General features: G+C 43.4%; 1 protein-coding gene and 1 non-coding gene across 2 annotated transcripts; both read right to left on the reverse strand.

Moving 5' to 3' along the window:
* Nucleotides 1-50,440: 50,440 nt before the first annotated feature.
* ETV5 (ETS variant transcription factor 5) lies at nucleotides 50,441-107,447 on the reverse strand. The gene is given in 14 exon segments (XM_032875582.1): nucleotides 50,441-52,039; nucleotides 55,658-55,759; nucleotides 60,144-60,313; nucleotides 60,473-60,541; nucleotides 64,861-64,920; nucleotides 66,957-67,216; nucleotides 78,856-79,097; nucleotides 79,099-79,144; nucleotides 80,062-80,191; nucleotides 103,291-103,341; nucleotides 103,435-103,482; nucleotides 103,613-103,700; nucleotides 103,832-103,950; nucleotides 107,281-107,447. Coding segments are annotated over 13 exon segments (1,533 nt in total). The 5' UTR covers nucleotides 103,877-103,950; nucleotides 107,281-107,447; the 3' UTR covers nucleotides 50,441-51,817.
* LOC116878305 lies at nucleotides 86,010-86,116 on the reverse strand. Its single transcript, XR_004384823.1, has one exon. It is a non-coding gene; the product is annotated as a U6 spliceosomal RNA (small nuclear RNA).
* Nucleotides 107,448-112,255: the final 4,808 nt, after the last annotated feature.

The following is a 112,255-nucleotide window of genomic DNA, read 5'->3' on the forward strand; positions in this document are numbered from 1 at the left end:
CTTTCTAAGATTTTATTTATTTATTTGACAAAGAGAGAGAGAGAAAGAGAGAGAGCAGCTACACAAACAGGGGGAGTGGCAGGCAGAGGAAGGGGGAGAAGCAGATTTCCCAGTGAGCAAGGAGCCCGATGTGGGACTCGATTCCAGGACCCTGAGATCATGACGTGAGCCGAAGGCAGACACTTAAGCAACTGAGCCACCCAGGCGCCCCAAAGACGGCCCTTTCACAGAAAATCGAGAGAAACTGATGGTATTGAGCACTTCTAGCCATTTCTCCAAGGAAGGGGAAAGAGAACGAGGGTTCTGAGAAGGAAGTGTGTGTCTGTGTGTGCCTCACACCGAGTCTGTCAGAGCCGAAGAGGGGCCCAGGCCTTCTCTCAGGCTGGCAAGCATTAACTAATCCTCTCTTTGCCTCTCTTGGCTGTGGTTCTCCCAGCTGTGAAACAAAACTGTTGTTTGGATGATTTCTAAAGTCCAATCCAGCACTAACATCTCTTCAGAGGAGGGGCCCCCTTCTTCCGTACTGAGTCCAAGCCTGCTTTATGTAAATAATGATTTATTGGAACACAGACTCACCATTGTTTGTGTATTGTCTGTGGCTCTGTTCATGATTCAGTGACAGGGCTGTATAGTTAGAGACCATACGGCCCACAAAGCCTAAAATATTTATATCTCGCCCTTTAAGAGAAAGCTTGATGATCCCTGCGGTAAAATGCTTCCTGGGGTTAGGGATAGACGTTACTTTTGTTTTTATCTGCAACTCTTGGTCCAAGCGAGTCTCGCAGGGCTATCTAGATTCCTCATGCTGCCTCAGGTACTGGAACCACAGGATTTTTGTTTTGGTTTGGTTTGGTTTTTGTTTTGTTTTGACGAGTGGGAGCCATTGTAGCTTTCAATCTAGCCACAAAACCCATCTGGGGAATCTCACTAAAAACTACACACAGTTTCATGGAGAGAATATGTTACTCCCAACCCCATGCAAAAAAATGGACCTCTGAGAAGTCCTGCCAAGTCACTTGCACCTGGGTACAAATTTACTTCTCCGTGACCAACCTCTCTCCCAGGGAATTTGCATTTGGCTCTTATATTCGGTTTGAGGTGTGGGGTTTGAGTTCTGTAAGGGAGAGGTGGAGAAAAGCGAATGAGTGTGAACATGCAGTGTGAGTGTGTGTGTGTGTTCATTCTCAGTGGACTGAGTAGACATTATTTTGGAGGGCTCAGAACCTTCCAAGCATCTTTCAATCATATACCTGGTGCTTGACTATTCTTGGTACAACGAGTTGTTCCACAATGCAGCGGAAACTTCTCTGGCACCAAAAGTTCAAGGGCTTTAGAGGTTGGGTGTTCTACAGAGTGGTTGATCCTGTTTCTTAGTAACCTGAACGTGCTCTCCACTAAGTGGGGAAGGGCTTCGGCACCACGCTACTCTGGGGAAGGATGCATGTGGCCACGAGGTGGCGCTCCAGCCCTGGAAGTCTGACTTTCCTCTGAGTCTGGTCAGACCGAGGCGGTGGGCTTAATCACTTCAGGGAATGCGCGGATCGGAGCAAACTCCCATCAAGAAATGTAATCTAGGTTAATCCTCTGCCTTTGGCTCAGGCCATGATCTCAGGGTCCTGGGATCCAGCCCCGGGTTGGCTCTCTGCGCAGTGGGGAGCCTGCTTTCCCCCAACCCCACCCTGCCTGCCTCTCTGCCTGCTTGTGACTTCTCTCTGTGTCAAATAAATAAATAAAATCCTAAAAACAACAACAACAACAACAACAACCACCCACAACTCTGGTCTGGTTGAAACTGTCTAATCCCAAAAGGAACACGATTCTCTCAGGAGTTGAGACACAACAGAACAAATCTTCTTCCTTCAAAAATCTACAGAAAAGAATCTCTTATGTGACCGAGAGATATTAGTAATCCAAATTACAGGATGAAAGAGTGACCCAAGGAGACAAGAAATCATGCTTCATGCTTCTCACATAGTGTTCTAGTTGCAAACTCACTAAAATTTTATTTTATTTTTCCTGTTTTCAAAAATAACAGTGCTTTCTGCAGACAACTCAGAAAATAAAGAAAATTATAAAAAAGAAAATAAAAATCACATAATTCAATTTATCAGAGATAGCAACTGTTAAGATTTGGCACATTTTCTTCTGGTCTTTTCCCAGTGTATTTATGCAATAAAATTCAAATAGCACTATATGTACCATTTTGTGTCTGGCTTTTTGTTTAACTTTATATTATGAGCATTTTTCTATTCTGTTAAACTTCTTCAGAAACATTATTTTTAATAGCAGCATAATATTCTTAGAGAAAATGTACCCACATTTATTTTGCCATTCTTTTTTGGGGACATGTAATTTGTTATTGATTTTTCATAACTATAAATGGCACATGATGATCACTGTTTTATGTACATTTTTTGTGTCTGCCACATTTTTTAAAGCCAAGTGGTATAACAAGGTGAGAGTTTATCTCTGGAGACTAAAGACAGATCACACTGGACCCAAAGGTTAGAAATGGTCTTTGCTGATTCAGGTGGGCAACTGTTGGTCTAGTAAGGGTCTGAAGGGACTCAGGTGGGTGGATTTTGTGGAAGGTGACAGAAGGTGGCTCGGTTGGTACGTGACCAGTAGCATTTCTGTGGGGGCCTGGCCCTCCCTGGCAGAGGCTGGGATGCTCAAAATGCTCATTTTTAACCAAGGAGGGGAGTGATGATAGAAAGGGTGTCAGGCAGAAGGGAAGGGGAGAGAGCCTGGTGCCAGAGTGAAAGAGTCTTGGTGCTGCAAGGGGTTAATGGGCTGCCTGATGAATTCCATGAAGACATGTCTATGGAAGCCAGTCAGGTGAAGGGGGGTACAGGACCGCAGCACCTTATTCGAAACACCTGGGGCAGGAATAATGTAGCTTTTAGGATCTTCCAGCCATTTTAGATAGGTTATGGTCCACGTGTATCATGTAAGATCACCAGTAGGAACCAGAGCAGGAAACTGTAATCAACACATCAATGTCTCTGCAGAAAAATATATGACTATTTCGACTGAATGGGATCACTGAACACCACGAATGGCTTCACGTAAGTTCAGATTAGGTTCTGCCACCAAATGAACTGAGAAAAGTCACTGTGCTGCCCAGTTGCTCGTGAAGAATGTTCAGAGTATCTTGGGTTTTAGAGTTGGGCTAAAGCATTGTGGACCTGTCTCATTACTAAGGGGAATAATTTCATTTCAAACTACTTTAAATGTGGGCTACAGCATTCCTTGTCTTTTAACTTGTTCTTAAAAGATCACCCCCTGAAGCTTACGGGAAGCTGGGATTTCCTGCAGCGGAGGAAATGGCCAACATCTGTCGCGTCTCTCAAACGAAGCCAGATCGTGATGTCAGGCTCCCCCACTGACTAAACCCCAAAGTCAAAAGCTTCAGCCAGCTTATCTCAGAGAACCAGGGAGCCTTGGAGGGCATTTAAACTGTTCAGACAGGCCCCTGACCACAAAACCCTCTTTCTCCCTGGTCCTGGTCCTCTTTATAGAACAGCATCTACATTTATGGAAGAGATAATGTCAAAACGTGGTTGCTGGAATGCCAGAGATGTCCCTGTGGTTCTCTTCTCAGTGGGAACAAGGCTGTGGTGATCTGACACGGTATTTTCACTCACACATAAATTTCCAGCCAGCGTTCAGAGTGGTACCCCCATTTGGTTAAGTGAGAAGCCCCAAACCTATCACCTTTTGTAGCTGCTCCCCCGCCCCCCAGCTGTCAAATTGCCTCAAAATGCTCTGTCCTGAGGAATTTGAAGCTTCTTCCCTCACATGAGTTGGGGGCCATTCGACGTTCTCCTGCATAAGTGACTCTGAACCTTGGTTCTGAAATTCTCTCTCCGCAGCTGTAGCATCTCCAAGAGGATTGTCACATTCTCAATAAACTTTTATGTAACTTAAATTTCTTAAATTAAAAATTCATCATAGTGGGGCGCCTGGGTGGCTCAGCTGGCTAAACATCTGCCTTCGGCTCAGGTCATGATCCCAGGGTCATGACTCTCTGCTAGGCAGGGAGTCTGCTTCTCCCTCTCCCTCTGCCTGCTGCTCCCCGCTGCTTGTGCCCCCTCTTTCTCTCTCTCTGTCAAATAAATAAATAAAATCTTAAAAACAAATCTTTGTAGGGAATTTTCTGGGGAGCACCTCCTTCAGTGAGCAAGCACGAGTGTTGGAAACTCTAAAGTTCAGTTTTGCTTCAAGGATGGAATTTCATTTCCTGGTTCGTTCGTTAAACCATCTATTGACTCATCATTCAGCTCTTCATCGATTTATTATCGATCTCTCATTTATCCATTCCATAAGCTTGATTTTTAGCCCCGGCACTGACGGGGTGGTCCAGGCTATTGCAGGTAATCTTGGTTCTTGGGGGGAAGTCACAGTCACAGTGCCTTTGAGGACCACTCTCCTTTTCAAAGAGCACCTTCCTTATCCCCTGGACAACAAACTTAAGGCCACTGAAGCTCTCAACCCTGGGAAATGGGTCTGGATAGATCTCTAAAAAAGGAAAAGGAAAACAAAACCCTAAACTAAAAATAGGCAGTTTATTATTCATCTGGGTGGGCCAGGCAGGAAAAAATGGCTGCTCTTTCCTAGGTAAATCTCAGTATCCTCTAATGGGGAGTGTCTGCAGGCTGGTGGGTTTCCTGGCCCCCTTGTGTATTTTCTGGGTGGTCCTTTTGGGCATTGGGACAAGGCTGGGGTAGCCCTGGGCCAGCCCCACCATTGTTCTTGGAAGGTCCATGAAGCCTCTTCTGGGCTTAGAAGCAAACTTTACAGTTCACTGTAAAGCGAACTTTACAGTGGCTCATTGGAAAGGAGATTGTGCTTGTAGGGGCCTCCTTTGCGTCTTCCTCTCCCATAATCAATAAGGGAAAAGAACTGTGACAGAAAGTCTACAATATTTTAGTATTTCTTGACAGTAGACAAAGGAGCCCACTATCAGCCTGTCCTCCCCCTTCAACAGTCTCTGGGCTTAGGAGAGGAAAACTTCCCTTTGGATTTGCTCCGAGTAGAGACATGGGGAGCCAAGAGAGGTCCCGAAGTGAACATAGGGCTGTGTACCACCGTGAACAAAACTGCCCTCTGTTGCCCAGGGGATGGGTTGGTTGAGGGTAAGGCGGGCTGGGGTGATGAAACAGAAGGGACACAGGAGATCTCTCTCTCTCTTTCTCAATTTTGGAAACGTTCCTAGAAACCCAAGCTATGAAGTCAGATAATGCTGGATTTCATCCCTCCCTATGACACTAACTAATTGTGGGTACTTGGGCAAGTCACTTGACTTCTCTGGGCACTGGTTCCCATCCTCCCAAGGGGCTGCTGGGAGGACCAAAAGATTGAAAGCACGAAGAACAATTTGGATAGTCCTTGGCAGACCGTAAGCACTCAGTGAAGAGTAGCTGTAAGTATTATTGGGAATAATTTCTGCCCTTATCTCCATCACATGGCACCCCAACTTCTGTGGTATCCCCAGAGCGCTCTGGGTCTCCCCTGACCTGCCCACCCACTTGTGGCCTTCTGTACTGCATGTTCCTCCTACCCTCACTGCCCTCTGCTGGGGTCTTGTCCCTGCCCAGCTCCCTTTGCCCACCACTAGATGGCAGGACGAGCCTTCCATTAGGAAGGTTGACATTGGCCTTGACCTACTTGGATTTCTCCAGGGGCTTTCCCTGAGAAGGAGGCTCCAGGAGACAGTTAAGATGGTGCATAGTACAGCCCTTTGGTCTCTCTCTTTTAGGCTCTCTCAGTCCCCCTCCAAGGTCATTTCAACAAACATGTGCTAGACACTGTCTTTGCACTTGGCACTGTGGGATTAAGTGCCTCCTCTGTGCCTACTTTGGGATTAAGGAAAGGAAAGGAAGAGCCAGGGTATTATCCAAAGGCTCCACAACTGGCCTGACCCAGCATGGAGAGAGGCTTTCGGGTGGAGGGTGAACCTTTCACAAAGCACTGCTCTCTAGCCCAGTGGTGAGGGGAGCAGAGCCTGGGTCTGGGTGCTCCAGCAGTTGGCTTCAGTGTCATTCTATCTCCTGCCCAGGGACCCTTCCAACTCTGTACACCAGAACTGTACAAGGGGCAGAGACAATTCCCCCAAAGGAATTCAGGGCATTGTTAGGAAAAGAAAGTGCATGCTGGGCAGCCCCTCCCCTCAGCCCCCCACCCCCCAAACTGTGCATTCTCCAAAGTCACTGTCCCCTGTAATAGAATCAGCTCATGGGCTCCCTGCAGAAGTGAATAGGAAAACAACAGCATGGATTTTAAAACACTCCAGAGAATAAGTTGTAATCGAATTTCTGAAGGAAATACTGAGCGGCCTGTTGCAGGAGGATTAGAAATATACATCCCTTTTGACTTGGCAATATCACTTCTAGGAAGCTATTTTAAGTAAGTAAACACAAGTCCTGATACAAATAAAAGTTGCAGCATTTTATATGGAAGTATTGTTCATGAGAGTAAGAAAATGGGAATAATCTAAATGTTCAGCACAAAGGAATGGATAAATAAATAATTGGATAGTTTTGAAATTTCCTTGAATTTCAAGTTGTTTAAAACTAGCATTTGTGGGGTGCCTGGCTGGCTCAGTGGGTTAAGCCTCTACTTCGACTCAGGTCTCCATCTCAGAGTCTTAGGACCCGGCAGGCTCTGCATTCCCTCTATCCCTCCCCTCACTCACACATGCTCTCTCTTTCAAATAAGTAAATAAAATCTTAAAAAAAAAAAACCCCAAACGAGCATTTGTAAAGAAGTTTTACTGAAAAAAAGCTCATTATGTTTTAAGTGGAAAATGTTAGATGTGAAACATTATAGTGAGCTTAATTCCAATGGTGTAAATTATACACGTACATAGTAAAATCCTGAGGGGAAAACCACCAAGATGGTAATAGCGGTTTTTACTGAATAGTGAGGTTTTTGGTTGACTCCTTTTTTCCTCTTTTAAGCTTCTCCTTTCCTCCTATTTTTCTTAGTAAAAATATGTTAATTATATGTTGAAACTTTATGAGGAAAAAAAGGTAACTTTAAAAATTTAACAAATAATCTAAAAAAACAAAACAAATGAACAAACAACAAAACTGAAACAGAATCGTAAATACAGAGAATGGGTGCTTTCCAGAGCAAGGGTGGGGGGAGGGGCAAATTGGTGAGGGGATTTAAGAGGTACAAACTTCCAGTTATAAAATAAATAAGTCACATATTTATAAAATAAATATGCAACATACTGCATAGAGAATATAGTCAATAATACCGTAATGACTATGTATGGTGACAGACGGTAACTACACTTATTGTGGGGATCATTTCATAATATATATAAAGGTCAAATCACTATGTTGTACACTTAAAACTAACGTAACATTGTATGTCAATTAAACATCAATAAGAAATAAGTAAAAAGTAAAATTTAATGAAGAGCAAAGATCAACCTAATGCTTCCTTACATCATGGCAAGCTATAATAATTATTTATGATTGTTCACTTGATATCATCACTGTGCTCTGAAACTGCATATATGTGCTTTCACAAAGTCTTTGTACCAACTCTCTCAATGCTCTCATCTCCTCAATTTACAGAGAAAGAGACACCAGGTCAGAGAGTTCAGATATTTTGCCCAAACTCATACACTTTGAAGGTGACAGAGCCAGGATTTAAATTGAAGTCTGTCCGTCTCTGAAGTCCATGAGCTTTCCACCATATCAGAACTTTGACCAACGCAATTCTCAAGTTATGGAAGGTTTGGATCATAATGTTCATCCTGAATTCATTTGTTTGGCATTTGGGACCCATTTGCTCTTAGAAACAAGGCAGAAGCGCTAGCCGGCCACACTGTATATAAATCAAGCGTCCAGAAGCCAGGGACACCTCGTCCAGTCCTACACTCTGAAACCACAAGGTTCAGTAAGATGTCGCTGACCCTTTTACCCAGATGAATAATGAAATTGACGCTAAGGTGAGGACAGGCAGTACTTGGAAGAGTCACGAGGAGGGTATCCCTGAAGCTGTGTATGTGTACAGAGAGAGAAAGCAGAGTCAAGGTGTGACTCAGGGTACAGGCAAAACCCATGAAGTCTGAATGGCCGACTGGGAATGCACCCAAGAAAGGGGGGCTGGGCTTGAGAGTGGCAGCCCTGTGTAGAGACCCAGGGAGCCCCCAAGAGGTCTTGGCGGGCACCAAATCCAAGGGTTTCCAGGAACCAGGCAGGTCAATGAATGAAGCAGAAGGGATATAATCAACAGGAAAGTGTGGGGACTATGGAAGTGAGAGACCGTATACCCCACCTGCAGGCACAAAGAATAACATTTAACAGAAATACAGGAACACCACTGGTAACTGACCTCACCTGTTCCTTAAGTGATGATTTTCTGACCCCGGGTTTAACAGCTCCAAGTTCCAATGTCACAGAAGGGTAGGGACCTGGTGAAGCTGTCAGGGCTGTGGGGAGACTGCTGGAAGATGCAGGGAAGGAGCACAAACATGGTTCCAGGGTCCCCCATGTCAGCAATGGGGAAATGTCTGGCGAGGGCTTGTGGAGGTCAGGAGCTTGTTGGCACCAGCTGCTCCTTGTGCATCATTACAAATGAAGATTCTCTCACTGCTTCTTGCAAAAGTTTGGCCCTGGAGAAAGAGAAAGAGGAGAGGAAACAACCTGTGTTGAAAGCTGCCCTATTTCGTAGACATTATTTCCTTTAGCCCCATCATTGCCCTGAAAAGTTGGTGTATGTGGCCAAGACTAGGTAGATGGTCATTAAACTTGTTTCCTCACCTTCCTGGGTGGACCTCGGTTCTAAGTGTTCTTTGCAATTAATTGCAGCCACGTACCTGTGCTATAGACACTATCCCATGAGTGGAAGTGCTATGCGATGTTGGTAAGCTTAGTATAAAAGTCTTCCACTGCCCACAGTCCTCCATCATCTTCCTCCCACCTTTGCTTTGACACCTAAACAGCCTGATGATCTGGAAAGCCATGTTTAGAAAACGAGGAAACCAGACAAAGGACCCAGGCATGTAACTCCTCTCCTGCAGGAGAACAGCCTGCAGATTAGGAATACCTGTTTTGTACTTTATGTGAATTGGAAACGAACTTCAACAATGTTAGAGCCAAGTAACTTTGTGTGTGTGTGTGTTTATTACAGCAGCTAGCATTGCCTGAACCAATATGGTATTTTTATGCCCATTTTATAGCAGAGAAAACTGAGGCTCAGAGAGGTCAAGTAATTTGCCCAAGGTCACACTACGGAAAATAAATGAATTTGAACCCAGGTTTATCCAGCTGCCAAACCCAAGCTCTGTCTGTAACAACATACTGCTTCTAAGGTAGCCAATAAATTCTGTAGTGTTTAATTTGTGATTTCTCATTCTATTATAACTAACCTACCCACCTCCAAATTTGATGGGTGCCTTCAAAAATGCAAGCAAGTGGACAGAAAAACGAGGGCCTGGGGGTGGGCTGGATCACCTCCCTTCAGTACCTCCTTGTAGAGGGTGACTTGCAGAGGTGGCTCCCAGGTCTTTCTCCTGAGAGCCAGGAGGGGCTGCTGACAGAGCAGAGTGTGGCCTGACAGTCCTGGGGAAGAGTTTTGATTCCCAGTGGCACTCTTGCTTGGTTCCCTTGTTCATTAACATCTGTGTCCCTCCAATTTGGGCTCTGGCTTGAACTCTGTGAACTGCTCAAAGAGGCTCTTGCTACCTCTTTGTTCAAACAGACAATGGTTGCAATAACAAAGAGGAAAATCAGATGCAGGTGAAAGTTTATTTTTAACATTTCCGAGGCCAAATGGGGATTTAACATGAAAATCAGAGCCCTCACTTCCGCCTGCCCTCTCCAAAAGTGGCTGGGGTCCTTTTGGCTGGCCAGGACTCCCACACACTTGGCCTCCTTCCAAGCAAGTGCTCCACTTGATGAAGTCGACCGTGCAGGCCTTCTAGGGCCTTCTTTTGGCCAGAAAGAGATGTTTTGTTTGGAGATGGTGTTAAACTTGGGCCCACACAGTGTGATAAGCTTAGGAAGGCATGCTGGTCTGGCCGCCCCAGATTTCTCTACATTTTAGTCAAATCAGACTGAAGCCTGAATAAATGTATCACAAAGTTAAAATTCTTGGAAGCCATTAGGTAGAAAGCTCATGGGAGTGGGTCCCTAGCTTGTGCCTCCTGTGGGGCTCCCCTAGAGGATTGGTGGTTCTGGTGAGAAGCAGCTAGGCCCACCGGGCCAGTCTTCTGGGAACACCTAGGTGGGCAAAGTCACTGACCATGTTATGTCACCCTCATGTCCCCTCCCAAGGCCTGAGTCATTCTCACTGTGTTTGATCAGTGAGGAACCAGCAGCTCTAAAACACAACGAGTCAGTCCCCTAGTTATAGAGCACACCTAAGTGTAGCTGATTCCAGAGTTCGTCTTCTCGCATTGTCTCATAGCGTGGATGAACATTAGCCTTCTCTCTCTGGGTTTTCCACCTGCCACAGGGAGGCAGAAACATGAAGCGGCTCTGTGCTTTCTCTCTCGGGAGAACCCCAGCGGCCGCAGTTTTCCTGCAGAAACGAGGCAATGAGAAGTTGTGGGTTCACAGCAGCCACGATTGAAATAAAATGTTTCAAGGAAGAAAAATAAATAGTAAATGGCGCGTTCTTCTTTTTGTGTGCTTACTTCAAGCAAAATTGGTTTTCCTGTATAAATGGCTTTCCTTTCGGATTCAGTTCTTTCATCGGCAGGTCTTGGGCAGGTACAGACTGTGGAGAAAAGAGGAGAGTCAGCAGTCCCAAGAACTAAGCACCGCCTTTCTCTAGGACACTTGGTGAATGTGCCTTCCCCTGCTTGTATTTTAGGATTTTCTTGGTAGAGCAGAGAAAAGATGGAATGACTGCTGGAGGGAAGGGAGGAGCAGAGAAGGGCAGGGGAGGAGGGAGAGTGAAAGAGGACGTCCGGGCAGGACCAGGGTTGACTTTAAAGCCACCTCCCCCAGATGGATTGGGCCGCCTGGGGCAAAAATGGGGCCATACAGCCTGGGAATGACTGTCCCATTGTTCCATCCAGCTCTCCTCGCCATCTACCTATTTCTTCTCTGCTCTATGCCTTCTTAGACTGGGCAGTCCCTACCCACGCCTGCTGCTGCCCCATTCACAGAAGAGTCACTCATCGAACCCCCACTTCCAGCTGGCACCTCTCACTCCACACTGCCTTCTGTGACTCCCTTTGCATCACCAGCAACTTCTACGAAGCTCAACAAGGCGAAGTGATGGCTGGATCTTCTCTCACAAACCAACGTCTCCTTCTTTCTTCCCATTTTTAGAGGGTCATTGCCAGTGTCCAGGACCCTGGGGCTGGAGTCCAGTTTGCCCTTCCTTTCCCCTGAATTCCCACAGTCTGTCATTTGCAAAGCCCTATCTGTCCTTTCTTGAGCATGCCTCCTATGTTTCTTATTTTTTCCTCACTCCCTCTCCTGTCCTAACCCAGAGTCTCACACCTGCCTCTCGCACCTGCTTCTTGGCTGGTCCCCACATAGACTCTTTCCTCTCCAAACTGTCGTTCCACTGGGTGTCATTTATTATTCATTCATCAGGAGGGCATTCACTGAGGACCCACTAGGTGCCCCACAGCGTACTAGACACCCGATGCACGGTGAGGAAGACAAACACGGTCCAGCCGGGGAAGAAGGCAGTCATCAGGCATGTATGGAGATTTGGGGTGAGTGTGGTGACGGAAGAAGTGCAGGCAGTTGGGGAAGCCCACGGGTGGGGTCCTCGTCCACGCAGGGAACCGTGTGAGGGGAGCCCCGCAGACGCCGGCCATGCTCATTGTCATCCCACAGACCCTTCTTCCTGTTTTAACGAAAATTGACCTTCTATTCCTTTTGCTCCTTCAGGTTTGCAATGAGCCAAATGTGTCCCATCAAAATTCATATGTTGAGGACACCTGGGTGGCTCAGTGGGTTAAACCTCCGTCTTTGGGGTCATGATCTCAGGGACCTCGGATTGTGCCCCAGGTCGGGCTCTCTGCTCGGCAGGGAGCCTGCTTCCCTGTCTCCTTCTGCCTGCCTCTCTGCCTGCTTGTGATCTCTCTCTCTCTCTCTGTCAAATAAATAAATAAAATCTTAAAAAAAATTCATATGTTGAAACCCTAATCCCTAATGTGATGTTGTTAGGTGGCGGTGCTTTTAGAGGTCATGAGGTCATGGGGGTGGAGCCATCAAGAATGGGATTAGTGCCCTTGTTGAAGGGACCCTAGACAGCCCTCTCACCCTTTCTGCCATTCGAGGATCCCACAAGAAGTCAGCAGTCTGCAACCCAGAAGAACATCCCCACCAGAACCAGACCAAGCTGGCCCCTTGACCCCAGACTTTCAGCCTCCAGAACTGTGCGGGGTGTTTATAAGCCATCCCGTCTGTGGCGGTTAGTTATAGCTCCCCGAAGAGGCTCAAACGTTACAACCTGAGACTCCAACCTTTCTCTCCTCAGGTCAGCCCTGTCCTCAGAACTCGCTGATGGTGGTAGTAGTGGTGGGAGCAGGAACAATGGCCACAGCAGCAAAGCGGCATGAAGGTTATCCAGGCCCCAGTGCCCCCTTCTCAGGGCTTCTCCCCCTTCTCACTCTTCACAGCATTCTCTGCAGAGAAGGGACTGTTACTGTCAGAGCTGACACAGGAAGAAACTGAGGCATGTGGACTAAATGGTAGACTCTGGTTTCAAAACCTGGTGGCATGGCTCCAGGCCCGACACATATGACCATACCACCACGGCCATGTGGATCTTGGGCTCTCTATCATACCCCATAAAATCTTTTTTCCTGTCCTCTGTCTCCTGGGAATGCTCTTATGCCTCTTTCTTTCTTTCTTTCTTTCTTTCTTTCTTTCTTTCTTTCTTTCTTTCTTTCGGAGTGAGGGGGGTGGGGGGAGCAGAGGGAGAGAATATCTCAAGCAGATTCCACACCCACTATAGAGCCTGACTCAGGGCTCAATCTCATGATCCTGAGATCATGACCTGAGCCAAGCCAAGATTTGGACTCATAACCAACTGAGCTACCCAGGCGCCCCCTCTTCTCCTTTCTTAGCACGCCCTATGACTTTTACAAAGCCTCCCTCTTTGAGGGAGGAGCTGGGTCTGCACTCAGTTTTGTGTTCAACTCCCTTCTCCCTGACTCTCAGTTCCCCCACCTCTGCAATGGGACTGTCACTGTCCCGAGCACGCCGTGAGGATAACGGATATGAGTGTGGTCTGCAGACTGGAGAGTTGTATACAGAGGTGAGGTAATCAGCATCATTTTTGCCTTTCGTGTCCCCAAGTTGGTCAGAATATTTCTTCCATACAGTCTGTACTTCACTGTGATGAAGTTTGCTTGCACATTCCCGCATGACTTCATCTTTCTAAACCTCAGCTCTGTCATCTGTGAGATGGGCACAATACCATTTGCCTTCTAGAGTGATTCGTGGGGATTAAATGCAATGGTTTTCTAAAGGATTACACAACTGATAGCCACATGAGAATGTGCATCGCGTGCCTCCCAAACCTTGACTTTTCTCAAGCTGCTGGGGATAAATTGTTTTTGTCTCTCACTGAAAAGCCATCTAGAATCATGCCTCTCTCTTTCTCCATTTTAAAAATAAACGAATGACACCTGTCTTCTCTCAGCCTCATGTAATTCGGCATAAACAGCGGAATATTTACTTAGCAAAGAAAACCCCTTTTCCCTCTCCTCTTGCCTGTGTCACACACATGCACCACCACACGCACCAGCAGCTGCCCCAAGCCCGTTCCCCAGCGGCAGGACATTTTGTGAGCACAGCAGTGCTCTGTGACCCTCCGAGTGCTTGTTCAGCTGGAATTACTTGCGTCTGGCACAGACCTTCTCTTTTGATTTTGGCAGAACTTCAGGGAGTGAAAAAGCTGGGTTAGTGTGATGGCTGGGATTAGAATTTGAGACTCAACAGATCATACTGTTAACACTTCTTCTCTTTGCTAACTTTATGAAGTTCAAGAAAAGCTTTCTGGGGAACAGCACCAGTTTATTTGCCAAAAGCTGAGATGGGCCAAGGGAGATGTAGTCAGCATTTGGAATCTCCTTGCCTTAGAATTTAACAGCCAAGGAGGGAAGAAGGATGCGCCGGGGAGCTGGGGGGCTGGGGGGCTGAGGGGGCAGGTGTGTAAAAGGGATTTGGAAGGATTTACAATACTGAACAGGTTTGGCTCCTTGTGCTTCCACCCCCATAACATCTCTTAAGCCGTCCCTTCCTGTCCTCCTCTAGCACTGCCCCCTGTCCTGGCCCTCGTCACCCTCACTAATGACAGTGATACTTTCCGATCTGCCTTCCCGTTCCTCTGGTTCTTCCTAAACACGGCTGTTCGATTTTTTTTCTACTTAAGATCATCCAAAGCTCCCCAGTGTTTATCTGGGTGACCACAGACTCCCATCTGCCCCCATCACATGCCTTACTGGGCACAAATCTCTCAAACCTCCAGGTAGGTCTGTGCTACCCCACCATGGGGCAGTACGGTCCTGTCTTGGAGCCTTTGCCCTGGCTGGCCCCTCTGCCTGGACTGCTCTCACCTGGTCCCCACCTTTGCCAGGTGGATCCCTCCTCACCCTCGAGATCATAGTTTTAACACAGTTCTTTCTGGGAAGCCTTTCTCTCTTCCTCTAGCCAATGCCGAGGCCGCCTCCTCTCTCCTCCGTGGGGCCGTGTACTGCATTTGTTTACGCGTGCCACCCGTGACTTTGGGGACAGGACTAAGCTTTATTTATGTCTTCCCCATCCCCGCCTAGTGCCTCGTTCAGTGGATGCTACTTTATTTGAACTTTCGAAAGCTGATGGGACAAACTCCCATGATGCGATAGGGAGGAGCAACAGCAGCTATCCTACTCTGGTTTTCTTTCTTTCTTTCTTTTTTTTAAATTTCATTTATTTATTTGACAGAGAGAGAGAGATCACAAGCAGGCAGAGAGGCAGGCAGAGAGAGAGGGGGAAGCAGGCTCCCCGCCGAGCAGAGAGCCCAATGCGGGGCTCAATCCCAGGACCCCGGGATCATGACCCGAGCCGAAGGCAGACAGATGCTTAACCTACTGAACCACCCAGGGGCCCCACTATTCTGGTTTCCAAAGTGTGATTCCCAGGCTAGCAGTAGATAGCCCAGGAAAATGGCCAGAAATGCACATTTTAAGACCCTACCCCAGATATCCTGAATCAGAAGCTCGGGCGTGAGCCCTGGCAATGGCCGCCAGATATTCTGATGTGCACTGATGTCCGAGAACCACTGGGCCCCATTCCCATAAGAATGAGAACAAAGCGCCATAGTGGCTGAAGGAAGGAGCAATGTTTGATCAGAGGATAAGGAAAGCCTTAAGAGGTCTTTTGAGAAATGACAGGTGCCAATGAGAATACGGAGAAAAGGAAACCCTGGTGCACTGTGGCTGGGAATGCAGACTGGGGCAGCCACTGTGGGAAACAGGGTGGAGGTCCTTCAAAAAATTAAAAATAGAACTACCCTTTGATCTAGGGATTCCTCTACTGGGTATTTACCCAAAGAAAATGAAAACGCTAATTCAAAAAGATAGATGCATCCCTATGTTCATGGCAGCATTACTTAAAATAAAATATGGAGCAACCTAAGTGGCCATCGATAGAGAAGTGGATAAAGAAGAGGTGGCATATATCTACAATGGAATAGTACTCAGCCATTGAAGAGAAGGAAATTTGGTCACTTGTGACAACACGGATGGACCAAGAGGGTATTATGCTAAGTGAAATAAAGCAGACAGAGAAAGGAAATATCATATGATTTCACTTATATGTGGAATCTAAAAAAAGTAAACAAAAAAAAGCAGAAACAGACTCATAAATACGGAGGACAGACTGAAGGTTGTCAGAGGAAAGGTGGATAGGGGGATGGGCAGTATAGATGAAGGGAATTAAGAGACACGAACTTCTAGTTGTAAAATAAGTAGGTCATGGAGATGAAATGGGGAATAGGAAATAGAGTCAATATATAGTCCACACAGGGACTATAGTCAACAATATTGGAATAACAGTGAGTGGCGATGAATGGAGACTACATTTACTCTGGTGAGCATGGGGTAATGTATAGAATCGTCAAATTACTATGTTGTACACCTGAACTAATACAGTATTGCCTGGCAATTATACTTCAATACTCAAAAAAAGGAGAGAAAAGAAAAGTTCTTTGAGGTGGGTCTTGAAGATTGGGCAGGTGGCTTGAAATGACTACAAGTTCACACATAATATTATAATTAATTGTAATACTGTAAATATAAAAGTCTCTTACCCCAAAACATGACCTTTTTAATTTAATTTAATTTAATTTTTTTAACCACTGATCTTTTCCATTCCTGGTTCATGAGAAAACCTACACTTTTTTTTTTAATAACTAACACAAATACAATTTTTCTAGTTTACTTTTTTAATTACCAGTTTTCTTCCTGATACACTGTAGTTTTTCTTATATAAGCGTTTTGACCACTCACAATGAATGACTTTGGGGAAATTCATTTAAAACAACTTTAGAAATTATCTACGGGCTCATCACTGTAACCTAATCATCATGATCATTTCCTTCTAGTCCTTTTCCCGTGGAAATTGTTTACACAAGAAGGATGGAAACAGAGAAGTATTATCCACACGTACTTTACATCCTAGCATGAGCATTCTTCTTCGTTACTGAGCTGCTTCGTTCTGCACGAGATGCTAGCAAATCAATGTATCATAACTTATTTCACCAGCCTCCTAGTATTGAACATTTTGGTTGTTTCCAGTTTCTGCTATGATAAACATTTTTTTGTGTGAAATACTTCCTCCCACATTTTGAGTTATTTCCTTAGAATAGATTTCCAGAAGTAGAATTACAGGGTCACAGGAACAAACTCTTTTATAGTTCTTCATGCATGTGGCCAAATTCCTTCCAAAAGGTTTGTACCAATTTACATTGCCACCAGCAATGTGTGACAGTGCCAGTTTTCCGACATCCTTGGCAGTTTGGGGCATTTTAATTAAAAAATTTTTTTTTGCCAATTTAACAGGGGAAGAACTTCACCTTGTTTTAATTTGCATTTTTATTACTTTACCTAATATTATTTTATAAATGTCTTGCTATGTTGCTTTAGTGTTCTTTTATGGTTGCAATGTCTTTTTTATGGTTTAGGTTTGATTTTAGTGGTGGGCACTCCAGTTTAGAGACCACCATGAGCCAGCATGCAGGGTCAGGCAGCTCAAAAACAGCCTGTCAGGGACTGGACTCATTCTCAGCACCTTCCTGCTTCTGGGTTCCCCATCTTAGTAACTGGTACCCCTAGCCATGTAGTCATTCAAGCCAAAGCCTGGGTGTCATTAGTGACTTCTCCCTGCTCTTCATCACCTACATTCGATCGATAGCCAAGTCCTCTGAATTGCTCTTGAAACCCTACTGCTACTACTTGAGTTCAGGCTATATCATCTCTTTCCAAAAATGATCGCAGAAGCCTTCTGATGGGTCTTGTTCCCTTCTCAGCCATGCTTCTACCTTGCAGGCTGACCTATTTTTCTCCTATCCAAATATGACTGAAGTCAAGTTTAACAACTTCCCATTACTTTCAGGATGAATTCCCAACATTTCTTAGTTCATTTGCATGGCCTCCTTGATCTGAACCCTGCCCTACTCTTTTTCAGGTGGTGCAGTTAGAAGGTTATGCACATCTCCTTCCTTCTGAGCAGAGACCATGACCCAGACCTTTGAGGACCACAACCACATTCTCAAAATGGCTGGCTGGGCTGCCAGATGCTAGATGGAAGCACTACTTTGTTCACATGGCTGGTCTCACTATCATGCCCTGTATCCTGACCAACCCTGGTGCTTTATCTGGAGCTACTCAAAGTAGCTCCAGGATTTGCTCAGGAGGTGTATATTACTGGTTCACAATGGGGTGAGGACAAGAATAGAAAGTACGTGGTTAAAAACTGTTCCAACAATTTGATAGAGTAATTTTCTGTTTGGAATCTAATAATTAAAAAGTTGTATTTTGTGAGGATTTTAAAAATTCAATTTGCCTATTACTTGGATTTTATTGTCTTTTTCAAATACTTGGTCTATCAGAAGATTAATTGGAAATTTTAAAATAAAAGCTCTTGATCACAGATAGTTAGAGTTGAATTCTGGAAAGTTTAGTCTGAAACAAACAATCTTCCTTTAAGAGTGTAAACACCCTTTTTGGAGTAAAGAGATGTTTGAATGCCCACCTGGGAGAGTGCGTTTAAGATTGAAGAAAATCATGAAAAGAAAGAAATCACAACTTTAATTTATATTTTAACCTCATGATTTTCAGAGAGAAACTGGTTAAAATAAAAAGCTCTGGCTTCTGACTGTCCAGTCAAAACGTAACAGTACTTGATATATTGAATGGGATGGTAACCAGGAACACCTAAGAGGGGAAATTGGTTTTAAGAAATTCCTCATCTTCCTGGCCTGTAAAGTGAGGGGGTGGGATGAAAAAAACTTCCGATATTCCTTTCTGCTCTAAGACCATGTGGTTTCATAATTCTATGCTTGACTACTTAGTTTAAAACTTTTCTTTCTTTTCTTTTTTTTTTTTTTAAGATTTTTATTTATTTATTTGACAGAGAGAGATCACAAGCAGGCAGAGAGGCAGGCAGAGAGAGAGGAAGGGAAGCAGGCTCCCTGCTGAGCAGAGAGCCCGACGCGGGGCTCTATCCCAGGACCCCAGGATCATGACCCGAGCCGAAGGCAGAGGCTTAACCCACTGAGCCACCCAGGTGCCCCTAAACTTTTCTAATAAAAGTATGTAACATGGAGTAACGAGGGCTTGAGAAAAGTAGCCAATAGAGAATCATTATTCTTACAATTTTTCTTTTCCATTCTACAAATTCAACAACTTTTTAATGGAGGAAGCTGCCAAACCCTGAATCATTTATCAGAGACCTGGGTTCTCTACCACTAACTAGTTGTGTGACTGAGGACAGGTGACTTGTTTGTGTCTTCTGCTTTGTAATCAGGAGATCGGACTGTTACCAATGCCCCTAGAGTGTCGAGGAGTCTCACAGAGGGTGAAAGGGAGAAGGACGGGGAGAAGATTGGGTCCTTCTTGGCATTTTCCCCACTCCAGCCGGATCAGCTTCCCTTTGTATTTAGAGATCAGGTCTTGTGTAAGATTTCATTAGAAGAAATACTTCACTGCTATAACAGGTTTGGAGAAGCTATCTATCAGTCTACATGATTGCCAATGTTCCTTTTAGATTTATGTCTACTTATTGGCATGGTACCATTTAGTGGCAGATGCCTGCCTTGCTGTCACGATGTCTAGGGGAGGGGTAGAAAATTCAAATGGATAGGAGACAAGCAACCTATTAAGAAGGCTGGAGTATAAGCGCAACAGGGAGCAGTGAGGACTGTGGAAAAGTAGGAAGTGCATCCCTTTTCTAAAGAGAATCTCAGCAATTCAGCTCCTGCCCATTGTTGCCATGCAGGGATGTGGACACTGACCTATGCATCCAATATGATTTCTGGAAGCAAAATATGACTCATCTGTCTCTGGACTGCGGCCACCTGAAGACCTTAGAATTTTTCATGCTAATTAAGTAGCGCATGTGAACTCGCAGGTAGTGGCCTGATCATCTTCCTAACTGTTTAGCACTGTAACTGGCACACAGTACACAGACTTTGGATGTTAGCTATCATTACTATTATCATCATCTTCATTACCTAATAATGAGGTAGCAGACTGGGATCTCTTAATAATTGCAGTGGAGAGATGCCTGGGTGGCTCAGTTGGTTAGGCGGCTGCCTTCGGCTCAGGTCATGATCCCAGCATCCTGGGATCGAGTCCCACATTGGGCTCCTTGCTCCGCAGGGAACCTGCTTCTCCCTCTGCCTCTGCCTGCCTCTCGGCCTACTTGTGATCTCTCTCTTTCTCTCTGACAAATAAATAAATAAAATCTTAAAAAAAAATAATTGCAGTGGAATTGTAACATAATTATACAATTCCGTGCTATTCAGGTTTAAGTCCTTTAAAAGCCTTATCACAAAATGAGCATTTTGGAGAATTACTGACGAGAGGAGAAAGGCAGTAAAGGATGCCTCACTATGAACTTGAGTCATGTCCAACATAGGTCCTATACTGTTCTGCCAAGTGTGGTCCTTCAGACTCATCATGGCTCACAGGGAAAAATGTGTGGGTGTCCAGCACTATTAAAGACTTGGATGTCTTTGCTCTGTGTGTGTTTTCAAGTCAGACCTATTCCAGTGATAATGAAACAACACAGTCACACTCTGTGAGGTGTTGGGGTTCTTGGCTTCTCTCTCACTCACATAATAGCGATAGCTTTAAAAGAAGTTATAATATCTATAGAATAAGGCCCTCTTCCTTACTTTTTTCCAAAAATGTCTTGGCTTGTCTTTTCAGCTTATAAATTTATTTTTCCAGATAAACTTGCTTACGCATATGGGACATAAATACCCAAAGCCTGATTTCAGATATCACAGTGAAATCCTGTCCAGGCAATTGAGATTCTGCCTTTAAAAAAAAAAATGGTAAAACAAAACAGAAATGAAAAATACTTTTAAAAAATATTCTCTCAGTTTCACCAGCCTAACAAAATTATTGTCATTTCTCTGCATTCCCCTCATCACATATTTGTACATTGTTAAGTAAATTGAAGAATCATAACTGTATCGAATCTCTTAGCTGCTGGGGAAGGGATAGGTGGTTTATAAAAGTGAGTAGGTCATAGTTTCTACCTCAAAGGGAGGGAGATGAAGAGGTAAAAAAAAAAATCTTAAAAATAGAATAAACAAAGCAGAGGGTGACAAGGGTGGGAGGTGGCCAGGGAGAAGGACGGCTAGAAGAGCTGCTTAATGCCGCCTGTGGGATTACCTAGACTCATGTTTGCCAAATCACTTTGAAACCTGTTCTAGCTGAAGGTTTCTGATGCTGGAATCCCTGGGATCTGGGAGCTAGAACTGTATTTATTATCATGTACAGTTTTGTGTTTTCCTCTTATTAAATTTTATATTTACAAGTAAATAATTTCTCATGTTGCTACAGAGACTTTTTAATTATTTTTTGTAATCCACTGAAACCTCCCCTTGTATTAGGTATGTATGTTATATTCTGTTTATCACTAATATAAATGACACTTGGTGACAAATACCTTTATACACATAGCTTTTTTTTGTCATTACAATTATTTCCTTAGGATGCATTCCATGGAATTGGTATCCTAGATTTAGAAAGATAACTATTGTTTTTAATTGTGTCATATGGCCCCACTGCCTTCCTGGAAGCTTGTATAAATTTACATTGCTACCAGATGAAGTGGCGTTTTTAATTTTTCTGTAGACTTCTGAGAAATGGATTTTATAAATTTTTGGTTTCATTGTTCTGATTTTTGTGTTTTGAAGACTAATGAAATAGAGGGTCTTTGAAAACATCTTGCTTGTTACTCCTTTTTTTCTTGTGTTAATTGCCTCATGTCCCTCACCATTGTCAAATGGGGTCAAGGTGATGTTCTTGTATATATTTGATGCTAGGATAGATAATAGCTCTTTGGTCATTATTTTTACAAATAGTTATACTTTTTAAATCTTAGTGTGACTGTATTTGTGCCAAATATCTGCTGGGCTTTCATGTAATTTGATCCTGTCTCATTACGGTTCTTACCAGGTTCTGTTGCCATTATTGGTTTACGTACTTTCTCCCCTACTGAACCATGAGCGTCTTTACATATGCCCACATTACACAGAATCTGGCACATAATTATTTGCTTAAAATTGCTTGTTGGGTTTGGAAGAAAAAGAACGCTTGATTGAAAGAAGTAAAGGAAGAATGCTTTGCAGAGATCCTACCATTTTGAATTTCTAGAACTAAAAGGAGAAACAAGTTTTCTTCCTTCAGTCAGGAAGAGTAAAGGAAAACCTCTGGCTGACCCTGTGGGGAGGGCTAGAGGTTGGAGAGCAGGTCTTCCTCTCTCCCCTGGGGCCTCACCCAGGACTCAGGTCTTACTTGCAGAGCCCCTGGGGGTCTGGGTGGGCAGCTGCTTTCCTTTGGCACCACTTTCTGGGCAAAAGTTTCCAGTGTTTGGATTTTATTAGCCAGTAAAATTAAGGGGGAAATGCTGGAAAAAAATCACAGCACACCGTTGTTACTCTTGTGAGTGAATAACATAACTCGCAACTAGACTATTAACGTCTAAATGGATTTTCTGTGCTCCAAGCCAAAACACATTTCATAAAGTTGCACAGAGATGGATGGTATCCCAGCTAATAAAAACACTTGTGGGCGAAGGATCCATGGTCTGATGGAAGGGAAGCTGATTGATGCTAGGCTGGGGGGGATTGTTGCATGTCACTGGAATTTTATTTATTTTTAAATTGAAAAAAGACCAGTTTATTAAATAGTTGAACTTCAACAGTATTATCAAAACTAAACTCAAAAAAGTGAATTTACTAAGCAAGTATTTAGAGCTATAAATACGTAGATGGAATTTTATGAGCTATCTTGAATGTGAAGGTAACTTCGCATTCCAGTCTTAGAAAACTTCCCCCTTCCAGGGGATCTCCGTGGTGACTGGCGGCTGGTGGCTGGAGATCACCTGCAGTTGCACCTGCCTCTCCCAACGAGGCCATTTGTAACGAGACTAAGAAATATGTGGTATGGGACACTGTTTAGACAAAGTCATTAGAATCATATATATATGTGTGTGTGTGTATATATGTAAAATCCTATATATACATATATTTTATTCTATATATATTATTATAATATATAATATATAATATATATTATACGTAGATTATGGGACACTGCTTAGACAAAGTAGTTAGAGTCATATATGTATATTATTCTATATATATATTATTCTATATATAGTATATATAATATATATACATACATATACATACATTGTTTTCCTTTTTTACATATGTAGTACAGGCATAATGTAAAAAAAGTGATAAAATAAGAAAAATAAATTATGTATCTGCGGAGTGTGAAGAGTGGGTTACTCTATGTCATGGAATTAGGAGTCATATTTATTTTTTGCTTGTTTGTTCCTATTTTTTTCTGCATTAAACCTGAAGTTCTTCCATCAGAGAGAAGGGAGCTATTTTTCCTTTTCTTTAGTTTTGGAAAATTTTAGACTAGACAAAAAAGCTAGACTGTCACCTAGAGTTGTGTTGTGCATTTTAGACTCGTTTGGGACCCGCAGCCCCTTTATGCTTTTGCCCTCTTTTTTCTCCCTTTTGGACTGAGAATACCTATCCCATGTCTCTCCCACCACTGTGTTTTGGAACTAGATGAGTTGTTTTCTGGTTTCACAGCTCCACAGATAGAGTGGAACTTTGCATCAGAATGTACCATATCCCAAGTTTCACGCCATAAATGACTTAGATGATGAAATTTGGGCTTTCTGGAGTTGATGATATTCAGATGAGATTTTGGATTTGGAGCTGATTCTGGAATGACTTGAAACTTTTGGGGACATTTGGGGATATTTAGTACATGGGACAGATGTGAAATTTGGGGGTCAAGAGGGCAGACTATACTAGGTTGACTGGTGTCTCCATCCTCCCCCAAATTCAATCCCTTCCTGGAACCACAGAATTTGACCTTATTTGAAAATAGGGTCGTTGAAGATGTAAGATCTAAGTTAAGACAAGGTCATGTTGGAGCGGGGTGGGCCTGTAATCCAATATGACTGGTGTCTTTATAAGACGGGAGTATACATAGAGACGCAGGGAGAAGGCCACGTGACAGGGGCAGAGGAAGGAAGAGCAAGGACTGCCATTAATACCAGAACCAAAGAGAAAGGCATGGAATGGATTCTCCCCTAGAGCCTTCTGAGAGAGATGATGACCCTTGCCCACACTTTGCCTTAAGACTTCCAACCTTCAGAACTGTGAGATAATACCTTTCTGAGGTTTTCAGTGGGGCAGTTAGTGATACTTTGTTACAACAGCCCTAAGAAACTAATATAATTTGTATAGGCTCCTGTATGGGTATATTACGCACATTACAAAATGTACACAGAAACAGATATTGAAGAATGTGTGAAGATGAAAAAACTGACATTAAAAAAAAAAGTTTTCTTTCTTTCTTTCTTTCTTTCTTTCTTTCTTTCTTTCTTTCTTTCAAGTAATCCCTACATCCAGGGTGGGCTTCCAACCCAGGACCAGGAGATCAATAGTTGCAGGCTCTACTGACAGCCAGCCCCCTGCCCTGAATAAACTAGCATTTTAAAAAGAATTGCAACTTACTTACTGTTTGCAAAGAGTTTGGCCTAAGAAAGCAATGGTACTGAGTATTTGCCGTTTTTAAATAAATTTCACTTGGAACAATTTTACAGGAACAGAAAAGTTGCAAAGATGGTGCAGAGAATTGGCCAGACACTTTCCTGTTGTGGCTGGGGGTGGGGGCACAGACCGGGCCTGCCAGAGGACAGGTGGCTGGGATGTCTAGGAGAGAACACTGACCTTGGAGCAGGAGACCCACGTGAAAGCCTCACTCTGCCGCCCACCATCTTCTTGCCTCCCTCACTTTGCTCATGGGAGGACAGGGGCAAGAAAGCTACTGACAGAGTTGTGAAGGTAAAACAGATTGTGGCTCTGCCCTGTGCTAGCTAAAGGAGCTCCGAGAAAATACCCGACCCCCAGATGCACCGTATCCTCCTCTGTAAAGTGGGAGAGCCCTGTCTTTTCTCTAAGGTTATAAGGGGGGTGAGAGGTTGTTCAATTCTAGGCCACCTGGTCATCTGTTCTTCCCTTTCTTTGTCCCTCAGCCAGGTTTCCTAGGCTTTTCCTTAAGCAGAGTTCTTGGTTACAGTTGCAAAAATGCCAAAATGCAGCTCAAATATCTGCATGGAATGTTCAGACGCACCCACTGTGAAAACTTGCTCCAAAACATACAGCTTGTGACACTAACATTATTGAGGGGTGTGTGTGTGTGTGTGTGTGTGTTGAGGGGGGGAAGGTAGGGGTGGGTTGGTGGCTGGGTTGGTGACCCCTTAAGGACCTTCCAGTCTTAGGATTCTTTGTATCAAAAGAAGCAGAATCTAGGCTTGTTGCTTTTATGCTGTGAGTAGTCCTCAGCTCTGTCTGGAAAATTCCAGGAGGAGGCTTCTTCAGTACATATGTCGGAGAAGAACTGATTTGTTCTAAAACTAGCAAGTGCGTGGGATGCTACGCACCATTGCTCCTCAGCACCCGCCCCTCACCCCCACTTCTGCGATGCCAGCCTTGCCTTCAGCGGAGGAACCTCTGCCACCCCCGCGCCTTTCTCTCCAGACTCCCTCGGGGGGGGGGAGGGGCACCCTCCAGGGTCTGGACTTCAGCCCTTTTCTCCTTTTTCCCCTTGATGACAAAGATCACCGAATCGGGATTTTAGAGCAGGTTGTTCTGACAGCAGTTAGGCTCTGTTTCTCAATCCTGGCTACACTTTAGAATCTCTTGGTGGAGATTTGGAAGCATACAGATTCCAGGGTCTCACCTTCAGAGATTCTGGGGAGAAGCCCAGACACTGGTATGTTTGAAAAAAGCTTCTCAGGTGATGGGCTGCCTGGCTGGCTCCACGGGTGGGGTGCGCGACTCTTGATCTCGGGTTCGTGGGTTCCAACGCTATGTTGGATGGAGAGATTACTTAAAAATAAAATCTTTAAAAAATAGTAAAAATCTTCTCAGGTGATTCTAAAGTCCGGCCAGGATTGAGAGCCAGTCCAGAGTTTTCTGACTACCCCTGACTGAAGGCAGAGACCTTGTGTCTCTCGTGTATCGCAGTATCCACTAGCAGCGCAAATATTTGTTGAATTAGTGAATGAACCACACTCCTCAGAGCCGTGGGCCGTTCCTTGGATGCCCCGGAGTGCTAGGGAGCAGAGGGCAAATTTACTGGGCTCCAGACCCCCAACCCTACTTCACCTGGAGCGCTCACATTTATCTGTTAAATTTTAAATACATGCTTCCATATAAAACATGGAAACCCCTCATTTACTGATGAAGTCCAGATGTTTTACATAAAAGAATAGCGACAATGTCCCCTGTTGCAGCAAAATGGCCCAAGAACAAGTTTTCTCATCAAACTCCAACACATACTCATTAACAAGTTTTATAATTTGAGAACACATTTGTGGAGGCGCCTGGGTGGCTCAGTGGTTAAGCGTCTGCCTTTGGCTCAGGTTATGATCCCAGGGCCCTGGGATCGGGCCCCACATGGGGCTCCCTGCTCAGCCAGAAGTCTGCTTCTCCCTCTCCTCCTCCCCCTGTTTGTGTTCCTTCTCTCACTGTCTCTCTCTGCCAAATAAATAAAATCTTTTTTGTTTTTTTAAGATTTTATTTATTTATTTGACAGAGATCACAAGTAGGCAGAGAGGCAGGCAAGGCAGAGAGAGAGGAGGAAGCAGGCTCCCTGCTGAGCAGAGATCTCGATGTGGGGCTCGATCCCAGGACCCTGGGATCATGACCTGAGCCGAAGGCAGAGGTTTTAACCCACTGAGCCACCCAGGCGCCCCCAAATAAATAAAAGCTTAAAAAAAAAAAACCCCGCATTTGTGGAGGTCATTGTAAACTTATAGCCATTTTTCTGAATGGACTTTAGTTTTCAAAATGGTTTTAGGTTTACAGAAGAGTTGTGGAGATAGTTCAGAATTCCCACATACCCTGCACCCACGTTTCCTTTACGATTAATATCTTACATTAGTAATATACATCGGTTATAACGAGTGAACCAATGTTGATACATTACTATTAACTAAAGTTCATAGTTTATTCCAGTTTCCTTAGTTTTTACCTAATGTCCCTTTCCTGCCTCAGGATCCCACCCAGGACACCACGCTACATTTGGTTGTCATGTGCCCCTTATACTTTCCCTGCTTGTGACAATTTCTCACATTTTCCTCTTTCTGAAGACTTTGGCCAGTTTTGAGGAGGGCTGGTTAGGGTTTTTAGAGCCGCTGTCTATTGGAATTTGTCTGTTTTTCTCATGGATAGACTAGGGTTGTGGGTTTTGGGGAGGAAGACCACAGAGGTAAAGGACCATTCTCATCGCATTATATCAAGAGCACAGACTATCGCCATGACTTGTCACTGTCGATGGTGACCTCCATCACCTGGCTGAGGTGGTGTTTGTCTGGTTTCTCCACTGTTCAGTTATTCCTCCCATCCCTGCCCTTGCCCTACTGTGTTCTTTGGAAGGCAATCACTTTGTGCAGCCCACACTTGAGGGATGGGGAGTTATGTAACTCTCCTTGAGGGGGTAGTATCTCCATAAATTATTTGTAATTCTTCTACTTGGGAGATTTCTCTTTTGCTTTCTTTTAGCCTTTCTTTCTTTTTATTTAGTCAATCATATATTTATAACAATATATAATAGGTGTACTTCAGACATTTGTTTTATACTTGGGGGTTCTAATCTAGTACTTCTCTATTTTGTTTCTCAGAATGTTCCGGCTTTGGCCATTGGGAGCGCTTTTAGTTGGCTCAGGTGTCACTCTGACATATGGCCATCAGTTTTTCTCTTTTCTTCAGACACTTCCTTACTTTGTAGAACTACAACATGCTATAGGCTCATCATGCCCTAGATTGTAGCCATCTAGAAATGTATTAATATTGTTGTGTTCTCCTTAATTTAAGATTAATGTATATTTTTCTCAGAATAATTGACAAATTAAAAAAGTATTAGACAAGTGTGTCAGGCTGCTAGGGATTTTATGATGTTGGTCAGCTTTTAAAATTCGTAATTTGCTATGCTTTCTTTCCTTGGCTAAAATAAATATTATCTTTATACCTAATTCGGTATTCATGATTTTGTTTGTTTTTCTTTTAGAAAGTCCCTCCAGTTAGAGAAGTTTTAGGCCCTGGGGAGCCCTTGGTGTGCCCTTGTTTCTTTAAGTGAGCCAAGACATTTAGGAATGAAATCGAAGTCTTCAACAGTCAAGGTCAAGTGAGAAAATGACAAAATATGAACATGGGAAAAAGCTGGTCTAGCCCATGGGCCAGGACAGCTGAGCCTTCTCTTAAACTGGTTGCTGACCATGGGTCTTTGCTAAAAGCACTACTTTGCCAATAATATAATTTCAGTTGTTATTTTACTAAGCACATGGTACTAGTGACTCATTTAATAACTGCCCAGTGAGAACATTTGTGTGTTAGGCATCTTTCTGCATAGTTGGAGATAAGACGACAAAGTCTCAAACTCAAAGGATGGGAGAGACATGAATAATTACAAATGGAATGTGATAGGTGTTCTGGGTCTATCAAATTCTCCAGGAGAGACTTATTGTCTCTTGAGAGGTTGGGGAAGGCTCCACAGAGCAAGGGATATTTGGACAGATGGGTAGAAGTTTATCAGGCAAAGAAAGGGTCCTTTCAGTTAGGGAGTAGGGTGGCTGCCTCAATAAGACATAGGTTCCAGCCACATTAGGAACCTTGGGGAGTATAGTGAGCCCAAAGTGTAATTACTGATTCCTTCAGTGTCCTTGCCTCGATTAACAGGACCTGTGCCAGATTCACCTTTGTAACTCTAGCCCCTAGATGGTTCATGGTGAAGAGTAGGTGCTCAGGGGTGTGGTTGAGTGAAGAAATGAGAACACATGGCACTTGCTGTAAATTGACTGCTTCAGCGAGTGTGAATATTTGGCTTTATGATGTCCAGTGTAGCATTATAGGTAATAATAAGAATCTCAAAAGAACTGAGATTCCCAACAGGGAAGCCTGGGTGGCTCAGTGGGTGAAGCCTCTGCCTTCGGCTCAGGTCGTGATCTCAGGGTCCTGGGATCGAGTCCCGCATCGGGCTCTCTGCTCGGCAGGGAGCCTGCTTCCCCCTCTCTCTCTGCCTGCTGCTCTGCTACTTGTGATATCTCTCTCTGCCAAATAAATAAATAAAATCTTAAAAAAAAAAAAAGAACTGAGATTCCCAACAAAAGTGGATTGGTTAAACCAAGTATGGTATCTTTACTAATGCAAGAGAATTCTGTATAGCCATGATTCATAATATTTATGAATATGGAACAGTACTTATAACATGTTGTTGAGTGGGGAGAGGAGTTTACAAAAACAAAATATACAATATGAACCCAGTTTTGTAAATTATGTGTGTGTGTGTGTGTGTGTGTGTATAGAGACACACATACATACATATAGGTGTATATATGAATTTTGGGCAAGGATTTTTACAAATTACAGATTATTTCAATTTTCTCCTTTTGGTTATCCACTCTTCCTAATTTCTTTATAATGCATCTACGTTAAATATGTAATATGAAAAATGTTTCCAGAAGACTCAGATTTTGAGGAAAAATGTTTCTTGAGGGGCACCTGGGTGGCTCAGTGGGTTAAACCTCTGCCTTCGGCTCAGGTCATGGTCTCAGGGTCCTGGATCCAGGGTCAGCGTCGGGCGGGGGTGGGGGTGGGTCTCTGCTCAGCAGGGAGCCTGCTTCTCCCTCTCTCTCTATGTCTCCTCTCTGCCTACTTGTGAACTCTGTCTGTCAAATAAATAAATAAACTCTTTAAAAACAAAAGTTTCTTGAAAAACCATAAAGCGGTAACCAAAAAGAATTCTCTGTTGAAATGCAAAGCCGTGTGTGTGCATGTGTGTTTGCATGCAGGGGTCCATGCTTGTGTATATGGCGTAGATGTATCACTATTTTAACACCTTGTTGGTCCCCATTGAATGGTATTTTCCTAACCATTGTCTCATTTACCCTTCCCTGCAGTCCTGGGTTAGAGGCCAGGCAGGCATTACTGTGGGTAGGTTAATGTCAATGTGGCAAACTCACACTAGAAGCCTCAACCCTGCCTTGGTGCACAGAGCACTAACCAGCTGGCTGAGCTGAAACTCATCCACGTCCACAGGCCTTTTGACACCAGGGGACCGAAGCATTCTTCTTTCCTGGTCGGGAGATTATCTGATGGGGAGGGGAGGCGGGGGAGGGCCAAAACCCAGCCATATTAGTATCCCAGGTCTTTTTCCTGACATCCTAGCCTTTAAAAGTCACATCGAGGAGTGTTCGATCCTATACAAACATGTCCATAAAACATTCTTCCGTGAAAAAAGCCAGTTACAAAAGTGTGATCCCATTTTAGTAAAAACTAAAATGTTTGCAGAAACATAGGGAAAAATCTGAACCAAGATATACGATCAAGAGCAAAAAGCAAGATGCAGTATATGTGGTCTGATGCCTCTTATAGTAAGAAAGGTGTAGAACACGAAGTTCCGTTTGTACTTGTGTTTGTGTTCAGGAGCCTTACCAGGATACACAAACAACCCAAAAGATTAGACCTGAGAGGGTGGAAGGGGGTGGGAAACACAGCTGGAGGGGGGCTTGGGGACAACACTCCTCAAGGAATATCAATTCAATACCACTTTGCTTTGAGCCATTCAAGAAAATGCAAATTACATTAAAAAAATCGAGTAGACATACCAAAATGCAAATTTTGGGTGGTGGAGAAACATGTCATGTTTATTTCCTTCTTTTTAGTGCATCTGCATTTTCTCAATGTTTTTCATGTGTCAGAAAAGGAGTTAATTTAAAAACATTTTTTCTCTAAACTTACTAAAGTCTCTGTACCCTTGGTTGAAAAGAGGAGCTGAACGAGATTTCTAAAGGATTTTGGGGAAGGGTGGTCCTGTCGGATACCATCAATATGAATCCTTCTTCCACATGATACTATTTATTACTTCAGGCTGACAGGCTGCAAAGAGACATTCTGGACCCGGTTTCCATTGTAAGGAGAGCAGTAGGCCCCAGAATTCTCTCTGGAATTGAACTTGAAGTCCTGCTCTGGCTGCAAGATGAAATGCAGATTTCCCACCACAGGCCAGTCCTTCCCACTCTCTGCCCCCAAAAGTTGATTCAGATAATTCTTTAAAAAGAATTCCACACCATCTCCTTTCAGGGAAATGGAAGAAGTCTAGTCCAGAGACATTCTCTGGGCCTTTAGCATTTTTGATTGATTGTTAATTTAATATATTTTTAACTCAATTCAAGTGCTTCTCTCTCAAGAGACTGCTCCTCTTTTTTCTCGTCTGTGTTGTCTGAGTTGTAGTCAGTGGAGTTTGGCTGCGTGTTTGTTGACACATTTTCTGGGCAAGGCTATTTGAGAAATACTGACATTTCCTCTAACTTTTCTCTTTAGGCATCAACCCAGTTTGTCTCCCCATCCCTGTCGGGGCTCCAGTCTCTCTTTCTTGGAAGAGAAGAATCCGCTTTCATCTTCACAATCACTTTCAGATTTTTTTTCCTCTTTCTTTCTTTCCCTCTGCAGACTTGTCTCTATTCCATGGCCTGGGCCTCTGCCCAGCCAGCTTCTGAACCTCATGCTGTCTCCTGAAGCATGGAGTCCTCTGCTCTCAGATTTGGGAGGGACCTCAGAGATCCTTTTAATCTGCACATTAAGAATCTCCTCTACTATATCTTGGCCAGATAGCCACTCAGTGTCTTCTTAAACACCTCTAGGGACAGAGAGCTCACTACCTTTCAGACCAGTTTGCCATCTATTGTTGTTTGCTCAGGAAGCTGAGAGAAAGCTTGCGACCCTCTTACTTACTTGCTCTTTGGGTGATTTCTGATCCCAGTGAAAAGAATCGTCTGAGACAGGAGGATGGCGGAGAAACATCCTTGCCCAGCCTGGACCAAAGGGACCAGAACACTAGCATTTGCCCTGAGGGCAATGGTGAGACTGGGGGTGGGGTGGAGGGGATCTGGCCTCAGAAGCAGGGCTTCAGCCCTGCTCCATCTTTCACTTACCGACCCAGTTATCTGGGAAAGTCATTTGTACTCTGGAATCTAGTTTCTCTTGTTTATAAACCTAGAGTTGTAATAACTACTTCCCTGGACTAATGGGGCCACCGAATGAAAGAACCCAGGTGAAGATTCTTTGTAACTATAGACTTTTATGGGAAGCACAGTTACCATTTAAATTCTAGATGAGGAGCTTGGTAAGTACCCCGCCCAGGCTGAGGAGGTTACAAAATGGAGGGTTTGGGGATTAACTCTGCCTACACCTGTGTATCATTGGCAGGATCAGCCCGTGACCACTGTTGGTCACCTCTGGGGGGCTAAGCCAATGTGATGACAGAATCTGGGCACATCAGAGGCTGAAGGATGTGAGTTCCCATCTGGTATAAAATGCTCCTTTTCAAGACGAATGAGTGCCTTGGTGCCTTGCCCAGTCACATGGTTCAGTAGTGGTGGGTTGGCTGATCGTTGAACCCACTAATATTTTGGACAGTACTGTCTCCATTGTGTAGGATTTCCTGGATCACTGTAGCAAGTTTTTTTTTTTTTTTTTTAAGATTTTATTTATTTATTTGACAGAGAGAGATCACAAGCAGGCAGAGAGGCAGGCAGAGAGAGAGGAGAAAGCAGGCTCCCCGCTGAGCAGAGAGCCCGATGCGGGGCTCGATCCCAGGACTCAGATCATGACTTGAGCCGAAGGCAGCGGCTTAACCCACTGAGCCACCCAGGCGCCCAACACTGTAGCAAGTTTAACATCTCTGCTTCCCATCCACTGAATCACAGCAGCATCCTGTCTTTTTTTTTTTTTTTTTAAGATTTTTAAAAATTTATTTGAGAGGAAGAGTGAGAGACAGAGAGAGCAAGCTTTTTAAAATATTTTTTAAACTTTATTTGAGAGAAAGAGTGAGAGACAGAGAGAGAGCAGTACACGAGTTGGGTGGGTAGAGACAGAGGGAGTAACAGACTCCCCACTGAGCAGAGACCCTGACCCTGGCCTCAGTCCCACGACCCTGAGATCATGACCCCAGCCAAAGGCAGACATTTAAGCGACTGAGCCACCCAGGCATCCTTCAACCTTGAACATTTACTCTCTTTTACAATCTCAAGCAATTCCTCATCTACTGTTCTCACTCACACGTGTTTGCTCTTCCTCACTCTCACGCACACTCTCTCCCCCATTTATCACCTGCTCCCCACTACTGCTGTCTGTATTTCAGTATGCTCACATTTCTCATTAAAAATACCCCCGGGGGCGCCTGGCTGGCTTAGTTGGTGGAGCTTATGACTCTTGATCTCAGGGTTGTGAGCTGGAGCCTCGCGTTGGGTGTAGAGATTACTTAAAACTAAAAAAATCTTTAAAAAAATACCCCCAACCTCCCCAACATTTGACCAACTTCTCTCTCCTTCCTCATGACAATCAAGGCTGTTTAAGAAATAACAAGAGCAGTACAAAGACATCCCACGTACTTTTGGCCCAGATTTCCCAAGTGTTTCCATTTTACCACATTTGTTTTCTCTCTCTGGATCTAATTTCACCCAAACATATAAATAGATATGTTTGTACTTATATATTTTATTATTTTCCCCTTAATTTATTCATTATGTTTTGATTTATTCTTATTTATACTTTTCTGTTTTCTAACACATTGATTCATTCTTTTTTTTTTATGGGGGGTTGGGTAGAGCAGAGGGAGAGAGAGAATCCCCAACAGTCTCCACTCCCAGTGCCGAAAATGATGTGGGGCTCAATCCCAGGACCCTGAGATCATGACCTGAGCCGAAATCAAGAGTCTGACGCTCAACCCACTGAGCCACCCAAATGCCCCGCACATTGAATTATTCCTGCATATATATATTTTTTCTGAACTGTTGCACACAGGATGCTTGCTTACCCCTATATACTTTGTTGTGTATTTTCTAGGAACATAAGTCAACTGTCAAAATCAGGAAATTGGGGCACCTGGGTGGCTCAGTGGGTTGAGCGTCAGACTCTTGATTTCTGCTCAGGTCATGATCTCTGCATCATGAGATCCAGCCCCACTGTGGACTCCACACTCATCAGGGAGTTTGCTGGAGATTTACTCTCCCTCTGCCCCTCCCCCACCCCCAATCGCATGTGCGTGCTCTCTCCTTTTCTCTAAAATAAATAAATAAATCTTTGAAAGAAAACCAGGAACTTAACATTACTGCAATGTTATCTGATCTATAAATCTCATTCAGATTCAACCATTATCCCAAAAACGTCCTTTAGAAGGAAGGAAACTTCATTTGTCATGTTTCTTTAGTTGTTCTTTTTTCATCAGAAACAGTTCCTCAGTTTTTTCTGTTTCATGACGCTGACATTTTTAGAGTAGAGGCCAGTCTTTTTTGTAGAAAATCCCTCAGTTTAAATTTGTCTGATGTTTCTTCGTGATGAGGATAAGGTTATACTACTTTGTAGGAATACTACAGAAGGGATGCTCTGTTTTCTCCATGCATCATATCAGGAGGCACGGGATGTTGATTTGTCTTATTACTGGTGATACTAACCTTCATCACTTGATGGTGTTGACCAGGTTTTTCCCCTGTAAAGTTACCATTTTTTCCATTGCAATTAATAAGTATCTTTGGGGAGATACTCTGAGACTGTGCAAATACCTTTTAGTCCTCAAACTTTTCCTTTACTAATTTTGGCATTCACTGATGGTTCTTAGTTTGCATTAATTATATATATATATAGAATAAAGGAATTAGAAAATCATAATTCAGCAACTATTGTAATGGTTGCTGAATTATGATTTTCTAATTCCTTTATTCTTTTTACATTTATTAGTGAATCCAATGCTTGCTCTTTTAATTTTGTCAAATGCTTTTTCAGCCTCTATGGGAATGATATTATTTTTCTTCTTAGATCTAGTAATATGAACTATATTGGTTGATTTCCTAGTATTGAACCATCCATGCATTCATTGAGTATCTTCATGTAGTTTTTTTTTTTTTTTTAATTCTTCTGGGTCTGTTTGTTAATACTTCATTTAGGATTTTTGTATCTATATTTACAAATTAGCTTGACCTGCAGCTTTTGCATATGCAATATTTGTTATTTATCTGTATGGGTGTTAACTTCTCATTATAAGAGACATTTACATGGTTTTTGTTTTTTCCAGGCTGTAAAACAGTTTAAATAACATGGGCATTAGCAGCTGCCAAGAAGTCTAGTAAAAATTTTGTGTGTGTGTGTGTGGGGGGGGATTCCTTGTGAAATTCTCTGAGTTTGCTGCTTTTTGAGGGAGTAGCTCTTTGATAAATTTCTCACCCCCTTTTATGGAAATTGTTCTATTTTTATTTTCCACCTGTTCTGGGGTTGATCTTAGGGAATCACATTTTCCTAGAAGTTGGTCAAGGTCACTCAGGTTTTCAAAGTTATCTGCATAGAGTTACCAAATCAGTCTCATGCCATTTTAGTGTCCTCTAATTCTGGGTATATTTCTCCCTTGTCATTTCTTATTTTGTGGAATTGAACTTCCTCATTGTATTCCTTTTATTTGGTTGCTGTAACAAATTACCACAAACATAGTGGCCTATTATCTCACATTTTAGTAGGTGGGAAGTCTGACTTGGGGACTGCCAGGCTAAAATGAGGATGTTGACAGGGCTGCATTCCTTTCCAGAGGCTCAGGGAGAGAAGCTCTTTCTCTGCCTTTTCTAGTTTCTAAAGCTGCCCGCATTCTTTGGCTTATGGTCTTCTACTTCCATCTTCAAGCAAGCAATAGCACACCAAATTCTCACATACATCTCTTGGACACTTCACCCATCGTAACATTTCTTTCTGACCTCAACAGGGAAAGGTTCTCTGATTTTAAAGACTCCTATGATTAGGTTGAGCCCACCTGGATAATCCAGGATGCTCTTCTGTCCCAAGGTGCTTCACCTTAATCACATCTGCAAAGTCCCATATTCCTAGGTCCTGCACGTAAGAGTGTAGACACCTTGTGGAGGGGGGCATTATTCTGCCTACCATTTTTTAAACCTTTTTTTTAATATTTTATTTATTTATTTGACAGAGGAGATCACAAGTAGGCAGAGAGGCAGGCAGAGAGAGTGAGTGGGAAGCAGGCTCCCTGCTGAGCAGAGAGCCCGATGTGGGGCTCGATCCAAGGACCCTGAGATCATGACCTGAGCCAAAGGCAGCGGCTTAACCCACTGAGCCACCCAGGCGCCCCAAGATTGGCAATTTTAATCTATTTTATTATTTTACCCTTATTTATTTATTATGTCTTAATTTATTCTTATTTCTATTTTTTTCTGTTTTCCAACATTTGTTTATTTTTCTTTCTAGTTTTCTATAGTTTGTGTTGTTGTTCTTTTCTTAAATTTCAGAGTCAGATGCTCAATTATTGGTTTTTCTTCTATCTTCTTTATCAGTTTAAATAAAATTATGGAATTTTCCCTGAACACTGTTTTAATGTTAGCCCACAGGTGCTGCTATGTTGTTTTCATTGTTACTGCTTCTATGTAGACTAGAACTTTAGTTATCTTTCCTTAAACCCAAGAAATGTTTAAATTAAATGTTTAATTCTAACACTTTTTAAAAATTTCTGAAGGTGCGGGGCGCCTGGGTGGCTTGGTTAAGTGTCTGCCTTCAGCTTGGGTAATGGTCCTGGGACCTTGAGACTGAGCCCCACATCAGGCTCTCTGCTCTGCGGGGAGCCTGCTTCTCCCTCTGCCTGCTGTTCCCCCTGCTTGTGTTCTCTCTGTGTGTCAAATAAATTACACAAAATCTTTAAAAAAAAATAAAGTTCATTTAAAAAAATTTCTGAAGGTGGAAGGTCTTTGTATTTTCTGGTAATATTGTACATTGGTCAGAGAATGCTTTCCTATGGTCCCAGATCAAGTCTCATGAATGTTTCAGGGGCCCTTGTGGGGTAACGGGATGTATTCTTTATTTTCAGGGTACAGAGTTGAAATTTTATCTATCAGAACTTCCTCACTGACAATTATGTATGTAAGGTCTTATCTGTCATTGCTTATCTATCATTTAACCACTTGACCTGTCAGGGACTGAGAGAGGTATTTGTGTTTATTTCTTTTTGTATCATTTCTAAGTTATGCTACATGATGGTCATTGTTACATTTCTTGGTATATAGATTTTTATAACTATTATATCTTCATTACCTCATTTAGTGTAGTATTTTGTTAAAGATTTATTTGTTTATTTGACAGACAGAGATCACAAGTAGGCAGAGAGGCAGGCAGAGAGAGGCGTGGGGGCGAGGGTGGGAAGCAGGCTCCCTGGTGAGTAGAGAGCCCAATTCAGGGCTTGATTCCAGGACCTGGGATCATGACCTGAGCCGAAGGCAGAGGCTTTAGCCCACTGAGTCATCCAGGCACCCTCAGTGTCGTATTTTTGATGTATAAAAGCTTTTAAGGTTTTATGTAGTCAAATTTCATCAAAATTATCCTTTTTGGTTTCTGTATTTTATGTTGTATTTAAAAATACTATCTCTAATCCCAGTTTTTAAAATTATTCAGTCATGCTTTCTTCCAGTACGTTTGTGGTTTTGTTTCTTACATAAAAATTTAAAAAAATCATCTGGAATTTATTTTGATGTAAAGAGTGAATAGGTGCCTAGCTTTGCTTCCTACTCCCGAACGTTGGTCTTTTCAGATGGCTTATCAGATGTCTAAACATCTTTATTGGATAATCAGTTATAGGAGACATCTGTTGTTTCTGCCTTCTGCCCAGCATCCTTTGCCTCTCTCTTTAATAACAGCCCCTCTGTTTTCCCTGGGGAACTACCTCTCAGTCCATATGGTTTGTCTGGAACTGACACTAACTCCTGCTACAAGGTTGGGCATATAAATCAAACTTGGTGTCTTCTCCACAGCCACAGTCATCACCAAGCCACTTGGTGATGGGGCCTGAGCTAAGCTAAGACAATCGGAGTCAAGAAGACTTAGCTCTAAGACTTCTATTGGTATTATTTCAGAATACATCATCTTTTTCTATTGGACTTGAAGTTACAAAAGTGTAAGCCTGGGTTTACAGGGACTGCCACCATGTGTAACCAAAGAACAAAACCAACAAAGTGAAAAGCAGAGCCTTGTGTGATAGAAGGAGACTAGGTACCGGTGAATTTACCTCAGTTCGACTCTGTCTCACTCCTAGACTTTTCTGTGATGTGAGCCAAGAGGCCTACTCACCTTTCAAGATATACCAAAAATGAACATTGTCAATCACCAATGTGTATATTGATTTGCTCAGGCAAGATCATCAGAGCCTGATAAAACCATCAGGTAATATTTAACTGGGGAATGGACTACTTATTAATCCCATAGGGAAAGAGTAATTTTATAATAGAAGGAACTGATGTTACCACCTTAACCACATGATCAGCTTCAGGATCTGTCCTCTAAGGGCAAGCTGACATCATGTGCCTCTCAAGGTGATGGGATGGGAAGTACACTAACACTTAAGTAGTATTCCTGCCCAAAAATGTTTCGTTGACTCTAATCATGAGAGAACATCAGACAAAGCCAGCTTGGGATGTATTTTCCTAGACAATAGGCTTGGTAAATTCTTACAACTTAGGCACTTCCATTTTATATATTTTTTATAAATAGGTAGAAGGTTAGATGAATTTAAGTGAAATGTTTATAGGTGTCGATTATATTATGCTTTCATTTTGTCATAGATTTGAAATTAAAAAAAGATGAATTTGCAAACAAAGTATCCTTCATGCAAGCACACAAAAATAGGTTCTATATAAAAATCTCATGGGGTTTCAAATTTGGTATGCCTCGTTCAATAAAATAGTTCAAACCTCTTTTGTCAAATCATATTATGAAATGTGCATTGCAATTATAGGCAATACTCATCTTATTTCAGCTTATAATAAGATTTTCCAGTTCTTATTAACAAAAAATAAAATTATATGCTAGCTGCTGGACCAATTAGTTTTAGCAGTATATACCTTTCTTTTTCATTAAATACATGGGAAATTTAATCATAAGGTCTAATGAAATTAATGGAGCTATTTTGGCCTTTTTAATGCATTATTTTATTGCATTATCCCCAGAAGCTGTCCGCCGGAGTTCAATACCCACATGAACACACATTTACTGAAGGGGTATCTTGTTTTCAGTAACACTTATCACATTAATAGTAATTGATAACTTTAGTTACACAACACACTGAATAATTATAAAGCAATGAGTACTACCATTATCATTTTATTCTGGTAACTCAGACGTGATCCGTTACATCAAATACGCTTCAGTTTGATCTTGACTGCTTTTAGTAATCTTTCTTACGATACATGCTATACCATGTATTATTTCAAGGTTTTTGTATTTCTTAAATTTTGTATTAACACATTTATTGAATCTGACTTTTTCTGACAGAAAGTGGTCTGGTTTGGCTGATGGGTTTGGCCATGAGGCCCAGCTTCGCAAAAAATTATTTTAGTAAATATTTTTCAGAATGTTTACTATTATTGAATGATCGACAGGGAACCTCTGAGGTTTGACCAAATAGAGTTCAAGCAAGTGATGAAACAAGGGCCCTTAAACAAACAGTCCCAAGTGATGCAGCAGAGTTTAGGGCGGCTCCGATGATCCCTTCTCCCTGCTACTCTTGCCCCAGTGTAATAACATCCCCTTCCGTATGGGCAGGACCCAGAACTTGCTTTTAACTTAGGGAATATGGCAAAGATGATGGAATGTACGTGAGTACGTTTAAGTGATTTTGGTTATATAAAAGCGTAACTCCAGTTTTATCAGGAGAGACTTTGCCTTGTTGGTTCTGAAGCAGTAAATGGCCCTAATGGGCAGATGTCAGTATGGCAAGGAGCTGAAGGTGGCCTTTAGCTAGTAGACAGCGGAGAACTTGCCGCTGCCAACAACCATGTGAATTTAGAAGGGACTCTGCTTCCGATGAGACTGCTGTCCCAGCTGGCACTTTGCAGCAGCCTTATAAGATCCTTAAGAAAGGACCCAGTCAGTCATGCCTGGACTCCTAACCCACAGAAATTGGGAGAAAATAAATATGTGCTGTTTGAAGCCGCTAAGTTTTCAGGTAATACTGTCATGCACTAATAGGTAACTAATACAAGTGGCAAAGATATGTTGAAATTAATATTTCAATATTTGAGTGCTCTTGGAAACTATCAGATTAAATAAAGGTTCAGGCAAAAGGATTACAGATATAACATACAGTAGTGATTCTCAAACTGGAGCACCAGAATCAGCCAGAGGGCTTGTTTGGTAAAACACAGACTGCTGGTCTCATCCCCAGAATTTCTGATTCAGTAGGTCTGGGTAGGGCCTAAAATTTGCATTTCTAACAAGTTGCCAGATGATGGCTGGTGCACTAGTCTGGAATCCACACTTCGAGAGCCACTGATGTAGAAGCATTTGGTAGCGAAGTCTTGGTAAAACATTTCTGGTATACTTATCAGAAATAACCGGTAACTTCCGGTTTTATAAGTTAAATTGATTCCAGTCTTTCGTTTTCAAGGAAATTGAAGGAGGACCTAACGGAATTGTCAATTGAAGATCATTTAGAATAATTTCTGATGAAGATCAGTATGTGGACACTTTGGCATGTAACACGGATGGACAATTCTATAAGGAAGTGTGTGCCGTTTCTATTACACACACACACACACACACACACACACAGTATTCCATTCCTAAGGGTTTGTTTCAGTGAACAAGGTACATTAGGGGAAGTTAAACTGCTGTTACAGATAGACTTAAAAAACGTTCCTTGTATGAACCGCAAAAGGTTCACCGAAAAGACTGTGATTCGTACTTGATTCTTATACCCTTTGTCTATGCTGGACATTACTTACACTTATGCCTTACTATGCTATTCCTTCCTTCTTTTCTTTAATTTATTTATTCAAATATTATTTATTGAGCATTTATTACATACCAACACCAAGCCAGCTATTTAGAATTCAGTGATGAACTATATCAGTAGTTTTCACATTTTTTTAAAACTAGACACCTGTGGTTTGTCTCCCTCCCGATCCCAACTTGTTTCATTTATTCTTTTCCTATCCCCCAAACCCTCTATGTTGCTTCTCAACTTCCTTATATCAGGGAGATCATATGATAATTGTCTTTCTCTGATTGACTTATTTTGCTAAGCATAATACCCTCTAGTTCCATCTATGTCATTGCAAATGGCAGGATTTCATTTCTTTTGATGGCTGCATAGTATTGCATTGCATATATATATACACCACATAATCTCGCAAAACAAACTGAAGGTTGCCAGGCAGAGGGGGGTAGGGAGAGGGTGATGGGGTTATGGACATTGGGGAAGGTATGTGCTATCATGAGTGCTGTGAAGTGTATAAACCTGGCGATTCACAGACCTGTACCCCTAGGGCTAATAATACATTATATGTTAATAAAAAAATTTAAAAAAAAACAACAAAAAACTAGACACCTGTTATGTTAGCACTATCTTAAGTCAACATTTAATATTTTCTATCATATCATGGGATGTTGAAAAGGATGTAATCTCCAATTTATTGTAAATTCTTACATTTTAAAATATAATTATTCCAATTTAAAGATGGATTCTATATATGCTACCAATTTAATCACCACCATCACTAAACTTTCATCATTGATTATCACCAAACTATATAATCTCTTCTTTCACAGACTTATGTCACTTTTTTTTTTTTTTTTTATAGAGGGGAAGGAGGAGCAGAGGGAGAGGGAGAATCCTGAGCAAGCTCACACCCAGCACACAGCCCAGCACAGGGCTCCATCTCACGACCCTGAAATCATGTCTTGAACCAAAATCAAGAGTTGGGTAAATTTAAGCAATTGACCACCCAGATGCCCTTATGTCATTCTTTCTTTAATCCCGAATCGTATTTCCATGTACACTCCCAAATGAGTTTTATGCTGATACAATCTATTTTTATGCTTTATCCTGCTTCTTTATCCTGCCTTTTAATCTTACTCTATTATACTTGTATACAATAAATTGTTTTAAATAATCTCCTTTGGCAATAAGGCTTTACATGTTAAACAACTATTCTGTATTGAGTGATTACTAAATTAGTAGTTCACGCTTGATCAAAACAATATGATGAAATAGCAAATCTGGTAGATAAGTATTAAAATTAAGAAGTAAAAATTTATCAAAAAGGAATCTGTCCATGATCCCTGGGTTTGGGGTGCTCTTGTTTTTCCATTAGTTCACTGTATGAAGGAGATAGGTTTTAATGTCAGTTTGAGTCCTAATTTTCAATTTTGAGTAAATGCAAAAATACACCATGGGACAGACAGTGCTAGCTATCCACCAAATTCATTTTCTTCTTCTCCCATGGTAATAAGATTGCTGGCTAAACTATATTCCCCAGCATCCCTTGCTGTTGCTGTGCCCATTATCAATACATCGTCACTCAGCTCAAATTCATCCTTTTTGTTTGCTCTGTGAAATGAACTTGGGCCCCACATGCATTCTTTATTTCCCAGGGGGCAGTAACACTTTGTCTGTAGAAAGCGCCGGAGTGACCCTGAAGGAGAAAGGGTTTTACTTCCTCGTTGCTGTGTGTGGGCTCCAGAGGTTATCCCAGCTTCTCTAGTACCTAGCTGATACTACTGATACACTTCATCACTGAATTCTAGATAGCTGGCTTGGTGTATGGTATGTAATAGGTGCTCAATAAATATTTGAATAAACAAGTTAAAGAAAAGAAAGAGGGAATGGCATATTGAGGTATAAGCATAAGTAATGTCCAGTGTAGCCAAAGGGTATAAGAACCAAGTATGAATCAGTCTTTTTGGTGAACCTTTTGCAGTTCCTACAAATAACCTTAAAATATGCCTACTCTTTGCTTAAATGTCTATCTTGTAGGAATTTATCCAAAAGGCATAAAAGAACAAAGAATCTGATTACTGTATATACTTGTTCAATAGATTTTTTTTTTTAAGATTTTATTTATTTATTTGACAGACAGAGATCACAAGTAGGCAGAGAGGCAGGCAAAGAGAGAGGGGGAAGTAGGCTCCTCGCTGAGCAGAGAGCACAGTTCGGGGCTTGATCCCAGGACCCTGGAATCACCACCTGAGCAGAAGGCAGAGGCTTAATCCACTGAGCCACCCAGGTGCCCCTAATAGATCTTTCTTAATCACCTACTCTGTCTTGGAGATAAAGTTCTTAGCAAAGTATACAGTTCCTTGCTTTCATGGACTTTATAGCCTATTGGGAAAGACAATCAACTAATCTTGCAAATGAATGAATAATTAAGAATTGTGAGAAGTGCTATGGGAAAAAAGATAGTGCGGGACAAGTGGATAATGGGAGGTGAGAGCAAAGCTAGGAAGGCGAGGAAACTGAAATTACTCACTTACTTATGAGAGCAGTTGATTGTTTTCCTCTGGGGTGACCTTTGAATTGAGATTTAAGCACTTGTTGAGGTTAAGCTGGAGGGAAGGTTTTGAAGGCAGTGTCACATTTCGGGTCCCGGGAATAGTTTGTGTCTGGCTGAAGCAGGAGGGGGTGAGGCAGGGTTGAAGCACCAGGAGGCCAGTGGGCTGGAACATCTACAATAAGAGAGAATGCGGCAAGATGGAGCCGAAGAGCTAAGCAAGGACCCACACTGTAAGGCCAAGTTAAGGACTTTGGTTTATCCCAAGAAATGACTAGAAATATTCTTTTGAGGACTACTTCACATGATCTAAAATGCAGACTTCAGGTGTTCAGTTTGCCCAGTGCTGACAGATGGACACGTTAACAACGATGGGAACCAACATCTAGAGCATTTCTATCACCACAGCCCATTCTCCTTCTTCTCCTTCTCCTCCCTCCCCCTCCTCCTCCCCCACCCCTACCCCTCCCTCCTCCTCCTCCTCTTCTTCTTCTTCTTCTTCTTCTCCTCCTCCTCCCCCACCCCTGCCCCTCCTCCTCTTCTTCTTCTTCTTCTCCTCCTCCTCCCCCACCCCTGCCCCTCCTCCTCTTCTTCTTATTCTTCTTCTTCTCCTCCTCCTCCTCCACCCCTACCCTTCCCTCCTCCTCCTCTTCTTCTTCTCCTCCTCCTCCTCCTCCTCCTCTTCCTCCTCCTCCTCCTTCTCCGCCGCCTTCTTTTTTTAATTACTGAGTAGTGTTTTGTTCTGTGGATACCACAACCTGTTTATGGGATCCTCCCTGGATGGACACTTGGGTTGCTTTTGGTGGCTCTTGTGAATGAGGCTTCTCTAATGTTCTCGCAGAGGTCTTCTGGTGAACACATATCCGTATCTCTCTGGGCTAAATACTCATGATTGGACTTGCTTGATCATCAGGTCGATGTCTGTTTACCTTCATAAGAAACCACCCATTTTCCAAAGGGTTCACCCCATTTTACACGCCCTCAGCACTGTATTCTCGCCAACATGTGGTGACATTAGGCTTTTTAAATTTTAGGTACTTCAGTGGTGTCGATGGGAAGTCTCAAGTGAGGGAGTGACTTGGGCTTAAAAATCATCACTCTGACTAGAGTAGGGAGAAGGGGTTGGGGAAGGTAAGGATGGATGAGGTGAGGTGGGTTAGGTAGTGATGGCAATAGTCCAGTGAGAGGTTGGTTGTGGTCCAGTTATGGCAATGATGGTGGGTGTGGATTTGAGAGATATCTGGGAGGTAAAATTAGTCAGAGTTGGTTGTTAATTGGGAACCCCAGAAAAACCCCCAGTTCTTGTTTTTGTATATTTGATTTTGGAGGATGGAGATCATTTGGCTTGGTTTTGGATAAATATTTGTGGTGCCTTAATCTTTAGCAAAGGGACTGCTCAAAAATGTTATAGTACAAATGTACTGTGAAATATGATGCAGGTGCTAAAAATGATACTGTAGGAAAAAGACTTCCTGATCTGGAAAGATATTCAAAATATATTGTTTAAAAAATAAGTTACAAAACTATGTTCATTGTATAGCATGACCTTTTTTTCATAATTAAATAATAGTACAGAGAAAAGGCATGTGGATGGGGCTCCTGGGTGGCTCAGTTGGTTAAGCAACCAGCTCTTGATTTTGGCTCAGGTCATGATCGCAGGGTCCTGGGATCCAGCTCCCTTTTGGGCTTCCCCCTAAGTGGGGAGTCTGCTAGAGGATTCTCTCTTTCTCTCCCTCTGCCCCACCCCACTGCCGCTTGCATGCACACACACACACACTCTCTCGCAAATAAATTAATTAATTAAAAAAAAAAAAGAAAAGCCATGTGGAAGGATGTATGATAGAGGGTTAACTGTGATTTCTAGGTGGATTTTTCAGAATAGTGTTAAATTTGGGCTAAGGCTTTTTTTCTGTTTTTCTACAAAGAACATATGCTAATTGTGTAATATGAAGAAAGGTTATTTAAAAACACTTAACATTTCAAAAAAGGAAATTGAGGAGCACAGAACAAGAACAGAGTCCCACAGGAATGGCAAAGATGGTGATGACAGCAATGTAATCTCTCCTCCTCGATCCCTGAATCGCTCATCTAATATCTCCTGGGCAGGGCACCTGGCAGGGATGCCCAGGGCTCTTTGAGACTTTGAGAGTCAGGGAATCCAAGGGCTAGTGAGAGAGTCTGAGCTGAACTCAAGCCCAGGATTCAGAATCCATGGAGCCTTGGCTGATCCCTGCCTAAAACCTTCTTTGGATCATTCAGCCGTGTCTCTCTCTCTCACTATAGAAATGCACAAGTAATCATGACCTCCATGTTGCTAATTCTTTCCTCACCCTACTGACAGGGTATCAGAAGCACCCGCCATATTGATTTCTCCTTTCTCCTGAAAATACTGTTCTGATCGTCCCTTCCTGACTAGCCACTTTCCCCCTTCTCTAATGGTTCTTCTCCGTTGCCTCAACCTCTTAATCTTGAAGTCCTCAGGGCTCAGTCCTGGGAACTCTTCTTTTTTCTATCTAGACATATTCCCTTAGTGATCTCACCAGCTTCAGCTCTAAATCCACACTGATGACTTCTTTGTCTCTATGGTCTGGGTCTCTCCCCTGAACTCCTGACTTGTATATCCAAATCAGTGTTCCCATTTGGATTTCTAATAGGCATCTCAAAGTTAATGCATTCAAAACAGGAGGCCTGTTCTTCTCCCCCTTCCACCCCCAATCTCTCCTCCTCTATCTCAGTAAGTAGCTGTAAATGGCAGCTTTGCAACTTCCTTGTGCTCAGGCCAAAAAACCTTGGAGCCATAAGAGATTCCTCTCTTTCTCTCACTCTACACATCTAAAACCTATTGGCTCTACCTTAGAAATACAGCCAGACAATGGCCTCTTTTTGGCCTGGACCAAACCACATGTCACCTCGCCTGCATTACTGTAGAGCCTACGATATAGGCTTGGGTTTCCTTCCCTGTTCCCTATAATCTATTTTCAACTCTGCAGCCAGAGGGGTCCTTTCAAATACAGGTCAGATTATGTCACTTGTCTCTCAAAACCTCTGACAGCTAAACATTAAGAGTCTTTCAAGAGCCTGCCTGTTCCTAGATAATACAACCCCAACTTCTTTCTGCCTTTCTCTCTCTGTGTGCCCCGCCACATCTCGCTCCCTCTGATCTGAGTCACAGGCCTCGCTATTCCTCAATATTCCTCAGTATTCAAAGTTCCAGGGCCTCACACTTGCTCTTCCCTCTGTCCACATGCTTTTCCTTCAGCGATCCATCCGGGTATTTTACTTTTTTCAAGTCTTTACCCAGCCTTGAGGTCTTCCCTGACATCCCTGCTTAGAATCACAACCCCCACACCTCACCGTTCACTATTTCCCGTCCCTGCTTTATTTTCGCCGCGGTACTGAACACCACCTAAAGAACACTGTCACTATGTGTTTCATGTGGTTTTTACCCCCTTCCCCAGAGGTAAGATCCCTGAGAGCAAGAGACTTGCACCTCTTTTTGTCCTCCCGCCACTGATCGCAGAGCTGTGCCTGGCATAGCACAGGCACAATTTACTGGATGAGTAATAGTTACAACTTGTATACTAGTTTCACGTAGAAAACCATTTTCCCCACTAGCCTGTGAGCTGTTTAAGGGGAGGGTGAGTTTCCCTGTGTGACCCCCACGCCCGCCTCGAAGCATCTGTTGCACTGTCTTATACAAAAGAGATGCTTGATGAATGTTGGCTAACAGAATGACGGAAGCAAAGAATCACCCACCTTAAGTATGGAGACGGAACAACCAAGGTCATCCAGGAGAGCCCTGCTAATGCGGGAAGTGGGCGTCGCCACCCCATATCCCTGCTCTGCTTTGCCTAAGCCCACCGGCGTTCCAGTCTCTGCCAACAGCTCCCAGCACACGGACTCCCGGGCCTACCCTCTGCTCTTCCTGGTGGGAACTACCTCGAGGGGAAATGCCCGCCCTCCTCAGCCTCTGGTCAGTGGCGTTTGTGACCGAGCAGCCGTGAGCTAGTGACTACACCGTTTACAGAGTCACTAAGGTACTACCGTGCCACGAACAGGGTTTTGTTTGAAAAAGGCCATCCGAGGTCATTTATCGTCAGCATCCAGCAGTGCCTGGCTTCTAGCAGGTGCCCCTCAGAGGCATGGGAAATGAACAAGCACATACCTTTAATGGTGGGACTCAGCAATCTTCAGAGCTTCCTCAGAAGTAATGACTTGAGAATGTTTTTAACTGTTAAACCTTTGCATGCATGTGTACACACACACACACACACACACACACACACACACACACACACACCTTGAACTCCCGAAGGAACTTCTCTCTCCCATACCTCCTAAGAGATCCAGAAGCATCGGCTTGTCAATGCCCTCGCTGACCTGGGAGGTAGGGTCAGGATGGCTCTGAGATCGAGTTAATCCTGTCAGTCCCAGAGCTGGAGCCAGAACCCCCGTGTCTAGTCCTCTCCCCACAGCAGCCACTGTGAACATTCCAAGAAAGTACTTTGGGAGGCTTAACAGCCGTATTTTCAGATTCGATTTCAGCAGAGTGTTACCATTTAAGAAAGCCTGCCAAAAAGATAATGGGGACGAAAAAGTGCTCTGTAAACTGTTAAGTGCCATTCAAAGGTGAGCTCTCTGAGTTTCACTGCCAAGGTCGACAAACAAGGCTTGGGTATGGATTCAGGTCTTAAACTGGAGGAGCAGAAGAAAGGCTGATGGCTCAAGGACCAGCGTCTGGGACATCAGTGTATTTGCCAGAATCAGGACCCAGTGTCTGGTCTGACCACCACTCTCACTCCCACCACCTACTTTAAGTACAGCGCATTTATGCTAAATAAAATCAGTGCTTACATAAATATATGTGCTAAAACTGATGCTTTTCTGGCCTTTTCCGAATCCTTTTGCTTGTGTTCCAGAGGCCACACACGGAGCTCCAGCTACCTACACCACCGGGCAATGGATTGTCTAAGGTGTCCAACCATCTGGTTACATGAGTGTTTTTCTTCCACATTCGTCTACGTTTGTCCCAATAGCGTTAGAATTTAGATTCTGCACATACCCGGGCTCTCATGACCACATTCTTTTGCCCTCACACTACCTCTTTGTCATCTAACAACTGAGTAAGCATTGTCTGCCTGGCTTGGCTCACGAAAGGGGACCTCGATGAAAAGTAAACTTCACATTTTCTGGGCTTCCTTATCCTAACGCCCAACGCTAGAAGGGCGGTCCAGTGTTTGGTGACCTTCGGCATTAGGTTAACGATCTGGGTCCAGGCCCGGGTTGGATAATGAGCCCGTGAATAATGGGGAACTGATTGTCACAGACTTAATCGTGGCGAAGCTGAGAGGCAGAGCTCGCTTTGTCCTGGGCTCCCCTGCCTTGTCCCCAGGCATCTCCTCTTAATCTGTCGAAGCTAATGGGTTTATGTGGCAGGCATTCAGGCCCCACAAGCTCCGATTCGAGCCGCTATGTACGGATTCAGTCTCAGATGTTTGTACACTTACGGGCTTGTAAAACAGTGAAAGAAAGACAGTAGATAAATTTACAGAAAGCCTTCTGTTAAGAGGCCTGGAAAAAGGTTCTACTTATTTCTCTCCTGTAATGGGAGTCTTGAAAAGCCCAAAGAAAGGTGCAGAAAAGCGTGAAAGAGTAACACGGCACCCAGCCAATATTTCCTTCCATCCCCCCCCAATACATGCCCACGAGGAGACACCCCAGGAAGAAAAAGTCCTTCTGCTGCATGGCCAGGAAAGAAACAGGCCAAGACTTTCCCAAGTCTTTGTTGTCATTCTCAAGGAACAGCCTGATATTGGTAAAAATTTTACTTGTTGAGATCAAAGCTTGTTGGGGGAAAATTAGTAATGAAGAATTCCTTAGGAGCTTCTTGGTTTTTTAAGTATGTATCTGAGGGGTTGAGCTCCAATCACTCTGGAACTCACAGTTCTAGCCTAGTTAGTAATCTTTCACAAAATCTGGGGTCCAAACGGGAGCTAGGCTTTGGCAAATGGTTACAAATTTTGAGCAGGTAGGTGGGCACAAGGGGATGGGGTGGTCTCAGCTCACCACTGGCTGGGGAGAGGACCTCTCTACCTCCTCATGCTTCAGATCCCAATTTTTCACCAGAGTTTGAGAGGTGAGGCCAAAGAGCACAGGGCACTTCTATTTCCAGCTTCCTATAATTAGTCTCAACTCCAGTCCACTGGTAAAGTTAAATAATATTTAAGGTTAATTAAGGTTAAGGGAGAGGGAGATCAGAGAGAATGAGAGAGAGAGAAAGCCAGGTGGCTTCTGCTTGCTTTCCAGTGAGACCACGGAGGGCAAGAAAGAGGCAGGTTTCAGGCACTTGGTAAACTGAAAGCAAACTTCTTTATTGTACACAGTACAGAATATAACGCAGCTTGGCAGGATTGCATACGGCCCTGCGCGGGGGAAAGTATTTCAAATCAACTGGCAGGTTAAAGCCTTTCTGCACTGTAGACTTTCCACACTCTGGAAAAGAAGCAAAAATAAAACAAAACAAAAGAAATAAAAAAAAACCCAAAACCATCCGGGAGGTGCATGAGACCAATGGGAATGCAACGGTGATATGCCATCCTGTGTCCCGTGACAGCACAGGCCCGGTAGTTACAGCGTGGGGTGGGGGGCGGGGAGGAGAGCTCAGGCTACAGAGGGTTAGTTTCATACTTGCTAAGACAGCGTAAATTCATCAAGAAAAGAAAACCCAAACCAGGAGAAGGAAGAAAAAAAATCCTATACAGCATTTACAACAAATAAATCTCTAGCCAGCTGGGGGTGAAATATGCATCTATATATAGACTATGTGTAGGTTAGAGAGCTATAAATATGGTTGGGAAAGAGTCCTTTGATTAGAGTACAATGCTAATTAAGGCCCAAGCTAGAGGTTCAATACCTTGGCGGGCTAATTAGCTTCCAATAGGGGGAAACCTCATGTGTTCATAGCTGTAAAACGCGCCCCTTCTCCCTAGTGAACCTCTTTGCGAACGTGCTGCTGCTGGTCAGAAGGGGGACTAGTGGAGATGGATGCGCACCCTGTTCAGAGGCAACAACGGAAAGCATATTTCTTCCCCTCACCGGGTCAGCACTGTCTGGTGCAGGTGCAGACCAGGGGTCATTATCAACGTGCTAAGTGCCGCGGGCGGGGGGGCAGGAGGTGGGGAGCAAGGGATCCTATCAGCGGAGCAGGCAGCAAGGCACTACCACTTACTTCCTAAGAACTTCTCCTCTACTCTGAGGCCGACTTGCACATCGCTTTAGCTGGGTGGTGGAAAACTTTTCCAATATCATACAGCATCTGGAGTAAACTTTTTTTTTTTTTTTTTTTGATAAGGTGGAGGGAAACTAAACTGCTAGCACTGTTTTACCTGTCAGTGTCACACGTACATCTCAAACCCTATTGAATCCTATGCAGGGTTTAAAGTCCAAGAATTAAAGAAAAAAAAAAAGAAAACGAACTGATGAAATGGAAATTGTCATCGGTCATGCCTGGGGAGACAGCAGACAGCCCCAGGGTTCCCACCGGGTGGCCAGGTGTCAAATGGACATGACGCGTATTATGTACATATGCTTTCCAGAGAGGGCGTGTTAGAGGACACGGGGAACTATACACATGGAATCTAAGCGGTGTGTCCAGGCTGCCCTGCACACCTCAAAAATGTACAACTCAGGTGCAAATGTTCCGTCAGGCTGTCTGGTGCAGAAAGCACAAAGCAGGCAATAGAGTGGGCTTGTGCGTGGCTAAGGGGGCGCCCCCAGCAAAGCCCCTTTCAAGCTGCAGTGTCTTCATCAGTCGGCACCGCCGTGCTAAGGACGCAGTGCACAGTTAACAAAAGGTTTGTTTTTTTTTTTTTGCTTTAAATACCAAAACTACAAAAATCAGTTTATAAACTGTTTTCCCAAAACAACCACCAAAACAAAACGATCCCCCGAATCGAAGCAAAACAAAATACTGTCAAAAGTGTAAGTCACCCTTCTACAATGAAAGCCGTCCACACACAGCCGTGTGACTGGGAAGAGAAAGGGGGCTTGTTCTACGTGGTGACCACATGGCTAGAAGGTTCCCAAGAGGAGCGACGGTTTATTATTTGAGAACCACGGAGTGGGTAACAGCTGTTCTGACTTTCACCCCCTTCTTTCTAGACCCAGGGGGAAACATTTCAGCTTGAGCTTGAAGAGCTCTCCGAATTTTAAGATCTACTTTTAACCCTTCATGGGCTGAGCTGCCCCAGCTTCTTCGCCGAACGTTCTATGGGTTTGTCATTTCTTTGTCAATAAATTGTGCAAATCAGAGCCCTTCGATGTAAAGGCAATTAGTAGTCCATGACCAATGCAGATTGTCACACACTCTGTCCCGGTTTGTGGGCACTAACCTGAACAAGGTATTGCTTTGCAGATACTGTCCGTGGGAAGGCGGCTCCTTTGCAATCTCTTCCCAGAAACCTTGTCAGGATCAGAGCTGAGGCACCAGCCTTTTGGTGGTTTTTCGGTCCCTTCCCTGTTCCCACTCCCCAGCCAAGGTATCTGTCGTTAAGGGTGCCAATCCAGAGACAGCTTGGGTTCTCCAGATAATACTCAAAGGGCAAGCTTTAGGAACAGCCAAAAACACACACAAAACCACTGCCCTCGTTTGCCTGAATGGGAACTGCTAGCTCTAGGGTTCGGCCGCTCAGACACTCAGAAACTTAGTAAGCAAAGCCCTCGGCATAGGGGAGGCTGCCGCAGCGATCCATGTCCAGGAGGTAAGCTGGGTTGTCTTCAAAGTGGGTCAGCGGCAGGGTATCTTCCTCGTTGAGGTGACACTCAGACTCTGCTTTCAGGAACGGACGCTGGTTGTCGGGGAAGGCCATGGAGAAAAGGGCATCCGGGTCACAGACAAATTTATAGACGTATCGCTCCCCGGCCACCTGAGAGAGAAAGCACACCTTCTCAGGCCCAGCTGACACAGGGCACGGGGTTCCAGGGGTGGGGGGAGGAAACCCAGGGAAGGGAAGGATGGTGAGGTATTCATAGGTCAACAAGTTCTCAAGGAGCCAGGGACAAAAGGACGCTCATTAGTAGCTGATGGCCCAAACCATTCCGATTTATTTTGAGAAATCTGGGAGACCTCTTATGTGCCAAGTGTTTTGTTGACACCACCGTTCAGCAGCGGTGTCATGTGACTGAAAGACACCCCAATTTCAAATTCACGCTGGATAGGCTCACCTTTTGTTTGTTTGTTTGTTTATTTATGTTCTTTTAGAGGAAAATTCTCACTGTGTTATATTCACAGGTGAGAAAGAAAGGTTATACCGAGGCTGGTGCTTGGTGTTATAAGGAAGATTGAAAAGTGAAAAGCAGAAGTCAGGCCATGTTTTCAGTTACCTCCAAAGTTCACAGTCTTCACAGTACAGCTTTGTTATTTCAAAGGGCTAGGAATTTGATCAGTAGAGCCTATGCGGAAATTTGAATGTGTTCCAAAGCCAAACAGAACTGCTTTTTGGCTTACCTATGGTTTTAAATTTTGCATTCCACGGTTCTGCTACATCGAAGAACTGCTAACTACCTTTTTATGAATTTTATGCATTATCTTATTATTAGAACCAAAGGTCTTGATTCAAAGGCCTCACGATGTAGCTGATGAGCCATCCAGGTCCATGGGATCAGCCATTCTCTGCTGCTTGGTTAGCATCAGTGCAAGAGGACCTCCACCATTGAAAATCAAGCCTGATGGTGTGCTTGGCTTGGGTAATGCAAAGGGGCAAGGGAAGGCCGCTGAAATTACTGATAAAATGAACATGTTTAAGCTCAAAAATTCAAAAGGTCGAGTCTTACCCTGCCCTTCGGTCATTATGTTGTGATTCTAGAATCTCTTTTCAACTGCAGAAATATGGCTTTGCTTCCAAATCTTGGGTTTAAAAAAGTCTGTTGCTATGGTGGCAGCTTAGAGAGGAAAACGGTAGAATTCTCCTGATAGGTCCGAAAGCTTATTTTATGGTGACATGTCAGTCTAGTCACCAGAACACGGCTGTCTGCACCAATGTTCTTTGGAACTCAAGCACTAGGAATTAGGGGATGTGTGGGCGAAACTGAACAAGCAGCATCTTCACCAAAACAAGATGTAAGGGTAGCAGATATACCCAATCAACCCTATTTAGTTTTTTTAAATTAGAGGCTTAACACTAAATCTCTTGATGGCCCACCCCGAAAGCCAGTACATATATGCAGCAGAGTGAGGTAGAAAGGCAGAGTGGAAATAATAGGAGATCAGGGGCCAGGAATGGATGGCTTCCCATCCTCGTTCAGTCACTAAAGAGTCTTAACCTCTGCGCACCTCAATTTTCCCTTTCAAAAGCTGAGAGTATGGGACCCCAGGTTTTCTATATCTCTCCCCATGCGGGCATCCTATCATTCACCCTTAATTAGTTCTCTTTCACTCATGGGTCATGTCATAAATATAACAACAATTCCTTACATGGCATAGCACAGTATTATCTCTGGGACATTTTCACATATATTACCCTGTGAAATTACAGTAGGTTTTTTTTTTATTGTTTTGTTTGCTTATTTGTTTTGTTTTGTTTTTTGGGAAAGAGAGGCTTTGGCAGGTCAATCTAAAGCATCCAACTAATAAATGGGAGTGTTAGGATTGGAAGCCATCCAAGCCTCATTCTTGTGCCTCCTGGTACTCTTTGCCTGTTTTGTCCTCAGAAATGAAGTTCTCTTCCACTTCCTGAAACAACTGAGGACCTAGTCCCAGGGACAACTCACTGTTGGTAGTTCAAGTTATTGTGTCTTGGTCACATTCCCTCAGATTGGATCTGGAGTTGGGAATAGCAAAGGAATAATAGCTCTTCTTCCTGAATTTTAGGATTCCACCTGATAGTATTAACATTAAAAGGGGAGTGTGTGTGTGTGTGTGTGTGTGTGTGTGTGTGTGTGAGGTTTGGGGGAAAATGGAAAGTGATTACGAATGGGTTTGGGGTTTCTTTCTGGGGTGATAAAATCTTCTAAAATTGATTGTGGTGATGATTGCACAACTCTGTGAATATATTTTAAAAACCACTGAATTGTATACTTTACAGAAAGGGGAAGTCGAGAGACTGCCCATTTAGATTGTCTATCAACTCCGTGCCAAGCACTATAGTCAAACCCTCAGCGCTGCCCCAGAGGAGCTCACAGTACAGTACAGAGAGAAGGACCGTGATGGAGAGGTGCGCGGGGGCTACTGGGGGCAAGAAAGGAGACCCAGTCTCAGGACTTCAGATTCTTGGGAGTGATGAGGTGATGATCGGCTGGCCAGGTAATGAAGGCATTAGGAATGTTCTAGTTCTTAAACAGAATGACAGTTTAATAGTTTTTTTTTTTTTTTTCCCTCCACTTTCTGATATGCTTGATGACTTCCATGCACATGGTATATATTCTTTGGTAAACAAATACTACATGAATTAAGAGAAGATGGCCATGCTAGTGAAAGCAGTCAAGCGTGGGTGAGGAAACAGGAGTTGGTGATGGTACCCAGACCAGCAATAGCCTTAGAGTCTGTATGAAACACTAGGAAGTCTATAAGACTTTATCTTTATCTTCACCTTTCTTCTCTATCGAGAGGCCCATGGCAAACTGTTTAATACTTTTGAAGGTGGTGAGAGGAACCTGGGGTCCCATTACCACCTGCCTATGAAAGAGGTAAGTCTGGCTTCAGCACAGACAGGTTTTCAGCAGCCATGGCCGTACACTTCTGCCATTGCATCTTACTGGCTACCCATCACAGACGGCCTAAATGTATAAATGTTAGAATCTGGGTAAGAGCGTGGCATAAAATACGGTGGCTAAGAAAGATGAACCAGTGATTAACCATTCCCATCTTCTTCCTATCCACGGAATTTCCAGATCGTGGTCCCTTTCCACCCATCCCAATGAGGATTTTTGTACCGGCTTCCTCAAAATATGCCTTAACCTTCATTCTGCAAAGAGTGACCTGGTACTAGTTGATTCTGCTGCCATTCTATAAACCTTGTGTTTGTTTTTTTTTGGTTTTGTTGTTGTTTTTTACATTTGAGTTCCAGTTTTTTCTATAAGTTCTTAAAGAGAAATAGGGTTTCCTTACTCCTCTAACACTATTGAGACTATGAAACCAAGAGATTTAGAGGTCTGGGTATTTTGACAACTAAAGACTTCAGCTCAGATCTTATGGGAGTGGAGGCCTTCAAACTGATTCCTCCATGTACTCCTTTAGAGATGTAACTGTTGGCCTATGTTTCTGGACATTTTGGTAATTAGAGGCAGTTTAAGTAAAGCTGGGGGGGCCTAATTTTCCTGTAGTGTGCTCCATGTGCAACCTCTGGTGTTCACGTACCCAAGAGCATTAGAAATACTCTTTACATCTCATTTCACTCTTAAGTTTTTTCTCCCAAGTTTTTCCCTACCACAGAATCGCTTACGAGGCAAACATTTTCTCCCAGGCATTACACACAGTCGTATTACAGAAGCCCTTGACATGTTTGAAAGTGGTCAGAGTGGTCTAGATGCCTCTCGTAACTGCTCACCTTCTGCATGATGCCCTTTTCGTAGTAATAGCGTAGAGAACGGCTGAGCTTGTCATAGTTCATGGCTGGCCGGTTCTTTTGGATACCCCAGCGCCGAGCAACCTAAAGAGACAGGGAAGTAGAGAGCAATGGAAACTCGTTCCTTGGGCCTAGTGGTAGTCTCCAAATCCCGGGAGCGCCAGTTCTGAGACTTGACTGCTTTGGCCAATGGTCCGCTTCCCTGACCTGGAAGCAAAAATACTTAATTCCCTCAAGACCCAATATTCAACAAAGGTGATGAGTCAGTCACAACCGCTAAGAGAGGTGAGATCCAGAGGTGGAAGGATCCTAGCACTTTAAGATTACAGAGGGCTTGGCTAATGGCCCAGAGGAAGCAGGCTCTCTACTGTTTCTCTACATATGAATTATTGACCAATACCCATAGACCATTAACATGTTGCCATTAAGTGCTATGGTTTCTGTAGCAGTCAATAAGGAATAATTAGAATGGTCATTCCTGAAACATTAGAAACACACTAGTGAGTTGCTAATGGGCCAACAGAGCAAAAGTTCAATTCTAATAAGATTGGCGAGGGGCTGGGAGCTGTTTACTTACTGCAGCTCATGGAGTAAGGGGGAACCAGATCATTCCAGCCCACTGCCATCCAATCCCCTGCTCCCAGCAGACTTGCAGAATGGACATTAAAACATGCAGCACCATTATCCACTTAATGAAAAATTAACAGGGCTTCCCAAACAGTTCTGAAGTGCATTATATCCAACCCAGTCCACCTGAGGTGCAGTGATGGGGAGATGTAATTGGAGTTTTAGGCAAAGATGCCTGATAGCAAGAAAACTTCCTAGTAGAGTTTACTCAATTGTCAGGACAGCCAAGCAATTTCTGTTCTCAAAAATCCCAATGTCCAAATCCTACTTGTAAGGATGACCGTCCCTATAGGAGAAGAGTAACTTTAGAAATGGGAGTCTCCTCAGAGGTCTTTAAATGTAGGGAAACCAGGGGTCATGTTTTGAATATTTGAGGTCCCTTTTGAAAACTTAAGAAAAAACAAAAACAAAACAACTATATTCCTTTGATCTTTAAAAAAACAGATGTTACACATGGAGTGGGAAGTAGGGAGACTGCAAATGGGAAAGTGGATAAAAAAAAAGGCATTTCACTTAAAGCATCTGGGCAGAATGAAAGCAACATCTTCTAAAATCAGGATTCTAAAATGACCTTTAAAAATACCAGAAATGATCTGATAAGGAAGAATGCGTCTGTCCTAATTACATTAGAATAATTCAATAGTCATGATTCTGATTCCTCTCTGCCTTGCAACAGACCGTGTGAAAGTGAAGTTTCCATTCGTTTCCCTTGGGCCCCTATGGCACGCACGAAGTCCCTGGCTCTCCTTCTTTCTCCATACTGCACCAATCCAAGTCTCTCTTTGAAATAGCCAAAAAGGCACAGTTCACCAAAAATCCATCCCTTGGCTACAGAAGATAAACATTTTCAACCAACAGAAACAGCGGTGCAAGAGAGATCTGCTCAACCAATACACATCCTTCTACCCTGTTCAAAAGCAATGACTTCGAAGCTGACTTTGAACTGCTGTGAGCCCGCCAGTTGCCGGGAACCCAAAAGGAAGTCCAGTCTCATCATCTTCCTGTATTCAGTGGTGGAAATCAATTCTGGAAGATTCTTCAGCTTCGGCCCTGACCTCTCTCTGCTGTCACTTGCATATGCAATGGCTTCCTGGAGCTCAGTTCTGCATCCGCAATGACTTCCAAGCAGCTCTGGTAGCCATAGTTACTGACTCATCCTCTTGGGCCAGGGCCCTGTGATTCAGGAGCCCTCCCCAGGGCTGCTCCTTCTACAGTAATGCATGATGAAGCACAACGGCAAGCTGCTGGAAATGAGGGCTGCCCCATTTCTGGGGGAAGGGGAGCAGGCAAGAGCTTGTTAGCAGCTCTTTCTGTCATTTTCCCATTCATTACTTTGATCACACACATCTTGAGGACAGAGGCCGAAAGAGTTAAAAAAAACCCTCACATTTCTCTTCCTCCCTCTTCAAGAGATAGCAAGCCACAGCACGGGGAGCAGCTCTTTCTCGAAGCCCATCCTTTTAAACCTCCCCATGGCATCAGTTATCTGCCACATGTTCAACAAACAACCCTACCCCCCAAAATATTCATTAATGCAGATTCACAGTTAAAATGGCTCCAGATTAAAGCCGAGTCAGTCATAATTGAGAGGGTGCTAAGCTGGATGACTATCAAAAGACATTTGATTAGGGGGCCTGCCAAAACGCAGCTCTAAAACCACAATTTCCATGCACAGTGTAATGGATATTATGGATAATTACCCAGAGTGCACTACTCAGCCACACAGCTGCCTACAATTACGTCCCAAACAGCTTCCTCCTCCGCTTCACCCTTCAAGCTCCCCCCATGACAACGTCTTCCAGCTTTCTCGAGGAGTTGGTATCTTCCTGGCTTTAACAAAAAGTGGGGATGGTGAAGTTAACATAACCGGGAGGGAAAGAGCTCAGCCAACGCTGCCCGCTGCGTGTCCTGAGGCCAGAGTGTGCACGCGGAACAGAAGTGGTTCTGGAACATCACAGAGCAGATCACTCAGAGCTCGTGGAGCACCAGGGGATTTCAGGGTGGGGTGGAAAGAAGGATTCCTGCAGAAACGAAGCCGTCCTGTCAGCTGAGGGAGGCGCAAAGCCACAAGAGGCCTCTCGTGTGACTTGGCTACTTGGCATTTATGAGCATTTTGGACTAATGTTAGTTTCTCTAAGAAGTATGAAAGCAGGAGCCTTTTACCATTGGTTCATCATTGGTCTTTCCAGCTGGTAGGAGAGCCAAAGATTCAATAACAGCTTTCAGAGGGTCATAGCCAGGTTCACCTTCAACAGCACAGCCTGTGGTCAGGCCCAAGGCAGTGGCAATAAAGGAATAAAAGCTCCTGTTTGTGAAATGAGATAAATCAGTAAGGACGGCCCCCATGACAGACACAGACTTGCTTGCAGCAAGCCTCAGTGAGTCCAGGCAACATGCTTTCTTCAAGCATCCAGTCAACCAGTCCAGGTTAGGAGGAAGAGCCTTAGGTCAGATGGCTCTTGGGCATGCCTCCATTTTCCACCTGACTTGCTCCAGGAAAACCTTCGAGAAACACAGGAGTACCAAACTCCGGCTTTGAAGGGAGACTCAGTCTTAACGGAAATGGGTGACAACGGGAGATGGTGACATTCTTTCATTTTTATGAAAGACGCAAGACAGGGAACACCACGGATCCTTCTTCTATAACTGCCTTCAGTGAAGCCTTCCTTACCCTCCTACTAGCCGGGATTCTTGAGACATTTCCAATCCACATAGTCTCCTTTTCTCATCTTAACTTTCAGACCATTTTCTTCTTCCAAACCAAGTGCCAAGTGGCTATTTCCTGCTGTTGACCCCCAAGCCAACTGATCCCTTTGGTGTGCCGAGGTGAGCCCTAGAGTTAATCCAACAACATCTAAAACCGCCATTCTTGCTCAAATGCCTGCTAAGAGGACTGTTGCCATTTCATTTACATCCAACCCAAAGATAGCTTTTGCTCTGCTGGTTTAACGTATAATGCCTAGGTATAAGCTACCAGAAGAAGCCTGTATCGGATTTTCAGGAGGTTTTTTTTCCCCCCCATTTATAATTTCTCTAGAGTCTAAATCAAATAGAATTTAAAATCAACCCCTTTGGAATATGCCAAACTGAGAACATGATTTAATTTACTTCCCTATGTGATATTCAGGAAAGGGGTTCTGTAGATTTTCCCCATTGAAGAAATGATACCGATGCTGTCTATAGGCCTTTCTGTCAATAGTTCTGGGCAAACAAATAGTAATAGTGTTTCTTTTTCTATTAGGATAATGAAGGTTTGGGCTACCTCTCAACTATTGTGATGCCACATAATACACTTAAGAAAAATCTAAGCCCAAAAGAATGACTCATTTCTGATCATTTTATTTCTCTAGGGTAGAGTCATTTGAAATATACAATCTGTTGTATTGTAGTTGCATCTGATATTACCACAAAGTCATACAATATGTTAACGTAACCTCAAATAGAGCCTGTGACAAATGAGGACCCACACCAACACAAGTTGGTATCACCAACATATTGGTATCACCGAAACAACACTTGAAAAAGACTTTTCGAGATGGAAAACAGATGCTCTCTGGATGCAAGTCTTCGTGGCCCCACTCTTCCGATTTTACAGACATGTCACTAATACTTCTTGTGTTTTCTACAGTGGAGAACTTTGCCTGTCCCCGAATTGTAACTTGTCCTAGTAACAGGAAAAGAACTGCCAAATCCACTGGTCGGGTCAGAATCTGAATGAGAAGAGCATCCTTAACCCAATAAGAAGCTTCCGTTGAGAACTGAACAAGAGCAGACATCATCATCATCATTGTTGTCATCATCAACCAATCAAACATCACCCAAGCCTGGCACCAGTGCTTACCTCCTCAGGTTCTATCAGCTTAAACTCCATGCCACGGCCCGTCCAGGCAATGAAGTGGGCATTGGCCGGGTCATCAAGCAGGGTAACCAGGAACTGCCACAGCTGAAGAGAACCTCGCCTCTGGTAAGGGGGCCCCTCCCGATACATGGTGGGCTCTTGTTTGACTTTGCCTATTTGGGATGAGGATATATATGCAATAGTTTAGTCTTAGGTTTCTTGGACAATTTGGGCATGAAGGAGTTATGAATGCCAACCTGGCATTCACAAGATTGAGGGGCTCTGATATCGCTGACATTCTGGCTTAGCAACAAACTGGAGGAGCTACTTACCTTCCAGTCTCTCAGGAACAACACATGTGTCGTCAAAGTACAACCGGGGATCTTTTTCATATGAAAAACCTGAAGGAAAATTTAAAAAGAATGAACATGTTGCTTAACAAATTCTATCTGTATCCTACGAACTCTGGTTTTAAGGACTAAAATGGAATTCTGCTATTTCGGGTCCTAAGCCCTACTAATTGCCATATGTTTGCCAGACTGGATCTGACAGGGCTTCAGAAGGACTTAGGCATTGGTGTTCTGATGCCTCAGAGAAGCATCGATTCCTCCTACTCGAGCTAAGACTTCAGGGAAGTGCTGAGTCACCAGTAAGTTCCTTCACATCTTATTATAAGGTCTGTACAGGTCAGTGTTGCCGTGACTAAGCTTTTATATCTGAAAAGACAACTCATCTATTTCAGTTGGCCTACCTGGGAGGATTTGGTCGATCTGTACATAGTCTTGCCATTTTCCTTTTAGCAAATATTAATTTCAACCTTTCCCAGGACTTGTTGAGGCTGCCTGTGTACCTCATTCAATTATGAAAGAGCCTGGAGGGTGGACAACGCTGCCAAAATGAATAAAGACTTGGGCCTGTGGAGGATTGTGACCAGCAATAAATTTAAAAGCAAGCTGGAAGTATTATCACCAGACATAATGGAAGAAATCTGAAGAGACTTCCTAGCAATAAAAACTTGTTCATCGTAGAGTTAACAAACCAGAGGTCAAAAAAGGGGAACTGATGGGCTCAACATGTGTAAATAGGAATGAAAGGAAGGGAGGGCAAAAAGTGAAAGGGGTCAAGGAGAGGGAAGGATGGCCAGCACTCTCAATCCAGAATGTGCGCCTTCTGTGCTGACCACCCAGTCACGTCACCAGGCGCCCTGATAAGATCAGTGGTTCAAATCAAAGTCAGTTAATAGGCTTGATGGGACCACATCCCTTCCCTGTGGCCAAGCCTGTTTCTCAGGGGTGAGCATGCCAGCCCTGCTCCCCTTCCAGCACACTCCTCAGCAGAGAGTCCTGGCAGTTTCCGTGAGCTCAGCCATGTGCCCTGCTCTGTCCAGCTGGGTGGGCAGTACAGGGGGGTGTGCATGTGTTGGGTATGTGCATGGCAGGTGTGCGGTGGGGAGATGCTGCGAGCCTGCGCTGCGGTGAATGACTAGCATGAGATTTTGAGAAGGATTCGCTAGGACTTGAAAAGTTCATGGGTAAAGACACCAGGAAATAATCTGTTCTTTCTTCATAATCGGCCAAGATCACGTTCTTCTTGGCAGGACCAGTGCTGTGTTTAAAAGGCCTGGGACTGGGAAAGCACTGCCCACCTTGGAAGAGACTGAGATTATCTTAGGGTGTGTGCTACTCATTTTTATTTTCTCAGCCCGAAGCACTATTTCTTGGTTTGCTGCACGATATCAAAGGAAGTCTATTTTACTGACATTTATGTATTAGTATATTTTATTGACATTTATTAATAAATATTTATGCCAGGCACTGTGCTAGAAGAGGGTAGGTAACAAGAAGAACAGAGACTTGGTGCTTGCTCTCATGGAGCTTGTATCCCAAAGGCAGGAGACTATTGGGAAAGAAAAGTGAGACTTGGGGTAGTGGGGAGCATTATAGAGCATGGGCCATGGAGCCGGACTGATGAACCTGGATTCGCTGTGTGACCTCTCTGCGCTCCAGTTTCCTCATTTGCAGACAGGGGAAGATGCTAATTGTATGAGAATTAGTTGTGTGAGAATATGGGTTATTAATATATACTCTGTTACATTGATCTGTTTATCTTTTTACCTTGGTGTCAAGAGTAGTGCCTGGCACATAAGTGTACAATAAATGATAGTTAAAAAGATTAAGATAGTAACTGTACATTGCAATGAGTACTATTAAGAAATTAATGGTAGGGGGGCCCGAGTGGCTCAGTTGGTTAAGTGACCGACTCTTCATTTTGGCTCAGGTCATGATCTCAGGGTTGTGAGTTTGGGTCTGAAGATTCTCTGTCTCCCTCATGCCCTCCCAAAAAAAGAAATTAACTGGATAATGTGAGAGCTTTATCTCATAGTATCTCTCATGGGTTCTAAATTCCTTGAGGATAAAGAACATGTCCTGAATATCTTTGTAATCTCATATCGCCTTGTACATAATAAGTGCTCAACAAATATTGGAATAAATATGAAAGAATTTCCATTAAAAAAAGATTTAAGAACACAACACTTGCTTTTAAGTCAGGGTTTCAGTGAATCCTACGATAAATTTATTTTCCAATCTGGTACCAGGAAATTGACTTTTATGACAAACTGTTATACTTTTTATTATCAATAAGAATTACATAATCCCTCCTCATGTTTCTTCCTTCTCCCTTTCTTTTTCTTTCTTTCTTTTCTTCTTTCTCCCTTCCTTCTTTTCTTTCTCTCCCTGCTTTCTCTCCCTCCCTCCTTTCTTTCTATTTTTCCCTTTCTTTCTTTTCTTTCTTTCCTTTCTCTCTTTCTTTCTTTCTGCCTTGGCTGCCAGGAAGCTATAAATTTCCTGACTTTCCCTCTGGATTCTGATACTCCAGTGATGTTTTAATGGACTTATTATAAAGCCATTATGAGGAAACTTCGAAATTTACACATCTGTCAAACTTGTATTATCTGTAAGGATAATACATTCACTGTATACAGGGAGAAAAAAGGTAAACCTAAATGAAATTCTAGGTTTGGCTTTCAAACCAATCAGATGAGGGCCTGCCCGTGAGTGTCATTTCGGTTTATCTGCGGTTTCTAGTCGCTGCCCCACGAGGTTCTCTAAACATCTGCAAGATGTTGTTGGCTTATGTGAAATTAAGTCAGTTGAATTTGCCCCAGCAGTTACAGCAGTTGTGGCCACAACCATCCCACCACTCAAAGGTGGCAGGAAGGAAGAACCTATTTGAGGAGCCCAGTGGAAATGAAAGATTCACCCGCTGTGCAGAGATTCCAGGTGAACGAATGCTAAGGCAGGATGGCTATCTTAGTAATCACAGATGCCAATCAGAAACACTTGTTTCACTAACTGGCATCCATGGTCAAGCCTCTAGAAGAAGGAAGGAGAAGCCACATCACGGTAATTTAGAGCAATTAAGAATGCAGGGCTCTTTGAAACTAGCTCCTCTGCCGTGTGGGGGGTCAGGGAGAGGAATGGAAGAGAGTAGGGGGAAGACACACAAACTCGCCAGATATTCTGTGTGTAGTAAGCAGCCCAATGCTTTACTAAAAATATTTCCTTTAAGAGCATGCTCCTTCCTAAATGTTGTAATTATGCAAAATGTTTTCCTCCCTCTCTTCCCTACACCCTCCCAGTTTGCCTGCTGCAGAAACATTCAGGAACCTGGAAGAGAGCCTCGCACAGCTGTGCCGATCGATCGCAGTCAGAGGTCCGGTAGACAGCCCTTCCTTCCCAGGGCTGGACACGCACTCCGAATATTCTCGGGCACTATTCTCAGGCACCCCGTGCAACCCCACTGGGTCTCGCCTCTCTCCAGGTCAGTGGGAAGCAGCTCCCCATAGAGAACAGGCTTGTGAACCAATCATGACACAAACGAGCAGGTGCTTCCTAGTACTGCCTCATTAGCTTTTCAATCCTCCTTGGATACACATTGGAATCACCTGGGGACCTTTAAGAAGAACTAATTAATGCCTAAGACCCACCCCAGAATTTCTGATTTACTTGATCTGGGTGAAGCCCAGACACCAAAAGTTTTGAAAGCTCCCAGCTGATTCTAACGTGCAGCCAAAGCTGCAACTCTCAGTGCTGTAATAGTTCTGAAACCAGAGCAAGCATCAGGACCACGTGGAAGGTATGTTACCACACGGAGTGCTGGGCTCCTGGAGCCTCTAAGGCAGCAGGTGGATGGGGGGTTCCCAAGAACCTGCCTTTCCAACAGATCCCAGGTGAAGCTGATGCTATGGCTTTGGGGAATCACACGTCTCTGCGTATTTAAGGAGAGATGTATATGACAAAACACAAGACCTACTTCTGGGGAAAATGTTCTAAGAAAAAAAAACCCTTCCCTGTTTCAGTGTTCAGAGAAGAAGTCCTAAACCTACCATCTCAAGTCGTCACACAGTTCCCAAGTGCTCATTCAGGCTGGTAATGTTATATACCTCTAGATATACCTCCTTGGATGGAAATTTTATTTGGTTTATTGGTTTATTTTTTCTTCATATTATCTCATGAACTCTGAAAAGTTAGAGTCATTGAAAATGATGGTGGCCTTCACTGCGTTCAGGACCATGCTGCAGAATGACTGAAGGTTACTGTAATGAGTTCTCATTTTCATGACTCAAGAAAGGTTTAACCTATCTCTGATCCCAAATCTTAGTGTGGAAGCTGAACAATTTTCAGCTTGCTTGAATATTCTTTTTTTAAAAGTTACTTACCTTCATGGCTGCTGGAGAAATACCCCCCTCTGATGTAGGACGACTGGCAGTTAGGCACTTCTGAAAGAAAAACAGATATACACTCTGTCAGTAGTTTCTGCAGGTGAGTCAGCACATCTCTTGACCTGCAGCCCTGTGGTAAAGCCCCCTAGACCGTCTCCTGCTCCCAGGTCATGTCCTTCTTGTCTTGACTTGGGAGAGAGTTGTCACCCTAACAGACAACATGGGCAACACCATCACCCACCATTTGAAAGTAGGACTCTTGGCTCCTCATCAAAAGAATGAGTAGGAAAAAATAATGCTTTATTCTCATAACTTGTTCATCTTAGAAATTAGTTAGCACCAAACTCTGGGGAGAGAGTTAATGGTAGAAAAAGAAACTTGGCTTTCAAAAGGCCAAGCTTGGCCTTCTGTCTCTACTGACTCAGGGGCTCTAGGGGTTAGACTGGGATGAAGGGTGCTTTACATATTTCCCAATTTGCTCCCCTTTACAGCTGACAGTCACATCCAATTCTGCTCCAATGGATGAGGGTGCTTTCTGGGCCAAAGAGATTTGGGGATTGGAGGTTAGGAAGCCAGTACAAGAGCTGGCAGGAGGGGAGGGGGGAACCTGCCATTTGCACGTACACGTACATTTCCCCATGTTGGAAGTGTTGGAATGAAACCTGTGCTCAAGTGAGCTCTTCTTTGAGCATCGGGTTACCAAGATGTCCACTGAGAGGAAGGCTGGTAGGTTGAGTTGTGCCCATGTGGGACACATGAGTTGCAGATATGGTAACATCTGCTGAGTGTCTTGCTTTAAGGGAGTGGGGTTGGGTGAAAAACTCGCCAGGATGGATTAAAATGTCAATCCCAAAGGAAAAATGTTGCTGGTCACGCCTGTTCCTGAGAAAAATACATCAAAGCCTTCAGGAGGAGTGCCAGTGGGAATTTTATAAGCTATCAATACCTATACATACACTTGGTAATTTTTTTTAATATCATAAAGCAACAGATGTCTCCCTTCTGTCTACTTCCCAGCCTTTCCCATAATCCATTTCTGCCTGAATTGAGCAATCTATATATTATCTCCCAGAAGGCCAAGAACAAACTATATATCCTATTCCATTTGCAAAAGTCGTTCAAATACGTACTGCCCCACTGCTCCCCCAGGTTCTTCAAGAAAAGCACCCATGGAAAAGGCTGAAAGTCTACCTACCACCCTCAAACTCCTTTAGCACCAACTGCAAGAAAAGACTGAAGAAGTTTAAGTAATTTCTGAAAGAAGAGGAAGAGAAGAAGAGGAAACAGTTTCAAAATGTGCAAACTGCAAAATTCCAACTCTTCTTTCCCCTAATGATGTCACTTTATATGCCGGGCCTAGAAGATACATAGTTAGTGAATGAGTGTGTGTGGTGGTGGGGGGAGAGCCCCCAAGTACAGCTTAAACTTCTTGATGTGCTTACATTTCTAGACAAGAGGTAACCCACAAATAGACAACAGGTGCCCTCTCCCTGCGTAAACCAACAGCCTCTGAAGGACACCAGGAACTTTCCCAGGTGAAAGCAATGCAATAGGGCAGTGAATCCCAAGAAGCAATCAACAAGACCGCTTTCTCCATGGTGTACCCAGCACCCCATATAGTCATGACTTACCAGGTGCTTTCTCAAAAATACCATTCATTTCAATAATAGAAAGAATTCCATCCTACGTGTAGACTCTCTTCCTTATGCCCATATTGGGAGTTGGTGAGTCTACTGTATTCAAAAGGAAAGCCATAAGGCTAGGGGCAAGGACTAAAATGCAGAAATGGTATTTCCGAGGTCCAAGGATCCTATGATCTTAAAAAAGGGCATCACCATGACGGGATCTTTAGGCTTGGATTCAGAGGTGTCCTCCCCACCACCTGTCAACGCCTACTGCCCTTCCTACCATGGGATGGCTTTTCTGTTTGGTTTTATACTCAGTTGTGCATAAAGTCTGCTTTACTAGCTCCTAAGTTCTTTGAGGGCGATTTTTAGTAAAGCTATTCCCTAAAGCTGAGCACACAGAAGACAATAACAGCCAGACAGATAAATGAGAGAACGAAGAAAGGAATGGCATGATTTTATGCTAACCTGAATCAACGCAGTAATCCCGGGGCTCCTGCTTGATTCCCATTGGTGACTGGAACCCATGTGCTGGGGGGCCTGGCATGCCTGGGACCCCATGTTCATAGAGTGGATCATGGTATTCTTGTTTGAATCCCTGAGGGGGTGGGGGAGCTGCAGGGACAATAGGTTCTGACATTTGCCGGTGGTAATTGGGGCGAGTATCTCCAGGAACTCCTGATTGAGGAGGGAAGGGGTGGCAGGGTTCAGACAGTTGTCTCTGAAATCTGTAAGAAGAAAGTAGTTATAGTTTTTAACTAAGAACATGATATATGCCTCCTCTGATTTAGCATAGGAACTAGAAGTTCAGATAAATGAAATTATTTGCAAAGCACTTATTAATGTTTATTTCTGAACATTTTACCCTCTTCCCCAAATTATATGGCATAGTTCAGACCACTTGAGTCAGGGAGTGGCAAAAAAAAAAAAAAAAAAATCAAAGCAATGACACATAGCCTCTTGTCTCCCACACATATTTATTTCACACAGTCCATCTGTACATTTGGGCCAGATTATGTGTCTAAATATATACGACCACTTATTTGCAAATATGACTAACATATACATATATTTACTAGTTCATTCCTTCTTTTACCTGTAGATAGAATTAAATTTTAAAGACCAAAGCGTACAGACTGACCAGTTAGAAAATGTAATTTAAGAAACCCATTCATAATAGCAATAAAAAACAGAAAATCTCTAGAAATAATCAGGAAATGTGCAGGCCATATAAGAATAAAACCTTAAAACTATTTTCTGAGGAAAAGAAAGAAAATTTAATTAAAGAGAAAATATTTAGGACTTTGAAGCTATTCGTTTGTTACAATTATTTTTTAAAGCAATGACTTCCCAATCAACTTGATAAAATGATTCTAAAATTTTATTTAAAATATTAAATAATTTTTGAAAAGAAATGATGATATATTAGATATTCACAAATTTTCTAAAACTGCAGTAATGAAAACAGCAATTCAAGGAATAAAAGATAGGCATATCAAAGGAATTGAAAGAAAAGTAAAAAACTGAGGTATAATCCAAAATTTACTACTTGTAAAGTTAGCATTTCAAATTAGTGTGGGGGGGGGGCGGAGAGAGGTCCCTGTTTTATACCACATGTCAAAATAAATTTCAAATGGATTCAAGATTTCAATGTGAAACCTTTTTTTTTTTTAAGATTTTATTTATTTATTTGACAGAGAGAGAAATCATAAGTAGGCAGAGAGGCAGACAGAGAGAGGGGGAAGCAGGCTCCCTGCTGAGCAGAGAGCCCAATGCAGGGCTCAATCCCAGGACCCTGAGATCATGACCTGAGCCAAAGGCAGAGGCTTAACCCACTGAGCCACCCAGGAACCCCTCAATGGGAAATCTTAATGGCAGAGAAAATGTATGTGGAAACATATGATCTTGGAGTGAGGGAAAAGCTTTCTATGCATCATACCAACAATGGAAATCGTCAAGATAAATATGGATATTCTTCATTGTATAAATTTCTACAGGTCAAAAAACATCAGAAACAAAATCAAAAGAAAACAAACTGAGGAGAATGTCTCTAACAGTCAGAAAACATCAAAAACAAAAACCAAACAAGCTGGGGAAAAGTCTCTAATAGGTACAGCAATGTTAATTCTGTTGACAACAAGCAGTTTTTAAAAATCAGTGGAGAATGACTATCCCAGTAGAAAAAAATTGGTAACAGACATAAATAAAGAAGAAATACTAATGATCGTCAACAAAAAAGCAGTTCAATTTCATCAGTGATCAAAAAAGTACTAAGAGAGAAAGGTTTGTCCTGGTTACTTGGAGGATGAACAGGTGGTTAACAGAACTGTGCCTGGTACACAAAAAGCACTGAAATCATAGATATGATGAGATCTAGCTACAAGGACAGCCACCAGTGCAAGCCTCCAACAAGGAAACTGGCTAATAAACACATTGTAATACAGTGACTGAGTTGAAAGCAACAATCAAATATGATGCAATACACAAATATGTAAGAACCTGGAAAGATATTTTTGACGTATTGTGAAATAGTTCCAAAGAGCATCAGATTTTTGCAAAAATAAAAATTATGAAAAAAAAGTATGGTGTCATACAAACCTTGGAGAGATCTGCATACTTATATAAATGTGAATACTGCTTATCTTTGGTTGGTTATGATATTAGGGGATTTTCTTTTTTTGCTCATCTACAGTTTAATAAATATACACTACTTTATGATAAGACAGAGCAATAAAAGCCTTTTGTTATTAACTGAGTAGCATTAATATCCTTGAGCTGTCAGAAAAATCCGGAAGTGTGCCAACTGCCTTTTCTCTGTTGGAAGGGCAGTATAGTGAAAGGGAAAATGATAGACGGTAAATTTTCTTGGCTTCAGTTTCCTCGTCTGTAACATGGAGGTGTATTCTGCATCATAATGCTACTGGAATGATGAAATAAAAATCATGCCTACAAAGTACAGTTTGCACCCCCGCTGTAAGCACTACCAGACTTCAGGAGGATGGGTTTAGAAGTCAGAGATGGTAACCGTCAAGGTGAGGTCTCCATCCAGGAAATATGTGTAAGGCACTCATCTCTGTGTATAAGGAAAAGCATTTGTGAATATATGCCCTCAAACAGAAAGCAAGAGCTGAGGTTCAGGTTCAGAAATAACCTGTTCACAACAACGAATTCCAATAAGTTATTTAAAATCAACAACAGAATCCTGTAATATTAAGGTCTTACTCTAATTATAGCTTGACTTCTATGAATAGTTTTCATAAAATAATTTGAATTTGATTTGAATCAATCTGTGGCAACAGGTGGCCAACAGATTTCTAGAATATCAAGATTTAAAATCTTTAACTGAAGAGATTTGGATGCAGATAAAACATTGTCAAGATCAGAGTTTAGCATGGCACTCCCTCTGTGGGAATCTTTACTACCTTACCAAAAGCAGCACCGTAAGATCATGCCCCAACATGAAGATCACCAAACAATTTTACATACGCTCATTCTTTTATCCCAGACGCCAAAGGCCTCGGAATCTGCCTGGTCAATGTATTACACAAGTTGTACCAACTGTAGAAGTTTCGGTGGGCTGAGAGCCTTCCCTGTGGTGCTGAATGCATTACAGTGGAACTTCATCAGGAATGCGGATTTTCAAGGTTGCTGTTATTTAAGGAAACCCTTCCATGGTCTTTGAAGAAGTGTAAATTTGAAACCCGGGTTTAGGCTTGACATTTAGAATACAGGCAGCAGCAGCACACTGCAAACCTGAATTTTTGAAGAGAATTCTGAAGAAGTGGGCAGAAAAGAAAGACGAAGATATTCTCAAGGCCTTATTTTTATAAAGTACCAAGCCTTACACCCGCAGGAAGGAACAGGAACAAAGGCACCCATCTTCCACACGCTCTCCCCTCTGCCACCATCTTAGCACCTTCAAAGGTGACCTCCACAAATCACTTCCTTTGATGGCTCTGAGAGGGCACAGAACCGCTTAGTTCTGTAACCAGAGCCTCTGCAGCTGGCAGGCCCAAGTCCTTCACTTCCTCCGGGTGCCTAGCTTCTCACCTTCCAGAATGAAACTCTAGAGTCGGCCTGGTGTGGCCCCTTCAGGAAAAGGTACTTCCATATGGGTACCAGCCAGCAGCCCCTGTCCCTCCCCCAAGCCCCACTTCAAGGGTGCATGGAGCTTAGAGGCCTGGGATCTGCAGGAGAGAGTCTATAATTGGGATGGTTCAGTCCTGGTTTGTTTTGAGGGAGTGGCATGGCAAAGGGGATCTTAAGGGTAGGTCACAAAACCAACATACTTGGAGAAACAGTCTCTCAGAGCTTACTGCTGATAATGTGCTTTATTCGCAGAGATTAGTAAAGTAATTCCGTTCTTGTCCTCAAAATACATTCTGTGAACTTTACTCACTGACCTTCATTTGAACCCCCTTCCCCTTTCAGCAATCCTTTTGAAGTATCTAAGAACGTGTTGTATATATAATACAGCTCTGACAAGGATGTCTCCTGTTTACTGAGGCAGGCAATCATGCTCAGTGGAGGAGCTGCTTGGTTCCTCACAAGCCCCTTCTCCTGCTCACCCCCCTCCCTTCTCCCTCCCACACCGCCATCCCAGCAGAACTCCTCCGTGGTGGCCGTAGTGAACTCACAGCTGGGGAGCAAAAGATTTCTGACTTTTGAGTGAGCTTAAATTCAATAGGTGACGGATGAAGGCTCTTTTGGTGCCAGTTTATTTAAAGAACCAGTTATTTATTTATTTGTCAGATTTATATAGCGCCTTTCCTCCCAAGAGCTCACCCACGCTACCAACATTTGGTTTACGTTATGAAAACCGTTAGATGCTTTTTCTGCATTTCCTTTTCGGTTTCTGCTGCCAACACACAGAGTAAACACAATGCTTGGAGGACGAAAGGAGAAAAGTGTGGATTTGACGAAGGCTACACAGTGGCTATGGGTACCAGGTAAAGTAGCTGTGGTCCAGAGGTCAGCTGGGAGATGAGACATAAAATTGGCCAGGAAACCAACACCATGTCCTTAATGTTTCCATTAAGGCTAAGAGAAGGTAGAACAGGGAAGCAGCAGAGCCGGATAAGAGGCTGTGGCCATGAAGGCAGAAGATTCCGGGCTGAAATCCAATCTTTACCACTTACTGGCTGTGTGACCTTGGGTGAGTTATGTAACTGCTCTGCGCCTCATTTTCCTTGTCAATAAAGTAAGGATGACCAGGATACCCATCCAAAGTCTTGTAAAGATTACAAAAGCTAATGCATGAAACAGGGCCCGGCTAGCTGTTAAGTTATCCTTACATTACTTTCTTTTTTTTTTTTTAACAATATTTTTTTAAATTTTTAATTTGACAGACAGAGATCACAAGTAGGCAGAGAGGCAGGCTGAGAGAGAGAGAGGAGGAAGCAGGCTCCCTGCCAAGCAGACTGCCCGATGTGGGACTTGATCCCAGGACCCTGAGATCATGATCTGAGCCGAAGGCAGAGGCTTAACCCACTGAGCCACCCAGGCGCCCCACCTTACATTACTTTCAAACACCACCATCAACTGCCCCAAATCCTCCCCCACCTCCCCTCCCCCCAACAAGCAAAATTCAGAAGCTACACAACTGTATGGGGAGATCTTAAAGAATCGGGAGAAAACTATCACGCACACATAAAAAGAGTCCACTAGTTGCCTACCCGATATCCACTCTCTCAGAATAAAAATGCTGATTTTTATTCACATTTATTTCATACTAACGTTTACTTTCCTGCCATATACCAAGAGCCAGATGCTGTTACCAAACAAAACTTGAACACTCCCTAAAAGCACACCACAGAACTCTGAAAAAGCTCTCAAGGCTCTGCGAGGTCTGTCAGCACTGCCGCAACTCAAATTTGGCCCATCTAAACTGTGATAAAACATTGATAGATGAGGAACAAAATATGTCCTTTAAAGGCCTAGATGTTTGTCTGATTTCCTAACATCAAACACAGAAGAAGGACGGGGATGGAAATACAGGATGTCCTCAGAATATCAGGTGGTGAGAGTGTTAGCTTTATATGTACAACACTAATGCATCTGATGATGAAAAGATTAGGGATAAAGGGAGATTCACACGGTAAGAACTTACCCTTAACCAATGAAGCAACAGAAGTTTCTAAGCTGTGGTATCTGCATCATTTTAGGAAGATTCCTTTATGGAATGTGAAAACTATCTTTAAACAGTGTCACAAGAGCTAGCATTTACTGAGCCCCTTCTCTGTGCCAGTATGATGTCATTTAATCCGCCTGATGATTCTATGTGGCAAATAACTACCCTTCTACCGTTTTCAGACAAAGAAACCAAAGCTTAGACAAAGTTAAGTGCCTTCCTGAGGTCATGTAGATAGGAAGTAGCAGAGGTGGGATTCAATCCCAGGCCCAACTCCAGAGCCTATACTGTTTCTGTAACTACTTTTAAATACTCTCTTGATGATATTTAAATAAAAATCATATAGTCCAGACAGCTAGAAAACTCCCATATGTTTGGAAATTAAGAACTATATTTTTAAAGAACTGCAGGATTGAGAGAAAAAATAGAAAACACTTAGAACTGAGGTTTTAAATCAAATCAGAATTTTAATTTAAATCAGAACTTCAGGGATGCAGCTAAAGCAGGACTTGGGTAGGGAAATCAAGTAACTGTACAAATCAGGACATTTGGGGGAGTAAAAAGGAAAGCCACGAGCAATAACTTCGATTAGGCATAAACCGTAAGTGACCTGGGACAAACGGAGTATCTGGTGACCCCAGCCTTAGGAGAAGTTTTATTTGCTTACATGTTATACTATAAAGAAAAAAAAGCTAAAAAAGTAACGAGTGAATCAAACCAAAGCACTTAGGAAATGAAAAACAATGCAAGGAAGTAGAAAGAATAAAAGATTTTAGTAAGAGCTGGGAGAAATCAATTAAAAAGAAAACATCTCATAGAGAGGATGAGCAAAACCGATTGTCGATTTGTTGAAAAGAAAAATGATATTGTCTGCCAAGGACTAACTAGAGATTTTATGGCAATTAATTTTAAAACTCAGACAGAATGGAAAAATTCCCAGAAAAAGTAATTTACTAAATTCACTGAACTAAATAGAAATTCAGAGCAAGACCAGAGAAGTGAAGATGCTTAACCGGTAATTAAAAATCTGCCCACAAAGAAAATATCAGGCCCAAATGGTTTTACTGGTAAATTCTTCCAAAAATTCAAGGAATAAAGAATTCCAATTTCACATGAACTATTCTGGTATACATAAAAAGGAGGACACCCCACCCCCCAACTCCTTTGATGAGAATAACTTCAGTGCTAAAACCCAACAAGGATAATATAAGAAAAAAAATTATACATTATTCTCAATCATAAATACAGATGCAAAAGTCCTCAATATGTATTAGAATAAAAAGTCCAGGAATGCAGAAAAGGTAACACATAACAAGTAAGTTAGGTTTAGCACACGAATACAAGGCTGGTTTCATATATAAACCAATGTAACTCACTACATTAAATGGAAGGAGAAAATTCAATTGATGATGTCCATAGACAGAAAAAATGTTTGATAAAATTCAATATCCATTCATATTCAAAACTCTGAGTAAACTAGGAATAGGAGGAAATTTCCTTTAACTCGACACAAAGTGACAAAATAACTAGGGTAAACATGGTGAAATGCTAAAAACGATCCCTCTTAAGATTCAAAACTAAAACACCCCCCACTCTAACCATCAGAAGTACATCAGCCAGTCTGTCAAAGACGGTTCCATTAAGCATCTCCGAAACTCAGTCTCAGATCCCAAAGTGAATTGGTGCTGCCATACGTAACATGCTATTAACAGCAGTGCGTGGAGAGGAGATGCGTCAGACACATTCACTTCATTCCAGGCCAGGCTACAAATATGACTCACAGTCAGGTTCTTCCCTCTCTAAAAACTACAAAATCTGAAGGACAAAAATGAAAAGCAATTTACTGGGGATGGACTTTAAGGGAGGAAGTAGAAACAACAAAAAGCCTTGAGTTTATTAAATCTCTTAATCTGTACAGCATCTTTAGGGAATGAATAGTTATCTATCAAATCCCAGTTCCATAAAACGTACGCTCATTCCTTTAAGCTTTGAAGACTGGATCATAACCACTGAGGGAGAGAATTTTCTCGAACAGGTTAGGTGATTCGCATAACTGACCCTTTCTTGGTGACTCTGGGATATTCTATTTTATCAATTCAGCAGGACAGCCTATGACAACACTGATCCCTTGGGGAACATAAAGAAGCAGAGGATTTTTTTCCACCAGAAGTACTGTCTTAAATGTTGTCATTTCTTGAGATCTGCCTCTTGATGCTGAGTGAGAGAGCAGTGTATTCCAAAATTTTTAGATGAAAAATTTCCTAGTGGAGCCTCTTCAGTTGAATTGTGGGGGACTACCTCAACTCGAGATGTAATGAGAAATGGTAAAACAAAGGACAAAATCATACCTAGCCAGCACGATGGGTATAACATAGGAACATTTTCTAAATTCCTCCACTCAGCCCATGTAAACATCATAAGCAACACGATGAAAAAACTTTTGAGATTGGGATGGCTGAATGAAAAAACACGCCTCCTCTTTAAGGAACAGCTGGTCTTTAAGGATAAATGGAACATGTCTCAACATGCCAAATTACATGTTAGTTCTCCCCCACCTTGAGGGGGAGGAAATCACGAATATAAATCATGGCTTCCAAACACAGTATTTATCTTCTAAGAATAACTTATGAGTTGTGAAAAATTATATAGTAAGATTATATGGAACATTAAGAATGTACTTTTGAATAGATTACATTTTATTTGTTTAAAGCATAATCCTTGCAAACTACTAGCACTGTCAATAAACATACACTGAGGACAAGTAAGAAACTGGGCTGAGAAGGTTCTAAGTCATGGTTTTTAAACCTCAGAAAGTTTATTCAACTGCAGAAATAAGGCATACTGTGAGCAATACAAATAAGGTAACTGTCACAACATGAGTTTAGACAAGTAAAATAGGAATTTAGTAGGCTTTTGTAATTTAAAATAAGGAGAGAGTTCTGGTAGTTTAAGAGAATGTTAGCAACCTCCCCTCCCCCCAACCAAATCATAACCAAAACAAACAGTGTGTGCTTTGTTTCTAAATGTAGGCCCCTGTAGTTGGCTATGTGACCATTAGGAAGTCCCTTAGCTGTTCTGAGGCCTGATACTCTTATCCGTGGAATAGGTTTCTTTACTCTGCTTTGGTTAGAGGATTGTTAAAAAGTTCAACCGAGACTATTTGCCCAGGTGCCTGGGTGGCTCAGTTGGTTAAGCATCCAACTTAAGGATGATGATCTCAGGTTCCTAGGATGGGGGCACCATGTGGGGCCCCACCCTCACCAGACAGTCTTCTTATCTCTCTCCCTCTGCCCCTCCTCCGCTCATGCTCTGTCTTTCTCTCAAATAAATAAGGAAAATCTTAAAAAAAAAAAAAAAAAAAAGGATGTATTTCCTTCATATCTCATATCTTGCAAAATACCATATATTTTGTTAGGGGGTTATTTTTTGAAGTAATACTCTTAGATTGTAATTAAATAAAAATTTAATTTTTCTCTTAAAAATAAATCAAAGAACAAACTCCAGTTACCAAAAAAAATGATCTGCTCCATTTTAGGCAGGCATAATCATTATGAAAGGTGGGATTACGAAGTTTGTTATCATACACAAGTACAATTACTATGACTTTTACAAAATCAGACCAGGGATTTTAGTTTGCCTCATTTTCTGTGTGCTCTCCAGTATCTATAAGCAAAATAATTTGTCATGTCTTTGATATAATTTACATCACCCAAATATCACATGGATACCATCATTAAGAACTGATAAGGGCAATAAGAACAAAATTCAGAGTACTGGGTATTTGATGCTTAAGAAAAAGGGGGGCTGGAGTAAGGATGGGGGTAGAAGAAACAGCTGGATCATGTTTTCTCAAAGTGTGACACTAAAATATCCAGGCCACGCCCCAGACCCACCAACTCAAAATCTGGGGCCAAGGAAGAAATCTGCATTTTTAATGAGCCCCTGTGGGAACTCCTGTACACTCGCAACCTGGTGGCTACAGTGCCTTAGGGTAGAAGACGGCATGTCCCAGTGTTGCTCTTATTTTATCAATTTAGGACTTTGCCCTTCACCCCAGTTCTCCCAAGGACCTCTGTATCAGCCCAGTGTGTGTGGGGTCTTTTTATTCTAGACCCACAGTCCCAATGGCAGAGTGTAGGGGAAGTAAGTCTAAGATATACAGGCAGACGTCAGGGAGGGATCCTCCCCAAAAAGAAATACCTGGTTTCTGGTTCCTGCTTCTCTCTCTCTGGACACCTGAGGGCAGATACTCCTGTATCTCAGGGATCAAACCTCCCCTTTTGGGGGACAGAGGGCTGGGTAGCCTGGTGACAAACCTATTTCACCATGGAGACTAAGGCTTCCTGTCTGCCAGGGCTGCAAGAGGACAAACATTCTCCTTAAACAAGCCCTCTGGATAAGAAACAGGATTGAGGGGGGGAACTATGAATAAAAGAGACTGAACATGAAGTAATTTTCCTTTACACATTATATAACAAATACAAGGTTTGTTAAGTATTTCAAATACCAAATATATGACCTCCTTCATCCTTCCTCCTCAATTAATGACCCCTGCAGAAAATCAGGAAGATACTGTTTAAAAAACACAAAACTAAAAAAACTTTAGAAATAAAAATGCTATCCAGGCCTGAGTGTACAAACTGGCAGCCTTGCAGAGTGATTTTGCCCCAAGAAGTTTTGTTTAGTCTGCAAAGTGTTGCTGTTGTTTTCAATTTGATTTAGTTGCCAACTTAAAAAAAAAAAAACAAAAAAACAAAAAACCCACACAACCTGGAATTTTCGCATGAAAATCCAATTTCTGAATTCTCCTGAAGAAGTGCAAGGCTGTTAACAAGGTAATAAACTGGCAAAGCTTAGTGGTAGCTATCTCCTTCAGATGAGCTCCCTATTGAAACCCAGGCCTGCTATTGAGACACTTGAGTCAGTGTTTGCCTCTTGGGACCTATGTATCATTGGTGTTCATGGCTCTTGGCCTCACTAGGGGAATAACGACTAACCAGCCAAATTATGTAGTTCTTTATGGTGACTTTCACAGCAAGGGGGAAAGGGAATCAGAATCAGACAATAGGGGCACCTGGGTGGCTCAGTGGGTTAAAGCCTCTGCCTTCGGCTCAGGTCATGATCTCAGGGTCCTGGAATCAAGCCCCGCATCAGGCTCTCTGCTCAGCGGGGAGCCTGCTTCCTACTCTCTCTCTCTGTCTGCCTCTCCGGCTATTTGTAATCTCTGTCAAATAAATAAATAAAATCTTAAAAAAAAAAAAAAGAATCAGACAAGAATGTCTGCTTTCTTTTCAGAGTCTCATCTAGAAATAAAGTGACCCCTGAGTAAATCCTGGGATGTATGTGGGTTGGACCAAGCCTGAGGAAGGTATACTCCTACATCCTCCCTCTCCCACCCCTTGGCCCCACACCCAGGCAGGGCAGAACAAGAAAGCTAGGAAGGAAATACCAGTCACCATCTTGAGACCCTTGATAACATCACTGACAACTCCCTACCTATATGTCTAGAGAGACTTGAAATAAAAAGATGGGTCTCCAGAACACCCTATATAAAGGAGGGCCACAGGCAACCAAAATTCTAGAATACCCAGATAATGGATTTACCTAAGATGTTAAGTTTGGTGTTTTTCGAGTAGGTTCCCTTTCCACTTTAGTTTATTTGAAAGACTCGGGGCAAGTTATTCCTGATGTCTCAATTTCCTTATTGAACATAGGACCTACCTGGAGTGAAACCAGCAGATTTCTATCTCCAAAGTAGGTAACTACAAATAATGTCTTTAGTTAATTCCCTGTTAAAATATGTTAAAATCAGATGAGTGATAATATGTTTTATAATTTAGCAATCCTCCCTAGTACGTGAGTAAAATGTTAATAAAGTATTTGTGGGTAGCATAAACCAGGGTTCAGTGCTAGCAGGGAGTATCCAGTGAGAAGCCACAGCCCTCAGTGAGGGTCAACAGATTGTATAATCTGGTTCCGTCAGTCTTCTACCTCCATAATGGGGGGATGGTACTAACGATCTCTCCTTTATCTACTTCATAAATCGTCTGGAGTACCTCAAGAACAGGGTGCTATATAAATGGGTCACATTCCTGTCATTTGTCTTACCTCCTAAGACGCCTCAATGCCATGAGAATGTTATAGGTGCCTGGGAAACACGACTAACTGCTTCCTTTCTCCTGGTGGGGCGCAGGGGAGGGGATGAAGGCAGTGAAAGAAGCCCAGATTAGCACCCACCTCTGTTCTGATGGATACTGGTTTTCAGGCATCATCTTTGGCATCTGCAGGGGCTGATGTGGTGGCCGGGGGACCGCAAAGGTTTGCTGCTGTGGTCCAGGTTCAGGAAGCGAGTGAGGGGCGGGGGCGGGGCCCACACCTGGTACTGGGCCTGCTGCAGGGGCGTGTGCAGAGGTGGGCAGAGTTGCCTGGGGTGGGGGGAACAGGGAGTTCTGATGGGTAGGTGACAGGGGGGGGGGGGGGAGGAGTTAATGGCTTGAACCCAGAGGAAGGCTTCCGATCATAGGCACTGTAAACAGAAAGAGAGAAGGAACCATTAAGCCACGATGAAGCCATTAGCCTGGTCGATGGTCTGGCAGGACAACTAGGCTGGGTGGCAGGCCACATTGCCAGGAAATGACAGCATTAACATAGTTAAATTGCTGGCAGCCCCGAGGGAATATTTGTACCTCTGAAAAGTGACAAACACACTGCGTCACAGAGACTTGTTTAACACTTCTAGTGATTCTTCTCAAAGATAATTTTAGCCTCTGTTTCCGGTTTCCTTTTTCCCCCTTCTAAAAGCACTCTCCATATATGCCACGTGTAGGGATGGATGGCGGGTGGGGGCAGAGTTTGTGCCCTGGGGGGTTTCTGGCCCCCTCTCCTGAGGATTCCAGCGTCCCCAGGAATTAGGTTCTCTGTGGAAGATACATTTCTGCCGTAACATCGCTTGAGTTAACGACTCTTCTCCCCCTTTCCCAGGCAGATCTGTGTTTATCTTCTAGAGCAAAGACTGATTTAAAATTAAAGCTTCATTCCTGGGGCCTGGATATTCTTAAGTAAAGGGCACAGGCATGGGGACTTTTTCATATATTCTGATTTGAAGATTACTTCTTTGGTGCTTAAAGTTCACATTAACATATGATAGACATGAAGAAGTATATATTCCCTCCCTAGAAGCCCCAGATCAAATATCCCAGTATTCAGGGTTCTTTCCCTCAGGAGGGCTCAGCACCCCCTGCGCTCAGTTCCCCTGCAGAGCCCGTTTCACAGTTTAGCTTTTCATGTGCAGCACAAAGGCCCCCGTTTGTACCAGCCCCCACCTAGAGGATGACATCGCCGTGAGAGGCGACTCTGAGCTCTACTCTAAGTGTCTGCTAAGGGTCCTTGAACTAGCCGGCCGGGGGGCTCCTTTCCAGCCGGCCCTTCTCTGGGTCCACTTACCAATAGCTGTAGAGGCACTTTTCTCCATAGTTAGCACCGAGAGCCTGCTCGTGGCTGCAGGATGACAGCTCCGAGGAGGGGCTGTGCAGCTCCCGTTTGATCTTGGTTGGAGGTGGGGCGTGAAGCACCACTGCAATCAGAAGAGGGTTGGGGCCGGGGGGGGGGGGGAGGCAAAGAGAGGATAGCTGATTAACAGCAAGCACAATGCTTTCCTTCTGTAACCCCTGTCACCAGTGGATGGTTCTTGGAAGTCATATCGAGTCACATGCGGGGGAAAGCCAAATGCTGAAACACAGAGCCTTCCATCTAAAACCAATGAAAAGCTCTTTCAAGTCGGAAGTCATCATCTGACACTTTTAATTAGCCGTGTCTTTATTCCCCCATATCTGTGGTGTTGGGTCTACTTCCTTAAAATTCCTGCAGGGGATGGTTCGTCCAGAACAATGCAGGTGCGACAGAATACCAAGGGTTGCACACATGGAAGAAATCTGTTTCTAAAAGGAACAAAACAGCCATAGATACACTGGGAGACAGTACACATTAACTTACCAAAGGCTTGAAACTGCTCTGGTAAGTATATTTCTTATTCAGAGGCATATAAATTAAATATTTGACTTTTTAAAAGTCCTTCCTCAAGCAGCTCTAAATATCAGCTCTGAGTAAGAAATACTGAGCTTTAAAGGCATTTCAAAAAATTTAAGAGCAAAGACATACAACAATGGACCAAACCTCAACCTAGCTAAGGCTAACTGCGTAAGAACAAGTCCTGGAAACCTTTGTGCTTATGTCTGCTCTGTGCCTTTCCTACAGACCAACCCCTGAGGGTAGGTTTTCATAACCAATCTTTTCAGATAAGTGCCAATTACTTCTCCAAAACTGATGAAACAGTACACAGAGCTCTTGCGTAATGTTCGGAAATCAAGTGCATATTCCTTATGTGATTCCGAGAGGGCAAAGTTTTTCAAATCGAGGTGACTTACAGGGTAGCAAAATGAAACAAAATAAAACCAGGTTTGCCTTTTCTGTCTCATCTAGGAGCTGACTCATTTTAGTGAGGGCATTTTACCCAAAGTAGAAGGACAAACTCTAAAAGACTACACCACGGGGGCCGTTTGTTCCTTATGAGTTAGGATTGCTGCTCCCAGTCCAGCTCTCATGAAGGGTGGGAGAGAGACGAGTTAAGTTTTGTGCCAGCAACTCTCCACACTATCAAAGGTCTCATTAGATAGCTAACCACCATCACTGCCCTGGTATCCCACCAAAATTGAGGTCTGACTCAGTGCTTGCCCCTAGAACACTTTCAGGAGCTTAATTCATTCTTAGTGATGATACCAGGCAGAATTAATGAAACGATCATCTATTTTCTGCTGAGAAGACTAAATAATCTTCTGGCCAACTGCTTGCTCAGGTGCCATCTACAACCCCAAGTTCAGGTCTCCAAAGTGAACAAATGCGACAGATGACTCTATCACAGATGACAAGTTTATAAAGCAAAGTCCTGCCAGTGACTGACTGGAAAGGACAGGTTTTTATAATTCCTTTCCTACATAATGCCAACTGCTTTTCCTAAATACATGCAATAAGTTCGGAATTGGAAGACTATATTTAGAAGTCATTAGAGTCGCTCTTGTGATTTTTTGATGGTGACATCATGGCAGCAACCCTCAATTGTTATCAAATGTTTTCAGACATTCAGACACAGAAAATGGCTAAGCTTGTTGTTGTGAGAATGTTGTTAGTACATGAAAAGGGAGAGTCAGACAACTTGACACAGAAAAGCACTTCTCCAATGCAGTGGTATTCTGGTGGTTCTCAGCGCGGTCCCTTTGTCATTGCCTCTCCTCTCATTAGCCTTCTGCCATAAAAGTTTTGGAAAAATCATGAGGGAAGGTTGAGATGTCCCGGTGTAAACACAAGTTACATGTCCTTGAAAAGTCTACTTTTCTTTATCTAAAGAAAATCCTTTATCATCATGACTTTACCTACATTTAGAAAGTTAAAAATTTATGGTATCACTCAATTTTCCTATTTCAGGTTTTGGAAACGAATTGACATTTTCACAGGATTATTTAAAAAGTTACCAGTTCTGCTGACAAGACTAACTCCAGAGGGTAAGCCAAAGTTGTCCGGAAGGAAACACTTTTCTAATGGCTTCAGGAAGAGCATATACCCATTTTCAAAGAGAATCTAAACTGACAGCTAAGCCTGATGTCCTGATTTCTTAAGATCTACACAGTACTCTTAGTGTGTAACCTATCATTTTGCCTCTAAAGTAAAATGGCATCTTCTACTACCCCCCAAACTGTCTTACACCTGGAATCTTCTGTTCTCTACACAAAGGAAGAGTTTAAGAAATATCTGGTGAGTATTATGGTCTGAATGTTTGTGTCCCCCCCAAATTCATTTGTTGAATTCCTAATCCCCAATGTGATGGTATTGGCGGGGGGGGGGTGCTTTGGGAGGTGATTAGGTTATGAGGGCAGAGATATGTGAGGACAAAACGAGAAGAGAGCCTTCACCTGCCCATACTGGCACCCTGATCTCAAACTTCCAGCCTCCAAAACTTTCAAAATAAGTGTCTGTTGTTTATATGTTATCCTGTCTGTGGTATTTTGTTACAGCAGCCTGAATGGACTAAGACAATGAGTGACTGATTGTTTCCAATTAATTCTTAACCTTGAAGGCTGGGACCGCTTCTACCCTACAAGGCAAGGCAGTGTTAGTCATAAATATGTTTTCCCCAGGAATGAAACACTGCAAAGAGAGAGAAGAAAGTAGAACATGGCCAGAGGAAGAATTGAAAGTTCCACAGGTCAGTGAAAAGACAATCATTAGGGGCCATTGGAGTGGTAAGGAAGGAGGCTCAGCTCTCCAAAGGGACTGCTGGGCCAGAGGATGTGTGAAGGAACCTAATTATGGCATGCATTAGTCAGAGATAGTGGTGTATTTAAAGCAGGGACTTAGAAGCCCAAGGACTGCTTCTTGCTTTCAGTCTGCTCCCTCCTTTGTAAAATGAGATATGTGATGCTGCCTTGAGAAATACAGAAAATGGCACAGCACCTTACAGATGGTGCTATGATGTTGTGTAATTACACACTGTGCTTTCAAAAATAGAGTATTTAACTTCGCACAGGCAACTTCCTAAATGATGACAGAGACCTAGGACTACAAAGCATGGCGACGTACTGGAAAGAAGAAAGGTCACGAACTCCTGAGGAAGTTGGCAAAGAAATGCCGAAAGAGTTGACGATGTAAGCGGATAAACATTTTCTACAATTAGAAATTTTGAGTTTAAGCTCAGAGTTACAGAAAATGGGCCCAATAATCCCTGCTGAATACAGACAACCTTTGCTGTCATAAAGATACCATTCATTCATTCATCCATTCACCCACTCACTGAGCATCTTCTATGGGCCAGGCATCCTGGAGATGCTGGGGACAGGATGTATGCCCAACAGCCATGGCCCCTTTTTCATGGCATGCACAATTTAGTGAGGAATCTGACTTCTAGCATCATCTCTTAGATGCACTTACAGTTAGACCAAGACCCCACAGTCCTCTTCATTCAGAGCCCTACATTTATAAGGACTGTGAGGCCCAAAGGAATTAAAGTAATTGCTCAAGATCTTGGAGCTGCTATTAGAGGGGAAAGAAAGCAAGTGTTTCTGTCATTTCAGTAATCAACGGTACTGACAGAAATGGGAGACATTTTGCTCACCCACTTTGTACACTAAAAATAGAGGACACGAAACTTTTTTTTTTTTTTTTTCCCCAACAAAAACAAAAATATCACATTACACCTGGTGGAGAGAAAGTACTAGAACAAAGAAAAAAATGAATTAAGTACTAAAACCTCTGGAAAAGAACAAGGTAGACAGACAAGAAAGAGGCAGCCAGACAGACCCCTTAGCATTTACTTTGTGATAAGTTGCTCTTACATACATTATTTTAGTCCATCTTCCCAACACAATGAAAAAGCTACTTCTAGTATCTCCTTTTCATAGGATAGAAAACCCAGGCTCAAAAAGGTAAGTAATCTGGCATAGTCTCTTAGCTGTAAGTGGTCAAGATTCCTACTTAAACAGTGCTTAGTGACTCTACCATATTGCCTCGTGAGAGAATCTGCAAGAAAAAGACTACATTCAAAAGGTATTAAAAGAAATGGGGGAAGAGAGAGAAGAAAGACACCACCAGAGAAGAGAGCAGAAGAATACTTTTTGCCAGCTCTCAGGGTCTCTACCCTCAAGTTTACTCTGCAGTCTCCAGCGGGAGACACACCTGATACACCTGCATCCATCCAACTTATACCTTTCTTGTCCCTAGGCCACCAAAATGCCCAAGATCCCTTTTTCACCCCTACCTCGAACCAACATCTCTTGACTGCAGTAGCCTTTACTTCTTATCAGTCCTTGCCACCTATTCCACCTAAAAGATCTCCCCTCCCTTCTATAATCCAGCTGACCAATATTTTCTGCTTATTAAGACAGCCATAGGAATTCAAAGACCTGGTATCTTCCACAGCCGGTCACTGACTGGCCAGATCCCACCTTATGGCCATGGATACCATCTCTCTGCCTCTCCTGAAAGTGCTTCTAGACAATTCCCTCTCAATGCCACCTGTGAGGCAAGAATACTTTGAGTGAGCTATTTGGACTCTTACTGAACTTCAAAAACTCTGTTAAGGATCCATACACTATGAGAGTCTCTGCTTGTCAGGGGTAGGAAAGACAAGAATTCCTGTTCAACCAGATTTAAGTCTGTATCTATGAATGTGTACCACAAAGTACAATATATTGCTTTGTAGACCACCATAACACCATTTTAAATCTAGATATTATGTTCACAGATCAATCAACTTAACTTTATAGTTGGTTTTCTTATTAGGGAACTCTTTGGGAGATTTTTCTATCTGACACAAAAATCAAGCCTGAGGGACTCCTGGATGGCTCAGTTGATTAAGCATCTATTATTGTCTCAGGGTATGATCACAGGGTCCTGGGATCAAGTCCCACATCAGGCTCCTTGCTCAGCAGGGAGCCTGCTTCTCCCTCTCCCTGTTTGCTGCTCCCCCTGCTTGTGCTCTCTCTCTCTCTCTCTCTGATAGATAAATAAACAAATAATTTAAAATCAGCCCTGATCTTAGCCAATGCAATAAGGCAAGAAAAATAAATACAAGGCAAATGGATTAGAAAAGGAGAAATATAACTGTCATTATTCAAAGATGGCCTGATTTGGTATGTAGAAAATACAAAAGTATCCCCCAAATATAGGAATCAGTAAACTAACTTACCAAGACCAATGGCTACAAGCCTAATACAAAAAAGAACCATTTCTGTATACATGTGAAATTTAAAAAATAAATTTACAATAGCAACAAATGACATCAAATGCCTAGGAGCACATCTAATAAAAGACATGTAAGATGCCTAAACTGAAAACTATAAAACACAAGAAAATAAAAGAACTCTCAATATATGGAAGGATATATCATGTTCATCATTTAGAAAGCTTAACATTATAGCGATAAGAATTCTTCCCAAATTTATCTACAGGCTCATTGCAACCCCAAACTAAATCTCAGTACTACACAGAAATGAGAATAAAGACATCCCAATTACATTGACCAACATGGAATCTCACAAATATGCTTAGTAAAAGCCAGACACAAAAGAGTACATACTGTGTGAGTCCATTTATGTAACATTCAAAAGGACAGGAAACTAATAGATGGTGTTTAAAGTCAGAATGGAGGTTACCCTGAGGGTAGTGCCTGTTCAGGGGGCATAAGGAGTCTTCTTGTGCTCTGGTAAGTTCTGGGTCTTGATCCAAATGCTTGTACAGTTTGTGAAGCTTTATGATCTATACATCATATCAGTCAAGTTTCTCTGTTTTTGTATTAAGTTTTTAAGTTTAATTCCAGTATTGTTAAGATATATGGTTATTTTGGGAAAACTATGGAACACTCCACAAATTTGTGTGTCATCCTTGCGCAGGAGCCATGCTAATCTTCTCTGTATCATTCCAATTTTAGTATATGTGCTGCTGAAGGGAGCGCAAGTTTCTCATTTTTAAAGCAAGCAGCCCTGCTCAATAGCATCATTGAGTTAATACTTATTAAGAATTCTCAAATTTTAGAAAATCTTTCTTCTTTGATGGTATAGAAACAGTCTTCCAAAGAAATAACCCAATTGTTTTGAAATAGAAAAAATAGACAAACTGGCCTATTCAAGAGAAATAATAATTCCCTCTGCTGACAAAATCTGTTTCCTGCCCACAAGTACAGGCTTGTGGACTCTGTCCAAGGCAGTACCCCATGCCAGTGCTGCCAGTGAACCTCACTATTACAGCACATACGATCAAAACAAAGGAAAACACTTTTGTTGAATGTTATGATGAACGACAGTTTGATTTAAAAGGATTTTTCTTTTTACTAAGACAAAACCCACCTCCTCTAATAAGGCTTTCCTTCGGTGTCCCCATAGTCATCAAAGTTTCAATTTGCCACTAACTTTGTTGTGAATACATATAACATTCATGTAGTTGTTGAGCGTTAAAGAAATTGCTGATCAGTGATACTGCAGTCTGAGAGGGAGAAAGACTAAGCCCATCGTTATTTCTCCCACTTCACACACAGGCTTTGCCTACTTTCCTGTCTATGGTCATTGCTCAGGTTTTGTTTTGGGATTTTCCTCTCCCTTCCTCAGTTTCAGTACCTTCATCTGGAGCAGACTCATCTTTTCCAAATGAGTTGTGCAGGCCTGCCCTGGGGGGAGGACCTTATGTGATCACACTCGACAGCCATGATCTTCTTACTTTACACAGAAAGCTGTGTGTCATGACAAAGTTGGCCAGAACCCCAACACCTGCTTCCAAATGGCATGTCCATGAGGCTACATCTTAGGTGGCCAGCCTATGTCTCTAGAGCTTCTCATAGCACTCCTGAATGTGAAACGTAGGTAGTCGTGGCCAGAGACTTCTGGAGATTCCAGAGTGATAGTCCTACAGTGAAGGTCTATTCTTAAGCTTTACTATTCCCTTTAGGGAAATTCCAACTTTAGGCACTGTTCTTTTCTTAGACCACTACCATCTCACCTCATGTCCCTCCATAGTAAGGAAATACGTACTGTTTAGTTCAAGAGTGGGGGGGGTGGGAGAGCCTGAGACATCTGCCCATATTATTCTTTGGTTATGGCAGTGAGTAGAGCTCGAGGAAAGAAGGCAGGGGGAAAACCATCAAGCAGAAGGACATGGGAATATAAACAGGATGTAAAATGAACCAAAGAAGTCACCGGGAAGAGCAGGTGTGATCTCTTCTCTCCTCATGTACCCTTAACTTGTCAGAGTGCCCCACTAGCAAAGACCAGAGGACTTTAAGTCACCAGATGTAATATCCCTTGGGACCTGTGGTTTGAAGAGCACAACAAAGCCAACAGGCCTACTTTCCAATGTACTGCTGCCTTTCCTTAGCTCTGGCCTTTTTTGGACAAATTTTGAGAAAAGTGCAAACAGCCAGTTAGTAAGAAAAAAGAAGTAGAGAGAACGAGGCTTATTTTTTAAGTTCTACCTTATTACCAGAAGAGGTCAGAAATAGGTCTTTATTTTAGGGCTGAGTAGATTAAAAATTCATTTCAAGCATAAAATATATTCCTAATGTTTCAATATTCTTTGTAATTGCTATAACACTACTAGTGAATGACAAGGACAGGAGATAATACTCTGTTCTGGGAACCAAGAAGTTTCGAGGGAGATAAAGTAAGTGGATAGGTTCTGGCACTTAAAAGAGCATCTGGAAAAGAAGACGCCTCTTGGATTTCCAAACCAAATAAGAAACATGCTCAAACCCATTTGAACAGTTAACATTAATTCTGCCTGGCAACAGTTTCCAAAAATAAAAATTTGAAATGTTATCAAATGTAGTTAGGGGGCACAAGTTCTAAAAGCAGAATTGGAGGAGGTATGGGAGAATGTGCTGTTTTCTTTAATATCTGACACAGCTAACCTTGCTAAGCGTAAATTTAAAAAATTGAATATAGTGAAAAATCACCCATAAATAGTAAAATCAACTATTTAGTAAGTTGTGCTAAAAAAATTTTAATGATTCCCTCAAAAGCCCTCTCCTCAAACAAGCGCAAACTATCTCCGACCTAAATATTTCATTTGACTCACTGTTCTTTTATACTAGTATTTTAAGGTCAGTGCAATAACATGGATAGAAGAGTAAGGGAATCAGCAACATAGGACATTTCTGGGCCTAAGGCCAGCATTTTTGTGTGTTGTTTGCATTTCTATGTATCCTTTAAAAATGTACCGCCCCAGGGGCACTTGGGTGACTCAGTTAATTCTTGGTTTCGGCTCAGGTCCTGATCTCTCGTGAGATCAAGCCCTGTGTTAGGCTCCATGCTTAGGATGGAGTCTGCTTCAGATTCCCTCTCCTTCTCCCTCCCCCTCCCCCTCCATGCACACACACACCTATGTTCTCTTCTTTTCAAATACATAAAATCTTTTAAAAAAGTACCCTCCCAAAACAACTGTCTAGGACCCTTCAAGAAAAGGTCAATGTTATGGGGGAAAAAAAGGACAGAGTGTTGTAAAGAAGATAAAAGTTAACAATAAATGCAATATGGGATTCTTAATTGAATCTAGATCAAAAAACAATATTAATATCAGCTATAAAAGACATTTGGGGGACAACTGGGGAATTCTGAATATTACTGTATAAAAATTAATTTTCCTAGGCTATGTAGAATATCCTTAATCTTTGGAGATACACACTAAAGTATTTAGAGGTGAAATTCATGTCTGCAACTTGCTTTTGAATGGTTGAGAAAGAAAAAAATAATCTATACACAGAGAAATGAAGCAAATATAGGAATATGTTTTAGAAATCAATCAATAAGGGGGTGCCTGGGTTAGTCAGTTGACTGTCTAACTCTTGATTTCAGCTCAGGTCATGATCTCAGGGTCAGGAGACCACGCCCCATGTTGGGCTCCATGCTCACTGGGGAGTCTGTTTGGGATTCTCTCTTTCCCTGCCCCCTCTGCCCCTGCCCACTGTGCTCTCTCTAATAAGTAAATCTTAAAAAAAAAAAATAAAAATAAGTCAATCAGACAGATATATTCCATCTCCTCTGAGACACTTGGAGGGAAAAAATGCCTTTAACTTATGGTTGACTAACAGGTCAAAAGTAGATGTGCTAAGAACTTCAAAACCATGCATTCACACAAGTAAAAAGTCACCCCTGGCTCATTACCAAATTGGAAGGGTACTATCCTGTTTATCCTTTACCATGTTTGGATAATACAGCTCCAGGAACTAAAATTACACAAAGACAAATGTTGGTCACATTCTAACATCTAAGCCAGTGGTTCTCAAATACTTTTTGGCCCTGGCCCACTTAGAAAGGAGAAAGGAACACCCAAGAGAGGGCAAAATGAAAATGGCCACTGCTACCATCATGACTATGGCCCATGGCCACCTTCACCATTGTCTGGGTAAAAAGACAGTAATTACACAAGTACAATACATTAACAAAAGTAAAATCTATCAGTAATTCCACATACATATCAATACGCACATAACAGAAACTAAAACATATGCCCAACTCAAGACCACAAAGCATTCTTGGGAAAAGATGGAGAATGTCTACCCTTGTAAATATAAATGCGCAACAGGTTTAGAACATTACCAGAACAGCTGGACAACTCCTTAGATTTTATCCCCCAATCCTCAAGAGGACACAGTGTAGTCATCACCAATCTGTGAAGATTGGCAGAATAAAAAAGAATTAAAGTCCTCTTCCTTGAGGTTCTCTTTTGTTCTCTTTCTTTCTACACAGCTGGTTTGGCTCCTTCTGTCCATAAAGGCTGAGCAGAGCCAGGAGAAACAGCTTGAAATGGGTGGCCTTGGCTTTCGGTGCTCAGAGCATTAGGGAAAAAAGGCACAAAGTGTCTGAAAGGACAGTGTCAATAGACCAAACCAGCTTACCCAGCTGGACCAGCTAGAAATGCAGACGAAAGCCCTAAGTTGTGTTTTAAAGGGATGCTGGCTTGGAGAACCCCCTGTGCATTTGTGTTTTGGGAATCAAGGATGTCGGCAAGACTCTGGTGTGGAATCAAGGCTCTCTACACAACTCATGGGAGATATGACAAACGCCGGCATGGCCAACACCTAGGTGAGCATACGCACACAGGGACTAGGATTTCAGGGCAGACTCCTTCTGCAGTCTCTGCAGGAACAGCTTCAATTGTCCTGGACAGAGTCCTACATGGAGAAAGCAAGGCTTCCTCCCTGGAATAGATTTGGTATCAGAAGGTAAAGGGAAAGTTCTCTTTAGGTTTGGCATGGTGGCACAATTTTAGATTGGTGATTAATCACGGTGGTAGGGGTGGGGGTTTACGGTGTTGTTTACTCCAGGTTATTTTTTCCTACTTATCTTGCTGCTAGTCGGGGACCAAGGGACTGAGTATCATCTCCCTGGTGGTATATTTCTGGGCCCCAGGGTACAGAATCAACCTTGAGGTAGCAGAATTCATCAATGAACAATTCTAGAAGCCCTTCCTAGACGGCCAATATTATCTTCTCTACAATAAATACCACAAGAGCCAAATTAGGAACTGATAAAGCTAGTTCCCAGAACATCTGGCTTCAGGAATCAGATTTCTTCTATGCAGTGGAAAAAACCTATAGTCAGCAAAAGAGAGGCTTCAGGAATTAGAGTGTGGACCAAAAAAAGCCAAAAACAAAAACAAAAACAAACCCAACAACAACAACAACAACAACAACAAAAACCCGCTTTATTTTTCATGATTTAGAGCTAGAAACTTGGGGTAATATAATAAGCTCAAGAAAAAAAGACTTTGACCTTGCTATCATGACGTGGACTATGGGAAAAGGCAGATCCAACAAATGGGGTTGGGGTTATGCTGGTATTCGGAAAGGACCAATCCAAAAGTGAGATTGAAGTCTTCTGACCCTGCATGAACGCAGCCTGGGGAATACCAGAGTGAAAGAATAACCAGGGAACTGGGTCTCGGAAAGGAAGAGGGGTGAGGGAAGAAGATAACCTTCTTTTTGCCGCAGGACAGATGAGGTTATACTAAGTATTTGGAAATCAAGAGCTGGCAACGTTTTCGAGGACACAAGCCCAGGGATCATGCTGGTGAGCTCCTGTTACATGGGAGAGGCACTTACTTGCAAGACGGGGTGGGGACTACGTCTCAAGAGCTCACTCTCAATTCATGACTGGGGTGGCAGAGAAACAGGGTTAGTGGGGACATCAGAAGATTACTTCAGACTTCTGAAAATGGCAACCCAAAGGCCTTGAATACAAGAGTTAGAAATTAAAGGGAAGGAAAAGGAGCTTAGAAAAGCACTGGCCCAACTCTGAATATGTATAAATAGCATTAGTGAAAAGTGGTATCTGAAATATCTCTAAGTGGCCACCTGCAAAGGCAGTAGAATTCCTCCCAGGATACAGGAATGAGAGTTATTGATAGAATTTCTCCCACCTGGGTTTTAAATTAGACAACGGAATTGATACCATGAAGCAGTTGAAACCCTGAAGCCGTGCTCTGGAAGCCTCTTCCATTTTCTGTTTACCTTGGATAACCCTAAATCTTTGCTATGGTCTGGAGCTTACAACGACATGGGTTTAGGCTGGGCCATCCATATTTACTGAGCTCGCAGAAACTTGCCTTCTCTGGGGAGATGCCGGCTGTATCTAGGACTGCCATTGGAGCAACGACAAGGTGTCGCAATGCTCACACTGGCTCAGGAAAGTAAAGAGTTTCTAAATTTTGTCTTGTATAGGGCCAGTGTTAGGACATTGTATACCCTTACTGCTCCCTGTAATGTGGAATAGATACAAGATAGATTTGACAACAGAGAAATCCAACTTCAAAGATGCCAGAGCACATCTGTAGTTCGAGCTCGAGGGGGCCCCTGGTGGAAACTTCTGGTAGACGGCCCCCGCCCCCTCCAACAAAGCCCTGCTGACAAGGGTAAAAGCAGGAAAAGAGAAAAACCAGTTACAAAACGACTGACATTTCTCTGTGACTGACCCGACAAGGGGTTATACTTTACAGGATAGGGCTTTATTGGGAGTTCTCTTAGACTGCTAGGATCATATTATTTGAACTATAATGTTTGTATCATCTAGTGACTTCATATAATGGGGACGGGAATGGGATGATTTGGAGGTTTGCCTCTGCTAGGCTCAGCTCAATGATGACAACATCCCACAAACAATTTCCTCCCTCCCCTTCCCCCTCTTCCACTGTCTCCTCCAGCAAAGGCAGCAGCTGGCGGGCAGAACCAGCACATGGTATCCCAGAATCAAATCACCAGCTGAAATACTGCTGGTCAAAGATGAAAAACTCAATTTTGCCCATGAATATCAATTTGGGAGGTCATTGTGTAATACACAACTGTAACCCAAGAGGTAGGCTAGTACCACACAAGCTGACCACTCAGAATATGGGTGGGGGGAGTACCTCTGCCTCCAGGGGGGCTCAAGGCTTTCCCTACCTCTTTACTCCCCCTCCAGAGAGGAGAAAATGTGATCCAAGTGAAGGATGACATAGTCTCTAAAGGAGAGACGGGGTGGGGGTGGGGGAATAGCTTTTGTTAGGATGAGCCAAAGTGGTCCTCAAGGCTATTTGCCTCTTCTGTTGTGAGGGGCTGGAAGCTGTTGCCCACCTCCAAAGGCTGCATGGGCCCTGGGGAGAGCTCAGGGTAATAACATGCGTGTTGTAGGCCTTAGAAGCAAGAGTCCTCACGGGCTGTCCAGTAGCAAGTCTGCCAGGGGAAAAAAGTTGGCGAGTCCTATCTTTTCTTGTTCATCAAGTAGGAAGAGAGTTTCCAAATAGAATTTGGGATATTGACCTTGCCCTTTCTTTAAACTCCATCAGTACTAACAATAATGACACAGATGATTTTTGAAGGTTTCTATTCTAAGTCCGGCTAAAAGAGAACGAAAGAGATTCTTTGTATGAATCCTCCTTAAAAGAAGTGGTTATGTCGGTAAAAGGAGCCCACTTTGGACGGAAGTACTGAATCAGGGATGTCCTGACTCACAGATGGGGAAGTGTGGGTAAGAACAAGGGTCTATCCCAGAACAGCTCCTCCTTGTTCTCAGCACAAAATCGCAAATCTTTCAAGTAGTGATTTCCAAATAGAAAACCTCTGTTATCAAATCAGGAAGATAATTTAATGCCAATGGTAGCAAAGAGGGTTTTTTTTTTTTTGACCCAGATAAACTAGTCTCAGATTTCCTTCGAGTTCACACTCTCCACACCTCAGTATTATTTTTGAAATGGCTTGGATCTGTGCAGTTTCTTTTCTTCAAAGACTCATTTATCCTAACAACTTAGGATTATTACTTTAGAATTTGAAAATGGAAACCCAGAGGCCTTGATTAGAAGAGGTAGAAATTAAAGAGAGGACAAGCTTCGAAAAGTACCAGTCCCATATTGACTGAGGTAGGGCTTGTGTATTAACTGAGATGGGGTTCTTCCACCAAAATATTTTATACAGAACGAATATATCTAATTGCATCAGTGTGTCATATCCCCAAATTTGTGGGCTATTGGCGAAACCAGAGCCTTGGACAGTGAAGGAAAAGGGTTGTGTGAGTACAGAGAGCTGACTCAGAGGAGAGTCAAGATAAAAATAAGTGGTTTTTCTGGCTTTGAAAGAACCACCCCATTTTGACTACCCCCAGGTGGGTCTTTTTGGACCCACAGCCCAGAAAGCAGGTTTCTACCTGGGGCGTTTGGTTACTTTCAAGCTGAAGAGACTAGGAGGATGAAACGGTGACTGACTGGCCTGCTTACCCCAAAAGGAAAATCTGAGCATTATCCATACTAATTTCTTTCCTGGGGCAGCTGCTCCAAGAATTTTAGTATTCAACTTTCACCAATATGATAGACAATCATTTGTTTGATTTCCACTCGTGAGAAACAGGTCTATAAAGAGAGCCTCTGCAGTAGAGAGGACAGGATGGCTTCCTTTCCTGTGGGCCTTACGTCAACCACAGATTATACCGTGAAGGGCTGCTCACAGCGGGAACACACTGTCAAGAAAAGAGGAAACAGGGCGTTTTTCCTGAATGGGGAAAAAAAATGCAAAACTAAGCCTTCTTTAACACCGTTCCTATAATTTATTCCCAATTTATGTGATTTCATCTGAACTAGCATTAAAGAAAAGTGTTAATGATACTTGAAACAGGACTTAAGCACTGTGGAAAATTTTATCTTTGAACTTAAAATCTGACAGGAGAAAAATCCAAACTCTAGAGAAATTAGGGAAATCAGCTTCTCTGAGAACCATTCCTCTATTTCTGGCCCTCCTTCTCCTAAAGCAGAAACTCGGCAAATGTGTCAAGGGTGTCTACACCGTGACTTGTTCTCTAGCACATGCAGTCTGACTGGGAAACATAGCATTAGCTGCACAAAGTCTAAATGCAGCCTAGGAACACTTGGCTTGTATATGTGCTTAAAGGAGGAATCAGAAAATGAGAACTGGTCCTACCTAGTTTTTTCCTATGCATCTCTAAAGTCATCCCAAGGACTCTCAGAACTCTGCTTTTGAGATCCTCTGTTCCTCTGAGCAGTTAGAAGCTGCTGCTGGGGGCTGCTGACAAGAGAATGGGGTATGTATGCAAAATACTCACCAAGTACTGGCAGTATGCAGAGCTGCAGCAGAGAGAAAGAAACAGAACACGGGAGTTCTCTGCTTTTTGAGAGATTGTTTCCTGTTTTAACAAGAATGTACATCGGGAAGCAGGGGCGAAGTTTAATATTTATCAAAATAGAAATGACATTAAAGCCCATTGCGGCTTTCTCCTCAATCCTCAAGAAATTCCATGAAGAGGGAAAAAAAGGAAAAGGGAGTTGAGGGGCAGAAATCTTCTGACGTGAGGACTCCCTGGGCACAGGCACAGGCACAGGGAAGCCATCACTAAGTTACCCCCCCATTAAGAGTCTGATTTGGACACCTGGGATAGGCATTCCAGGATCTGGTCTTCACTGTGGGCAGGGCAGCCCCCATAGAAGACACATCCTTTCCTTGAATCTACCTTTCCTATGAGAAAAGTATAAAGGACCCTCATTAAGTGCCCTTTCAGGGAGTCACAAAGCCTTTCCAGGCACTCAACTGAAAGTGTTTCTGGAAGCTGAAGTTGTCCTCAGCCCCTCTGGAAAAGCACAAATGCCAGCATCCTCTTACAGGGCTGCTCTCTAGGGTCACCTCCTGAGAGGCTTCAAACTCTCTCACAAAAGAACAATCTGCCCAGGCCTGTTTTTTTTTTTTTTTTAAATAAGGAAAGGAAGACATTCTTGCAGGCCCAATTTATAGCAAAGGAAACATTTCAGGGGAATAAAAACACCTTCTAGTGAAACACAAATGCAAAGAGCCTCATTCCAGGTGTGAGGAGGAGGAGGAGGAGGCACTCGAAAGAGCTCTTTAAAACCCCGAGGAAGCTGCACTGAATCAGTATTAAGTTTTGTTTCGCTTTTTTAATGGATTGTCCTTTTCATGTTTATCCCATGGCCCTGGTCTAGCCCATGCGGCCCTCTGGGGGTGCTCTTTGAGCTGTTGGCCAAGATGGTGGACGGTGTCTCGAGGGGATGTGGCTGAGGCCAAGAGTCCCCCTAGAACCTGGCCTCATCTGGGGTGAGGAGGCAGCTCTGGTTTGGGGGTTGCTCAGAGGCAGGGTTCTTTCTGGTACTTCCTGGGATGTTCACTGGAGGGGGCCAGGCATCTGATGCGTGCTGGAGAAGGGTCACAGCCAGAGCAAGGCTCCCCTGTAGCTGAGTAAGTCTGGGAAGTATCATTTTAAAATGACATGTATCCGACCACAGTGGGAAATTAAACAGGACAGAGAAGGCCAAGGAGTAGGGAAATTACAGCTTTGTCATTGCCGAGTCAAAATGTATGCCTCCCCAAGAGATCCCGGCGCTGCAGAGAACACCCGATCCCCAGGCCCACAGTCAAGGCTGGAGCGAGAGGCAAAGAGCAGACCGGAACCTTCACTGGGAGCGAGAGCTCCAGCCCCGCGGCAAGCAAGTGGGAGATAAAAGGCTAATATCCTCAGATCAAGTCTCAACACCCCTCTATCCAGGAAAGCTACACCACCCTCTTCTTTAGCAGCCCCTTCAGAGAGCTCCAGTTAAAACGGGAGAAAAAGGGGACTGGCCTCCGTGGTCAGGCGCAGCTCTGCCTCTGAAGTCTAGACCATCCGTCCGGCAGTTGCAGGGTTAAAGCCAGCACTTAAAACTGGAACCCCATTAAGCCCAGGCTCATTAAGCCCAGGCTCGGAGAACTGGGAGCAGCAGGGAAGCCAAAGGAAACTAATTTTGGAGGTTCTCCAAGCTGCCAATCACAAGCATATTTCTAACAGTCCCAGTGTTGTTTGAGTTGCTTGTTTTTCCACAGGCTGCACAATAGGGTCTGGTTATTCATTGAAAAAGTCTGCAAGGGAGCCCCGCCCTCCATTCACAACCAATTTGGAATGCTCCATTCAGGCAAGAGGGGGACTAGGCAGCTCAGCTCGCTGGGGCGGACGGAGCAGAGCCCAGCTGTCGCCGCAGGGACGCTTGCTCGCCCAGTGCGCTGTGTTTATGTAAGAAATTCAGACACTGCAGGCGCCTGCCTGCTCTGCTCCCTCCCTGAGATTCAGAAGGCCAAGACCCTGGCTGAAATCCGCAAGGATGGGCAAGTCGGCTCCAAGTAAGGTCGGCAAGTGCCCGCCGGCAAAAGGGGGAAAGGCGAACTACCTTGCGTTGCCCCGTTCGGAATCCGACTGTAGCTACCAGCTGAGAGAAAAGACTTCACTGGTATTTCTCCTGCCCCCAGACAAGCTGGTTGGCATTAGAGGACAGCTCTCTATGGAAGTCAGCCTTTCCAGACTCCTTGCTTTTCCATTCACTGCCAGTAGCTACATGGGGAGCCACCTGGCATCCTCCTCAAGGGAGAGGGTCTCCGGAGACACTACGAGATTCTCTGGCTGCAGAGAGGGGGAGGGTGCGAGCTACCTATTATGAACAGCTTCACAGTTCCTTTCCTGGCTTCACATCCGGCTTGAAAGGTTTATAATCCCCCCCACTCCCGCCCATACCCAAGAGACATCAAAAGGGAAGAGCACGGATATCTTGGGGTTGGCGGGTGCAATCCACTCCAAGGACAACGCAAAGTACAAGGCTAAAAACTAGTTTGGTTTCTTAGAGATTTTTTCCCCCAAATCTTCAATAATTACCCTGAAGATCTGATGAAGCCAGTCTGACAGCCAGAGTTTATTTCAAGAAAAGCATCCTACTTTGTGAAAATCAAATCCACAAGATAAATTAGCTCTTGGGTTGTTTCCTTTTTTCAGAACATATTTGGCTATTTTCAAATATCTCCTCTCTACCTCTTCTCTTCGCCTTCCCAGTCCCTTCCCCCACACTAGTGAACTCGGAGGGCAACACCGGATGCATTTCTCTACAGCTTTTCTGACCACAGAACCTCCATTCAATGCCTTGGCTGCTCTGCAGACCAGTGGCAAACTCCTGGTCTCCTAAGAGCTAGATCTTACCCTGCTCCCTGGAGTCTTTGCGCCCTGTCCTGCAACCTTCCCCAGAGGTTTCCTCATTCTGGGCAGGGGAGCCCCCCTTTGTTTGCTTTGTGGGGGCTCTTCCCTTAAGAAGAGCGGCTACTCCCTTGCCAAGCCTAAAGGAGTACTTACATTGTGGTTACACTTACACACACACACACACACACACACACACACACACTCTCTCTCTCTCTCTCTCTCATTTGCGCCCACCCGCATATACACTGGGGACCTAGTATTTTGCCCCTCCTTTAAGCCTAGCCTCTTAGAGGGCTGGGACAATGATAGAAACTGACGACCAAAGCCTCTGTTAAATGAGCTTGATGAGTTCACAAAATGAATTTTTAAAAAAGCAACCTAATCCGGTACTGGCAGCAGCAAGCCTGGCACTTGTCCAAGAGCTGGGAGCTGCAACATGACAAGACTCTGAGCTCCTTGGATTCCAAGTGGAGAAGCACTGTGTGCCAGGGCACAGATGGGGCCCAAGCTGCCTCAAGGGCAGCCGTGCGCCCGAGAGGGGGCTGTCAGCCTCTGAGACTGGTTCTACTTTACTGCCATTAAAACTCGAGTCACATGTGGAGGCTACAGTCCCTTGGTAGAGAATCACACACCCCACCCAAGCCTACCACCACGAACAGTTTTCCTGAGACTGGAATGAAAACAATGATACCCCTAGATGGTAGAAATGGCAGATAATACAAATCTGCAGCTCTGTTGTGCGGCCCATATCTTAATCTTATAAAACTAGAAGAATGCTGAAAACAGGGTAGATGGTAATTTCTCGAAGGATACCAGGATTTTGTTAGCTCTGGAATTCACATAAGTGATGTGCCTGGGGCAGACACACATGTAATTCCCCGTCCCAAGTTCTTGCCAAACACAAAGGACTGGAAAGGTTACTGGGTTTTATTAGAGGGCTAAGAGCAGAAAGACATCAAAGAGGAAGAGAAAAAGTCATTGTTTTTAATAAGCCTAACTGAATTAAAGTCAGAGAAAATAGATTTCTTGTGAACATATGGCTCTCTTAGATAAATGGGGACTCTAGGTCTTGGATCCTTAAGAGTCTGGTCTAAGGATCTTAGAGGCTAGCAAAACAGGAAGGATTTCCAGTCGCTTAGCACCCTCTCTGTGGTAAGGTAGTGGGCTAGAACAAAGACTCTGAAAGATACACTGTAGCCAGGAGTCACATGACCTCTTCCCTCCACATCCCCCCACCCCCAACACTCCTGTCTTCTACCTTCCGAACTTCTGGCTCCCAAAAAGGACAAACTGATAGTTTTGAGTCCCCCACATCTCTCATTTTCCAAGTGCTTAAAGTGCCTACAGTTATTTTCTTAGCTTCCAAACAAAAAGACTTAGGAACCATCTTTTCAAGTAGAAATGGTCCAAGACCACAGAGCAGGTAAACTTAAGAGTTTTTCTCCAAACTGGGCCCCAAATGATGTGCATTCACTCTCAAAAAGGAAGGCTCTGTCTCTACTCTATCAACTTCACATGTAGTTTAAAAAAAAAAAAAAAGTCCAGTTGAATAATTTCATATTAAAACAGGATTAAGATCAATGTGTTTTAGGCTCAAGGGCTGCCTTTTTCCTGAGCCACCTACTACAATGTATTTATGAGAAGTCGATTTTATCAGTTAATTAGCCAGTCCTTAGGAAATTACTTGTACTTCCTCCGATCGGTCCACTCTTTTTGAAACACACATCTAAAAAAGAACACTTCAAGGGGAAAATGAGGTCATTTGGATTTTCAAACAGTTCTCTAAATTATATTTGCTATGGAGGCCATGGTTTTAAAATAAGATTTTTATCAAGCCTTTTTCCCCACTATAAAATATTTTTGTTATTCAAGATGCTGACAGGTAAACATTCACAGTATTACAATTCAAACAAATGAGTGTAATTTAAAGAAAATTAGAACTGAAATCTGCATTTAAAAAATACTATTGATATATCCTAAAATCTAGTAATACCCTTAAGTGCCAAGTCAGTCCAGAAAAATTAATGTAAGCTCCCCCTCCCCAAACCTAAGCACTGTGAGTTCCAATCTTATCCATGGTTTTGGTTTATAGTTAATTCTATGAAAACGTACAGTAAAAACGTATACACATCTAACCACTGACCCAGATTCCAGGTATGCAACTCTGTGTTAACAGACATATTTAGCTATATGCACATTTATATGGATATATATGTACACAAACTTATTTATATTATACAGGATGTATACAGATAAGTCTTGTCTGTATGTACACTAGTGTGTCTTATAGGAAAGATGTCAGTTTTATAATTTTTCTGTTTTATAGATCTCTTCCAAATCCTAGATGGAAAAACTCAAAGCACCAAGATACTTAATAAGTTTTTCAGGATCACGGAATGAAGAGAACTGAGGTGTCAAATTGGGTGGCCTATAGCCTCCCTAAGTCTTTTCTGAGGGCTGGCTCTAGGTTCTTGGAATCATTAGGGAGAGCCTGGACCACACCTGCATGTGCCGATACCCCCCAGCCCTGCAGCTCTGTGAGAGCTTTTGTAAGGATAATATTTTATAATTTCTTTTTCTCATTTCACCTAACCCCTCCCCTTTGCCCCAAACTACCAGTCAGTCTCTCCAGTTATCTGGACCTTATATTATCCCTTCTGTAAAATGAAGGGGTTAGGAAGGCTATGTCTACAAGGGACCTGCAGTCCAAACAATCTAGGACTTCAAGGTTACTTCTCAGGATCAGGGGACAATGGGGGGCATCGGCAGAACCTCTATCGTCGTCTATAGGTTGCACTTTCTGTTGCCTTGAATTTGATCTTTAAGAGTTTCCAGATGGGGGGATACTTTGCTAATGTCTGTATTTGTGAGGTAAGGTGAAGTCTATGTAGCTAGAAGTAAGCTGAACATTTTTCTAAGACTTACAAGGACAATGGTTTCATTTATTCAAATCACACTTATGGATAGATGCCTCTGGGTAGGAACCCAAATCTGGAAAACTTACAAAACATAATCTCTTTAGAAGCTGAGCTCATAGCACTTACTGAAAAAAGTAAGCCATAATCTTCAAAACTGACATTCTAAAATAAAAATTACCACATCACTTAGTATTTCTTTTTCTCCCATACACACACACACACACACACACACACTCTCTGCCTTTGCACCCTCCCACACACATTCTCTCTGCCTTTGCACCCTCCCTCACACACACACACACACACACACACACACAGGAAAATTAATCAAATCATCTTAAAAGGACCAAGTATAATCAGTGTGGCAGGCCACAGAAGAATATTTGTTACAAATGCTTTTGCTACTATAGGGAAAAGGTTTACTTTACTGGGCAAGTGCAGTTTGGTTTACAGTTCATTGATTGGCTGATTCAAATCAACTCATAAGGTTTTATTAAATTTGAATGAGTTTCTCCTCCTCCCCTAGAATAATCATGGGCTCTTCCAGAAGGTGACTGCAGTCAAAGCTGATCCTCAATCCAAGGCTGTGAGAGGTGCTCCCAGAGAAGTCTGCCCAGCACCCCCTCCATCTCCACTGTCAGTCACAACTGCAGTCAAACCAGTCGCAAACAACAGGAAAGGCGAACAGCTCAAGAACATCCCACCCCAACCTTGTACTCTTACTTAACTTCTAAGGCAAGCTGATCTGCTTGAAACCCTCCTTCTTAAAGCTCCATCTCCAGAAATAAGAGTCAGAGAAGGGGAGAGAATTATTAAAACACCTTTTGAGGCTACTCAACCATCTGTTTCATCCTTAAAGGACAGAAAAGCTCAACCTTAAGAAGTTAAGGCAAAAAGCAAACAAAAAACACATCCCACTTGGTAAGCAGAAACCTCTCAAAGCATCTCCATTTTAGGTAGGTATAGCAATTTAATTGAAGAATTTAGCACATTCTATTGGCTGAGTGGGAATTATTTCTAAGGAGCCAAAACACATTTATTGATTCCTTCACTTTAGCCTATTCCTGCAGATAAACATCTCTCATCTCAAATATAAATCTTGTTTACTGACATCTTTCTCTAATGAGCATACCTTTGCTTCAGCACATGAAATCAATTTGAATGCAGTCATCTCAACTCCCTCTTAACTCTTTGGGTTACAGAGAAACAAACAAAAGTGTCATAAAAGCATTTCAAAGAACTTCTGCCAAGAAAGCCACCTCCCAAGCAGACTGCGGTTTATGCTGCTCTGAGCAGAAACGGGAAAGGCTGGGCCCAATTGTCAACACAGAACAAAGTGGGATTACAAATCCTGTCTTTTATCTTGCAACACACACACACACACACACACACACACGCACGCACGCGCACACACACAATATTTGGGTTATCTTTATTTAGCCTTTTAGTGGCAACCTTCCCAAACACTTGAAAGCAATCAAAGGGCAATAATTAACATGCATGCCCCTTCCTATAGAGAAACTATAGTGAGCTGTGACATCGCTAAGGTAAGTACGCATCTGCGGGTTAGAGTTTACTCCCTTTTAAATTTCATGGCATTGTGCCTTGAACAGGGTGCATTAAAGAATGTTTAGCTGGTACCTCTGATCTTTTATCTAATAATTTCGAATAGCCAGCTTTTACTTAGATACAAAGAACCCTCTCTCTCCCGTGGCATTTACACACATAAACACACACACACACACACACCACACTAAAAGCAGGGAAGAATTTGTTGGTGCAAAATGAGAAATCGAATCCTTGCCTGGCTCAGGTGCTTGCTATTATAAACTATGACTAAGAGACATGAATTTCTCTATGATGCAACCCTCAAGAGAGGCAGCATTTTCTCCAGGCCTCTCTTTAAACCTGCTCACTCGCCAGTGACTAATGCTCTCTAGAGCTGCCCTGTGCTGCTCACATTTCATCAGCCAGCTTTGTCCTTGATAGCTCTGCCTGGACCATAGAAGCTCCCAAACCTGTTGAGGACAGCCCGGAAAGATCGGCACAAAGCTAACCATGCCCTTGCCAGCACCGAGAGCCATCTTTTGAGCTTCCCACTGCGTTTATTAACACAATGATAGGGGCCCTTCACGAACATTCGAAGAGTAAGTTTAGACTCCTCTCTGAAAGAGAAGTCCTAAACTACACGAAAAATAAGAGTCAATCAGGTCACACCGTGACCACCCTGTGTCAACTTAGAAGTAGAAACAAAATTGACAACATGTTGGGTGAGGCCACAATTAACTGGAATCTTCCATTAACTATTTTCTGCACCTTTAAAAGAGAAAAAAATGTCAGACTCATGATCTGCATCAAGGAATTAATTTATAAAACAAACCAAAAAAACGCCATAAAATAATGTCTGGTTAATGGATGTTAAGTCCAACATCTTATATATATGATGTCAGTTGATTGATAATTCTGAGCTTGAAGGCTTGCAATATTCTTAGGCAAAAAGAAATTTAGGATGAAATTATGTTCAGTAAATCTTACCTGCAAAGGAATAAAAGCATTTTAGAAATAACTCCAATAAGGAACGAAACAAAAGTTTTGGGGGTTAACTCTGAATTATTAAGAGAAACTAAATGCATTCCACTGTCCAAATACACTGGCAATGGCTGAAAAGAGTCTTCCAGACATGGATGTTCTAAGACCAAACATTTTCGGAACAAACGTGCCACCCCCAGAAAGGTACTTACAGTTATCAGACTGGAAATCTGGGACAAATTGTTCATCATCAGGAACTTGTGCTGGAAAAGAGATTTTTATTTTAGACCTTTAAGTTTTATTACAAAGCACAGCGAAATGTTTTATATGGAAAATCGGACAGCCAAGAAACTTGCCTTCAGCTAACCAAGCCTCTTGAAGTTGACTGAGATCCTGAAACAGCTCTGGAATTGAAAACAGAAGACACCAGAATGAGAACTCCTGTGCTGGGGAGAACAGGGAGGGTGAGTCTACATGTGGCTCTCACAGGGGACCATTTGAAGAAGCCACAGACCAAAGGGAAACCTTCACTACCTTCAGAATCATGGGCCAGATCCGTGTCCAAAAACTTCCTCTTTCTGTCAATCACAGGCCGCCCTCTACATTCCTCTGATCGAGATTTCTGAAAGAGGCCAAGACACAGTGAAGGCTCAAGGGTAATAAAGGGGCCAAAGGGGATTGTGCTACTAAACCAATGAGAAGATTCATATTCGAAGAGGGAGAACAAAACAAACCAAAGCCACATAAACTTACCCCTGGGACCATAAAAGGGACTTGCTGATCATAAAACCCATCCATGGTGTTTCCAATGCCTCGAATATCACTTTGAAAGGTTTCAGCATTGAGTACTTTCTGGGGGGAAAGGGGTCCTCCTGTAATAGGAATTTGGGAGATTTTAACTGAGAGGGGAAAAGGAGAAATGAAGTAAATTTTACTGCTCTTTTTTTAGGGCCTGTGCAAAATCACTACCTTTCTCTGAGGTACTTAAAGCCCACTCAGGGTGTAAGATTTACAGACTAAAGGTGCGCCTGATTAAGGGCATCATAAGTTCATAGTGTACTTAGTGTCAAATCCATTTACCTAGCTGTCCTTCCCCCTCTCTCTAATCATTAACATCGTAAGTTTGTTACTGTCTGTTCTCTATAAAAACCAAAAGCAAAACTCCTTCTTGTCATTATAAAAGGGTGATTTCAAGTTTCTCTCCAATAGAAGATTCTCCAGGGTATTTATAATGTTAGGTCTTCTTTTTTTTTTTTTTTAAGAGATAATTTCATTTTTGACAGTACAGTGACAGGAAGTAGAAAAATGGGTTTAAGCCTTCCAAATTACTGGCAATTAAAAATTTGACATACATAGTGTTTCTAAAAGTAGTTTGTAGGTCAGTGGTAAGATACCATATATAGTTCCAGGCATATATTGATCAGAGATACACTAATTTTCACACAACACTCTTTTAAAACCTAATTCTTCTGTTCAAACAGATCTAGTGTCTGTAATGTCACAAATATTCCTATGGCAACTTACAGAGATTATCTGTGATATCACCAACTTCTAAAATAAATAAAATAGCCATGAAAAGTAATGAATCAAGGAAACTAAATTCCAACACACAGATTTTAAATGCATCTCTACCAGAGATCTTAAAAAAGCATTAAAAGCAAAAGATCCATGTACAGAAAATTCAGTTTGTTTCTTAGAGTGAAGTCAATTTTCCCCAAACTTACAAAAAAATATTAAAACTTATTTCAGCACTGTCAAGTCTTGGGCCTGGGAAGACAGGTTGAAGGTCAAAATGGAAAGGAGGGAACGTTTTCCTTTTTCTTTTCTTTTTTTTTTTTTTTTAAGATTTTATTTATTTATTTGACCAACAGAGATCACAAGTAGGTAGAGAGGCAGGCAGAGAGAGATGGGGGGTGGGGAGGAGCAGGCTCCCTGCTGAGCAGAGAGCCAATGTGGGGCTCCATCCCAGGACCCTGAGATCATGATCTGAGCCAAAGGCAGAGGCTTAACCCACTGAGCCACCCAGGCGCCCCAGGAGGGAACGTTTTCTAATTTCAGAGGAATAAGTAACAATTTTAGGAAGGTACCACCTTCCTGAACCCTTTGTTTCATTCTCCAAATAGAAATGCGGTTAAATCAACAAAATGGAGAAAACAGTAATTTCATTTACGCAGCTCTAAACAAAGCAAAATGTTTGCAGATAATTCTTTTGTTTACCTTGTATACAAATTTTAAATAGGGAACTTTTTCTCAGTGGGCAATTCCACGCAACTTGTTTTTCTTAAGTGAGCAGGATACAAGAAAACCCTTCATGGTCCTCTCAGCACTCTGGCCCAACTAGTCAGAAATTTTCAAAGTCAAAGAGAAAGAGGGAGAGGAGCAAAACTGTACACAGTCCATAATTTCCTAGAAAAACACTCCCGCTGGCATGCCTGCATGCCTTCCAAACAGCGCTAAACGTTCAGAATAAAGCCTCTTTCTCAAATGTCACTAACCCATACATAAATCTGAGAAACGTCGGCAGTGAGTTGAGGGCCATGAAAATGAGTCCTCTGTAGACTTCAAAATCTGTCAGATTAAATCGTGACCTTAGAATTTATGTCAGGGTCTATAGGGGGGAAAGGGACAACGGAGAAGAGATCGGAGGGGGACATATTTCCGAGTCTCACGATGAAATACGTTGCAAGATACTTCACCACGAAGAACAATAATACCTTTTTAAAAAATGAAATAAAAGAAAGAAGCTGCCATAAGCGAACCAGGGAGGGGCATCGAGAATTTTTAAAGCAGCGCTCAGAGTTCAAGGGCTAGGAAAATCTTGTTCGAAGTATAATTTTTTGTAAAGCCTTACGGGAGTTTAAACCACTTCCTTTGTAGTCCCCCCTTCCCGGTGCCCCCAGGAAAACTTTAACGCGGCGCAGCGGCGCGATCGAGGCCCCTCCCCCGCGGCGCGCAGCGGGCCTGGTTTTATGAATGGAAGAGCGAGCCGCGGCCGCCACATCAGGTAAAGGCTGTAACTGGATCCCTCGCGCTGGGCCCCATTCACAAAACAAGACACACTTCCACCCAATTCCCAGCCTTCCCCATTCATGAAAACTCCTTTGGATGAGCCCCCGCCCCCACTTCCAACGCACGCCCAGCCTCCGACGCAGGCCCCTCACCCCCAGCGATTTAGGAAGAAAGCTCAATGCTTCATTCACAAAAAGGGAAAGGAAAAAAAAAAAAAAAAAAAAGCCGCAGGGAGCAGCGAGCCAACGAAAGAAACCCGCTTCATTCATAAAGTCATCCACGTTCATAAAACCGAGCCGCGGCGCCTGGCGCTACCAACCACCCTCAACGGCCCCCGGCCCCCGACCCCCAAACATCCAAACATCTCTCCTTGGCACTCCTCCGCAACCAGGAGTTCGGTTCCCCCCAGAGGTCTCCTCTCCTCTGAAAATGCGGACAGATCCCTAATCCAGCGAGAGGCTCCAGCATCTCTCCACCCCACCCCGCACCCGCTTTCCCCCCCCCACTATCCTCGGGCCGCTGCACTGATGCTCCCCGATTTCTCGAGAACCGCGATGCAGCCTGACGCCCTCAGGCTGCTGGGGGTGGGAGTTGGGGGATTGAGTGTCCACTTTCCACAATCTGAAACTTGCAAGGCCTGCATAAGTTCCTGGCCAACCCTCAAACCCTCAGGCTGCACATGCCTGTGTCACTTAACCCTTCCTGGTACTTTGGGGGGGTGGGCATCACCTCTCAAATATTCCCCTTCAAGCTGCTTCCCGCCCTCTCCTCCCCACCAGAAAAGCTTCGCCGGGCGTCTCTTCTCGCGAGCCTCCAAGTGTCCTCCGGGCTCTCAGACCTCCAGAGATTGTAAAGCCCCGCAACTCAGCGTCCCTCCCCCCCATCCCCACCCGAGAGCCCCAGCACCTCGCGCCGGGGCGCGCCTCCTCGCGACGTGCGGAAACCCGCTCTCCGAACGCTCCGGAACCGTTAGCCACCCCCACCCTACGCCTCCCAAGAACCGAACCGAAGCGAGCCACGAGAGGAGGGGGCAGCCGGCTCGGGGGTGGGGGTGGAGAGCTCAGTCCAGATAGAAAGTACACCCGGACTCTGAGGATTCTGAATCAGCCAGTGAACTCTCGCCAGCTGGGCCCTTCGGACCCGTTACTGGACACCCCCTTCGATGCCCCCCTGCCTCCTCGACGCCCCCTCACCTGAGGCAGCCGCTCTCCTCCCGTTGCAGCGGCCCCGGGGCGCAGGCGCGCTCACGCACGCGCGCACCGGGCCTGGGCGCCTGGGCAAATGGCTGGGCCGAACCGCTCCGGGGACGCTGAACCGCTCTGCGCACCAGCGGCTGGACTCTGCGCCGCAGCTGCCAACCAGGCTGGAGCGCTGGCCCGGCCCCCCGGGGCGTGCTGCTCCGCCTGCCGCCATTGGCCAGCAGTCCTAGCTCAGCCTGGTTCTCATTGGCCCGAGGCTGCTCCTCCGCCTGTCTATCACGTCTTGTTTACCCTGTCTGCGGGCAAATCCAGCCAAGCCGCCCCATCAACTCCAGCCCCCATTGGTCAATAACGCGTTCCTCTCCACCCGCTCAGGGGTCTGTTTTACATAATTTATGCACCGGGGGCCATTGGCCAATCAGCACAGGCTTGTTTATATAATGAATGTAAGGACGTTTTTCATTCATAAAAAACGCGACCTGAGGGGGAAGCTTAGCTGAGTCAGTGAAGCACTTAAAGGGGACGAAGCCGCGAAGAATCGCGTTTACTTCCCTCCTCGCAGCTCTCCCAACTTTTCACCGAGGCTTGGCTCTTCCCACGTCTCCATTCACCCCTGCTTCTCGCCCCCACCCCCCGCCCCGCAACGCCACTGCCTGGATGGGCCACTGGGCGCCAGACGTTCGCAGCTGCAGTACCAAGCAAAGTTATCATTTTAGAATTCAGGCGAGAGAAATTCGTCATTCCACCCAGAAAGAAACTCGCTGACCGACCTGGGCGTTTGGCCCACAGAAACACAGAAAACGGAAACCAAGCCCTCTAATCTTAGGTACCTTTAAGAGAGGCCTTAATTTCTTTTAACCAGGTTTCCAGTGGGGAGGAATAAGCAGTATCTCCCTTTAAAATCTGAGCTCTCAAACAGATTTTAATTACTATTTTATTCTGGCAAGGCCTAAGGCCCAAATAAATTCCGTTTGCTCCCCCTGTTTAATTGCAGTTTACAACGTCCGCCAGAGTGGGTCCCCACTCTGGCGGACGTTGAGATGAGAGAGGGTCGGAGCTCAAAGAAATCCTCTCCGGGGATGGCACCAACCAGTCAACCGACCTAGAAACGTAAATCCCTCCGAAACCGGCCTGCAGAGTTAGACCGCCTGCTTCCCTTCCGGGACTGCTTGTTTTCCATTTAAGTATTGAATGCAAGATGGTGCATTTGCGAATTAGATCCCGTGCAGCTGGGAACGGCGAGAAGCTACTCTGCCTGCCAAACGATCGGGCACTAACTGCAATTGCTGAGACTCTTAACAGGGTGTTCCAGGAAACAAATAAATAAGCAATTCTCTCCCCACTCTGCTCCCTCTACCCCCTTCTGTGAAGGCTGGGCAGCTCTCTGCTCTCCCCCAGGACGCTGGGGTGCCCTGCCATTCACCCCGTGTGCCCGTGGTAGGGAGGAAAAACATCAAATGTTAGAGGAGAGCCCCTCCCCTAGTGAAGGGGGTCCCAGGGTAGCCAACTGTGGGGCTGCCACCATCCCTGCCTGGGGAATGAAATGTGGATTTTTAGGGGGGGAAATTTTTTTTAAGTCAAAATTTGCCCACCTTCTTTTCTGTTTCTAGTTGTCTATCTTAAAGAGAGAAGCCACTTGTTTTGTCATTTATAGCCCAAGAAATGTTAGGGTACACCAAAGGAAACTGGAGTACACTGCTTGAGTCCTGGACCTAGCACTGGTCCTGTGGGAGCTATTGGTTCTGCAAGATACTTGGGGGGAGCACGAGTTGATGGGTGGGAAGGTGCTCTGAACTTTCAACAAGCAGTTCCATGATATTTAATTTTCCAATAGAGTATTTTGCTTCTGACCCCAGCTCAAGGACAGTTTTTCCCTTAGAACCTCTATTCATTGCCAGGTAATGCTATTTCTGTTTGGTGGATGGAGATTTTACCCCATTCCTGTGCTGCCACTGGGTTGCTACCAGCCCTGAGGCCTTTTTCTCTTCAGCTAGACTCCCCGCCCAGATGAGGTCCACATCCACTGCTCTAAGGCTGGCAGGCTCCAGAGTCTCTATGTGGGAGAAATTGCATGTGTCTCAGTTGATCAGCAAATCACCAGGAAATATCATTTGAAGCCCAAATAGTAGAGGACAGAACTGGTTGATTGCACAGGGAAGCAGATATTAGCTTGGTGTAGCATGAGGCAGGACTTTGGGATGTCTTGAGTGGCTCTGTGAAGGGACTGGGGTGGGGGTGGGGGCAGATAGATGCATGCAGGGAATTGTTCTAGCTCTAAGAGTCTATGATTCTGGAATTTGGAGCTTGTGTTGAACAGGGAGGTCCTTGGGGGCCCAGGCCCCATAGCTATCGTGTGAAACATGATGGTGTAACTCATGGTGACCGACTTTGGCATGCTGACTCCTGGGCCCAGAGTTGGTTCCTTTTTGTTTAGTATTTCTGATGTCTTTTCTCCACAAGTATTCCTCCTTTTCGTCTGTTTCTCCTTCTTGGTGACTTATGTCCTCTGCTGCCATCCCCATTTTACTCCCCATCTTCTTCTGTTATCTGTGCTTTATAAGATTTCCTTTACTCTCAGGGGGAACCTGGGTGGCTCAGTCAGTTAAGGCTTTTGATCTTGGCTCAGGTCATGTTGTCAGGGTGGTGGGATTGAGCCCCGCATTGGGCCCGTGCTTAGGGTGGAGTCTACTTGTCCCTCTCCCTCTGCTCCTCACCACCCTCTACTTGCTTTCTCTCTCAAATAACTAAATAAAATCTTCAAAAAAAAAAAAAGTGTAAGTGTCAGTATTTAGAAGTTCTTTGTCTAAGACATCCAGATGGCCAACAGACGCATGAAAAAGTGCTCCACATCACTCGGCATCAGGGAAATATAAATCAAAACCACAATGAAATACCACCTCACACCAGTCAGAATGGCTAAAATTAACAAGTCAGGAAACGACAGATGCCAGCGAGGATGCAGAGAAAGGGGAACCCTCCTACACTGTTGGTGGGAATGCAAGCTGGTACAACCACTCTGGAAAACAGCATGGAGGTTCCTCAAAAAGTTGAAAATAGAGCTGCCCTACGACCCAGCAATCGCACTGCTGGGTATTTACCCTAAAGATACCAGCGTTGTGATCCGAAGGGACACGTGCACCCGAATGTTTATAGCAGCAATATCCAAACTATGGAAAGAACCTAGATGTCCATCAACAGATGAATGGATAAAGAAGATGTGGTATATATACACAATGGAATACTATGCAGCCATCAAAAGAAATGAAATCTTGCCATTTGTGATGATGTGGATGGAACTAGAGGGTATTATGCTTAGTGAAATAAGTCAATCAGAGAAAGACAATTATCATATGATCTCCCTAATATGAGGAAGTTGAGAGGCAATGTGAGGGTTTTGGGGGGTAGGAAAGGAATACATGGAACAAGATTGGATCGGGAGGGAGACAAACCATAAGAGACTCTTAATCTCACAAAACAAACTGAGGGTTGCTGTGGGGAGTGGGGTAGGGAAAGGGTGGTTGGGTTATGGACATTGGGGAAGGTATGTGTTATGGTGAGTGCTGTGAAGTGTAAACCTGGCAATTCACAGATCTGTACCCCTGGGGCTAATAATACATTATATGTTTTAAAAAATTAAAAAAAAAAAGAAGTTCTTTGTCTAGTACATTGAGTTTTTCCTCCTTAGAATATCACTTACATTGAAGGTTTTGTCCAATGTATGTTCTAATGTACTGTTTCTTCTGTTCCAGGAGAGTAACAGGACTGGAAAAGATACCAAAAAGAGTGACCAGTCCTCTGGAACACTCATCTAGTGTCAACCTAGCTTTTGTCCTCCAGTGGTAGCAAAACTCAGTTAATTACAACAGGATAACTCACACCTTGTTGTTTGATGTGCAGTATGTCTTCAGGGAAAGAACATGGAAGGATGGAAAAACAAGTTCCTTGCTCCAAGCCTGAAAACATCTGTTCCCTTAGAGGACAGCTTTTAAAGTTTTCCCTAAAATCCCCAAAGCAGGTTAAAGCATAAGGCAGCCAACTCTGCCTCTAGCTGATCACCAAAATGGCGGCAGAAAATGTGGCAGCGTCCTGCTCTCAGTCCCTCACCTTGGGGGACTGCCTCCCATTCCTCTGTTAGAACTGTCCTGGTGAGTGTAGCCCTGGATGGAGGCTAGGGTGTGGGCTGCATGGACACATCCAGTATAACATGGAGGAAGAGACTTGAGGGCAATGTCAAAAAGGTAAGGAAATGTTCGTTTGTTTGTTTTGTCTTCAAGGGAGAGATAAAGAACTCCATTTGGCTAGTATCTCTTCCTTTCTAACATTTAGAAGTAAATACCCTAAAAATGGAAGAGAGAGAAAAGAAAATTTTTTAGATTCAATGTCTCTTTAAACAAACAGGGGCCATATTGCCTTCAGGGTTCCTTATAGTCGGAGAATAATAACAGCTGACATTTACTGAGTGCTTCATATGAGCCAGACACTTTCCCAAACCCTTCACACGTGTTAGCACATTTCGTCCCAACAACAGTCCTCTGAGGGAGGTACTATTATTACCACATCTACTTTTCACAGATGAAGGATTTTCAGCCTGGGAAAGTTCCATAAATCACTCCAGGTCACAGTACAAGCACCCAGTGAGAGAGAGAGAGAGTGCCTCTAAGGGAGTCCCTCCAGAGCCCACGGGTCCCCACTCTGCTGGGACACCTCAGCCCCAGGGAAGGACCTGCAGGACCACAGCCAGAGCTGAGAGAGCATTTTGCTGCGCCAGGCGGGTGAGGGGATATGCTCGTACTAACCCCCTTGACCTTCCTAGACCCTCATAGACCAGGAAGCCAAGAGAGGTTAGGGAATTGGTCTAAGATTTAAGAGTAGGAGTTGGAGTCAGGAGCTGAAAGTAGATCTTGAATGGAGTCCTTGCTCTGAAACACTTCATGAAGTCTATGTTTCTGCAGTTCCCTCTGGTTTCCCT

The sequence above is a fragment of the Lontra canadensis genome, unplaced genomic scaffold (assembly GCF_010015895.1).
Source record: "Lontra canadensis isolate GAN:19392208 unplaced genomic scaffold, GSC_riverotter_1.0 scaffold56, whole genome shotgun sequence".
Lineage (NCBI taxonomy): Eukaryota > Metazoa > Chordata > Mammalia > Carnivora > Mustelidae > Lontra > Lontra canadensis.